At 40.0% G+C, this 144179-nt stretch overlaps 2 protein-coding genes across 2 annotated transcripts; both read right to left on the reverse strand.

Moving 5' to 3' along the window:
- Positions 1-12022: 12022 nt before the first annotated feature.
- SUSD1 (sushi domain containing 1) lies at positions 12023-68765 on the reverse strand. Its single transcript, XM_086479087.1, has 16 exons — positions 68687-68765; positions 66470-66601; positions 65088-65243; positions 64286-64438; positions 62787-62963; positions 60194-60373; positions 58023-58202; positions 46403-46497; positions 41487-41676; positions 40394-40488; positions 39082-39268; positions 24793-24886; positions 23461-23716; positions 18901-18940; positions 15947-16040; positions 12023-13136 (listed from the first exon to the last, which is right to left on the reverse strand). Exons 1-16 carry the CDS (start codon positions 68763-68765, stop codon positions 12998-13000), a joined length of 2247 nt encoding a protein of 748 aa, XP_086335213.1. The 3' UTR covers positions 12023-12997.
- An 18359-nt stretch (positions 68766-87124) lies between these two features.
- Positions 87125-115403, reverse strand: PTBP3 (polypyrimidine tract binding protein 3). The gene is made up of 13 exons (XM_086478930.1): positions 115334-115403; positions 111002-111171; positions 109968-110114; positions 105311-105475; positions 102394-102504; positions 98195-98369; positions 94034-94102; positions 93243-93382; positions 90520-90553; positions 89805-89897; positions 89051-89267; positions 87951-88028; positions 87125-87257 (listed from the first exon to the last, which is right to left on the reverse strand). The coding sequence occupies exons 1-13, from the start codon at positions 115356-115358 to the stop codon at positions 87125-87127; spliced, it is 1557 nt and encodes a 518-aa protein (XP_086335056.1). The 5' UTR covers positions 115359-115403.
- Between the last annotated feature and the right edge of the window lie 28776 nt (positions 115404-144179).

A 144179-nucleotide genomic window follows, 5' to 3' on the forward strand; every position in this document is an offset into this window, starting at 1 on the left:
CATTCACCAAAGTAATGTAAAGCCAATCTGTATCATGCTGCTGAAAACCAGGTCTTGGTCACTGACAAGTACATGCAGCAGAACTACCTCCTAAGCCATAAAAGATAGTCATCAGAAGAGAATGGTACAGCATTGTCTAAATCAGCGCTCATGATACAAAACTCACAGTCAAACTATGACGGTTCCAGTTTTGCGTTTTTACTAATTCACTCTGTGACAGCCAGTACAACCCCTAACTTCTCTGTTCCTCATGCTTTCTTATGGTAAAGTGTTTTGAGTTCTTCAGGAAAAAGATGTTGTATAAAGAAGAGGTAATGAAGGCAGGAACAGATTGACAGACATGTGAGTAAGATGATTACCTATATTCAGAACCAGAGACAAGGTTCTTCATCCCAGTGAGATGCACTCTAAGATAATTAACCCCAGCCAACAGCAGAGGAAACATTATAAAATTAATTTTGTCACAGAAGGAAAGAAAGAGCATTGGGTACTGACAAGATTCTTCCCAAGTACAAAGGAGAAGCAGCAGTTTAAAAACAAATGAAGATGTGAATACAGCAATGCCTTAAAAATGCCATTTGTCCATACCATCTACATTTCTTTTCTTAAAAGGAAAATTAGTGATTTAATAATGTTTTTTACACAAATCTATGTATTTGCTTTTAAAACCTCTGCAAGATTTGGTTTTAATCAATATTTTTCAAGTGGATGAATCCATAAATTATTCAAAAGAGTGCCAGAGCCTCAGTCACACGGAGTAGCATAAGCATATGTGCAAATCCTAGGGCTCTCCTTTGCTAAAGGCACATGACCCAGACTTACCTTCCAAGCAAAACTTACCAGCACTGCCTTGGTGTAAACCCTAATTTACTTCAGCAACACCTTAAGACCTTGTCTGCCTTATTCTTTTCCTTCTTCATCAAGTTTTCTGATTTTTTCCAAGGGAAGTGAGGAGGGAGGGGTACGGACTTTCAAAAAGCAATCTAAAGAAGCTAGGAGACAAAGACTCTCCCTGAGCCAGTCACGGCACTTTTAGAAACTGCAGCTTCAAAATAACAGCAGACCTTCAGTCTTGTCTCAGAAGACCTATTTGGACAGAAATTCTCAGTCTTGACATGAACACCGTGCTTCTTTAAAAGCTCAGCAATTACACAAAAGAACTCCTCTAATGGGCGTCAGGCCATTTCCTCTTTATTTAGTTGGACCTCCAATTCTAACTGTGGCAATGCTTCCCTGCTGACACATATGAAAGTTCCTGTCTGCAAGGCAGCCTTTGGCAGCCTGAAATTGGAGTGAAGGGAGTGGTTCTGTCATTTGCCCACATTTCATTTGCTGATCCCGTGATTAAAAAATCTGTTGGTGAAGATTATCTCAAAAGCAGCTACCTGATAACTCCTTCTGCCAAATACGCTAGAAGGATTAACAGCCATGAGTACCTGTCTTGAGTCATAGTCTGTTAAGATTGCCATGGAGAAATTCGAAGTCTAAATAAGCAGTGGATCCTGTGATTCTGAAAAATCTATTCTCAAATGCGATGGCAAGCATCCTCAGTCTGCAGGGAACCACAGTAAAGGCAGATCCAATGACTGGCAGCACAGGAAGCAACTCCTCTGCAAAAGTCCAAGAGCAAAAGAGGCAATTCCTTTTGGGATGGTGTTCCCAAGCAGTTTGGGACAGTTTGCTTCTTCACTGTACTTTTAAAACATGAACTCTCCCTAGGATTTTTTCTTAGATCAATCAATTCAAAGTTTTGTTGCTGTCTGATTGCAAGATAAGGATTGAGCTGATATAAGTTAACAGGCACTTAATAGTTTTCTGGTTTCTCTCTGGTTTTCCTGCTGCTGGACAGAAAGTTCCAAATTTAAAGTGTATCCATGCACATTTCCTGCCTTGATTTAAAAGCTGAGAGGAACAGTGCAAAAGAGAAAGTGCCACAGCAAGTGCATCTGAAATCCTCCTCTCCATGTCAGGCTGGAAGACCTTTTAAATACAGTGTATTTCCTAGGGGTTTCATTGATTAATTTATTTTTTTTCCTAACAGAAAAGAGCTATCACTCCCCTCTCCCTACAAAGAGGAAAAAAATGCAATCCTATGCTCCCACAGGATGTTAAATCCACTGGGAAGAAGACAAAGGGAAATAAATTTAACTTATAATGTAGGAGAGGATGACTACAAGATAAAAAGGTAACAAAGCGAAAGTCAAAGAACAGTATGTTGGCTGAAGGATGTCAAAGACAGACAGAGAAAGATTTATCTCAATTTTGAAAGCTGCTTGTTTACTTGGAAAAACAATGACTGATGCTAGTGATTTGCACTCAGGGATGGCTGGAAAGAAACCTGCTGCTTCTGCAGTTTCAAGACTTGTATCTGTAGGCTGTGATTTCCCAGCAGCCCAGATTTCTACAGCTGTAAGAAAGGCTAAGATTGAAGTGGAGACTTCTCCTAATTACTGATTTCTCATTTAAAAGCAGCACATTTTTGCTAGATCCAGGCAACAGTGGAATTAGCATATAAACTATAAGCTGCAAAAACAACAATAACTTGCAGCTAACACACATAAGGACCTGTAATCAGCAGCCTCTAATACATGGCCTTAGAGATGTAGGCACCTGCAGACTCAGCACAGCTCCTGGAAGGAACATAAATGTGAAAGAGCATGAGTGTGGTGTGAAGAGAATGATTTTAGAGGCCACATTTAAATGCCCCTGTAAAAGCCTGAGACTCAAAGGCTTTTGTTAACTGAATGAATCTAAGCATGATCTTGCTTCACATTTAAAATCTTCTACACTGCTCAGTTCGTACAGCATACCTGCATAAACCTATCTGTTTTGTCTATTCATAGGAACACCAAGATTTGGCTTCCTTCTGTGCACTACATGTTCCCTGGGTATTGGTTGTGATTTATCCATCTTTCCCAGAACACCAGAGCACTGGGAAAACAAGTTCCTTGAGGAGGCCTGAGGCTGCTTCTAATCCGCTTCTTCTACTTTCATGTCATCATTATGGACCAGCAACTATTGAGTAAGACCTACTTAAGGAAAAGCTTGCACTTGCTTGATTTTTTTTTTCTCTTCAACTCAGAGAGATCAGTTCAGAGAGTGTCACTGTTCTTTTCTAGTGAAAAAAACGTCTATGATTGTCTATAACAGCTGTCTTCAGCTTCACTAATTTTCTGATATCCACAACAGGTTTTAAGATTTAACAGACTGCAAATGAGTATTGAAAAAAAACATTGCTCTACAATTGTTTAAATCTGTCTGTAGAGAACAGCCTGCAGACATGCTGAAAAAGTTTAGATAACAAGCAGACCTACGAACACTGGGCTCAACCAAGCCTGGTTTTCCTGTTTTTTTTACATGGACATGTATCTTGTGATTGACTGGAATTTCTAACAGAATTTGAGCATTGCTGTTAAATGAGCTCAGTTCTTAGCAGGCACAGGAGACTAATACATACTAAGCAGTAAAATATTTTTGTTATTGTTTGCATGCAAGAGACAGAGAGAATTGATTGTGCAATGTATTCTTTTGTACTGCATGTTTCCTAAAGGATGGACAGAGCATTTGTAACATCGTTTACTTGTGCAGTGGGTTCTCTAGTGTCTGACAAGAATAGAGGCTGTATTCTAGTCCTTCTCAACTGCTTGCTTTCACCAAACTCACAGCATGAAGACTTTGTGACTCCTGTTGCTCTTGAACGTGCCTATGGCAAAAGACATTATTGTGGGGAAATGCAAAGAGTTTAAGAGGTTTGTTTCTTTAGAAAACACTAAAACTGTGAAAGAGCTACTACTTACAGTAAGTAATGCAGAAACAACTTTCAACTAACACAAATTAACTCGGACAGACTGATCCCAAGCATATGAATGAGGGCAGCAGAGGGGGATTTGCTGATGTCCTCTCTCTGGTGACCAGCGACAGGACACGAGGAAATGGAACGAAGCTGCATCAGGGGAACTTTAGGCTGGACATTAGGAAAAGGTTCTTCACTGAGAGGGTGGTCGGTCACTGGATCAGGCTCCCCAGGGAAGCGGTCATGGCACCAGGCCTGCCATGGGTTCAAGGGGCATCTGGATAACACTCTTAAGTCACCTGGTTCAGTTTTAGGTACTCCTGTGACGAGCAGGGAGTTGGACTCAATGATCCTTATGGGTCCCTTCCAACTCAAGATACTCTTATGATGAGGCCCAGTCAACATGGGTTCACAAAGGGAAAGTCCTGCCGAACTAATTTGATATCCTTCTACGATACGGTCACCCACCTTGCGGATGAAGGGAAGGTGGTGGATGTAGTTTCTCTGGATTTCAGTAAGACTTTTGTCCCTCACAGCATCCTTCTGGATGAGTTGTCCAGCTGCTGGATGAGCAGGTTTACATGCGGTGGGTGAAGAACTGGCTGGATGGCAAGAATCAAAAGGTGGTAGTGAATGGGGCTAACTCTGGCTGGCGAACAGTCACCAGCAGTGTTCCTCAGGGCTCAATCCTAGGGTCGGTTCTGTTCAATATTTTTGTCAATGACTGGGAGGGAGGAGCTGAATGTATCATCAGTAAGTTTGCTGATGATTCCAAACTGGGAGGTGCTGTTGACTCTCTCAAGGGACGAGACACCTTGCAGAGGGATCTAGATATACTGGAACAATTGGGCTACACTTGTCTTCTCCTTCTGTCTTACACCATTTTGTTGAAAAGTTTTCCTAACCGTATGAAGACTCAAGAATTAAGAATCTGTGCTTATTGCCCAACCTCTCTGGGCAATCTATTCCAGAGTCTCACCACCCTTGTACTCTTCCTAAGATCTAGTCTAAACCTACTCTCCTTCAGTTTAAAATAATTTCCTCTTGTCCTGTTGCTGGACACTTTTGTAAAAAGTCCCTCATCAGCCTTCCTGTACGTTCCCTTCAGGTATTGGAAGGCAGCTATAAGGTCCCCCCGGAGTCTTCTCTTCTCTAGACTGAACAATCCCAGTGTCCTCAGCCTATCCTCATAGCAGAGATGCTCCAGCCCCTGGATCATCTTTGTGGCCTTCCTCTGGACTCATTCCAACAGACCTATGTCCCTATTATTGTGGGTATTCGAGGTGGCATCTCACTAGAGCAGAGTAAAGGGGGAGAATCACCTCTCTTGATCTGCTGGCCACATCCCTCTTGATGCATGCCAGGATACAGTTGGCCTTGAAGGATGCATGAGCACACTGCTGGCTCATGTTGAGCTTCTCATCAACCAGCACCCCCAAGTCCTTCTCTTCAGGGCTACTCTCAAGCCACTCTCTACCCAGTGTGAACTTGTGCCTGGGATTGGCCCGACCCAGATGCAAGACCTTGCACTTTGACTTGTTGAACCTCATGCAGTTTGCACTGGCCCATTGCTCGAGCCTGTCAAGGTCCCTCTGGATGGCCTCCTGTCCCTCAAGCGAGTCCATTGTGTCACACAGCTTACTGTCTTATCGGCAAACTTGCTGAGGGTGCGCTCAATGTCACCGTCCATGTCGCTGACAGAGACGTTAAACAGCACTGGGCCCAGAACAGCCTCGACGAACCTCACTTGTCACTGGTCTCCACCTGGACTTGGAGCCGTGATCACAGCTCTTTGAGTGCGACCTTCTAGCCAGTTACTTATCCACTGAGTGGTCCACCCATCAAGTCCATGTCTCTCCATCTTAGAGACAAGGATGTCATGTGGGACTGTGTCAAAGGCCTTCACAAGTCTAGGTAGATGACATCAGTTGCCCTTCCCATATCCACCAGAGCTGTAACTCTGTCATAGAAAGCCACCAAATTAGTCAGGAACGATTTGCCCTTAGTGAAGCCGTGTTGGCTGTCACCAAAGAGCTCATTATTTTTTTTGTGCCTTAGTACAGATGCCAGGAGGATCTGCTCCATGATTTTAGCCGGCACAGAAGTGAGGCTGACTGGCCTGTAGTTCCCTGGGCTTTCTTTGCTTCCCTTTTTAAAAACGGAGGGTTTGTTTCCCCTTTTCCAACCTGTGAGAATTTCGCCAGACTGCCACGACTTCTCAAATATGATGGCTAGTGGCCTAGCAACTTCAACCGCCAGCTCCTTCAGGACCCGTGGATGTATCTCATGAGGTCCCATAGACTTCTGCACCTTCAGGTCTCTAAGTGTTCCCAGACCTGATCTGCTCCTACCCTGGGTGGTTCTTCACTCTCCCAGGCCCAGACAGTGCCCTCTGTGACTTGGGTGGTGTGGCTCAAGTGGTTGGATCACTTCTCATACTTAGATAGTATTCTTGCTTGCCGATACTCTACCAAGTAATCTAGGTTCATCACTCTTGTGATTACAAAATCACTGTCATTTAAGCCTTACTTTGTCACTCTAAATGCAAGCCCTTTTCAATGCACGAACTCTGCCTTTTGTTTTGGATGGTGAACTTGGGCAAAGCTAGAACTGGTGCTTGCATTAAGTCATATTATCAGATAAGAAATACTTGTTATACCTTGTCAAAAATGGCATGGCTTTTCATTGCAAAATGGTCAGAGCCAATACATGACAATGTGTTGAAACAGTCTGGTCTGTTGGAAAAATATGAATCAGTCCTGCTGTGCTAATTATCAGGTTGTGGGATGAAAAAACAAACTCCCAGAGTCACAGCAGAAAGCAGAACAGACCAATAGGATCCTAAACTAGCTCAGACTATTTAATCTCAAATGCTGTTGAACTGACCAACTGAAAAATCTTTTAAGACAGAAAAAAAAAGAATAGGATGAAATCGCATCTTCGAACAAGAAAGGGAATCGCCACAAAGGCAATGTGCAGCTGCAAATTCCTATCTACCTTGCCGCACACTAACCTCCTGTGTAGACAAACAGTGGATAAAAACAACAGTAGTGCTAAAGAGTCTTCAGATACTGCTGTGGCCATAATAGGAAACATTCTTACAGCTACTGCTTTCAGTCTCCTTGCAAAAATGCATAATGCATTCATCTCTCTGGTCTCCTCTTTCTGTCTTGAGTTAAAGCATAAGAGCAGATTCTAAACTAATGTAAATATCTATCACTGCACTAAATCTAGAAAGAACAATGTTAAATGGCACAGGGTGAGAATATGGATAATTCCATAGTTTCAATGGAATTTCATGAAAATGTGGGGCAGAAAATTGAACTCCTCAGAATATTTGGATGTATGCCAAATTTTGAGCCTGTTTTATTGTAATAGAAATTAATGTTTGGCAGATTAAAGCCACGAAGAACAGAGGGAATAGGGTAGTATTTAACAGAACTGGAAGGAGACAGACTTCATTTAGCCACAAAACACTCAAATCACCATTTTGAAACATGCTGCAAAATCACATAATAATAATTTTATTTATTTGCCAGTAAGAGACTGGTACTCTGAGGAAGTGCAGAACTGCTGTTGAAGCACTATTTCCCTGCCTCTCAGCAGATATATATAATTGCTACTCATTTGGTATTCCACATTCACCTGGCTCTGTTTTTGTGTTCCAGGTGACAGGAAAGGTCTGGCCGATTGCACATGCGGAAATAAAATAGCTAGAATGAGTGAGAATTCAGAGGAATGCGAAACAAAATGGAACTTCCTAACATCTTGTTTAGCCAAAAGCCAAACTGATTAGGTCATTTTACATATCTAAAAGGGAAAGCTGAGAACTAGCTTACACCCCCACTACGTTCTTGTTATGTTAAGCTTTATCCAATGTATTGGCATGGCTGATTTGTGACCATTAGCTTGAAACATCTTCACAAGACTTCTCCAAGCCATTTTGCTCTCCCTTCACTTCTCCCAGGATGGCTGCAGCAGAGACTTTTAGATTAACTGTCATCAAAGTCAAGCTTAAACATTCTGGGCTGAAAGCTGCTCAGGAACATTTGGGCCTTTGGAAATCACCTTCTATTAAGAACAGACTTTATTTCTAGAACCCTTTCTCTGTTGCTTCCCAGTTCATTAATGTTTTTTATACTCCTGGGGGCAGACACTGAACTTCCCCACCCTTGCTGTGAAATTCTGACTATAGCTTCAGTTACTCCTTGAGTGAAATGTAAGAAACAGACGAAACTGCATGTATATGTACACATATATATTATACGTTGTAAGAGACAAAAAAAAAAAATCTATCTATCTATCTATCTATATGTGTATGCCTCAACACTGGTGACAGCCCCTTCTAACTGCAAGACTTTGCTATCACAACAACAAGCCCCTCCCTCCCTGCCCCAAGAAGGACAGATGACAACAGGTGCACACCATGCCCCACTCTGACCACGTAGCCCACGACCCACTGAACAGGCACCTGGCCCAGAGTCGGAGGCTCAGACCCTCTGGAAAATTCCAGGACCTTCTAGGGACAGTAGGGGGCACGCTCCCCACGAGCAGGTAGGAGGCATGGACATGAAAACTAATTCCAAATATGAAGCGAGACATCACTATAAAAAGCAAAAGCTGAGAAGAACAGGGCTGGCCCTCTCTCTTGTCTTTTGCTGTGGACAGACCCCCTTTGTTGTTGGAGCACTGGACATCAAAGAAGATTCATTGGATCAGCAGGACACTGAAGATCCATGGTAGCTACTTGGCAACTGTCTCCTTCTCTCTTCTCTCCCCTTCTCTTCCCCCTTCTCTCTCCCCCGATGCAAACATCGTTCGTTCAATAAATCGAGTTAGCACTTGACTCCGTTTTGAGTCTTAATTCTGTTTCCGAGAATTGCGAACCTGAGTCACAATAAAATATCTAACTGAGCATCACTCAGGAGTTAAGCTTAGCTGCCCTTAGCCACCCAGGATTACCTGAGGTCGGTTAGAAAGCAAGAGGGTTTAATGTGACACATGTATATAATGTACACAGTTTTTCACAAGATGGTGATCCAACAAGGACACCAGAAAACATAAAACATGAACTGCAACCAAAATACATCAGTTGTGCTGCCTCAAGGCAGGAAAATACCGATAAAAGGTCACTCTTCCTTATTCAGCTCTGAGACTGCGAGAATAAAAGCAGTATTTCTGGAAAAAAATACACTCAAACATCTGGGGAAGGGCAGGGAGGAGGAAAAGAGGAACTTCAGGGCAAGTCCCCCTTTTTTTTTGACTGTAAAGGTCCCATTTTTGTCAATCTCAAAATGGAAACAGCTCCACAATAGCTATACCACAAATACTGTCATCACTGTCTGCCTCCTCAGACCTCACCTCGGTCAGAGCCAAAAGGACTAAGTGTCTGTGCTGTCCCCAGAGTCATTTCTCGTGCTGCCAGGAACTGCAGTTGTGGAGGTGCTTTGGCAACACTGACGCTTGTTCCTTTCCACTAGAGCTCAGCACTGAGATCACCAATGATTTCACAGTCTTCTCAGAATGTTATCCGAAGGCAGCAGCTCTGTCCTTGAAAGCAATGCAACGGTTAGATTTTTCAGAGACTGTCATAACTTGCTAGCAATGCTGTCACTAAGAACAGAAATACTTCCATCTGAGCTAGAGATCATGGACCTGCCAGCTCGTATTGGACTCTGGCTGAATTCTGCTGAATATGAAATGGCCCTGCAAAATAGTGCAAGACTTGGGAAACAGGAATGGTGACTGAGAACAGTTAAATCTGAGATCACGAAGAAGCAAGGAGCATGCTGCCCCACATATCTGGCCCTGTATATACAACTGATTGAGACTATAAATAGTACAGCAAACAAACGAGCCTGGATGGGTTCTGGCTGTCTCTATCACACCCAGAACAAAGAATCTCACCAAAATATCTAAGGGACCCATCACTGGTATGTAGTATATAGTGTATTTTACAAAAAAAGGTTTTTCATTTGACACTCCATCACAATTACATGCATAAATGCTGGATTGTTACAGTAGCCTGCATGTTATCTCACTGCTACAGAATAAAAGACTAAAAATGGCTTAACTTAAGCTTACAAAGAATTGTTTATCCAGGGCTAACAAATTCCTGTTTCCTCTACAGACAAAATCACTCTGGAGATAATGCAGACATTGGTATGTATCTAAACCAAACAGATCTCAATATAGCACATCTCAATATTGCACCATGAATGGGCATGGATTAGCAGTAAAAGCAGTGCAGCTTCAGCAGCCTTTACCTTACTTGGCCTGGGTGTGAACTCATACCCAAAGAAGCAGAGAAAAAACATTTGAAAAGAAAGGAGAATTTCACCGTTAACTGAAGGAACAGCAGTGAAGGATCATTAGAAAAGTCTCTAGAATTTCTTGCACCATGACAGTGTGATTACATCAATGTTGCATTTGGTTCAGCAGGACGCTACGTAGAGCACTACAGAGCCACTAGAGCTACAGAGCCACTAGATCATTCCATAAACTTGAGTATAACGATTATAAGTCTGACTAACAAAAGTAACCCTACAGACACACATTCCTAAGTCCAAAGCCCCACTCAAAGTGCACCTGCTAGGACTGTCTTCTCCTAAGAAGTATTTTTGTAAACCAGCTATCTGATCAGAAGTCTCAAAGTTCGTATCTGCAGTGAAACCTTTTCTAGCATAGTGGCATATTTCCTTCAAATGAAATGTCAGAGAACTGACCTTCATTAGCAGTACTCTTAAACCAGATTAATTTCACCATACAAGCTTGTTTCTGTAACAGACAAAAGTACAGCCACTATAATTCCATGTTGTTCTTTTTGTCCAGTCCTATAATAGTTGCTCTGAGTAGAACTTTTAAGAACCTTCTTCTATTCTAGCTACTTCTTAATTTCCTACTGTTTAAACCTTTCTACTTTCCCTAAAAAAGAATTTAAAAACATAATTGGAAAGCTTGGGAGCAGTACAGCAATGTTTCTGAAACAGAAAGGCTCTAAAAAATGAACTGTTAACATCTGCACAATTATCTGAGGAGAGCAAGGCTAAATTATTTCTCTGCGCTTCCCACATTAAACTGAAACAGATGTAGATGGAAGAAAGAGAAGTACACAACAGATGAAGACCGGCTCACAGACAGGGCTAGGTCTACCAAGAGTGACTAAGGAGACAGGGGGAAAGGGGGGAAACTTGCAAGACTGTAGCTGTTTGGGAGAACTTAAGATGTCATGGAGTCTTGCCCTTATTGGTCCATTCCTGGGTATTAATATGCTGCACTGCTCTGGTGTGCAGAGATGTTCAAAAGAGTCATTAAATACATTATCTAAGTCCCAGTAGAAGTGTAGATATTTGGTAAGAAGAAACCTTGCTCTGAAAACTTTATAAAAAGACAAGATAGGCAAAGAAAAGGCACACATAAAAGAAATCACTTGTTGAAGACCTCCAGCTTTCCAACAGACAAGATGGACTTTATGTTCTTGGTCCTGCATAACGTACTGCTGGTCTTATTAAAAAGTGAAAGAAGTTTTCTTTCACAGAGGATGGCATGCCTGTCTCTACTTTCTGCCTCTTCAGCTCTCCCTTATTCAGGAACAGCCACTCATGAACTCTCTCACAGGACCAGAGCAGCAGGAGAACAAACCAGAATGAAGTGGTGCGGTTTGCACTGCTAGGCCAAACCTTGGCAACCTGTTCCACTGAGAAAGGCAATTGGGAGCAGAATGTGTGAGAATGAATTGTGCAGGCAAAACTGAAAAATTAAGTAATGGCAGCCCACTATGAGCAATTAAGTTGTTCTTCCTCAATTAGCAAAGGAAAATGTTACCAACTCTTAATCACCAATGTAGACGAAGGTGTTCTTACTCAGCTACTAACTACTGAAAACTTGCTAACTTGAAGGGCAGATTTAGTAAGCAGTGGAAATGCTGGATAACAGAAATGGTACCTGGCCAAATCTGAAAAAAGCACCTCCAGTTAGATGCAGCAGTTAAAAGCTCTTGCATGTAACTTTGATCGTAATTCCTGTCTACTACCAACTATGAAGTTTGCTGTCACACTTTAAAATACCCTCTTTAAACACCAAAAAAGGAATTACACAACCTAGAGAAACAGAATGTTAAAAATTGTAAAGCCAGCAGGAATCAGACACAGTTAGAATTCCAAAAAGGGGCATCATATATTCGAAGTAGTACAACACAAAACATAACTTGGAAAAAATGACAAAACTGAGTAAAATACGAAACTTTTGCTTCTTTATTACACCAGTTAATAGAATGATTTTGCTAATATGTCTCAAAGCAACTTCTGAACAGGAGTCGAAGTAATCAAAGGCACTTGATTCTTTCTTACAGAAGGAAAAAAATACTAACTGGCAGTATGCCATAGGAAATTTTTAAATTGTACTTTATTAAGTGACTCTAACCAGATGTTACAAACCAGCTCATTAACCAGACACTGATTTAATGGCTTTATGCAGCTGTAATTATAGAACAGAGATTAACAAAATGCATTTAACACAGGTAGCTCCTTATATAGTTTCACATGCCATTAAAACTACTCAGCTCTTTGGCAAACTGCGGTTTTATAGATTGGTACATTATTTGCAATTATTGCTAATTGCTATGAGCAATGATTGCAATATCTCTGGAATGCATCTGTTGCTGACACTATTTCAATATGACAATTTCATGGCTAAGAACTCCATACTTGTTATCAAAGTACCATTACCAGTAAGTGACTGATGAAAGTCTTCTACCTTTACACTTGGAAATACCATAGGCACTTCATCTGGTGTAAGGGTTGATCTGTATTTTCTCTTACAATGGGCCAGTTTATGTGTCCTAAGGTATCTAAAGTAGCAGCTGATCATCAAGACAGTCTCAAGGATTATTCATGTAATAAAGTACAATACAGACACTCATGATCAGGCATTCATGTGGCTGGAACAGCTGAAAGCCTGTGGCCAACACACAGGAGCATGCTAATGTCTCTGGCACAAACCTGTCTCTGAGGGAAGGTTCTCCTTTACATACCACACCATCTGGAAACAAGGGGAGACAATAACCACCTCACTTCCATTAACAAACACATTTCAACTGCCCATGCCATAGTATGTATGTGCCATGCAGATATATCCATACCCGACAGATGCTGGCTTTGGTAAGAAGAGTGCCTTTTCTCTATGCTGATTTCAGGGGATAACACATCAGAGAAAAGACACATTTTCAGTCTCTAGGAACGATGATGTAATCCCTGTTTGTGTCACATCCATTGTAGCAGATAACTGTACAGCCTCGCAGGCTAAAGCAGCAGGTGGGGAGAGCACTGTGCTGTGGAGATAAGAGCTGGAGAAGGACAAAAAATTCCAGTTAAAAAAACCAAACTTAAAAACCATTCAAGACTCAAGCATGGACCTGACAGAGAATCTGCATCACTCACATTGATGGGATAAATGACGTAGTTTCTAAAATTTTTTGAAGACCTAAGGTGCTGGTATAAATTCTGAACATTACAGCCACAGGGAGATGGACAGCAAGCATTCCCATAGGCTCTGATGACTACCTGACCTATGTTAACCTTGGCATCAACAACACTCATGCCCAATGCAGATCTTCATAAAGCTGAAGTTTTGGCACTGTCTTTATGCATCTGAACGAGGATCACATATAAAAGGAAGCAAAGGAGGAATGAAGCAAGGTGAATGTGTGACAAGGCACCTTAATAATAACAACTATGGCTAACGCATTTTTTAAGTGAAACAATTTACAATATCCAAGGACATCGGCAGTCAGGCTGTGCACTTTGTGAATCCTTTGTGAACTGAGGACCAGTTAAAACTGCTGTCAGCAACCATGCTAGTGGCAATTCACAATCTGTCCCACTGCAGTAATATAATCCCTGAGGCAGCAGGCATGTGGCAACCTGGTGAGCACTTGAATACAGTGGTTCTTTGTGACAGAAGCTGCAGAACAGGAAAGCTTACAGGGACCCCAAGAAATAACCCAAGACCATTCACCTGACACCATGGCACGATTAGCTGTAGCTGTGTCATTCCTGACAAATGTTTGTTTAACCTGCTCTTGCAGACCACCCAGAAGCCACGGTTTCACAGCATTCGCAGCAATCTGTTCCCATGCCTTGCTCTCCTACTGTTCAGCAGCATAGGGGTATACTGACCACAGATGGTACATATATCATGGGCACTACAGACAGGAGGAAGTTGGTCTTTCTGTAATGGCTTTTTCTGTATTTGTATGTCATGCTCCTTGGCAGTCTCTTCTCTGCCAGGCTAAGCAACCTACTAGTAGATTACCCTACTCGCAGTTGGATCCAATAGATCTCATGTCTCTTGTCAAGTCTCTCCGTGTCTTTCTCCTGATGTGCCAGATCTTTCTTGGAGGACAGTGCCTAAAACAGGACCATGGCTTTACAACTGGACAGGGCAGAAGGCTGACTTCATATGTTTTTCCAAATTACATTCTCACTCAGAAATGCATTAAACTGATGCTTATTTAAAACTAAAAGAGTATTTGTTATTTATGAACATTACAGCTACTTCCTGTGAGTAGTGTGAAGTGTCTTACCACAATGACATCTGGGCTTTCCCTTCTCTGACTCCTACTAGGATGGGGCAACTTTAATTTCTGCCAAGGATTCTGTCTGATGTTCTCTAAAACAGGAGAATGGATTAAAAAATTTCTCTGTACATGGGATCGAGGGCCTAAAAGATACTTCTTGAATTATCAAGTCCTGGCCTCCAACATTACACCACAGTACAGCATGACACCTGTCAAATGTACTCAATGTACTCAGCTCCCTCAGGATGTCACCTGGCTTTTTTTCGCTCTCATTCCTTTTAAAAGAAGACTGAAATGGAAGTTCAGGACCTAATCTCTACACTCATTCACAACTGGTTCATACTCATACACGATTCTTCCAGTACTGCCTATTATCTTAAACAGCTCTCCTATCACTGTGATGCTAATTGATTTGACACAGTTTCTAAAAGTATTTATATCCCTCTGTCACATTTTCACCAGAGAACTGAAGTAACCAAGTAGCTTTTCACACTATGGGCTCAGGGATGCCCCTCCTCCTGCAATAAACCCTCTGCCAGGAGTGCTAGTTTAGACATGAAGACACCTACAGCCCCTTCTGCCTCAAATGTCAAAGCTGACTCTGACAATTTTTCAAAAAACCAAAACCAATCAAGACTGCAAGCTCAAGTTCACCATTGCATCCTACTGCCAAGGGAATCCTGAGATCATTTTCTTTAATTAATTACTTAAAAAAAAAAAGAAAGACACTGTGGAACCTTTATTTTGGAATTTAGATTGTAAGAACCGATTTGAAATTCAGACAACTACAAATAATCCTACTTTCTCCAGCCCTGTATAAGAGCAGCTCCCTCTATTTCTGAATGCCAAATAAGGAGCTTAACCAAGGAATGCTCTATACTTCACACCCCCAAGCTGGAGCCTCCCGATCATTCAAGTGACATAAGTCAGAAAACTATTCTTAGAGATAAACATATTGAAACAACAACAAAGATGCATTTTTTAGGCAAGAGATTTTACACCTACATAGACACTCACAATTACTTAAAGGCATGTATTTGTTTTACTCTGAAAGTTATAAAGTTACTGCTCCAGCATGAGGAAGGATCATGAAACAGAAAGAAATCAATTAAAAAATTTCTAATGTGTTTTCATTGTGTCCTTTAGCTAAAGATCAGCCACTACTGAAAACAATCCTTTTGGGCCTTTTAAATAAAGTGGGGAAGACTAGAAATTGGCTCCTTTCGTAAGAAAAGTACATCAACATTTCTGTTGGTATGACTTCACTTTTAGAGTAGCACAGCATATAAACCTCATTTATTTAGCTACTGTTAAATCAAAACACCTGTGAACTAAATTTCTGGTGCTATTCACTGCCTGAATCCTTCCTTTATTAAGATGAGCCCCATACTTTTCAGATGTTTTGCCAGTGATTGCAAAGATATAGAGAGTATCAGTTCAAGCAATGGACAGCATTAGTGGCCACTGAAGGAACTCTTGGTAATAGTTTCTAACCACACAAGAAGCTAAACCAAGCAGGTTGGTACGTAAGCCTTGTGCAGGAGGACTACAAAGCTGGAGCTAGTAACAATACATACCGTGCCACTGAGAATGACAGGAACAGTATAAGGCAGACAGCAGCAACCGACCCTAATCCAACAGCAGCCATATATTGCAGAGGGGGTGATAAATCTGAAAGAAAATATCAAACAATTCAAACGAACAAATGCCAAATAGTGTAGCTTCGGTCTGGTGACTGATCAACTGAGTCTGCTCAAAGCTGAAGTACTGTAACAAAACTCAGATGCTGGACTTACTGCTCAGTCAAGTAGTAATGGAGCTGACTATCTTGCAGTTACCATCCAGTTGAAGTAAGCTTAAATGGTGTATTCCTCAAAAGTGATTATACTTCTCCACTTCCAGTTTCCTGCCTTTTTTGCTTTATTTATTTTATTTTTTTTTAAATTTAGATGCTCAATGTCAACATTTTCCCCTCTTATCACTGTCAATTTCAGTCTAAATCATATGCCAAGGTGGCCTCTGGTGCCAGAAAATCCTGGTCCTTTATTAAATGGCTCAATGCACCTCCAAAATTTTTACAATCTGGGCATGATTTCTCTTCCCCATTCTTTTTTCTTTTTTTTCCCCAAGGGACAGAATAGAAATAAACCTGGCCATGACAGCCATAGCCAAGCCCATAATACCAGAAGCTATCCTGGGACAGAACAGAAGGCTTACAGTGATTTGCTGTCAAAACCGGAATTACTAAGAACTACTGGTGCAGGTCACCTGAGAAAATAGAAACTCAGTCCCTTCCAGCCACCTCTATCCCACTTTCTGCTCTAGTCAAAGGTTACCTATTTCTTACTGGATTTCCCACAGACATCTAGGATGCTGGATCTTATTCCTGCAAGATTCTACAACTCTACTTGCTGTTACATCATGCAAGCATGAGAACTTAATGTTCTAGCAAGCATTTAAATTCTTGCAAAACCAGCACTTTTTCAGTGAAATTACTGTGTATGTCCATGACAAGAATCCAAGTGCCTGAACATCAGAAAAGCAACTTCAGTTACTAAATTAAACTCTTTTTTGGCTCATTTGAACGTACAGCCACAAAACTGGCTGGGCATTCACCCAAAATACCCTCAACAATTGATCTGAAGCACACAAAAAAAAAAAATCAAAGCAAGCCATAAGGAGAATCTGACCAGTTTACCATCTTTGCCTAACACTGTTCAGTGAAGCAAGGCTTGTATCTGTGCAGCACCTCTCACCTGTAAGCCTACTTGAGTCTGGCAAAATAAAGAATTTCAGACAGGCACCCTGCAAGGAAGATCTGTTCAACCCACAAGCATGTTCAGTCTTGATAAAACTTAGACCTGTCCTTTTATCACTTTCCATTTATCAGTTTCCATGAGCAAGTTACACATCTCTAAAGCAGATGTCAGCCCTCCATAAAAATGACACAACTGTCTTCCCTACACACTGTATATTTGGTGAAAACTGCTCAAAATTAATTTTACTTATTTGTGACAGAAGGAAGCATGCTTTTAACAGCTTTCTACCACTTCTTATGACAATGATTTATCATTCAATGTGTAGCTTTGTCTAGATGTCACCTGGAACAGATGGTTCAGATTTCATTTACAGATTTGCCTTCCACACAAGTTGAATTAAGAAATACCTTGCAAAGGATTCAGTGAGCCAAAAATACTCTCAGCCTCTCTAGCTGCCTTTCAATATAAAGACAAATGAATTTACAACAGTAAGGTCTGACCTGTCCTACCCTTACCTTCCAATGCCCATTTTTTCATCTCAAAACCAAAATCCAAATATGTGTCAGATAGCCTCTGACAATGCTCTCTAAGCTGATAAATGACAAATTCAGAGGAGGACAGTGTCCTGTCTTTCCAGTATTTTACAGCTCTTGCCTACACAGCTCTAGCAATAGAGCCCTCAAACCTAGGGAATTCTTGATCTTACCTGAATCTCCACAACCACAAACTGTCTAAATTATATTCTAAGTGTGGTGGTAAATTAACTAAGTCATGAGAGTAAACAGCAAAAGGCAATCTAGAAACAGACACACAGTTGTCACCAGAAGACCAGTAACAGCAATGGTCAGATGTGGGTTTTGTATACAGTGGAGGAGATGCACCTCAAGCACTCCATGCACCACATGATTTATTAACATTCCAAAGTACTGCCTCACTCTCCAGTGTCACTGCATTTCCTAACTCAAATTCATGAGTTTTCCAAATAAAAAATAGAATTTGGAGTTTGTAGAGGACTTCAGTAGTGCCACTTCCTTTGTCAGGAGAGGTAAATATTTTCTTTTTGCTGAAACATCATGAAATCACTGAAAAGAGTACTTTCTGCCACAAAGAAAAGGAGGGAAACTTGATCTCTAGTGGATTCCAAACTCCTCTTGAGGTAAACTCATTCACTGGAAACATCTTATAGTCAAAAAGTAAAACAAAGATAAAACCATCCTGAGAAATTCACTGGCTTTTAAAGTTATGCCATTATATTTTTAAGAAACTGTACTTACAAGCATAAAAATTAGCCATATTTTTCATTTTTGCATGGTGTTTTTTATTTTCCTAAGTTCATAAAAGGACTTAATTCTCCAAGGACCAACTGAACATACCAAATGTGGCTTCTAAAAGCTAGAAAATTATTTAAAAAAAAAAAAAATCTTTAAGCCAATACAGAACTACCTTAAAACAGGCTTCTAACATTTCACATCTTCTATGCTTCAGGTCCTTTGTGCACAAAAAATGCTAGAAAGATTTGGGTGTGATGCATAGAAAGAGTAATATTGAAAATCAGGGAGAAACCAGAGAATCCATTTTAGAATGGTTTACTGAATCCATTAGAACAGAACACTGCAGTGCAAGGCAAATATTCTGCCTCTAACCCTTCTAATCGTCAAAGTCAACCGACCATTAGTGGCAAATGAAGAAACAGCCACAACAATTATTAGCTTACGCTGCCAAGCAAAGCCATGACAACTTCTATTTTCTCATTGAAGGAAAAACTGACTTACTTTTAATTTGTGCCCAAATAGCACAGGACTGTGTTCTCACCTGAAAATGAAAACATAAAAATCACTGGTTTTCATTAGACAAATTTATTACCACCAACACCCTCTGCAAGAGAAGCCATCCACAACATACTGTATTTATTACTATTGGGATTGGAGTTTGTTATTCCCCTGGTAGCAGCTTCTAGCTTGTCTGAACAGATTACAAACTATAAAGATAAGATCAGAGATAAGAGCTTTGATAAAAGGCTGCCTCTAATCTTTTACACCATCACTTTTACACCATTCTTTTCTTTCTACAACCTAGGCATGCAAGTAACATGGAAGGATCTTTGAAGATGCTTCGTTAAGAATTCAGAATTTACGAAATGCTAAGATAACGCTGAATATGCTGTATTAACTCTATCCCCATGTATATCTGTTAAAACATGGTACTTAATGGCATGTTTTTAAAATACTAGATGTAGAGGTTTTTTCAGTTACGACAATTTGGTAACTTTAAATAATTTTTATAGAATACTTAAGACTAGCTAATGTTCACAGTAGTTGAATAAACGTTTATCAGGTGTCTGCTTTTGGACAAATTTGGTTTTTTACACGAAGCTTTGGTCCCTGTAGAGCATTCTTCCACCAGCACTTCACACTCATACATGCACAAGAAGTTCTATTCTAAGTTCTATTGTCTATTGCATAATTACGGTGAAGTCTACTTTTGCAGTGCTTCTATATGTACTTTCCTGCCAACTGACTTTCACAGAATACACACGGATTTTGGCAAAATGTGTATTATGTTGCTCTGCGCAACAGTACGATTCTATGAAATTGAAGGGTACTTTTTGAAGCATTTGCATAAAAGGACAAAGGCACATTTGTATGCTTAATCTTACTTTTGCGTATCTGCATGCTGAATTGTGGAATCTTCTTCATTTTTTATAAGGATTTTTCTGGTTATTTAAAAAGATGAAACACTGACAAAGAAAATCCTTTTAGGACAGTGAGAATAAAGAACAAGGGGTGGATTTAAAAACTCAACAAATGCCAGATTCTGGAGGCACTGGTATGAGCGCCATCATCTTGAAATAGCTACCTCCACAACACTCTCTATTTTGCAGTCATCTCCTGCCTATTTGAGAAGTTACAGAGCTCCCAGGAATCTCAATAGCACAGTTCATCGATCTGCACTTTATACTAAATCAAATTATAAATCCCTTCCTCTGATAAATTAGCACCTTTCCAGAAAGTTATCAGTGAAATTACTCCTCCAAATACTTGAGTATCCACGGATCTCAAAGTCTGTATTTCCACCTGGATATTCACAGGTAGCTAAACTGGAGATAGAAACCCCTTCCACACAGCTGTGCACTTAAAAGAGTTCTGGAGAAAAGAGAAAACATTTTGCCATGCATATACACTTTTCTCAGATTATTTTTGATTAGCCTAATTATAACAAACTTTTCTGTAGGGGTCATTTTGATTCCAATTTTCCAAAAAGGTTCTAGCTTTTTTCCTGAAAAGGCTTAGTGTCATCTTCACGTTTCTGCTCTCGTGTTACATGCACAAACTTTGATCCAAAAAAGCTGATGCTGACACTGAACAAAAGCTATGCTAAAGAAATTAATCTCAAATGAGTTTAAAACTCCAAACACCTTTTTTAGTTCTTGCCCTTCACTATAGGCCTTGGCTCTCTGCACAGCATGGAATCCATAAAGCAATCACTGGAGATTAAAATGTACCAGATGGGTCTGAGTAATTTAATTAGCAGTATCCCTCATGGAGAAGGACACTTTCAAAGGTGGACAATTTGTTCCACTTAAGTAAGGTTTTCATGATAATGGCAGTAAACTCTCCTTTCTTCCCAAATCCTCCCTTGGTTTCCTATGTTGCCTATATTCCCTCCTCATCCCTATATTCCAGTTGTCAAATTCATCAATACGAATTATGGTAATCTCCATTATCTCTGGCTTCCTAACTGCTTTCCTTGTACATCTCCAACAATCCCCTCAGATCACCTGATCAGCCTTTTAACACATCTGAATGTTCCGCACAATTGAAGTATGTGTTTTAAATCCTCCACCTTGAAAAAAAACAGAAAGTAAAAACTGCACAGCAGATGCCTTTCTCAGGACCACCAAATCTGATAAAGGGATAAATGAACATGGACTCAATAAAACAGAACAGCTTACTTGTCTTAACTTTGTCCACACAATTTTATCAGAATTGATTTTCCCATCCTTACCACAAAGAAAATATGTCAGGTATATTGAGGAATAATGACAATAAAAAGTCACAACCAAGCCACAATTTTGCAGCATGTATGATAGAAACTGTACCATTCTCAACATGAAGGGGTCTGGAGCTAGAGGGGATTCTGGAGGATGCCAGAACAGAAAAAGTACATAATGAGAATATTAGCTAGGAGTCTATGACACATATTCCTAATGTGTCTGTATTCAAATGGAAATGTGTTTACAAGTAAAATACACTACAGAAATTATTTCACATGTATTAATAATTGAGGGCCAAATAAAGAGCAGATTTTTTAAAAAGCAGACTTTTAAATATTAACTCTTGAATCCAAATTCAGTTACTTAAGTAATCAGATTTTCATAAATTCTCAAAGCCCAACAACCCTCAATTTATAATTCTGAATTCCTTTAACTTCTTAATACCAATAACTGTACAAAATAAAAGGGCATGAGAACTGAAGATAAATGAGTACTTTTGAGCCACAGGTCTGTTTCATTTCAAAGCAGCAGAGCTGGGAACAAAGGCTGTTTGGTATTTGCAGTCCTAATAATGATTTATAAATGTTACGTGTAACTGTGTACTTCATCAAGTTACAAAAGCCATACAGGAAAGTGTATATTAAGGATGCATTCTAAGCGGAAGTGAAGAGTGACCTCTATGAATTAACAGTAACAATATTCCATTAAATCAGTGGCCCAGAAAATACATCTGGCAATGCTAGAGATGAAACATCAGGAAATAATCTATATGAAAGAGAAAGAATAATGTAATTTAGGCGGAGTTTAACAAACCTTATACAGATGCATAAGCAATCTGCACTGTTGTGTGCAAGAAAAGCCTCAGCACAAGTCACAATAGGAAATGTTTCCCAGCATCAGAAGACACTGAAGGGAAAGAGCTAGGGAAACCAATGCATAAAACCCAACGATACAGAAACTGAGTTCAAGGATGTGTTTAGAAGTGCTTGAAGAGGCTAGCCTTGTATACGTTTGACTCATTAACAATCCTGCTGCACAGAGTAAATTTTTTTTAAAAATACAGTTCACTATTCAAATTCCAGGATATTTTGGGCTAGCTTAACATTATTTATGAACTGAATGCTTTCAAACGTAATTTCCCTACTTATTCCCTCACACAATGAATTAAAAATTTATGACAAACAGACTTGTATCAGAATCAGAAACCACTTTATCTGTGCTATAAAACCTTTTCAAACTATTGTTAAAGTAGATGGCACAAAAAACTTACACAGATTAGCTGATAGCAGTAACAGCTATTACATGTACTTGTTTTATTTCACTTGCTGTGGACTGAGGCAGAGTCTTATTTCTTAACAGAAGCTGTTTTAACTTACAGAGATTTGGGTGTAGGCTTCCAAAATTGCAGGGAATTATTTACAAGTGACTCACAGACTAGTTTTTCCATGTCTCCTTGTTTCATGCCGTACAGACAAAGCCCTAAAATTCTATTTTATTTTTTAGGGTGGCAAGGTGAGGCACTGTTGAGGTGTTTTTTTCTTTAGTAGGGGTTGCTTTGTACTGTTTTTACATTTGTCATTCAGGAATTGTATGCACATGAAAAGTCTACCACCTGGCCTATACAATAAAAGCCTCCTACTATTGACACTTAGATTATGAAAAAATCACAAGCTCTTGACCCTTGAGATAGATAACAACTGGAAAAACAGTGGCATAATGACATCATAGGAGGCAAGACACTGGAGCACAAAACAGCTGAGATGTGTATTTTAGAAACTTTTTGCTTCTAATTAAAATAAATATTTACTTTAAAATGACAAAAAATTAACGCTATAAATCTACTTTTTTTTCCACAAGGCTTTCCGAAAGGAGCTGGAGTGGACGTTCATTGCTACATGGAAGGTAACACACATGATAAAATACATTTTTCCTTGTCATTTGGAGAACTGGAATATTTTGCTATAAAATTCCATTAAAAATGAAAATGGATGAGTTTTTCATTGCTAAGGAGCAATTTTCAGATTCTCATACTAATCTCTTCCACTAAATTCTGGCCCAATAAAGACACACTCAATTCTGAGGGCAGTGATGGCCCTTCATTTTTAGTTTTTCCCATTGTTTGCATTTTGGCATCCAGAGTTGCTCCAACATTACAATGACATAAATATCCATAAGGAACTACAGGAGTTATTTAAAGACCTTCAGATTTAATTGTTCTGCCAACTAACAGGTCCTTGCAACATCATAAAAAATGTAACACAAAGCTGATGTTTTCCTCTTTTTTCCCCAGCAAATTTCATTCAACTGGTGTAAAGAAAAGTTTTAAAACATCCATTACCTTATTCCACTCACTTATTATCCTCAAAAAAACACAATACTCTTCTCCCAGCTTTAAAGGAGCATTATAAAACTTCCCGTAGTAATGTCTGTCTCCAAGAGCAATTGACATGTTATCAGCAACATCCTTCGCCCGAAATTCAGCTGCCACGTAGCCTTTAATGTCAGTGGTGTTACTAAAGAAAGTTGCAGCAGCAAAGGAGTCACAAATAAAAGTGCTTTGCAAACGCAGAGGAAGCACAATCACTTGATAAAGACTAGAGTGAAACAAAAAAAGTAATACATTAGCTCTCATTTCAGTGTACTAAGCATGACACACTCATTAATTCACATTGTCTATTTGCAGGTTTTTAACTGCTTTTTATTAACAATGTCCAATATGAACACTTCTTACACTAAAATATTTCTCTGTCTGTGAGTGTTCCATTGTATTTTGAATCAAAAGCCCTGCATGCACAGCTTGGAGCTGGTTCTCCTCATCACACGCACACCAACTTTACGTGTTTATTCATGTTCAGAAGAGCATCAAGCTAATTTTTTGCAGGCTGTCTCTTGTTCCTCTTATCTAACACATAAGTTCACCTATGAAACAACACATCATTGGCCTCTAAAAATGATTCCTAATTTCCCAGAAACAAGACTTTTTCTGTTTAAAGAGAGGACAGATATCAATTGTAAAAAATTAATCAAATCTGCTTCAGACCTCTCAAAACAATGTTTAGTCTATGGTGTATCCAAACACAGGAAGACTAATTATTAGGGCAGTTACACTAGTAATCTCCTGAGATGTTATTAGCTTTCAAATATTTTCTGCTTTACTGTAATATCGAGTTACAATTACCGTTTCCTACTATCACAAACAGCACTAGTAAGGCGTAAATCCTTTTTCTCTAGAAATACAGTTTGGTAGTAACACACTAATATGAAAACATGACTTCAGAATATGCATAAATACAGACACGGTTCACCATTTCCTCCGACTCCTAGGGAAAAAAAAAAAGGACTGGCTGCATGAGTTTAGTAGAAAAGAGCTGTGCTTGGATCCATCAATAAAAATCAACTGTGACTTCATTGTGGATAAAGGAAAAAAAAAACCAAACCAAAACCAACAGTGAAAACTCTGAATTATCAAAACCAGAATTTTGTTCCAGAAAGCAGGGGAAGTCTGAAGCCAAATACTACTCTGCTAAGGGTGGAGAAACTGGGAAGTACAGCTTAAGTCTTCTCCCCTTGCTAACAAAAATAATACAACCCCCCTCAAAATTTCCAACATGTAAATAGCATAAACGTGTAGGTTGTTTTTTGAAAGGGTGAGGAGTGCGCAGAGACAAACCTGATCGGTCCATTTCGATCTTCTGCTTTCTGGAGTCTGAGCAAGGGTGCAGAACCTTTTGCTGCAACAAATTCTACATCTGGGAAAGGGGGATCTAAAAAGTAAACAAATACCAGTGCTTCAGAGAGGTTTTAGAAATATTTCAGGCATGAGGGTTCCTAGCTATTTTTTCCCCCAGAACTTCCTCTGTTAACTAAGCCTCAAACCCCTGATGGCTAAAGTCTGCAGGCAACATAAATAGTCTGGTCAAGAAAAACACAGAGCAAACATGAGCATGATGGCATGGCAGCCCCAGCTACAACTCCTCTGTTGAAGTATATCTGCTAGCTGGGAAAAACAGAGATGCCCCAAAATGATGGTAGACTACAGACAAATGAGACAGGAAACATTTGTTGGAAGAAGAAGTATTATTTATTAGACTAACTGAAATGGTCAAGGAGAAGAAAATTATGAAACTCTGGGCACACAGCGCACTACAAGAAATAAAATGGTATGAACAAAGGAGAATTTATTAGTGTCAAAAGCACTTTCAAGAAGCCAAATTCCTTAGTTACTGCTCATAGTCAGCTAGCAATATCCAGCCCTTTAAATTGGATTTCAACATGGGTAGAGAGCTCTAATGTTTTAGTGGGAATTTGCATCAAGTCCAAAACTGAACAAACACTTCTGCCTCTAATTTCCATGGCAATGATGACAGTTGCACACTGACAGAGTCTGGTGGTTTAAGAATGGAAATTACCACTATCAGCCTGGAAGTAAAAATAAGAAGAGCTTCGGTGTGCACAACTCAGGGGGCAGAGTGTGAAGCGCAGATACTATCTACCCAGAAGTCCAGAAGAACTACCACAGTTACGTAATATGTTATAACATAGGTATGACTACGACATTTGAAAACTGATCTGTCAAGCTGCTGAGGTGGTATCTGACTAAACAGTAACAAACACAATCCTTATACACAGAAAACCAAGCCTTCGGAGAACCTTTAGAAAGAATAATCAATGTCATGAATATGAATAAAAGAAAGCTAAAGAAGATTTGCTGAAGTTAAGTCACATCAGGCAAAATCTTCCTGAGATGTATGGATTTTTCGAACAGATGAAATACAGGTAGCTGCAGACATATGTTGAAACACAGAAAATCATTAGTTCAGCAGAAGAAAATGAGGCTTGGTAGAAAACCTGTAAAGTGGGTAATTAACTGGTAAATAGGGAGCTAGCGAAATATCATGTGTTGGAAGCAGAAGTACTGGGGTGCAGGAAGGTTATTACAGGAGTTGCTCCAAGACTAAACAAAGTAAGTACTAAGTCTGGCAATCATGGTGCAAAATCCAGGTCTGTACAGGCTACCAACATTTCAGAAGCAATAGGTAAGGAAGAAGAGGCGGTGGGCTGGCCCTCTACATTAGGGAGACATATGACTGCACACAAATTAATGACAGTGATGACAAGGTCAATTCACTATGGGTAAGAATCAGAGGGAAGGCAAACAAGGCTGATATCGTGGTGGGAATCTGTTACACATCACCCAACCAGGATGAAGAGGTGGATGGAATATTTTATAAGCAGTTGGGAGAAGTTTCACGATCGCTACCCCTTGTTATCATGGGGGACTTTAATTTTGCAGATACCTGCTGGAATTACAATACAGCAGAGAGAGAACAGACCCAGAGGTTCCTGGAGTGTGTGGAAGATAACTTCCTGACACCACTGGCAAGGCAGCCAACCAGAGAAGGTGCTCTCCTGGACCTGCTCCTTGTGAACAGAGAAGATCTTGTGGGGGAAGCAAAGGTTGGAGGCCGTCTAGGGCATAGCGATCATGAATGGTAAAAGTTTTCAATCCTCGGGGAAGTAAGGAGAGGGGTCAGTAAAACTGCTGTCTTGGACTTCCAGAGGGCAGACTTCGGCCTGTTCAGGAGACTGACTGACAAAGTCCCTTGGGAGGCAGCCCTGAGGGTAAAGATGTCCAGGAAGGCCGGACACACTCCAAGAAGGAAGTCTTAAAGGCGCAGGAGCAGGCTGTCCCTGTGTGCCAAAAACCAAGTGGGCAGGAAAGAAGACCATCCTGGCTGAATAGGGACCTTTGGCACGACCTTAGGAACAAAAGGAGAGTTTATGACCTTTGGAAGAGCGGGAAGGTCTCTCATGAGGACTATAATGAAGTAGTGAGGCTACACAGGGAGAAAATTAGGAAAGCCAGAGCCCAATTAGAAATTAAACTAGCTACAACTGTTAAGGACAATAAAAAATGTTTCTACAATTACATCAACAACAAAAGGAGGGCTAGAGAGAATCTTCCTCCTTTACTAGATAAAGGGGGAAACAAGTGACAAAGGATGATGAAAAGGCTGAGGAGCTCAATGCCTTCTTTGCCTCAGTCTTTAGTAGTAGAACTAGTTGTTCCCTAGACACCCAGCCCCTTGAGCTGGGAGACAGGAAGGGGAGGCAGAATGTGGCCTTCACATTTAAAGAGGAAATGGTCAGTGACTTACTACACCACTGAGATGCACACAAGTCTATGGGGCCAGATGGGCTACATCCAAGAGTACTGAAAGAGTTGGTGGATGTGCTCACCAAGCCTCTTTCCATCATCTACCAGAACTCCTGGCTAACTGGGGAGGTCCCAGTGGACTGGAGAACAGCAAATGTGACACCCATCTACAAAAAAGACCAAAAAGGAGGATCTGGGAAACTACAGACCTGTGAGTCTGACCTCAGTGCCAGGGAAGGTCATGGAGCAGATCATCCTGAGTGCCACCACGAGTCATTTACAGAACAACCAGGTGATCAGGCCCAGTCAGCAGGGGTTTATGAAAGGCAGGTCCTGCTTAACGAACCTGATCTCCTTCTAAGACAAGATGACCCGCCTGATGGATGAGGGAAAGGCTGTGGATATTGTTCACCTCGACCTCTGTAAAGACTTTGACACTGTTTCCCACAGAATTCTAGTGAAGAAACTGGCTGCTCATGGCTTGGATGAGCACACGCTCTGCTGGGTAAAACACTGGCTGGACGGCTGGGCCCAGAGAGTGGGGATCAATGGAGTTAAAACCAGGAGGCGGCTGGACACAAGTGGTGTTCTGCAGGGCACAATACTAGGGCCACTTCTGTTTAATATATTTAGCAGTGACCTTGATGAAGGGATAGAATGCACCCTTAGTAAGTTTGCAGATGACATTAAATTGTGTGGGACTGTTGATCTGCTCGAGGGTAGGAAGGCTCTGCAGAGGGATCTGGACAGGCTGGATCAATGGGCCAAGGCCAATTGTATGAGGTTCAACAAGGCCAAGTGCCGGGTCCTGCAATTGGGTCACAACAACCCCATGCAGCGCTACAGGCTTGGGGGTGAGTGGCTGGAAAGCTGCTCGGCAGAAAAGGACCTGGGGGTGCTGGTCGACAGCCGGCTGAACATGAGGCAGCAGTGTGCCCAGGTGGCCAAGAAGGCCAACAGCATCCGGGCCTGTATCAGAAACAGTGTGGCCAGCAGGAGTAGGGAGGTGATCGTGTCCCTGTACTTGGCACTGGTGAGGCCACACCTCAAATGCTGTGTGCAGTTTTGGGCCCCTCACTGCAAGAAAGACATCAAGGTGCTGGAGCGTGCCCAGAGAAGGGCAATGAAGCTGGTGAAAGGCCCAGAGAATAAGTCTTACAAAGAGCAGCTGAGAGAACTGGGGCTCTTTAGTCTCAAGAAAAGGAGGCTGAGGGGAGACTTTATTGCTCTCTACAACCACCCGAGAGACACTGTCAAGAGGCAGGTGCTGGTCTCTTCTCACAGGTAATTAATGATAGAACAAGAGGGAACGGACTCAAGCTGCACCAGGGTAGGTTTACGCTTGACATTAGGAAAAATTTTTTCACTGAAAGGGCTGTCAGACATTGCAATAGGCTGCCCAGGGAGGTGGCTGAGTCACCATCCTTTAATGTGTTTAAAGGTCATTTGGATGTGGTGCTTGGAGATATGGTCTAGGGATGTACTTGGTAGAATAGGGTTGGTGGTTGGACTTGATGATCTCAAAGGTCTTTGCCAACCTGAATGATTCTATGATTCCATGAAATTTGCTGCTCAATGTTAGACAGTGTAAAACGAGAGCAGTATGGAGAGATTACACAAGAAGAACTAAATCACTTTTACAGCTGTTGTTTTGCAGAACTGAATTCATAGAATATTCACCAGAATAAAGTACAAGGTGATATCCCCGGGGCTAGTAACAATAGTTTTTTGCTATATATTCTAAGTTTCTTTGAGTAGTAGGAAGAGCGTATTACTACATCTCAGAATGTTAGTCACCAAAATGATAACAGAAATACAAAAACCGGGAAAACGCTGTTCTAAAAAGTGTAAGAAACAGATTTCTGTAACATTAAAATAGTACCACCAGAGGTACAGGTGTGATCATTTCACTGTGTGTGAAGTTCCAGTCATAAGACCAACAGAGCTAAGTGAAACCAGTGCAGAGGATAACTACAAGAAAGACCCAAATAAAGGAGAAATTGTCTTTTATGAGGTAACCAAAAACTTGTCTTTGCAGTACACAAAAAAGAGATTTGAAAGCCTACATGATCTCTGCCTTAAACAGATAAAACATGGGAAATGAACAACTTGAGCACAGTATGTTGAAACCAAAGACAACATACAAGCATCCCTTGCAAGAAAACCCCTACCTTGCCCTTGGCAAAAATCATCCTCAATAGAACCTCCTGAAAGTGTACCTAGTCAAATGAATTGCTCTGACAGTTCCCTTTACCAGGTCCTCTTCAAAACCAGCCTATGGGTGAACTACTAGTGAAGAAACCAGCTATAAATGTTTAGGATTGAAATGAGAGTAAAATTTATATCTAACAAAGTCTTAATGTTCTACATTGGCACTCCTTCTAGCAGAGATGGGGCAGAAAACCCTTTCAGATAGTTTTCTGAGTTAATGAAGTGTATTGCATGGCTGCCTGCAAGAAGAGGAAATGGTCTTTACTTCACAGGGTCTTTTCAATACCGCAACTGCAGATGCTGCAAAATGTATAGACAGCATTTCTATCTGAACAAAATAAACGAGCAAATAATATTTGACAGCCAACCTTTATGTCCTTCGCACCTTGCAAACCTAAGCAAACAGAACTTAAGAAGCAAACTCTCCCCTTACTTCAGCGGTTCCTCAGCGTAGAACATTGCCAGTGGATAGAGTGGCAGGAAAATGTATCTGTGAGGGTACATTCATTTGGTACATTTCTCCTATCTTCCTTTCCTTTGGCATCGAACACCAATTAATTTCTCCTGAGAATTTTCCAATTTCCAAGAAAAACTTGGGAATTTCTTCTTTAATGCCAGCCAGAATGTGCATCGCATGCAACAGTTTTGCATCTTTTTAACAGGTAAGCTGTGCAAGGGGTAACAGAGGACAAAAAGACTGCTGATCAAGTTCCTAACATTTTTTAATTTTCTATAATTTGACAAGAAAAATGCAAAACATGAAAATAAACAGTCATCCAGCACTGACAGCCCTAGTTAGTGGGCAAAAGAGAGCAAAAGTTGAACAAACAGACAGTGCTTTTAAAGCTTAAGAGTCTTTTGCCATTTTCAGTTGCTGGTAAGAAATACTAATGACTACAAACACCAAGCACACCAAAGACAATCTGCTTGTTTTAATAACAAAAATGAACAACTTGCAACAATGAGAAGTAGTAGTAATAGCAGTAGTAATAATAATAATAGACATGAACGGATTTCATTTTTGCTCCAGTGACCAGAGAGGAAACTTTGAAGGAATTATTCCATATGCAGCATTTGGCCACTATGGCACCTTTCCAGAAATTTAACATTTAGGAAAAAAAAAAAAAAAAAAAAAAAAGTCTTCTGTGAGGTCATCACAATTTCCAGATTTAAAAGTCCACATGGCAAAAATACTAACAACATCTAGAATAGGCAGAGGGAAAGGGAGAATGCTACGGCGAGACGAGGACTTGCACTAGGTGGGCTGCAAGAAAGCAAGTGCTGCTAGAACATTGCCTCTGTTAAAGGTTTTTGTTTTTTCTTAATTCTTCACCAGCAGAACAGACTAACACATCTGTAGCAGCACCAGGAAAGCACAGAAGAACATAGCAAGAAATGCAAGTTTATCCAGAGACAGTTCCACTCTAAGCAATTCCTTGTAATAGCAGTGCTATGTTACTAACACTTGGACATTTCATACACAGGCTCATTTTCTACAGTTAGAATCCATTCACCAAGTCTCACTCTGAACGTGAAGGCAGGCTACAGGAAAGAAGAGCACATCATGAAGTCCTACCACTGCACCAGCACAGAGAAACAGCATACGGCCTCAACCGTAGAGCAGAAGTTTGCTTGGTGTTACACTGTAATCATGCTCTTCAGAAACAGCTAGCATGTTGGAAGCAGTTCACTATTAGCTACCATGAAAGCATTTCACAATGGAACATCTACCTTTCTTTCTTTAATCCTGTTTACTTCTTGTTTTAAAGTCCTGGTTTTTGCCAATACTGTTTACTGCTGGAGTCTGAGGACTTCACAGGCAAACTGCCGCAATACAAGGAACATGGGCATTTTTATGACATTCTCCAGTAGTGATAAAAGGAGTATTTAATACCTTTCCTGTCATCTGACCTTTTGTACAGCTCTGAAGCTGTAACTCTAGGACAACACTGTGCTTCTTACGTTTGGATATATAATGCAGGAAAGAAAGGTTCTAAGTTCCTTACAACAAGCTAAGTGGTGCGGTTGACACACCTGAGGGAAGGGATGCCATCCAGAGGGACCTGGACAAGCTCTAGAAGTGGGCCCATGTGAACCTCATGAGGTTCATCCAACAAGGCCAAGTGCAAGGTCCTGTCCCTGGGCCGCAGCAACCCCCGCTACCAATACAGGCTGGGGGATGAAGGGATCGGAGCAGCCCTGCCGAGAAGGGCCTGGGGGTGCTGGTGGATGAAAAGCTGGACATGAGCCAGTAATGTGCGCTCGCAGCCCAGAAAGCCAACCATATCCTGGGCCGCATCAAAAGCAGCGTGGCCAGCAGGTTGAGGGAGGGGATTCTCCCCCTCTACTCCTCTCTGGTGAGACCCCACCTGCAGTACTGCGTCCAGCTCTGGGGTCTTCAGCATAGAAAAGACATGGACCTGTTGGAGTGAGTCCAGAGGAGGCTATATAAATGATGAGGGAGCTGGCGCACCTCCCCTATGAGGATAGGCTGAGAGAGTTGGGGTTGCTCAGCCTGGAGAAGGCTCTGGGGAGACCTTCCAGTGCTTAAAGGGAGCTACAGGAAAGGTGGGGGCAATCTTTTTGACAGGCCTGTTGCCATATGACAGGAGTGATGGCTTTAAAGTAAAAGAGGGTGGATACAGACTCGATATAAGGAAAAAATTTTTTACAATGGGGGTGGTGAAACAGTGGGACAGGCTGCCCAGAGAGGTGGTAGAAGTCCCACCCCTGGAAACATTCAAGATCAGGTTGGCCGGGGCTCTGAGCAACCTGATCCAGCTGAAGCTGCCCCTGCTCACTGCAGAGGGGCTGGACTAGATGGCCTTGAAAGGTCCTTCCAACCCAAACTATTCTATGATTCCACATTCTTTCCTATACGCAGACACATCAAAAATGAACGCAAAAAACTATTTCTATCCCACCCTACATATGGACATCCACAAAACCCGTTAAACTGAGTTACTTGTATCTTACTTTGGTTGGTGCCAACACAGACCTCTTTACAGCTTCCCTTCATGATTTTGTGATAAGGATAAGCTCTAACAATAGTAATGGAATTGAACCACAAAGTCCAAAACCAGATGGCAACTATTCCCAAGCTCAGGAAAGTGAAATCAAAAATTCCTTTTAAGGCCAAGTTCTAACTGAAACAACCCTTTCCTGAAATAACACCATTTGTGTGATCTTCATTTCCTGTACAAAAGTGATTTTTCTAATCATTATTTGAGGGCTTTATGTCCAAAAATGTTTTTACCCAATTTTAAAACACTGAAGTCAAAAGCATTGCTGTAGAATTTTTTAAAACAGTAAGCTAGAGATATTGATACAAAAGAAAAGGTTTTTTACCATTTGTATTATTGTCTGAAGCGTAATTAAGTTTACTTACCTATTACAGTAAAATTACTTTGACAAAGACTGAGATTTTTTACTTGAAGAAAGACATTACTTACAGAAAGAAATTTCTGACTTAAAGAGGTTGAATAAATCAAGACCAGATCTACAGAAAATGGTTATTTACATCTCTTTAAAGACTGGTCATCTCTGGAAATGACACTCATGTGATTCCCTCTGCTTACTGTGGCCTTTGTTCTCCTGATCTGTGGCTGAATGTCACACCATCCCATTCATCACAGGAAAGGTATGAATTCAATGAAGGCAAACAGGAAAAACAGAACGGGAACTAGTGCCCGGCACCATGCCACCAGCCAGGCACAGCTCTGCTTGCAGTGGTTGCTTTGCCTCCTGCGGGTTTGGCTCCTGTGCCGTCTGAGACTGAACTCTGCTTTACAAAAAGTCCTTTCTCCTAGGGAAAATACTCCATGGGCCAGGACGTCTTTGAAGTAAAATGGTCCTGGGGAACGAAGGAAAGATGAAAGCAGGGAGACGTGGTTTAGGGGATCTTGACTGGGACCGCTCAGTCTCTAAACCCACCATCAAGCGACCTGCCACCGTGCCCACAAGTTTGTGTAAATCACAGCCTCACAACGGACTGTGAAGACACCTTGTGCACCATCGCACGTTTTCAGTGGTGGAGCAAGGGCCTGAAACGGTATCGAGTCGAGCTGCAGATGACATCTGGGCACCAAGGAGAAATAAGAAAGGATGCGGGATAGGGGAGAGCTCCAAGAACAGCTTTGTGGGCTCTTTCCTCTGCAAAGCCCCCGGGGCCGCAGTGAGGCTGACAAAGGGTGGAGACTCCTGTGTCATGCCCACGGTTGAGACAAACAGGAGATTCATGTTAGGGCTGCAACGTCTCCCCTGCTCAGATTGTGAGCACTGAGAAACCTTCTGAAGCAGACAAACAAGCCACAGCAAAAGCATCCTGCAGGCGCCTCAGTTTCACGCAGCTGCTTTCCATCTCATCAACCTTCAGCAACTCCATTTTCACTCTCTGCCCTTTAGCCACATGAATCAGCTCTGTGAGGACTTTCCTCAGAAATCCTGTCACAGTAATATTGTGCGCTATTGGCCAAAGGTGCCATTTACCTCAGCTGTGCAAAGACAAGCTTTGCACACAGGGCTCTCCTAAGGCCAAAGAGAACAGAGTCATTTTGGGTCCACGGCTAGCACTAAACTCTGGGTCCCTGGGAAATCCGGGGGCAGCATCAGTGCCCTATCGCATCATCTTCTTCATCAGCCTGGTTAACTTCTAGGTCACCAGGCCAAATGAACTGAGCACCTGCAGGCAGCAATGCAACTGAAACGTGCGTTTATTTGACCATCCAAAGGAAAAACAGTCTAAATGGTGGTCAGGGCAGCTAGACCTGGCCCCATCCCTGGTAACATTCAAGGTCAGGTTGGACGGGGCTCTGAGCAAACTGATCCAGCTGAGGATGCCCCTGCTCACTGTAGGGGAGTTGTATTAGATGGCCTTTAAAGGTGCCTTCCAACCCAAAGTATTCTATGATTGTAACTTAAAAATGGAAATACTAGCAGGGTGTATATGTTACTTTTTCATGTATAAATTCATAGCTGAAAAGAGCTTACAATTTATCTTTCTCCCCATTGTAGCCTATTCCTGTATTGTTTCCATTTTGCATTTCATACATTTCACTTAGTGCTAATCACGCTAACTAGTTAAGGACAACATAAATGCTGATGCAGATACACCACTATAAATCTTTAAAGGACTACCTGAAGCAATACTAAAGAACCCCCAGTTCACACAGATGGGACAGACTAAAAAAGCAAAAAATTTCATTCAGGTTGTGAAGCACTGGCTATAAAGCATAGACTGTGCCATCTATATCAAGTGCTTTGTAAACAGAATGATAGAGGTGATCAGAATGATCATGACTTCAAAAATCTTGCTATGAAGGAGGTCAGAAAAATAACGGAGAAGCGAAGTTCATGCAAACTTAAATATCATGCAATTCAATGGTGTCTGCATAAAAATACAAAGCGCATGCATGAACATATGTATGAAAGTGTTTAAATGATTAGCAGATAATCTCCTCCTTACCTAAAAAAAAAAAAAAATCATACTTAAGTTTTAATCACTCCCCTTTCCCCATTACATAAATAAGAAACTCCCTTCTTTGCAAGACTCATGCTCTGAAGCTGCACACTGTAATGAACTGTCTCTCTCTGGAGGTACATGATATGCTGTCAGAGTAAAAGCTGTCAGATCACATCTCCAACAGCCTTTCACTTCCCCCCTGGAAAGCAGATTTGGTTTTTCCCTCCTTTTCCAGACCTTAAAGAAGTCCCTTTATGAAAAAGTGAGTGTAAATCTTTAGCATGATACAATAATGCAGAACAATAATGTGTATTTTATTTGTGTTTGTACATCCATGGGCAGGGAAACAACTTGGGCATCACAACCTGATCTGTAATGTTGTACATTTTTCACATACTAAGATAGAAGTGCAGGGCTCTAGAAGATTACACTTAGTACGTGATGGAAATAGTTCTTCCAATTCAAGTCACTTTCTAGACTCCCTGCCTGTGAGTTTACTGACTTATGTGTTCACATGAAGAGAGAGAGGATACACACACAAGAGAACGTGGCCTGCAGGTATATGCTTGACTAAAAGAAAAAGAATAGCAGCTGGGAAACATAGGAACTACTGCAACTGTCTGATGTACACAGGCTCGAGGTCAAACCTACCCAAACCCACTGGGAAGTACATGCACAAATATTTTACAAATGACAGCATGTGTGAACAGTAAGCAAAGAATAAACTCAAAATCACCTTGATTCTAAGCAAAAAAATTGAGAGGAGGAAAGAATAACGAGAAATCATCACTGAATCTAGTATGAATTATTTTACAAAAAGGAAATGTAACCCAGTAATTCAAGCACAAAAGGTTTATTTCTAGCATCCAGAAAATTTTCAGTCTTATAAGCATGATGTCTTAGGTCACTGTGGTCTGCTCTAAACTAAAAAAAAGCTAGCCAGACACTGTAAATATGTAGGCATTCACAAACTTCCCAAAGACCACAATTTTGTCCCATCCATCATAAATAATCTATCCCAAAGCAAAGTCTGCAAACAGATTCAAATATCAATAGTATTTTAATGCAGCTCAACTGAAGAAGTTACTCTTATTTAGGATATTAGAATCAAAACCACTAGCTCTTTCTCTATTATTCTGTTTTCAAATACATGAAAGTGGTTACAAAATTTGGTCTTCTTAAATTCATATAAGAAAACAGGTAATGAAATTAAGAACAATGCCTTGCCTGAACATGCCTTAGTACGTCATCTTCAAAAAGGAAAAGGAATAGAGCCACTTGCAAGCAGCATAATCCCAACAAAAATAACGAATGAGAAAGTACAACCACAAGACACTCCTTTCCTTCCTTGGAAACAGGCACAAACTCACCTCTTGCTTAAAAGACAATTTTGCTACCATCTTTTTACAACTACAATATAATCACCACCTAATTGTTTTTCATAATTGACTCAATTTCTTATCTCAAGTAGACAGGTGCTGAGAGTTACTCTAAAATGAGCTAGGAAGACATAAAAGGGCTGCGCAAGATGCCCATTACTGGAAGCATAAAAGGTGCAGAATTTCAATGATCCATGAAGCATTTGCTAGACTATATTTACCATCCACAAGATGATTGGCAAAACAAACTTTGTGCTCAGCGCAGAACGATTTTTAAAGGATGCTACTTGCCATGAAGAAAAGCAGGCTTTTAAGTCCCAAGTTCTTGCTTTTTTTTTTTCTTTCAAAATACTATGGATATAATATATTCTCATTCAGAAGATTTATAATTATACATATTCAGGATATAGAAGCAAAGCTTAACATGCATTTACAAATCTTTCTTTTTGAAAAAAAAAAGACCCAAACTTATCGAAAGCCTTTACAGGATTACTGTATTCTGCAACAGTCTTTAAGAATTTGCACAGTTGACTACCCTTGTCAGGAAACTAAGTCTGTGAGGCAGTGTTCATCCAATTGCCTGGGACATGTCTCTTCACAGTAGTTGAAACTCCACAGTTAAGATTTCCTGAACTCTCAAAATGCAGGAGATATGTGGAAGTCAAGGAGATACTACACCTGGACTTGCCCCCAGCTGGGGAAACAGATCAACTGACTGTGCATTTATTAAAGGATATCATATGAAACCTCACACACCAAATGAGACCACCTCCAGCACATCAACAATAAAACACTTTTGTAAGTCTCAGCTTGCTTACAACCTCTGTGTTTAAGGCATATCTTGCATTTATACATAACATTTGGCCAGAAAACCACCAGAGTCAAAAAACGCTTTTCAGACTTAAGTTGGCAGATAAATTGAGGTCTTTCCACCCACCATGGAAACACAACCATCTGGTTTAACAATGTACATGATCACAACTGAACAAATGAAGCAGCAAATTACATACCTACTCTAAAATTATAAGCAGTTGTTACATAAATAAAGTTGCTTGTACAGGTAGTGCAATTCCCATAAGGCACGGAAGTCAAAGTGACACAGCCAGAAGAACTATTTCAACTGTACCACTTCCACCTTAGATAAGCTGAAATAGCAACAAATTTAACATCTTATTTGGTGAGCTTTGCAGCATGATTGCTGTTGGCTTGTTAATTTTCACTCATTTTCAACCGCAAAAAACCCTACTTTTATTTTACTGTTTCTGTTTAAAAAAACACAATAAGGACTGTTTCCACGGCAAGTTTTGGATGAAGGTTGCTAATGACAAAGCAACACCTACATTTATTGCTCACCGAAAAAAGCAACTACCAGATATAAAATGGCTTGTGTAGCAGGATCTTCTTTCAAAATGGAAATAACCTAACTTTTACTCAAAGACCTTTTCTGGGGCTGTGCATGCACATTCGTTAAGCACTAACTCAGCAGACAGGAAAACATGCCAGCTGCCCAGGCACTCACACAGCACTGGCTGCAAAGTATTCTCTAGAGCTCTGCTGAGTAAGTGACCTGATGCAATCCTGCAGTGTTTAGGAAATATCACAGGATGACAGAGTAAAGCACTACGCCTTTATCGTGAGTATATATTAAAAAATTACTTCAGTTAACCAAATTCTGAGACAGCTTAGTAGTTTTCACAAAGCTACATGTACTCGCGAACTCATTGACACTACTTCTGAGTGACAGCTAGGAAACTCCTGAAAATTAATTATCAACTCATCACTGTAATTTCACTTAAAAAAACCCCAAACTAGGTCATTGTATATCCTGATCAGTAGCTTTAGGAAACAGATGTTTTGCCTTTCATGAAGCTAAAAACCTTAGCTTTACTATTAAAAATATAGTAACGCTATCCATTTCAACATGGCCACAAACTCCGGTCTTCATAAGCAGTGAGAAGAGAACCGGTTCCATCTAGTGGCTGAACAGAGTTACAGACACGCAGAGAGCTTCCACGTTTCTTACCTATTCCAATCTGTGGCCCCAACGGGAAGAATGATACTAGCACCAAACACTGCACTTCACAGTGTAATAGTAATAAGCTAATACAGAAAGTCTGACAGTATAGGGATGGTGCAAAACCGTTCTAAATAAAAAATGAGCGAAAAAATGACAGATGTTTTTTATTACAGTATTTTAGTGCCACACAATACCTTGCTAAATAGTGAAGCCAAAACTCAACCTTATTTGCTCAAATGCCTCTTATGTTTTGTACTTTACCCATTAGAGATGAAGGTTCTTGTCTGAGGTACTTGCAGGACTCTCTGTACTTTGGATCCTTGCAGACTTTAGTGATATCCGCTGGTACAAATACCCATACAAAGTGCAGTTGTGCTATTATCTCCATTTCACAGTGGACAGAACTCATACTGAAAAAGTGACTTAGCCTCTAATAGAACAGTGAATTTAAACCAGCTGCCCTAGATACCAATCTTGCGTGTTATCCACAAAACTATCTGTTCCCCAGCCTGCCAAAGACACTTCAAAACAGTGCGCCCCCATTTCTCCACCCCTTCTGCTGCTGGACTGTCAGCCCTATGAAATCTGTGAAAACAATTAACAATTTTAAGCACGGAAAGAGCACTCTGACAACCCACCATACAACACTGAGATCAACAATGCTGTTTCACTTGAGCCCCTCACTCACCCAGTAGGTGCTTCTGTAAATAGAGAAAATAAATGGCAGGACCTACCTGTGATTTGTGTTGTCATGGAAATGAGCAGTGAAAAATTCAATGCTATGATGGAAATATTAACAGAGTAATTGGTGCCTGGCTGCAAATCAAAGCAAACTTCTGGAGCCTGCTTGTGTGTGGTAAGGTTGAAGGTCATTTCATGAAAGAACTCCTTCTGATACCAACGCTGGCCTTGCACATGAAACTGTAACCAAACAATCACAGCACGGAAATTGCAATGTTTTAATGTATCACTTGCATTCAATCATGTCATGCTCTAAACCAGAAGAAATACCAGAAACACACACCACCGCATACGGAGTGCCAAAAATGTTGGCACTGACAGTTATTCAAATTCAACTGCTTACAGAATTTGACAGGAATTGCAGTCCCTCTTGATCAGCTCTGACATTGTCCTAGTTCTTTCACTTCTCCTCTTCCTAGTCTATCCTCTTTTTTTCTTAGTACTGTAACTTCCCCCAAGTCTTGATTTCCTGCTAATATATAGGCTTCCAGTAATAGTGCACTTTCATTGTGGTATACCCTTATGGTATGAAGTGATGGGTTATAAAAGTAAGCTCATATGAACACCTCTTGGGTTTGACCCTGAGGATCAAGTCAAAATCAAGTCATTTTGACCTATGTCAAAATGCCAAGTACACTCCAGGATCTATCTGCCTACAGACAGCTATATTTCTGGCAAGATTTAGACCCATGGAGTTTTTTTGTTTCAGTTGGGTTTTACATGTATTTGTTTTGTGGTTGATACTCCAAGTGATCAAGAAGTTATTAACTTAAGGCCTCTCCTGACCATTCCTCTGTTAATGAAAACTAAAATGCCTGCTGCATTTTAATCATGTGCTAAATTTCCTTTAAATAAATCCTATGCCTTTAGATAATCTCTGAGCACCTGTTAGCACATGGAGATTTGAGACAAGAGCAGGTGCTCAAGAGCCATGGCAGAGACAGTTCATGTAGAAATGCCTTGCTGGGACAAGGGAAGATTGAAGGCATATCACAAGACAGAGTGGACTGACTCTGTGAAATTGGAACAGAATTCTCTGAGGGCTGAACACAACAAAGTTGAATGTACAGGTGGGGAAGGCAAAATAGAGCACAACAGGGGAAAAAATAAGCAAGAAACAGGAGACTACAAAAGAACGTGGTGGTTTCTTTCTTTTTTGAAGGGTGCTATACAAGTTTACTCCCTGGGTTTTTATGAGAGACATTATTAGAATGGTAACAGTGAGTGTATGAAAAATTACAGGTTTTTCACATAGCTGGTGGATATAAATTCGTTTTTAGATTCAAAATACAGATTGTCACTTACTGAGTATTTGTCTTCCACATCAGTTCCCCTGGTATTTCTTCGCCATTTCAAGCAGGTATCATTAAAAATTAATACATTATTGAAAGCTTCCTTTACTGTAAAGACAACAAAAAGGAACAACTTATTACAAAAACTTCACCACTTTCTTAACTGAGTACAAGTAGCTGAAAATAAACAACCACAAATGGTTTTATTTTAATTCTCTTCTGAGAAGGAGGTAGAATCTCATTTCATTTTGAATAAGCAAGCACAGTAAATAAAGCATGAACATTTCCCACAGAAAATGGCTTTTGGAAAAACCCAAGCATGCTATTCAGGAAATAAAGACAGAATTTATTTGTCTAGACCTAGAGAGGTTATAATGACAGAAAGATACAGGGGTTCAGATCTTCTTATGGAAATAAAGTTATCATAGTTAATGTCACAGTTGATGGCCTTTAGGAAAAAGCACATGAGAAAAAGCATTTTTGTGGATTCCAAAGGCAATTATTTCTCAAGTCTGTCTCATCAGAATTAGTATGTCAGAAGGCAAGCTCAAAGTTTCCATGACCAAAATACTACAGAAACCTGCTGTTAGAAAATGCCTTCTTTACAATTACTGAAAAACTGCCAGATCACTGCACATCACTGCTAAACACAGGAACATTATCTATAATGCTCACATCACTTAGATTAGTATCACACAGCTCAGCAAAACGGAATTCTCACACAGACAGAGGATCAGTTTTCAAGACAAGGAATGGAAACCAGTAAGCACTGTACCATAGACTGAAGTTCCAGCATGTAGCCAGGAATGCCACTGCACCAATCCTGCCTCAGCCAGACGACAAAACCTGAAGAAGCAAGTTGGCCAAATCTTTCTGAAGGGCACTTACTGCCACTGCTCTGTTTGCTCATAGATTCAATGCCACAGTGAGCAGAAAGAAAAACGTCTTGTAGAAAAAGAGGATGCTGATGTACATGTGTACAGTCAGCATAAAGCATGATACAGTCTAGGAGGCAGCCTGTTATCCTGTCTCCTAGACTCAAAACAGAGAATGCTGCAGCACAATAAGTTCTTCTATAAGCACAAAGAATACAAAACACAACCTACCCTTTGTTTGAACTGCTACTGTAATTGAGACAGGGATGTTTGTGGAAGAGTTGGTAGTAATATTCACCACGTAGTTACTCCCAGAGTTGAGATCTAAACACACCTTTGGATTATCATCACTTGTAGTGATGTTAAATATTGCATCTTCTGAGAATGTCTTCTCACCCCATCTTTGGCCCAGTATTTGAAACTATTGAAGGATTAACAAAAACGATAGTGTAATTGGTGGTGGCTCTCCAAAAATCAAAATACCAGTTCAAGTAAGGCTTACATCTGCTTTAGAATATCAGCTCAATAAAAAGACTTGTGACAGTTTTGGTGCAACAAGACGGCTTAACAAATTAGATCACTAATTTCTTCTGACTATTAAAATTATGAATATTTTTTCATATATTTTTACAACAAATAGCAGGAATCTACAATGTGGACCCTACAAACACCTCCGACACAAAGTAAAGTATGAGTAAATATGCTTTCTTGTTTACAGTACAGACAGAAACTACATCTGCTTGCTATTTTCTTTTTTTTCCTAGTTTTTTTTGCCCCTTGCCCTACAGAAGCAGTAGTTAACACTGAATGTCAAGTAACAGTAAAAGACAAATTTCCCTAAGATCGTCCCATGCAGTGAAAAACAAACCTGTTGTTTGCATGAGATGAAGGGACAGGCAAAATTTGTCTAGTTGAGCTCAAGGCAGTCCAGACTGTACTCTGAACTTTATTGGATGCACCCTATGCCTACATCATGCTCGGTTCTGACTATTCTGAAGTGTCTTGCAGGTAGCTGAATTCAGGCAAAAGTATGCACACAGAGCACATTATGCCAGAGATCCACAGCTTGCCAGTTACCACTGTGTACACTAAAAGCACTGGTTTTGAACTGTTAGGGTAATTGGGAACTTGTTATTTTCCATCTCAGCAGTGCTCAATAAAAACACTCAAATTAAAACTACGTTGGTTTACAACACAGGAGGAGAAAGACAGGTAGTTTTCCAAAATTATCACCCAACCTTGGAACGTATTTTCCATATTATCCTATCCACCCTGGAGATCTTAAGCAATCCTCTTTTTCTTTTTTCCCCTCTATAATTGCTCAGAAACCCAACCTTTCTTGGGATGTTGTCATTCACAAAACACAGGAATTCTTATCACATTATTTTGGCTTTCAATAACACTGACTGAACTATTTGTTTCTGAGAAATTATATCTTAACTTTCATTCTTACGTTTATAGATGGCAAAAAAAAAAAAGTAGTTTATTCGAAGAAGAAGAATCATTAGGTTGGAATAGACCTCTGAGATCATCAAGTCCAACCATTGACCTAATACCACCATGCCCACTAAAGCACGTCCCCAAGTGCCACATCTGTATGTTTTTTGAACAACTCCAAGGATGGTGACTCAAATACATCCCTGGGCACCCTGTTCCAATGTTTGACCACTCTTTCAGTAAAGAAGTTTCTCCTAATGTCAAGCCTAAACCTACCCTGGCACAACTTGAGGCCATTTCCTCTTGTCCTATCGCTTGTTACTTGGGAGAAGAGACCAACACCCACCTGGCTCCAACTTCCTTTCAGGCAGTTGTAGAGAGCAATAAGGTCTCCCCTCAGCCTCCTCTTCTCCAGACTAAACAACCCCAGTTCCCTCAGCTGCTCCTCATAAGACCTGTTCTCCAGACCCCTCACCAGCTTCATTGCCCTTCTCTGGACATGCTCCAGCACCTCAATGTCTTTCTTGCAGTGAGGGGCCCAAAACTGCACACAGCATTTGAGGTGCGGCCTCACCAGTGCCAATCCGGTACAGGGACACAATCACCTCCCTGCTCCTGCTGGCCACACTATTGCTGATACAGGCCAGGATGCTGTTGGCCTTCTTGGCCACCTGGGCACACTGCCAGCTCATGTTCAGCCGGCTGTCGACCAGCACCCCCAGGTCCTTTTCTACGGGGCAGCTTTCCAGCCACTCATCCCCAAGCCTATAGCGCTGCATGGGGTTGTTGTGACCCAAGTGCAGGACCCGGCACTTGGCCTCATTGAACCTCATACAATTGGCCTTGGCCCATTGATCCAGCCTGTCCAGATCCCTCTGCAGAGCCTCCCTACCCTCGAGCAGATCAACACTCCCACCCAATTTAGTGTCATCTGCAAACTTACTGAGGGAGCACTCGATCCCCTCATCCAGTTCATCAATAAAGATGTTAAACAAGACTGGTCTCAATACTGAGCCCTGGGGAACACCACTTGTGATTGGCCCCCAGCTGGATTTATCTCCACTCACCACCACTCTCTGTGCTCGGCTGTCCAGCCTGTTTTTTACCCAGCTTTGTGTGCACCTCTCTAGGCCATAAGCCACCAGCTTTCCTAGGAGAACGCTGTGGGAGATGGTGTCAAAGGCTTTACTAAAGTCCAGGCAGATGACATCCACAGCCGCCTCCTCATCGACTAGGCGGGTCACCTGGTCATAGAAGGCGATCAGGTTGGTTAAGCAGGACCTGCCCTTCATGAACCCATGCTGGTGGGGCCTGAAGTCCCTGGTTGTCCTGCACCTGCAGTGTGAGCGCCCTCAAGATGAACCGTTCCATAACCTTCCCTGACACCGAGGTCAGGCTGACGGGCCTGTAGTTCCCTGGATCCTCCTTCCGGCCCTGCTTGTAGATGGGTGTCACACTGGCAAGTCTCCAGTCATCTGGGACCTCCCCTGTTGAGCAGGACTTCTGACAAATGATGGAGAGTGGTTCGGCCAGCTCCTTCGCCAGCTCCCTCAGTACTCTTGGGTGGATCCCATCTGGCCCCATAGACTTGTGGATGTCCAGGTGGCAAAACAGGTCTTTAACTGCTTCCTCCTGAATTACAGGGGCTTTATTCTGCTCTTGGACCCTGTCTTCCAGGTCAGGAGGCTGATTACCTTGAGGATTGCTTGTCTGACTGTTAAAGACTGAGGCAAAGAAGGTATTAAGTACCTCAGCCTTTTCCTCATCCTTGGCGACAGTGTTCCCCTCCGCATCCAAAAATGGATGGAGATGCTCCTTGGCTCTCTTTTTGTTGTTAATGTATTTGTAGAAACATTTTTGTTGTCTTTCACAACAGTGGCCAGCCTCAGCTGTATTGGGCTTTTGCCTCTCTAATTTTCCCTCTGCATGACCTAACAAGATCCCTGTACTCTTCTTGAGTTACCTGCCCCTTCTTCGAAAAGTGGTAAACCCTCCCTTCTTCCCTGAGTTCCAGCACAAGCTCCCTGTTCAACCAGGCCAGTTGTCTTCCCTGCCAGTTCATCTTCTGGCACACAGTTACAGCCTGCTCCTGTGCCTTAAAACTTCCTCCTTGAAGAATGTCAAGCCTTCCTGGACCCCCTTGCCCTCCAGGACTGTCGCCCAAGGGACTCTTTCGACCAGTGTCCTGAACAGCTCAAAGTCAGCCCTCGGAAGTCCATGGTTGTGGTTTGGCTGATTCTCCTTCTAACTTGACCAAGAATAGAGAACTCTGTCATTTCATGGTCGCTAAGACCAAGTCAGCCTCTGACCACCACATTTCCCACCAGTCCTTCTCTGTTAGTAAACAGCAGGTCAGGTGAGGCACCTCCCCTGGTTGGGTCCCTTACCAGGTGTGTCAGGAAGTTCTCTTCCACACGCTCCAGGAACCTCCTGGACTGTTTCCTCTCTGCGTTGTATTTCCAACAGACATCTGGTAAGTGCAAGTCCCCCATGAGGACAAGGGCTAACGACTGAGAGACTTCGGCCAGCCACTTGCAGAATGCCTCATCTGCCTCTTCCTCCTGGTTGGGTGGTCTATAAGAGACTCCCAGCAGGATATCTGCCTCAATGACCTTGCCCCTCATCCTTACCCATAAGCACAGCCTTGTCCTCACAATCATTAAGCTCTACACAATCGAAACACTCCCTAACATACAAAGCCATCCCACTGTCTCTCCTTCCTTGCCTATCCCTTCTGAAGAGCTTATAGCCATCCATTGCAGCACTCCAGTCACGAGAGTTGTCCCACCATGTTTCTCTGATGGCCACCAAGTCACAGCTATCCTGCTGCACAATGGCTTCCAGCTCTTCCTGTTTGTTTCCCATGCTGCGTGCATTCGTGTAGATGCACTTGAGATGGGCTATCGATTTCACCCTCAACATCAGCATGCCACCCTTAGGTCTGTCACTGGTGGGCCATGTTTTGTCCTCCTCCCCCCTTGAACCTACTTTAAAGCCTTCTCTATAAGCTCGGCTAACAGATATGTGAGAATCCTCTTCCCCTTTCTGGAAAGCTGAACTCCATCTGTCGCCAGCAGGCCTGGTGCCGTGTAAATCTCCCCATGATCACAGAAACTGAAATTCCACCAATGACACCAGCCTCTAAGCCACGTGTTAATCAGGTGTGTTTTCCTGTTCTTTTCAATATAGCCTGCCATGAAGGGATTGAGGAAAACACAATAAGTTACCAAGGTTGCTTTCAGTTTCCATGAAAAACAGTTCTAAAATGTTCAAAGATGGTATTTCAATATACCTTGCATTTCTAAAATAAGTTACATCCAGTATCTGCAAGAAATACACTGATTACTTGAAATGTTCGCATCAGTTAGGAACACAGCCCAAGTTTCACAATGTTTTCTATCTCAATATGACCTTCAGCTCTACAACAGAATTTCACTAAACTCGTGCTGAAACACTTCTTATAGTTTCAAGCAGATGTTTAGGTGATTCACTGGAATGGGATCCCAACAACTTTTGAGTTTTTCACCTAATTTTAGGACAGGGATTTATTTCTTTCCTAACTCAGCCACCTTTAGGTTTCTAGGCAGTTCACTGGAAAGAATGAGACAAACTACCATACAAACAAAACCCACAAAACAAGCCTCCACTGCTGGCTCACCAGGATTAACCAGGACAAAACCTATCCCAGTCTCAAATACTCCTCCACTTACTTTGTACGTTTCCTGCACTCCTGGTCTTCCAGTTTTCCTTTGCCATTTCACGCATGTTTCATTGAATATGGACAAATTACTGAATAATTCCTCCTCTGTGAGGAAAAACATAAACACAAAATGGAAACAGTTATTACTTTTCATACAAATCTTAAAATGTTTGGATAAATTGTTTATTTCTCTCTTTTTCTCTGTTTTTTTTTTTTTTTTAAAAACAGGAAAAACAAAACAAGGTAGGCACAAGCTAAGTAGTAAGTTTTCCCTTAATTGTGTCAGCTCCTAAAAATAAAATACAAGGCTAACTGAAGATGCACGTTCTGAGCTAATAACTGTGAAGTCCTTAAACACACAGCCAGCATTACATAAAGTACTGTGACTAATGAAAACGAAATATTTTGCTGGGTTTGCATTTCAATGTCAAACAATTTAATCCTAATGACTTTACAGATCTTGAAGAGGACCTTAAAACTTCATTACAGTTTCCTGACAGCAAAGGAACAAGCTCATTAACTCCATCGGACTGCTGATACATTCCTATATATAAAAACATACATATGCAACAGCGTTGTTTCTTACACAAGGATCTTCAGTATATACTGTATTGAAGACTAGAATCTTTCATACCAGGTGACAAATCCAGACAAAAGAGCCAATGAAAAAAGACATTTTGCTCTGCTTCAGATGTTCCTCCTAGTAATAATACATTAAACTTGTACCATGTATATGTATTCCTGTATTCCTGGTCAAAGTCTTTCATTAAAGTGTGGTTATGACAGTATTACACCACCAAAACCGAGGAGCAATAAACAATGCCCCAATTCCACTACTTCTGCCACCAGTTCTATACCCTCCTTCAGCTTGGGTGCCAGCATCTGGATTTCATGACATGCAACGGCCTATCTTCTAAAGAATAAGTCACTCACAAATCAACTTGAAGACTTTGTATATCATTGGATCTCATGGATTAGAAGTCTCACTAAACTGCAAATAAAGTCAAGCAGATTTAAAAGCACTGTTTATAAGAAAAATAGGCTACCTGTATGCCAACAAACTTGGAAAAAATGCTCTTCTGAATACAACAACCTTCATTAAAGAAGGCATTTTAAGAAAGCTTCTGTGTTAGACTGGAAAATGATCTTTTTTGTACCTTAATGTTTTGGGTCATTATTTCTTTGGGTTGCTTTTTAAAAGGTGTTGAAGGCTCCGGGGAGACCTTACAGCAGCCTTCCAGTACTTAAAGGGGGCCTACAGGAAAGGTGGGGAGGGGCTCTTCATCAGGGAGTGTAGTCATAGGATGAGGGGTAACGGTTTCAAACTGAAAAAGTGATTTAGATTAGATGTTAGGAAGCAGTTCTTTCCTGTGAGGGTGGTGAGACACTGGAAGAGGTTGCCCAGAGAAGCTGTGGCTGCCCCCTCACTGGCAGTGTTCAAGACCAGGCTGGATGGGGCTGGGAGCAACCTGGTCTAGTGGAAGGTGTCCCTGCCATGGCAGGGGGTTGGAACCGGATGATCTTTAAGGTCCCTTCCAACCCAAACCATTCTAAGGTTCTATGATTTTTCCTTGTTTTATAATAAACAAAATTAAATAACACTGTCACACCAAAACACTTTCCAAAACAACATTAGATTAAAAGAATGAAGCCCACAGAACTAAGCATGTACGAGTACAGTTGTAGCAACCAGAGATACCTTTCTCAACATACCTGTGTTAATTTGCACCTTTTTAAGAGTTGGCTTATGTCTCAGAGAAACAGCACTGTCAGGAAGATCAACTCATTTGTTCATTTTTTTAGGCAGTTCTCTCACTGCTGTCATCAGACACAGAGCAGTTGCCTTCACATGACAAGATAATCAAGTATTCTTCCAGAGCTAAGAACAAAGCTCCTTCTCGTCACAACTCAGATTGACAGTGAACATATTTGCTCCTTTCCTTCGCCAGCCTTCAAATAGCCATTCCTTTGTCCTACTGCCATATTTTCTTACTACATTCACTACACGACCAAGCTCATACAGATTCCAAGCTGAAAAGCCCTTACTGGCTGCTGAAAAAATGAAAAGGATTTATAGGACAGCCTTGGTAGATACTTCAGAAATATTCACACAGTAGTTGGTGTAATACCCTGATGGTAAAAGCAAGTACAACTCAGGCCACACTTCTTCCGTATGCAAACTTCATTACCATTTCACGGAGGCCCCCTTGTAGCACATGGACATGAAGTTGTCACCAAAATAAATTAATACATTCATAGTCTCTAAAATTCCTATATGTAGGCAGTTATACAGAACTAAAGTGTAATTGTTTATGTACTTTGCAGCCCTTTATTTTCTTTTTCCTTTCCTTTTTCTTTTTTTGATTATTAAAACTGACATAAAACTGTTTTCTAATGGTATCTCCCTCTCCACATACTCGACAAATAGATGCCTCACTCATAGACTAGTTTATGTCCCAACTAATTTCTCCCAATCCAAACTGTCATTAAATATGGAAATGCTGTGGAAAGCTTGTTCTTCTACAGCACAGAAGAAGAAAAAGAGATTAATCTGCATGTCCTCTAAAACAAATTTTCTTACAAATGGCTGTGTGGTAAATTGTATTTAAATGCTGCTTATTGCTATTACCTGTTTCACAGTAATGTCTACAAGCTATGCAGTATTAAGACTTCTGTACCAACACAGAGCAAAAGAGTATGTTCATTTTTGTATTCTTTAAATCAGATACATTTTTATTAAAAGACCGGATGGCAAAAAAGACTCACTAGAGCACAGCCAAATAGAAAATGAGACCTGAATTAAAATGCATAACAAGAAAGGAAAAAAAGTAATCTCTGAGACTGCTTAGCAAGAAAATCAGGCATTTCATTCATGAGTATATAAAACACTTGGCAAAAAAAAAAAAAAAAAGCAGCAAACAACAAAAAAGCTATTATGCCAGGTATTCAGGCAAGGAAAGAAGTCTTAACACAGTAGCCTCCTTGGAAGGAAGAAGACAGATTTAGTATCATTTTTTCCTGTAACTACACCAATTTTTCTGTCATGCACTCTGAACTTTCAGAAAGACAAGGCCACCATGCAGTTACCATACATCCACAGAATAGCGGGCAGCCTTTTTCTCAAAAGTGTCCACTCTAAACGAGTAGGAGTGAAAGAGAACAAAAAACTGCAACACACACAGAGCAAACACCATAACTAAGTCCTGGGCTTTCTGAGGAGACTGCTTTTCCTCCCTTGCTCAGACTGATCACATGTTCTTTATTTGGATAACGAATGTACAGTAAGCACTTGATTTAACATTAATCCCAGCAGCATAAGACACCGTATCAATAACAGCACAGAGGCATCTGAAAAAAACTGTTCTCACACCTAGAGGGAAACAGGTTTCCTGACAGGTCAGTTCTCCTCTGAAGCCTAACAGTGCCAGTGACTTCCAGAGCCTGGGAACTCCCACTGTGAAATGCACTACAGGGGCCTGGCCTCAGTGTGACATCTTAGCAGACAGTGGCATCCAGGTCTTCAACATATCTGATTTGATACTCAATGATATTCAAATCAGAAATGAGACGGGAGAAGTGAAGACTCTCAATTTCCCCATACTTCAGCACTAGAAATTTCAACTTGTGATAAACAGAGAAAGCCACTGGATGCCGCTGCTGCTCCACTGACCTCCAGGTTACTCGCACAATCTCCTTCCCATCCCAAGGGAAAGATTCCTCGAAATAACCTGCAAATGCTAGAGACCAGAGCAGAAGGGTGGAAAAAGATCCTGCAGGAGTCAAATAGCAAGAGGCAAATCTGGAAGAGGGTAGAGAGATGCAAATAGCACCTGGCTATTAGTAACCAGGAAAGACAGGTGCTGGTAAATGGAACACAAATGGGAGCATGCAAAAAGTGAGCAACAAAGCAATTCAACAACACCAGTGACTGCTGGAGGAAGAGAAATAACATTAAGAAAGCCAAAGAAATTAATTCTAAGAAAAGCAAGGAGTGAAGGTCTCAGTCTTCTTTACTTCACTTTTAAAAGCTCTGCCAGGAAGGAAGGCCTCTTTGTGCTCAAGTGTGTGGGAAAACCTTCATAGTAATTACAGCCAGAGCATAAATGCCTGTACTGTCATTCTCTTCTGCCTGAACACTGTGCTGTGAGGACCAATCTTAATCCTTCACTTACCAGCCTCTGTGAGTTCAGGTCCGAGCACTTTGCGTTATTACTTGCTGATTCAGAAAAAAAAAGTAACACACAGACAACTCTATGCCTAACAGTCATTAAAACCATGACTTCTTCCACATATACAACACTAATCCTCAGCTGAAAGAGCACTTGACTACCACTGACCTCTGCCTGAAATACATCTTATCAGTGAAGTATTTTTGAACTTGCGTGAAAAAATGGTATTTACCAGAAAGCAGACAGAACCAGTTCCAATCTGACATTGCATCTTCTGCAAGGAGCTAAAAGAGCATCCACACCTGAAAATTCACTTACAGACCTCTTCCCACAAATCCCCACACATACATGGGGGAAAGAAAAAGTCCAAATATTAGCTTTTTTGATGTGTTTTGCCTGTTCAATTCTGTGAAAACTCTGAATATTGCTGCAAATACCATCTGCTACAAACACGCATCACATATATGTTCAGACAGAAATGAAATGAGAGCAAACAACACTTCAAAGAGAAATTCTGCTCAGACTGTTTCAAAGCACCTGTTCTGTAGCATAAACTCCTCTTGTACAGTAGCTTTCACAAGTACATACAGAATTTATTTTACCAAGACATATCTTCAGTATTTATACCTTTTAGGGTAGCATGGTAAGTGTTTAGGAGTTTTTCACTTCATAAGTAACATACTTGTTTCCAGTCTAACTAGGAATGCAAAATTTCAGCAGGTTTTCACCTTCAGCCCCAAACTTTATACAGAGAAAATCCACAAAAAAACAGCAAAGCTATAGGCAGAGACAATCATGCAGGAAGGAGCAGACAGATAGCTAATGATTTACTACATTCTTTGGTCTAAAAATGTTACCAGGAGACAATCAGGACCAGAGCAATTGATGTATTGAATCAGACTGACAAAAACATAAGAGACGCAATTGTGAGCGTACTTACAAAGGAAAGATTATCAATCAAGGGTGTCAGACTAGATGGGATTAGATGGGCTAGGATTAGAAATGCACATGATCTGCTCCTCAGTTGAAAGAGGTCCTGAGACTGGAGACTGGTATTTGCGGTCACAAACTAGGTCATTATTAGTTTGGTTTCAAACAAACGAAAGGCTAAACAGCCCTGCAAAAAGTTGCACTTTTTGTTTGTTTGTTTGTTGTAATTGTCACTGGCTTGTATCACTTTGATGTAAGAAGCAAGACCTCCCATGTTACACCTTTATTTTCCAGGCAATTAAAGAAATCACCAGATGCCTGGATTTAACATATCAAATTAGGCCTTTATAATAACTCAGGCCAATCAGACCCTTTTCATTGACGATTATAATTATCCTAACCGTTTGATGCAGTTCTTACTCCTACAGAACTACGGGTTTTGAATCAATGCCCACAGATGTGAGTGACACCTCTTCTATTAAGCTCAGAACTGTTGACATGAATTACTTACAGATGGCTAGGAATAAAATCTGGGAGACTGACAGTTAATCCATTCATTGTTGTGTGGAAACTACTGATGCTGCCACCACAGAAATATTCCAGCTGCCTTTCCGTACTATCTCTTATTGTACAAGTGAGGATGTAAAAACTGACAGCCCAGAGAATTCTAGATAGAGAGGAAATTGCAAATAGGGATAAAGCAGAGGAGAAGAACGGAAAGAGAAAGCAAAGGGAAAGGAACTCTGGATTAAAAAGATAACTAGACCCTCTTAGTTGCATGGAAATGTAGTTGTGGTTTATCTTGATGTCAGTAAAGCATTTGACACCGTCTCCCACAGCATCCTCACAGCTAAACTGAGGAAGTGTGGTCTGGATGATCGGGTAGTGAGGTGGACTGTGAATTGGTTGACGGAAAGATGTCAGAGAGTTGTCATCAATGGGACAGAGTCTAGTTGCAGGCCTGTATCCAGTGAAGTCCCTCAGGGGTTGGTACTGGGACCAGTACTGTTCAATATATTCATCAATGACCTGGATGAGGGAACAGAGGACACTGTCAGCCAGTTTGCTGATAACACAAAACTGGGAGGAGTGGCTGACACACCAGAAGGCTGTGCTGCCATTCAGCGAGACCTGGACAGGCTGGAGAGGTGGGTGGGGAGAAATTTAATGACATACAACAAGGGCAAGTGTAGAGTCTTGCATCTGGGAAAGAACAACCCCATGTACCAGTATAGGCTGGGGACTGAGCTGTTAGAGAGCAGTGTAGGGGAAAGGGACCTGGGGGTCCCGGTGGACAGCAGGACAGCCATGAGCCAGCAAGGTGCCCTCGTGGCCAAGAAGGCCAGTGGCATCCTGGGGTGTATTAGAAGGGCTGTGGTCAGTAGGTCGAGAGAGGTTCTCCTCCCCCTCTACTCTGCCCTGGTGAGACCGCCTCTGGAATAGTGTGTCCAGTTCTGGGCCCCTCAGTCCAAGAAGGACAGGGAACTGCTTGAAAGAGTCCAGTGCAGAGCCACAAAGGTGATTAAGGGGGTGGAACATCTCCCTGATGATGAAAGGCTGAGGGAGCTGGGTCTCTTTAGCCTGGAGAAGAGGAGACAGAGGGGTGACCTCATCAATGTTTATAGATACGGAAGGGGCGAGTGTCAGGAGGATGGAGCTGGGCTCTTCTCGGTGATGTCCAATGACAGGACAAGGGGCAACGGGTGCAAGCTGGAGCACAGGAGGTTCCACATTAACGTAAGGGAAAACTTTTTCCCTGTGAGAGTGACAGAGCCCTGGAACAGGCTGTCCAGAGAGATTGTGGAGTCCCCTTCTCTGGAGACATTCAACACACCTGGACATGTTCCTGTGTGACCTACTCTAGGTGGTCCTGCTCTGGCGGGGGGTTGGACTAGATGATCCTTCAAGGTCCCTTCCAACCCCTAACATTCTGTGTGACTCTCTGGTACTGTGAAATTATCTCTGCTACAGATCTACAGTGAAACGATACCTGAAGTATGATCCTGCTCTGTTTATTCCAAACTGGATTCAGATCTCGCTTTTGATTTCCAAGTCTTTTTTTTTTTTTTTTTTTTTTTTTTTTTTTAAATTAGGAAAGTATTCTTTTCCTCTTCTGCAATGTTTTAAAGCGCACAGTGTGGACAATCTGCTATGCCTTCTCTGGAGTGATTCATCAAACCACTCTTCCTTCTAAACCTTCCAATCTCTGAAGCATGTATTTAGCAAGTATCTCCATCCTCTTCAGCTGTTAGGATTTTCAGTGCTGGCGTACAATACTCATTTTCTGGGAAATGGCTCAAACTCAACTAATACTTTTTTCTCTTGATGCTTTGAAGGTATTCCTCAATACCATACTCCCTAAGTTCCACATGATTATCTCAAAAAGTCTCCAGAGGTTAAGACATGCAGTTAAACTCTATTTGTGGATGATGAGTCACAACACAGAAAAATGAAGAATTCTGAAACAAAAAATTAACCTTTAGTGAAAGATGGACATTTCACACTGCATTTAGCAAGAGATAATGTAAAGAAGAGCATGCACACAAAAGCTTGTAACACAGAAGCTTGAAGCTCACGATCAGACAGAATGCACACTGGTGTGAAGAATGATTTTTTGCCTATTTGACTCCCAGGTTCACAATACATTGGGACTGGATCATCTTTTCCTCAACACAACAAGCACATGAAGTCTACGATCTGCTGACAGCTCTTACTGCCTAACACTACTTTGGAGGCTCTCACAACTGACCAGTGAGATTGCTGTGCTATCAGACTCAGCATTAAAGGGACACAAGGCTCAATTTTCCCTTTTGACTACAACAGCTACATCCCACTGCCTGAGTTTTGGAATGCTTCACCAATAATGTGCATTACCTTTCCATGCAGGTCAGGCTCACTCCCTCCTCCAGCCTTTTTACATATCCATGTACTTTTCCCACCCATGTGCAGCAGTTGCTTCTTTTGCAAAAACAATAATTTCATTTAATATATCAAAAAACACTTTCATAAATGCATTTCTAATAACATACTGAATAGTGATACTGGACACATATTTAAATACTGAGAAGTTATTCTTTAATGCGGACTTGTATTTTCTTTCCCTCGGATAAAAATAAGGAAATTGCACAAACTCTCTTTCTTAAGACACTCTATTGTTGCTACCCACACCAATAGATACTAAACACCCTGAAAACTAACAATCTCCAAAGAAAACAGACATACAGAGGTTTTATATAGAAGGAGTTCTCTAGGATCAGAATAATGAGCAGCAGCCAACCCAGCCTATGTGCTTATAGCTGGGACTAGAGCAAATTGTCACAGAAAGGATAGATCAGATATTGTGAAAAAGCTCTCCCTGACAAGGATACCTCTAAGACTTGGGACTGGGAAATTGGAAAAAACTTGAATAGTAGAAGGGAGGACTCTGCAAACAGGATGAAGAGAGCTGCAGTAGCTAAAGGGACTGTTTTCCCTTCAAAATATCCCTAACAATTGTCCAATTAACACAGAAAACTACATCAGACACAGCACTTTTTGTGCAGGAACTGACCCCTTCGTAACTGTGAAGACTGGAAAAAGTACCAAAAATAGTTTTAAAGCTGCACATGGTATTAAGAGCAAGGCAATCCCATAAGCACCCAATTTACTATAATTCATCTTCGCTTTCCCTGGATGCCCAAGAAGTGCTCAAAAGTTAAGCTCTGTGTGTATGTGCATACATGCATACACAAACACAATCTACACATATTACAAGGGGAAGAGATTTTACTTCCACGTTAGCCCTTCCTGACCTTTTACTATCAAACATTTGTATCTGAGCTCAATGAAAGACAAAACGAACTCATTTACACATTTCCATTTCAGATACCCTCCAGTTCCCCTCCCCGCCCTTCACCAAACAACACTCTTCATGGACTTGGTAACAGCTTACAATATACATTGCACACTGTGCTATTTGTAAGCACAGTTTCAGGAACAAGCATCTCAGACAGACAGCAAAGGCACAAATTACCTTTTTTTTTTGGCCTTTTGCAGCCATGATATATAATAACAAAAAAACCCCTTATCTGTGGAATCCATTCAAAAAGAAAAACATGAGTGGCAATGCTTCATTTAGTATTTTTCACTTTAATTAAAAAATGAAACTGGAAGCCTTATGTTACCTTATGTCCCATCTGGAGCCCACACCCAGAACCTCTCTTGACAAGATAACTATTACTACCAAAAAAGCTCAGGTCGACAATTTCTCCTCTGTTGACCATTTCTCCTCTGAAATTCAACAACGCAAAACCAAGCTTCTCATTTCAGACTATCCTGCATTCCTCCACTGCATGCTATAGTGCTTTATAGTCAAAGCCTTTCCCTGAAACAAACTGAAGTATTATTCCCACAAGGCAATCTTGTTTTCACTCTGAAAAAAACTTCCCAGATTTACCATGAAATTCCACCAGAGCCCAATACAATGTGTGCCTACAGTAACAGCATGCCATTTCTGCAATGAAATTAAATGAAGCCACACATTGCTACTCCACAGGGGAAAAAGAAGTTCTTCCAGGACAAGCTGTATAGGATGTCCAGACTCACACATTGAGCATACTGGACAGCCTGTATTTAATTGCTGGTATGTTCTCTGCACTTTAGCCTCTTGAGTTTATGTATACAAATCAAGGCTTGGGAAAGGAAGACTGTAATCCAGCTGACTTCACTGCTGATGGTTTAATCCAATCAACATCTGTCAGTAAAATTAATTTTGTTAAGCAATTTTTTAATATTTAAACCAGCTACTATTAAATGTACTTACATATACACACACACACATTTACTGTATACCAGAACAGACAATGCAGCAGATAACACAAATAAAGGGCATTCCATAGCAATCGCTGCCTAAGAAATGAAGAAGTGATTATTTGCCAAAGGGAATATGCTTACGGGAAATTCTTAACTTCCTTACTTCTAATGAGGTTTTTTCAGGCAGTAGGAAAAGACAAATGGTTTTCTGACTTCTATCATAAGTTATTTTGAAACAGTACATTATTTTTTCCCACCTTAATGGAAATTACTGATTAATTACACACAGTCTTAAGATCATATACATCAGAAAGGCATCATTACTGAAACAGAAATTTCATTTCATTTGAAAGTCATGTTACCTCCAGTAAGTGTGACAAATGTAGAAGTTAAGAAGCTGAAGGCCTTCGTACTAATTTTCTGTTCATGATTATTTTTTATTTCAAAGGAGCCTGGACTAGTTCGGCTATTTTTTAGAGGTTTTTTTCCATTCTGCTTGACCATAACTTTGACTTCTTTCGCCCTAGAGCTGGAATCTACATTTTTCCCTCTGTCAAAGCTCTTCTTGATATCCATGGTAATCCTGTGAGTGCAGTCTGCAGGTTCAGGCCCTTCAAAGCTTCAGAGTGCTCAACAGAGAACTCTCAGCATTGCAAAGACTGACATACCCCACTAAGTTAGCCACCCTACACAATGCTGGCTTCAATTCAGAAAGTACAGGTATGCAAATTGCCTAAATAAAATATGAATTTTGACTTCTAAAAGCAGCAGTTCCACTTCTATTAAGGCACTATAAAAAGTGAGAGAACTGCTTTTCCACATGCTCATTTTATGTGATGTCACACGTTTTATATTCACAGTGAATGCTCAAGACATGAGGCAAGAGAGGCATCAAGTGGCCACTCTTTGTGTAAAGGCTTAGTCTGCGAAGTGGCAGCATTCAAAGACACACTCTCAGTACGTCTGAAAAACATGTAGATGTTACAAAGCTACAGGAACAATACCATCTGCAAAAGACAGCACTGCTACTTAAGAACATGAGATGGACAGTCACAGAGCTATCTTGTGACACCTCTTTCTAAGGACGCAGAAGAACACTAAGGAGCACAACAGCCATAGTCAAAAACATCTGCTATATTTTTTTTGCTATTATTAAAATGTCAGTACACCATGTTTCCAAGCGCAGAGTAAGACAACACTTTTATTACAGATCTCCCTTCTCAGGACTCATTCTTCTGTAAGAAATTTCTTTTCTGGACTGAAATTCAGACAACTAGACGTAGGCTGGAAAGGCAACCATGAACAAATTTTACTTTGGGCATTATAAGAGAAGGGAAAAAAGAAAAATGAGTTTTGAATTCCATTGCCCCTACTTTCATCGCAGCTTTAGGCCCACAACAAGACATCGTTAAATGCCTTCTGCTCATCTGGTGATGCTCCCCTGGCTTTTAAAGTTGAAAGTTCTCAGTGCAACAATAAAACTCTGGTTACATTAGTCCATTTCTGTTTGGAATAAAAAGCAAGACAGCTACATAAAATCTGTGGCGTCCACTAGAAATTGCTGCATGGTTAATATTTTCTGCCATGACCTTTCTACCAAAAGCACCACCATGTTCTCTACCTCACAAATCAGAAAGGGATGTCTTGCCTTCATCCCTCCTCCTATTCCTACCTTCAAAACAGGAATGAGAAACCATTGAAACAGCACACCCCACAGCAACTTCCTATAGTAACATTTACCTTTGCATATGTACGTAATACTCTCCCACGACCGATCCATTGTGCATTCTGAAAAATTCCTGTCTCCATTAAAATAATATCCTTGTTTACACTGATAGTACACTCTGCTCCGTAGAGTAGTAGAGTTGTCCCAGATCATTTTGGTGTGTGGAATCAGCAAAGGTTTCCCACAGTCTATTTCTGGAACAGAAAAAACAGGGTAACAAAACCTGAAAATAAAACCAGGCAAAGCGCATCAAAGTGTTCAAGGAAGAGAGATGAACTGTCCCAGCAAGTTTACTTTTTTTCACTTCCTAGTGATTTCTGGAAGTCAGGCCAGCCCTTTAGAACCCAGAATTTTGTGACTGGAGACCTTCTAGCAAGGTGGGGCATTTATCCTTCAAGATGAACCATAAAATGAAACAGTATCCTGTTTAAAAATGGAGAACAAGGCTCTCTAAGCAAATTTTTACAAATGGACCTATCTTCCTGCAAGACTCTCTTATCCCTCACATGCTACTTCCTTTATTTTACCTATCATTAGTATCAACAGAGCTGAGAAACAACACATGGTCCAAGTAGTGACATAGAAGAACAGCATCAAGAAGGTCATGTTCCTTTGCCAGTGGATTTAATTCAAGCTTTGAAAAAAACGGAGAAGCCGCTACAGACAAGCAGAAAGGCACTTCCAGAGAATATTTGATGGATTTTTCAGACAAATTTAGAGATAATTAGAAAGCTAGGATAATGCACTTATTTGCTTAGCTGTTTTCAGGGGCTTCCTAATAAAATTAGGGAACAAAAAAGAGGAGTGGAGATCAAACCAATGCAAGAATATTAGCTAGGGTTAAAATTGCCTTTCAAATCCACAATGAACATTACACCCCAATAAAACATTTTGCATCACTTCACTTGTAAGAAGTAAACAATGTAAGAATTAAAATCTCAGCTTCACTAAAGCTTATATGCAGAAAACAAGTGCTTTTAAAGCTGTTTAATAAACAAACTTAAGCAATTCTGAAACTCTACCTAAAAGAAGGAGAACAAAGAAGCAAAAAACAAAGTTTAGAGAATTATGATCTGTACAACCTTTAAAGGAAAAGCTGAATAATGCAATGGGCAATACATACACCATTATGACTACCTTCCTCTTTCATATCCCAACGTGTATGAATGTATCTATCTATTATAACTCATCAGAACAAGCTTTAGACTAACTAATGCATATGCAAAGAATATGCTTAACTTATAGAAGGACAATATGTGATGAAATGCAAAAATTAGTACTGCGTAACTCCAGCTATCTGCCCACAGCCACCCTGAGATCAGACTGAAATGCAGAAACGCGGAAGTACATTTCCATGTAAAACAGCGATCCTTCTATTTAGTGACCCAGAACAAGGATATTAAAGAAGATTCTAAAAGTAGTGAGTGGTTGTAACAAACACACTGCACATTCGAAAAAAAAATACCTTTGACTGCAATGAACAGAACACTCAACTCTGCTGGATCAAGCTGAAAAGATACTAATCATCCAGTGAATGGAAATGTGAAGTTGTGCCAATATAAAAACTGACTAAAGACTGTATTATCCTGAGGTCACATTAATTAATAATATGAGCTCAGAGTAAAAATGCACTAGAATCTTGTGGCCAGAATACTTTTTTTTTAAAATGTTCCTTTGTGTTCCTTCTTATCAAGGAACTTGTTAGACTACATTCTTCCAAATCATAGTAACAAAAGAGATCTATGACTCATGTCAATTAACAATAGCATGCAGGAGCAATCATAGATTGCAACTGGAAACGGTCCCAGTACGTGAATTTTAAGGGGATGCTAACTGCTAATAGTGGTTCAATTTCTGAGTAGTGGCTTCAAGAACAGAGCAGGTATTGAGTTAGAAAAATGGCAGCAATTTAGGCTAAATTTTCATCTCAGTAATTCCAATGCCTGACACGCATAGGGATTTTGTCCTTAGAATGTTAACTTTTCAACAATTTACTGCAACTTAATCAGCACCACAGATAAAAACACCCTGTTAATAGATGGCTTTTGTTTTGTGACTTAACTTTATATGCCAGAAGACTGTATAAACCGAATGTCCAAACAGGATGTCTGTAACTGATGACTGCTATTTTTTATGGTGGCTGAAACACTTGTGCTAAATAAACCTGAAGGCAGATTTGATTTACCTTTGCACACCAAATCAGTACCATCCCACTGTCCTTTGGCATTGCAGACTGCGGTCTGATTGCCGCTTGCAATAAAGTAACCATGAACACAATTGTAAGTAACTTCATTTCCATACGTGGTCCCACTCACAGATGCTGGATGTGCATTTAAAACAGAAGGTGGAGCCCCACAATCCACACCTAGGGAGAGGAAGAAAGGACAATAAACTTGTTAGTCAGGCAGCAGAAGTAATGACGGTTGCACTCCCATGAGTATTTCTTTCACCATTATCAACTAACCCTCCTCTCCTTGCGGTAGAGCAACAACTGCCTCATGTCCTCTACGACACCCCCACCGTGACTGAGTACTGTAGCTAATCTCCATGGTAGAGCCGCTCACAAATAAAATTACCTCTGCCTTTCTCTCAGGATGGCATGCTAAATCTGTGACTTCTTCTCCAGTCTAGCTGCTGGCATACAGAAAATGTCCTGGCTTTTTTTTTTTTTTTAAATCTTTCAGATTCTCCAGCTTTTACAAACCTGATTACAGGTGGAAAGTTGGTTCTATACCATCTGCAGTAAGCAAGTCAGAGGGAGGCAGACGAGAAGGAACTGCCTTTACGAAGAGAAACATTAAAAAGCGCACAAGGACCAGAGAAATGCAAAACCATAGAAAAGGTTACAACATACAATTCAAAAGCTTCCTGTTAAAGCAAGAGTCTACATGGTGTTCAAAATGCATTGTTATAGTTGCTCTTTTCACAAACATGCTGAGTTATCATTTACAAACGCATAAAACAAAGCTAAATAGCACAAAAAAGCAATGTGCTTGATATGACGTCCATTTTCTAAGGCAAGCAACCATCTAAAAGCCTTTCATGTTATCATGACACAACACTAACATTCAACTACACCTCTTCACATACATCACATCTTCCCATGAAACTACCTGACTTTTAATCTCAAAACAATTCTATTATTATTATTCAAGTGAAGCTATACTCTTCAAAGACGCGTTTACATCCATATACTTAAATTAAAAAAAGGGTATATGCTCCACTTACAGTACTCTGATGTTAGGTCACAGATCTTACCAAGTTTGACTCACCTTCAATGCCCGGTATCATGACTATATAAAATAAACTCCTAAATTACCATAGCAAGGAAGACAAGAGACAAACATTGATTTTCCTGAAAGAGAAGACATTACACCTGGCCAGATGAAATTCTTAAACTAGCAATAAAGGCTTATCAGGGAAACTCTTGAATTTAAAGAATTATGGCTTTACTAATATTAAAAAAAATAAAATTCAGACTTGTTCGTTTCACAAAAAGGGAAGCCCTAACTGAAATCCAAGGAAAAAAAAGCTTGCAATACAAAGGGGAAATAAGGTTGTAATTTCAGACTCACGGGCTGTTTCTTGGTGTTTGATGTATTTTATTTCATTTAACGACGAGAGTGTGTGCAGAAACTCTGACTCAACCTACTGTTTCATTGTAGAAATTTAAAAAGTCACATGAAAAAGCAATCACTGAAAAATATTAATAAAAAAAAAAATGTACCAACAACTCACAAAGACTGCACTCTACAAGCTTTCTTTAGGGATCTCTTGAGACTTTGGGCACTGCCTTTTTGTTTTCAAATTCACTGTCCTTTTTCTTTTTTTGAAAAACGTTATTTTAATTGTTTTACTTTTGATGCCAGTAATTTAGTATTAAATCATTTTATGTTTTCTTTCTTAATAATTTTCCAGTCATATTTAACATTTTGCTTTTCCCAGCCACACTGATTTAGCATCCTTATTCTAATCTATTCCCTTCCCATACACATATGCAAAGATTACATTTTTATCCACTCTCAAAGGGAAAAAAAAAAAACAGAGAAAGAATTACAAACCAAGGGGGCTTTTGTATTTTGAGAGAAGGAAATCTACTCATTAAGTGATAATTTTCAGGATGCCAATTCTCCCCTGGAGAATTGTTATAAACAGTGTAACTTCTGCTAGCTAGCACTTCAAGTGTAATTTAACTAATACACAGACTTTCTAAGTACTCACAGGAACAAAATCCTGCACTTGTAAGCAGTAATAGTTCAATAAAATGGGTGATTAGAACACCCAAGCAAGTGGAAGGCTCAAAGATGCTCACGGGGAAACTTCACACTGCAGAGATGCACAAATGCTTTTACAATCATGAAGGCTATCCAGAGATGAGGGGTGATACGATGCCCCTCTTTTGCACCTACAGTCAACCTTAGAAAACACTTCACAAGCTGTCAGAAAAATTCTTTTCATGAGAGGTAACTGATGCATTCCAACTCGGTGGCCTTTCTCATGAAATCCTACAGAAATCTAGTTGTTTTCTAGGCCTTGGTTCACAGGCACAAGGACACACTGCAGTGTCTGTAAAAAAACATCAGCATCGAAAATGTCATTACACTAACAAGAAGAGGTGGCACAATTTTCCCTTTCTTTACTTTTTTTTTTGCAAATAGCCACATCTTGAAAAAATATCCTTCGGATTGAGGAAACAGTCTACTGTCTTTCACAAACATGTTGCCCATGCATAAACCCCCTTAATGAAGAATTTAAGGAAGACTTAAGACTCTTTTCACCTTTACAGCTTAAAGCAGCAGGTTCCCAAGTTTCATTTGCAGTGCAATATGAGAACTTCTCCTCGTTGCTGTAAAACCCTTCTTTACATTCGTAACGAACTGCACTTCCTGGTAGCAAGCTGTAGTTCCCCACAATGTAGCCATGCTTCATTTCAGGAGGGGAACCACATCCAATTTCTGCAAAGAGACTGGGTGAAAACATCTCACAGTACAAAAATCACAACACACAACCACTTTAAAATGAGCTAAACCAGATAGTCACATCACAAAACACACCCAGCTGATGAATCTTAGGGGTCAACAAAGGGGTATAAGATTAGAGGTGAAGAGTTGTACTGGCCACAGCTGGAGGAACACAGTGATCCAGGTATTGAGCTACATCTTTACTAACATACAGCTCAAGCCATTCACAACACCAAAGAGAAGACCCTGTAATGTGATGGTGCTTTGTATGTGCCATTCTGGGTACCGCGACGGCTAAATGATCCTTCAACACCAGAGGAAAACTTCAGGCCCCAATGCACAGCTTTATTTCCCTGTGCATGGGAAAGGTGAAGCACCACGGATAGGCTGAAACGAAATGGTCTGCCTCTCAATTTCTCCATCTCACTGAACCAGCCTGCATATAAAAGCTATATTCCTTCAGCACAGCTGCTTGACAGGGTCCCCTTGTCCAGCTCTGCACGTGACACAGTAGAGACACCCTACTTTACCACAGCACGTGGAAGGGGAAGCTGGTGAGGTAAGCAGGGTTATCAGCAATTCCAGCAAAATGAAGTGGAGCACTCCAGTTGGAAAAACTGGACAAACTACAGGCAGTGAGCTTTACTGACATTCTTGCAATAATTCAGAAATGAGAGCTGGACACAATCAAGGCAGCTCCTTCCAGCTGGGATGCCCGAGTTCATTACATACTCTGACAGCTAAAGTTACACTGCTAGCACTTTGCGTCTGTGAAAACCTACACCAGAGAGGAAAGGAGGACAACTTGAAATAGACACTTTTTTGTTGTTGTTATGGCAAGATAAACAGAACAGTTTATTTATGAAGGTTGCACAGTATGTAATAAACAGCTAAACTATTATTTTATTAGTCCTCTCCCCTAGGCTTGTTTCATTCATTCGATCTCTCTTACCACCTATTTACCCTCTCTTCCTTTCCTTCATGCTGTGTGATTACATAAGCAAGTAGATTATACTACACTTCCTTCCTATTCAGAAACTAACTACATCACCTTCATGGCATTATTAAGCTTCTCTGACCCTGCACACCTGAACCACTGCTGAGAGCCTGTAGAAATCATATCCGGTGTTGACTCTACCATCCAGACCATCACTGGAACAAACTGAACCCAAGAACAAAAAAATGATAGGGCAGGTGAAGTCCACAGAGAGGGCTTTTGCCCTGCAGACTTAAATGCACAGGTCAGAGCAGGTACTACTATACCATGTAAGATCTGACTTTATCTGCTAGCAAAAATGGCATCCAAAGACTCTCACCTTTGCATGAAACTATGTTCCCATCTGGATGAAAAGAACGCTCTCCGTTTTCTAATTTATAACCATCATTGCAGTAACACTTGTAGCTTCCTTCAGTATTCACACATCTTGCATTGCGACCACACAGCCCAGACTCCTCACATTCATCTATATCTAAAAATTCAGAGAAAAATATATGCACTTCGTAACAAGGGGTTTTTTTAATTAATTAATGTCAGACCCAAGCTTAAAACAAATACAGCATTCCATGAAGGGTTCTACACAGCTTCTGATGGCTCGTCTGGAAAACAAAGGAGCTTATCGTTGCCTGGTGTTCAAGCATCTGAAAGGACAAGACTCTCAATTTTATAGCTAGCTATCTTTTGAATTGTTTTACCTAACAAATAGTTTCCAATGTTATCTCCTTCTACAACAACCCCAGAAAAATCACATACCTGCAAATATCTTCACCAGTTACAACAGTTCTCTACTGTAACAAGGAACAGGCTAATATTCTACACTAAACACAAATAAAAAATTATGGGGGAACGAGAAGTATCATCTTATTTTCTTTAATCCAGCTTCTTCTTCTGGAAAGATTATTGTGACTGCGAAGCAACGATTTGTAACATAGCAAAGAATGCAAAATAGAGCTAATCATAGCCGTTAGAACCTAAATGTCAAATAAGTGTTTGCATCCACAGCAGAAAGTGCTCTGATACAGTATTAGAAAGTAAGTTTTGAAGCAACGGGAAAAAAAGATCTGTGCAATACAAAACTAAGTTCTGGATCCCTGGTGCTCAAGATTCTTTGTGACATCTACCTGTACAGTTTGTGCCATCATTGGGAATAAATGTCTTGTTGTTGTTGGAGGCTCGGTATCCATCAAGGCAAACACAGTAAAAACTTCCATGTGTATTATGACACAGGGTATGATTTCCACAGATCTTGCTAGCTCCAATCTGGCATTCATCTTTATCTGTTAACACATTTAAAACACATCAGAGAGAGACTTAAGAAATTAAGGGTATCCTCCCCTCCTCACTCATTCTTGTGTAACCAGACTTCCCCTTACTGTTTTTCTTTCTAAGTTATCTGGGGTGTAAACACTGCTAGTAAAGGCTAGAGTATTTAGACCAACAGAGGTTGTTGTCCCTGGATGAAACCATGAATAAAGTTTCATGACACAGCTTGAGTTGATCTAAGAGCTGCTAAAACCAGAGGGCCCTGCTCTCCGCTTCTGCTCTTCCTTACAGCATGCCCTGGCTGCAGCACTTGATGGAGCTTGTGCTGATCTTACCCAAGTCGCTCAACTGCCAGAGAATCAACATCGCAAAATAGGCAGCTTGTCTTCTCGCACAATAATGAGAAAGCTGAACTCTGTGCAGGGCCCTATTGGTGCCAGTGCTTGTGCAGGGAGGGGAAGAGATGGAGTGGAAAAGCTGAGAGGTGGAGGACCTTCCCCTTCAAGCAGTGGTAAGCTATCACACACACTAAGACACAGCATTTGACATCATCCTTTGTTTCATGTATTGATTTGTCACGTATGAGATAGTATTAAAGGGACACTATCAGCTACAGTAATAAAACAACACTGAACAACACTTTTCATGTAACAGACATTCACACTCAAGAAATCTGTGTATATATGCCCATTAAGAAGAGATCTTTGACTAATTAAACTAATTTTTAGTTACTTAGTCATCTGAGGTAACTGGAAATATCAGCAAAAATGCACTAATTTTACTTGTCAGTTTTATAGTCTAGTTTTCAGTTCAATGATGCATAGGCTGAAAAGAATAATAAAGTGAAGCCCACCATATTTAAATATTTTTTAATGAAGCTAGGATAAAAAACATTAAATAAATCCAATACATTATATTTTAAAAGTAAATGTTTGATAAAGCCCTACGTTTGCTAAGACAAAATTAATTTACATCCTTCATTACATAGCAGAAACTGAATAAAACAGTTAAGCAAGTAACTACAAAATGGTATTCCATCAAGTACAAGTAAGTACAGCTCACAGCTAGCCATCGGGAAAAAATAAAGGAAAAACAATCCACACATACTCCACATTTTGGAAATTCTGCCAGGAAATGACAAAGCTTTTACCATGTTTTGAAGAATCTGGTAATATCACTCCAGAAAGTACATTTCAGGAATATACACAGTTTCTTGCCTTTTTACAAACAGGCTGCCTACCTTGACAATGGGTTCTTCCATTGCCTACAAATCCATAGTTACAGATGCAGACGCTTTTTCCTTCAATTTGATGACATGTAGCATGAATGTGGCAAGTTGCACAGACATCTGAAATGGATCTGTTCACAATTGCTTTAAGAACAAAAAAAAGGACCACAAAGGTGGTCTGACATGGGTAACCAGCACAGAAATTTAAAGTGGAGACAAAATCCAGATAGACAAAATCCAACACATAGAAAAAAATCCCATCTCCTACCACCTTATTTTCAAACTTGCAGGAAAACCACAGCCACAGTATTCAGAGACCAAAGATAACAAAATAAACAGAAATGATTAAACAAAATAACTACACTGAACTGTTTTCTCCATCCATCTATTATCTGACAACAAGAAAAACATCTTTCCAGCAGTAATAAGGCTTACAAGACAGGTAGGTGCTGGTCTCTTCTCACAGGTAATTAATGATAGAACATGAGGGAATGCACTCAAAGCTGCACCAGGGTAGGTTTAGGCTTGACATTACGAAAAATTTTTTCACTGAAAGGGCTGTCAGACATTGCAATAGGCTGCCCAGGGAGGTGGCTGAGTCTCCAGCTCTTAATGTGTTTAAAGGTCGTTTAGATGTGGTGCTTGGAGATATGGTCTAGGGGTGTACTTGGTAGAGTAGGGTTGGTGGTTGGACTTGGTGATCTCAAAGGTCTTTTCCAACCTGAATGATTCTATGATTCTACGACATACAATAAATAAGACCTATCCAATATTACTAATCTTTTCTCCATAATAATTTTCTTTCCCTTTTGCCATCATTTCTGTTTCCTCATTTATTCTATTATTTTGTTACTATTAATTACACATAGATATTTGGGCTATTTATCAATCTATTTGTATGTTGTGTATCATCAACATGTATACGGTATAAATGCTATTCATAAAACCGAAGTCAAGAATGCTGCTAAGAGGAAAACGACTTAAAGTAATTTTAGAAATTAATTTGTATTAGAAGTAGTTCACCAGTGTATGATACACAACTTAATTTACTGTAATTTGATAGGGCTATAAAAATATACGAAACTAGAACAAAATATTAATTCACTCCCTTATTTGTATTCATACTTTCAGTGCATTATGTGCATTCGCTTCATTTTGTGTAAGCTCTTTTTGTTATCTTCACACGTGCACGGGCTTCCCAAACGATAAACCCCAGAATGGACAGCTTGAACGCAGACAAAGCATGTATATGCTTACACCATTTTTACATTTTTTAGAAATAACTAACACTGCACAAGCTGATGTTGTCTCATGATGCTGGATGTAGCAGTATGGAATTTCTTACTCTTTTAAAGACAGCCAAGATGGATAAGGATGGTGTGGTTCTTACAGAATGCAAATCCTACTGTGTATATAGCAGCTCTGGCAAAATTTTGCCTGCCTTTACTTGGTGCCTAAATACATAACTGTAGCTGGAAGGTGAAGGCATCTGAACGCTCTAGCCAGCTTTCTTCACGCATCAAATTTATCAGTGTGATAAAACTGCCCTTACACACACACACACTTGTTTCACCTATATTCACAGTGTGCTTCATGGGAAGCATCGCAGAGTCCTACTTTTAATTCTCAATTCTTTTATATACTTTTGTGTGCACGTTCCTAATAAGAACAGAAAACAAAAATGTCATGCAGGTCAGCATGCAATGGTAGCCAACGTAGACCAGAAAATTAAATTTAAAAACAGGCATGGTAGGATCTCTCTCGTGATAATTCAATCTTCTGATAAGACATGGGAGTGTCCTCCTCAGATTGCTGCTGAGTGAGATAAAAAATGGTCCCGACCCCCCCTTACTACTATGGATGAAACTTTATGACCTGTTTCTCCTCAACAGCACGCGATTTTTCACTCCGGCACTGAAAGAACCTCACGGTTCCAGCCCTACCCAGGCGCCCCCTCGCCCGCGGCTGCCGCCCAGGCCAGGCCCTCTCCCCGGGCAGGCGCACGACGCCGCTACCCCATCGACCTCACTGGACGGCGACGAGACGCACCGGACAGCGCCAAACATGGCGCCCCGCGAGCTGCGTCGGCCACCACCGCCGGGCGTCAGTAGGGCAGGTGCACACCGCCAGGCCGCAGTCCTCCCGCCGCCGCCGCCCTCACGGCCCGAGGCCCCGCCGCGGCCCTGAGCGAGCGGAGCGGGGCCGGGCCCGGAGAGGGGCCGCACTTACCCCGCCGCCGCCCTGAACACTGCAGCAGCGCCAGCAGCAGCAGGAGCGGTCCCACGGCCCGGCCACCCCGCGGGCTCATGTCCCTGCCGCCGCGGCCTCCGCGCCCCTTGGTGCTGGCCGGCCCCGGTGCCTCCGCATCCTCCCCGCGGGGTGGAGGGTGGGAGGGGACCCCGAGGGGAGGGCGAAAGGTCGCGGCCCCTGGGCCGAGGGCGTCGGGCCGCCCCGAGCGCCTGCCTCCCGGCGGGGCGGGGGCACCCGCAGGCGGCCCTTATCGTCGCCGCCGCCGCGCCCTCGGGCCCCCCGGCTTTCCCCTCAGCGAGGCCCCTTTCCTCCCTCGGCCGAAGAGCCCTTGCCCGCAAAAGCCTCTCTCTTTCCTTTTTTTTTTTCTTTTCCTTTTTTTTTTTTTCTTTTTTCTCTTCCCTCGCACAACCCCTTTCCTTCCCCGGGACACCGCCTCTACCCAGGCCAGGCGAGTGTCAAACCTGATAAGGGCTGTTGGTGGCTGTGGCGGCCGGCCCTCACCGCGGAGAGGGGGGAGAAGCGGAGGGAAGGGTTATGTATGATTCCTGCGAAAAGCGACTGGCAAGTTACAGCTATTCATATGTGGCAGCCGTGCTGCTCCTTGCCTGCCCACTGTGGGGTCCTCCTGCCCCGGCAGCACACGGGGCTGAGCGGCACCTCCCAGTTGATGTTGTTGGGTCTGGGTGGCAGCTCCTGGTTGATGCTGTTGGGACTGGGTGGCAGCTCCTGGTTGATGTCGTTGAGGAAGGGTGGCCACTGGCAGATCCTCGGGCCCGCTTGGGGCAATGGCACAGCCCTGCGTTTGGAAGGGGCCTCTGGGCCAAGCATAAGAAGGAACTGCTCGACAGCTCTGCTGGAGCTGTCTGCAGGCTTGCCTGAAGTTGGCACATGATGTACGTTGTGTAACTGTACACCACTCACCCTTGGTACTTGAAATTAAGTGACATTTTCACGCTGCAAGCCTTCGCCACAGGACAGGTGAATCCCAATTTTTTAGTCAGTACCAGCAGCACTGCCTGAAGAGTTTCCTGCTGCAGAAAAATAGTACCATGATCCTCATTCAGGTCTGCGAGGCTGAAGTTTAGAAAGCTGTATAAACTTGTATTTATTTACAAATACTGTTGGCCAGTTATCACAACTACAACAGAATGGTGCCAAAGAGATGAATGGGGGAAGCCTAACACAAAGGTAGATTTAAGCATCTTTGATATGCTCTAATGAGCTTCCTGAAGAAGTTTTGCTCGTGTGCTATGTTGGCTTAATGCTAACACAGTTCAGTCCTCCATCACAATTGCATTTAAGTGACATAACCTGGTCTTTTAGTGCTGTGTTATAACAAAAAGACCAAACAATCTGTGTCTGATTTCAATGGAAACAAAACCGAGTTTCATAAAACTTATCAGCTTCATTGATTATTTGCTTTTATTTATGTAAGTTGGCATCATCTTTTAGGCTCACCCAGCCGTCAACAAGGCACCAAGTAGCCGCTTGCTCACTCCTATGTGACCCCCGCTCAGTGGGATGGGGAGGGGAAAATAAACCCAAAAGCCCCAAGAGTCAAGACAAAGGACAGGGAGGGCTCACTCACCAGTTATGGTCACAGGCAAGAGACAGACTTAACTTGAGGATAGCAACATAAATTTAATTCAAACACCACCGCAACCAAGGATAATGAGAGATACAACCACATCTTAAAAGCACCTTCCCCGCACCCCTCCCTTGTTCCCAAGCTCAGCTTTGCTCCTGATTTCTCTCCCTCCTCCCCACAGCAATGCAGGGGGGCAGGGAATGGGGGTTGCGGTCCGTTCATCACAAGTTGTTTCTGCTGCTCCTTCCTCTTCAGAGAGATGGGGCCTCACAGCCCTCCCCTGCTCCAGCGTGGTTCCCTTCTGTGGGCTGCCATCATCCCAGCAGCAGAATGCTCCAGCATGATCTTGCTTGGAGTCACGGGCTTCTTCAGGTGCAGCTATCTGCTCTGCCATGGGGTCCTCCATGGGCTGCAAGTGGGCATCTGCTTTTGGGATAACACACCACAGATGTCAGTACTGCATATTTCTGTCTTAAATTACTGAAAGTGGAGAGATGCATTCTCAATGGTGGCGAGTAGTTCATTGCTATAAGGAATGATTCAGAGCAGAATTGTTCTGCACAATGTGTTAAAAATTATTTGGAAATTACATTTTTTCTCTCCCGAGTTGCAGACCCACTAACTGCAATTTCTACTGTTCCTTTCATAAAAAGAAGGGTGAGCAACTGTTTAGAATTATAAACACCTCACACCGCAAACAGGAAAATATTTTTGGCAGTAAGCCTGAAGAAATATATCATTGTATTTTTGAAGAGAACAAGTTAAAAAATAGAATATAAGTATTCTTTTCAGAAAGTAACAAGGAAGTGCATCAGTTGAAGAAAATGCAGAATCTAGACTGAAACAAACCTTGTTATTTTATTTCAGCCGCCAATCAGCAGCTGTTTAAGATGTACTTCAGTACTGAATAATTAAACTACATACAAAGGCTACTTTAAATTATGTGTATGTTGTTTGCATATCTAAATTCAAAGCACAGTCATATGAAATAAGTGTGAAAAGGATGTTGAGAGGTCATCTATTCTGGTTTTGTGCTCTGTGACAAGATTTACTCTACATAAATGATCCTGACATACTTGTCTAACCTGCTCTTTATAGTGACAGTGATGTAGAATTCACAGCATTCCCAAGCAACCTGTTCCAATACTTCGCTCTCTTTGTAATCTGAAAATGGAAATCTATGGTTCAGCATCACTTTTTTTTTAAATTGTTAAGTCTTTTTTTTTTGTTTCACTACAGACTCCCAACAGCCTTCATGATCTGGACCAAGGTTTGATTCAGCCACTGAAATGAGTCACTGATCATTTCTGCTCTGAGGTCACCCGCCCAAGTCCTGAACTAATTTAATTAGAGAGGCAATTAGAGATTTAGGAGGGTAAGACAGATCAGTGTCCCAACATGCTGATCTACAGTTTAGGCAAATTTAGTTTATTTCATACAAAAATCTGTCTAATGAAAATACAGGATAATATCCACATAGATTTTCTGTTCTGGATAGGATAAGGTTTTTAATCTTTTCACTGCCAAACTTAAAAGGACGTAGTTTGTAATTACTATGTTTCCTTTGTCCCTAATAGCATTAAATCTCACTAACCAGAAGACATCTGCACCAGTATTTCTCTTCTTTGTGATAAGAAAACGGTTGTGATGGTCAAAGTAATTTAATTCATCCAGAGACACTTGGAAGTTTCCTGTGCAGTTTTTCCTTGCAGCTGTCTAAATGGAGATAATTGAAAATCAGAAAGGCAAGCAGGATTAAACATCTCCTCACCCGTCTGTATTTGTTCTGTCTCCTTTGCAGACAGTGAATGTCACTATGTCATCTAAATCCCTTTCTTTTTGTAATGATGTTTTGCATAGATTACACTACTTATTCTGACATATAAAGACAAAATATTTGATACTAACGGCCCTTTTAGCAAACAGATTTTTAAAAACACAGCAAACATCTTCAGCTAGAGTGAATAAATGTAATTCATCCTTGTTAACAGATCACTCAGCTAATTCACAATGTAGTTGCATTCTTGAACAGCTTGCTATCGAGCACTTCTTTCCAGCTGGCAATGCAAAGAGTAACTGCAACTTGATGGAAGGTACCCTCCATCTGAATTCTGCCCCTCTTGCCTATTTAAAACAAGTCAGATTAATAACTGGTTTCTGGTTATCCATTTAATTTCCAGAATAAGCAACAGCAGTTATTGAAGCAGAAATAACTGAAAAATTGGCTGACCCTCTTCAGCTTCTGCAGAAAATGCTTCAGTAAATATTGCACAGAAGAAAAGCATTCTCTTGTAATGAATTTTGCTACAAAGGAAATATTACCACTCAAGTTGTTTGCAGCATTTCTGTCTATACTCTCAGGCGCCCCTATGCCATTGTCTCAACTTATGACAAATGAAGTCAAGATGAAAAAAAGAAATGTGATTTCCGCAAAAGAACTAGAGCGAGAGATACCTGAATTTGAACCTTAAATATTGAATGCTTCTATACAATTACCCTGGAGGATAGGCTTTGGATGAAACAGACATCAGAGCATGTCGTATACATCTCATAGCAAGAGTATGGTAGGTGATAAAGCCTGCTGACAGTTGCTGCTAATCAGAAAAGCAGTTCTACAGAGCAAAAGGGCTGCTATCTGTGGGCTTTAGCATTGGAGTAGGAGCCCAAACTGAGTTTTGCCACAAACTCACTGTGACCTTTGATAAGATAACTGCTTTCTACCTCTCTCCGCTTCTGCTTCCCACAACTAAGTGTGAAACAGGATAATATTCCTACATAGGTGTGTTCATACATAATACCATAAAAGTGGGTCTGAGATGATGCAATGTAAACTTCTCTGGTTGAAGCTTTCATGTCACTACAATCTGCAACAATTTTTAAACCACAAGGACTCAGCATCAATCCGTTTATTGGGTAAGATCCTAATGTAATGGATCTTGGAGTATCATGTGAGAAGGTTACTGACTAGTCATTGCTTCTGATTGTTCCATGCTGTTATATACAAGCCATGTCTTTATTTTGCAGGCTATGCTGATTGAAGGCAATAGTTAAGAGGAGTGAGGCAGAGAGTCATAAAAGAGAAGTGGAGAAAAAAGAGAGTAACAGCACCCCCTTCACAACACTATTTTTTTTTTTTAATAATGTATGATTTTCTGATCATCCAGATAGATGCACAGTCATCTTTTCCTTTCTGATCCTAGCACACCTGCTAAAATCAGAAGAGAAGAAACGAGCTTAATGCTTCCTTCTCTTCCAGGCTCCCCAAGCTAAGCCATAGGGTGCTGGCCTTACTATAGCAGCTGCATAAAACTTAATAACAACTTAGAGCTAAGGCAACCATTAATGATATATTCTTTGATAGTTACAGGAAGAAAACCAAATCCCACTGTGTTATCCTTCTCTCACTGTTACCCTTGCTATATTTTAGGGCAAGATCAGTCTAGAAGTGCTATAATCATTAGATGGGAAATATGGCTATATTTCTATGGTTGTATTACAAACTATATTATTTATGAAAATAGAAAATTCCATACACACATCTCATGAGATGGGAAAAACAAATACTAGACACTCTAAATGAAACAGTTCTCTTCAAGCTGTTCTGGCAGCTGGAGGTCTTTTCCCACAGCTTCTTTTCCTACAGACCAACTGTATTTTGTAACCTGGCAATCTCATATTTGCATCAACACTGTGTAGTGGGAAAGAAGAGGGGAAGTAAACACCCTGATCTTCAGTCCCTGTGTTTGTAAGCAATTCAGCTTTCACATGCTGTTTATCCAGTTTAAAGAAACTGTTATTATCTCAAATAGAACGCGCCTCAAGTTACTCTGTTTTTAGACTCTGGGAACACAAAGCCAGCAGGATGAGTTAGATTTCAGATTCAAAAGAATATGCATTCATTTTTGGCAGACAAAGAGAGAGTGCTTTTGTTTGGTTTCAAAAATAGCTCTGCTCTTTGGTCTTCCAAAATTCAATTAGATGTAACTATTCTTTCTACATTTACTGGTGATCAGAAGAGAAAAAAAGCCTGAGTGATGACATTCGTATTTTGTCATGAATTGTAGTAAAGATGCAAGACTGACGTTTCTAGGGAAATAAAAGGTCACTTAGTCTTTTTTTTATACTAATTGTGAAGCTGACAGCCCCATTTATCTTCAAATAATTTTCAATATTCCCACAAGACTCTTCAAGACTATCAGTAATGCTGCTATCCAGAAACTGATTTGCAACATGAGACCACTTGCCACAGTAATTAAGGGTTGAATTCTGTCTAGTACTGAACATTTGTTGTTGCACCACAAAAATACAGTAGCTAAATGACAATATCATTGACCTTTAGTGGGATTTTGTCTACTACCTGCTTCTTCCTACCAAGAAGAGAGTATGTGGTAGTCAATAGGACCTAAATAAAAACTAGGGATCAGAGATATGTGCAAAGATGATGAAAAATTCTCTATAAAAGCAAAAGAAACTATTTTGAGGATAGGTGTTCTCATTCTAAAAGGTCCTAAAAATTTCGAGGTAAAGACTCACACAACTAGCTTAGTCAATTGCTCCATTTTATATGACTCAAAGTTTGGGAGATTACTGTACATCTCTGATAAAGGATCTATATGTGAAAATGCATTTTTGTATGTACTGGCTTTGGAACACTGCTTGTCAAACCATAAAAACACAAATATTTGATACAAGTATTTTTTTTAAAGCACTGTCTAGGATTAAAATATTCCCAAATATTAAGAAATTTCCAAATTAAGATCTTTTCAAAATGAAACTGTTCTTTAAATTTAATCATCTCTGTTTTAATCTGAAAACTTTGGCAGAGAAGTGTCACTGTGGATGGCACAATAGCTAGGAAACAGGAAAAACCTATCTGAAACAAAGCCATTGCTTAATTGTGATCAGTGTTGCGGTGAAATGTTTGAAAAAACAAAGCATTACTGGCAGAAAAACACTCAGAAATGTCTGTGTATTAGAAGCATAGAAACATCTATAGGCATTATTAACTTATCTTTTGCCTAAGGCAAAATAGCTGCATCTTGGAAATCATGAGATTTAGAACTAACCTGCTCTGCCTTTATAGTTTGGGTTTTGTTTGTTTTTTTTTTTTCCTCTGTGTATATAAAAAACACACCTTAACAACAACCTGAGCATTTCATTGCAGGTTATCACAAAATTAAAACATAGTGCATATTAACTGTGCTTTTCTAATGGTCTCTGAATGAGAGATTTATCCAGCACAGCATTTCTCAAACAGCAGCTTTTCCAAATCTCGGGAATCCAGATTTTTGAACATATTTTTCACTCAGAACAACAACAAAATAATTTTAATCAAACCAGTTCAACGTTCACTTATACCTGGTGATTCTTTTACACTTATGATTCTAGAGACAATTATGCCTAAAGTGAACACTTGGACCTATAGTAAATATTTAAGACCCAGAATCAAAATTTTGGGCATGTTTTAAACTTGTGCAGCTTGTCTTCCTGAGGAATACATGGCCAACCTGAATTCTAGAATATTCCCTCAGAACTAGAATCATAGAATCATTCAGGTTGGCAAAGACCTTTGAGATCATCAAGTCCAACCACCAACCCTACTCTACCAAGTACATCCCTAGACCATATCTCCAAGCACCACATCTAAACAACCTTTAAACACATTAAGGGATGGTGATTCAACCACCTCCCTGGGCAGCCTCTTGCAATGTCTGACAGCCCGTTCAGTGAAGAAATTTTTCCTAATGTCAAGCCTAAACCTACCTTGCTGCAGCTTGAGTGCATTCCCTATTGTTCTATCACTAATTACCTGTGAGAAGAGACCAGCACCTGCCTCTCTACAATGTCTCTCAGGTAGCTGTAGAGAGCAATAAGATCTTCCCTCAGCCTCCTTTTCCTAAGACTAAAGAGCCCCAGTTCCCTCAGCCACTCCTCATAAGACCTGTTCTCCAGACCCCTCACCAGCTTCGTTGCCCTTCTCTGGGCACGCTCCAGCACCTCAATGTCTTTCTTGTGTTGAGGGGCCCAAAACCGCACACAGCATTTGAGGTGTGGCCTCACCAGTGCCAAGCACAGGGGCACGATCACCTCCCTGCTCCTGCTGGCCACACTATTGCTGATACAGGCCAGGATGCTGTTGGCCTTCTTGGCCACCTGGGCACACTGCTGGCTCATGTTCAGCCGGCTGCTGACCAGCACCCCCAGGTCCTTTTCTGCCGGGCAGCTTTCCAGCCACTCATCCCCAAGCCTGTAGCGCTGCATGGGGTTGTTGTGGGCCAAGTGCAGGACCCGGCACTTGATCTTGTTAAACCTCATACAATTGGCCTCCGCCCATCGATCCAGCCTGTCCAGGTCCCTCTGCAGAGCCTCCCTACCCTTGAGCAGATCAACACTCCCACCCAATTTAGTGTCATCTGCAAACTTACTGAGGGAGCACTCTATCCCTTCGTCGAGATCATTGATAAATATGTTAAACAGAAGTGGCCCTAGTACTGACCCCTGTGGAACAAAATTACTTGGACAAGGCAGCCAGTAAGCATACAATACATCAGGAGCTACTTTTCCTAGACTACTTTTCTGACCTTGTAATTAAAACACACTTTAGAGTTGCAGAAGAGGCATTGCAATTGGTTTTGGTCATGTGCAGTATTTCTCTCAATTACGAAGAAGGAAACAAATGAAACTTGTCTAAATCCACAAAATATCCATAGATTAATCTCAGCAAGAAATCAAAATTCGTCACTGTCAGTTGTAAACTTTAAATCTGTAGGCAAAAATAGTCCATACAAAAAAGTAATCTTTACCTTGCAAAATGTATAGAAAACCAACAAACAGATACTGTCCCCTGCTCCCCACAACAAACATTGACATGGGCAATATATGGCTACTGTGCATCTCTAATAAGTAGTTAATGAGCTATTCCCACACTTAATCCTCTTTTTGCCTTCTTGAAGAACTCTCTATACACCAGAAGAATTTGAGATTTAAATAATCTAAGTCTGTGGGAACGAAATGATGACGGCCTATTAGTCCTGCACTAGGCTGAGTATTTTGTTCTTGCTAAGTTCTATGTCAATTCACTGTCTAATTACAATTACAGAATTTTTTATTTCATATCCATTTGAAGTAAATCTATTTCATATGTGACGTTATACAGCTACATAAATCAAATACCCTAATTTATAACTGTCCTATGGCCTCCCATGTAGCGAGTTCAAAAGCAACTCCCACAGAAGGGATTAAACTTCTATTCCATGCCCATAATAACAGCCCTTTAAGAGCCGAGGATTCATACTTAAGTCCTCTCACTAAGAGTGTGTGTTGGAGCAGATTTAGGACAGCCTCCTGTTGCTTGTCCAAGCCCATCTGTCTCCCCGACCGCTCACCTGATCAGGGTGAGATTCCGTAATTGTTTCACGATGAGGTGCGCACCTTCCTTTTCTCTCCTCCTTCCTGGTAACTATGTGAGTCACCACTTAGCGACTGGGCGGATCGCTGATACTCTTTTTATCTTTTTTTTTTTTTTTTTATTATTCCGCTGGGGCAGCAGATCTCTTTCGGTCGGCCTTCCACCCTCTTCCTCTCCAAGTCTTGCAACTTTGTTCTGAGGAATCTGAGGGTCCCTGTTCGGGCGCCACTTGCGGGAGCTGCGTGAGGACACTGACGCGATCAATGTGATCTAACAAGTGAACCTTTATTTCCGTGTTTCCAGTGCAATTTATAACCCTCGACCACACCCAATAAATACTGATTGGCTTCATCGCAAATAACAGCCCATAGTCCAGCCCGATTGGCCACATTGCGAGTCATGTTCAAGTCACGTTCACAGATGTTCACACCCATCTTCTTCAAGAAATTAAAACTGTGTCATTAATGGCGGCTGTCTCTTCTCCTGCACCTGCAAGATGTTGATGCCCCCTGCACCGGAAGTTGTTTATGCTTTCAGCAGTGCCGGTACGTCCCAGCTCGGATTCTCTGGAAAGGCTGGATTGTTCACATGTCCCTTATTTCATAGATGTCCTCCCACAGTCCTAATAATATAGCACTGTGTATTAACACAGCATTAAGGTCCAAGTAAGTGGTTTTACGCTTCTTTACAGTCTTTAAAATACCAGGGGGTGTTAGGCTGAAGGTACAGTCCCATCATTAGGAGAGTAAGTGAGAATATACGTATATTTAAGTTTAGCAGTGTAGTTTTTTAGATTGGCCCCTAGACTTCGAAAGGGAAAAGAAAAATCAAGATGAGTCAGCAGGATTTCTGAACTTGCTTTCGGAATCATAATCAAGTTTATTGTTTCTATGCAATTGATCTGCAAAGATATCAGCAATTTTCCTGTAAGATTACATGAGACAGTAAGTGACTGAGATATCCCAGGCAAGACAGGATGTTGTTGCTAACTTCTTATGGTTATGTCAGACCCTTCAGAAGTAGTTTCTTCCTTATCTGTTTGCCTGCAGATGAGTGGCAATAATGACTGAAAATATTTTTCAAGGATCTTGATTAAAATCTGAATGCATCAAAATAAAAACTAAGTGAAAAGTGTCATCTTCCCATAATATACAGTTGGGAGAATGTAAGCCTCACAGAATAAGCAGCTTGCATAACGGCTAAAGGTGAAGATATACAGTGATTTGAATACCTTCCTCAAAGAAAAACAATTTACACAAGCAGCAGTCATAGTCTTGCACTGAGTGCTGAATAAAGGGCTCTATAAAGAGTTCCAGGAATTTTTTGGGGGCTCTTACAAGCACATATAGCATGCCCTGAAGGTGAAATTAGCCCAGGCCATCTTATGCCAGGCAGGCTGTAACCAACAGTGCCAACCCCGAGCAGAAAGAAAAAAAAAGACATTTAAGCCATAACAAGTCTTAGCATCAGGAAGCATCGTGTTGTATTACCTTTTATATCCCTGTGGTTGAATTAACATTGAAAGATCTTATCACAGGAGATGTTTAAACTCAAGAACTCAAATAGCGTTGTTTACTGTTGAAATGTAAGGCACTTAACAATTGGGATAGGTCTCCTATCAAGATCTTCAAACAGTTCAGTATCTGATAGTCCAAGGAAGGCTCTGAGAAAGAGGGTAAGCTTATTGCAACACAGACAGGAACAAGTGTGAACCCATTGTTCTTTTGACAGGATAATTAAAGCTTCAGCATTATGCAATATCCTTTGGTCAGCCCTCTTTCAAAGGTTCTGGAGGGAAAAAAAAGCCAAACAAATAAACAAACAAAAAACCCTCACAAAACCCTCAACAAAAACTATTATAGACCCTTCATCATGTAAGTAATATGCACACACAAGAGAACTGGTTAAACCATGGCTGGAAAAACACTTTACACAGCACATTCATTGCAGGTACTACAGAAAGCATGCTTTTGCTTCTCAACCTAATAATTTTTAACACTTGCATTTAAAGGTAAGTTTTTCTCAGATGGAAACTGACTAGCTGTACTTGAAGAAGACTGGAAATAAAACAACTGGACCTAAAAGCGTTACCCTGATAAACTAACTTAGATTAAGCAGCAAAAAATAAGGAGTGGGAATGATCACTAACTTGAGACTAAAGTATTACTCTCCTTACAAGAGCTCTTCTGAAGTCAGGCAACTCATGTTGCTACCCTATACTGCCCTAAAGAGGTTTGTCCTCATTGTCAATGGACGATTTCTCTTGGTTTTTGCAGCATCTGAGCTGAGTTTATGGTTGACAGCAAAGGCATTGGTCTGGAAACGGTCTCTGGTAGGATTCACTTCTCTGAGGTCTCTTTTCCCCTCTGGTTCTACCTCCCATCATTCCTCTCACCACATGACTTCCACTTTCACATCTTTTGTTTGGACATCCTTGTACTTGCCTGCTACACTTGGAAGAACTCAAGGCCAAATATCCAAGCACACTTAAGAAAATCCAAGAGAGGATTTTTATTTTATTTTTAAAGCAATGTTATCCCGTTTCCAGTTCTGTAAATGGGTGACCCCTAGGGTTGTAGAGTAATGTTCTGGGGATGATCCAAACCATATGAGATCTTATCTGCTGGCAAATGCCCTTTTTATTTCAGCTTGCAAGCAACAAAACAAGTTCTGGTATCAAAAATTTTATATCCATGCTACTTAGAAGTGATTTTTCATTTTCTAAGATGGATATTTATATTAAGTACTTAGGGAAACATAATTACTTGTGATTATATTACAGGGGTACAAGAACACCAGACAAGAATTTGAGATGGGATTTATTTTTTTGAGGAAGGGGAGAAGATGACAGGTAGGAGTTCTACTCTCCTATCACACTTCCTCAGGCAGACTTGGCCAAACAAAGCAGTCAGATTTTGGCCACGAAAAGCTAGCATTTTCTCCAGAATGCTCATAAAATATTTAAGTATCAAGGACAAAATCAAGAGTTACACTTGGGGACTACATATCTAGCCTTTGGGAAAAAAAAAAGCATTTTGCTGAAAGCTTCAATCCAGTCTAAAACTGAATTAGATTTTTTTCCCCTAGAAAAGCATCTACATTCAGAGATTGGTAATAGCATAGTTTACACTAAATTTGTTCAGTGGTCTAGTCCCAGCCTTGAGATATAGGCAGTCATTAAGCACCTGTGTGAGACTTCAGATTAAGATCTGCTAGGCTTGGACTCAGTGGCAGACAATTAAATCTGTGCCAGACTGGCTAAGAACTTTTGCACAGAAAGAGGGACTTCACTCCCCACATCACTCACATACTTTATCTATTGCTTTAGACTACTACCTGTTTACCATCAATTCTGAATTTTGGATGCAAGAATAAAAGGGTCTAAATTAGTCTTGTGTAACACACAGAAGGACAAGCAGAACAGTATGAAAGAAAAGCAATCAGCAAGAAAGTCCTCTGAGATGAGAATTTATACCCTGTTCAGGGGAAAGTTCAGGTGCTATTGAGCTTCAACTGTTGTTGAAGATGTGCATTAGTCCTCTTAAAATACTTTTGATAGAAAAAACTTTTGCTTAGATGGCCACATACGCTATAGAAAAACCCCATAAAATAAGACATATTAGACAAATAAAAATAAGACAAAATAGCTGCACAGTTATAAGACAAGAAAAAAAAAAAAACAAAACAAACCAATAGGCAAGAACGCAGAAAATTTGAGAGAGTACAGCTGTAATGCCATTTATTAAAAGGCATGATACAACAACTAGAGTTAGGAAGAGAGTTAGGTATAGATACCAAGTAATCAGCAGATACATTGACCTAAAAGAAACAGAATATACTGCAGCATAAACAAAATCAAAATAACCATGCACTAGACAGTCAGAAAATAGGTTTCTTTAATATTACATCTTCTTTGCAGTTTTAACTGTCAACAGACATGGAATCCTTTTTATGCAATGCCACAAAATGTTTACGAATGAAAGCCGTTCCTCACTAAAGTATACAAGATAATTGTATCTACCTGGACTTTAGCAAAGCCTTTGACACCATCTCCCACAGGATTCTCCTAGGAAAGCTGGCGGCTCATGGCCTAGAGAGGTGCACACAAAGCTGGGTTAAAAACTGGCTGGACAGCCGAGCACAGAGAGTGGTGGTGAGTGGAGTTCAATCCAGCTGGGGCCTGGTCACAAGTGGTGTCCCCCAGGACTCAGTATTGGGACCGGTCTTGTTTAACATCTTTACTGATGATCTGGATGAGAGGATTGAGTGCTCCCTCAGTAAGTTTGCAGATGACACTAAATTGGGTGGGAGCATTGATCTGCTCAAGGGTAGGGATGCTCTGCAGAGGGACCTGGACAGGCTGGATCAATGGGCAGAGGGCAATTGTATGAGGTTTAACAAGGCCAAGTGCATTTCCAGAGAAGGGCAATGAAGCTGGAGAAGGTCCTGGAGAAGAGGGCTTATGAGGAGTGGCTAAAGGAACTGAGGTTTAGTCTGGATGAGGCTGAGGGGAAACCTTATTGCTCTTTACAACTATCTGAGAGGAGGGTGTAGTGAGGTGGGGGTCAGTCTTTTCTCCCAAGTAACAAGTGATAGATGAGACGCAATGGCCTCGAGTTGCACAATGGGAGGTTTAGGGTGGGTATTAGGAAAATTTTCTTTACTGAAAGAAAGTCAAGCAGTGGAACAGGCTGCCCAGGGAAATGATGAGTCACCATCCCTGGAGGCGTTCAAAAAATGTATTGATGTGGCACTTTGGGTCACAGTTTAGTGGGCAGGGTGGTGTTGCATTGACAGTTGGACTTCAAGATCTTAGATTAGTGATTCTATGACTGTGGGGTTTTATTGAAAAAAATTTACACATCCATTTGCTCTCCACACTTTTTGCCAGGTTTAAAAAAAAAGAAAACATGATGTTGCAAATATTCATAGCATTTTCCTGTGTTGGATGAACATTTTTTATAAACTGAAAGGGAACTTTTATGAACAGATCATGTAAAATGAAGGAATGTCAGCAATTCTTAGTCATGCTTTGTGTGTCTTGAACATAGTACTAAAAGTAGTCCATTAACCTTTTGCCTTATCTCACACCATTTGGTTGACATTATGATCTAATTTTCCACGGTGTTTCATCCACCAAGAGTAGTCTCAAGTAAAGGCCCCTTAAGTAAAGGCCCCTTTGCATTGAGTCTTCCCATTAGGAAGGAGGAGGAGAGAAAACACAGGTTTTCCACAAAATGTCTCGGTACATCCAGAACATCAGTCTTTGGTCAGAGGTGATGTTCTGATGCAAGATCTGCTTGGTTAGCAACCTTTGTCTAGTGCTGCTGCAGTTCTAGGGTGAACTTTTGCAGCAAGTGGAAATATATTCAAAAATAATCAGAAAATACTTAAAATGAGCTAAGTACTAAGTGGTGGCTTCCTACTCATAAATAATTCAGTTTCCAAGAACTGAAAAATCCTGTGATTTTTCCTGTGATAAAAAAATGAAAAATCCTGTGATAATATCAGAGTGCTAAGGTAAAAATCTTTCTTCATTTATCAAGAAGTGTTATGCTTGGATTCCTGCATATTGCAGTGCAAAAGAAAAAAAACTGGAATGGTAAAGGCAGAGGGATAGTTAAATCTGTATTGAAATAGTTGTAATTCACTTCTTGTATAGTTAATGGACAACATTCATTTTTAACAACATAAACACACAATTTCCAGGCAGAAAAAGAGTATTTATTGTACTTAATACAGCAATAGATAAGAAAATATCCTACATGTAAAACTACTGAAGGCACATAAGCTTTGGTCCAATTTTATTCGTGTCCCCCATCCTCCTGGAATAAAACCCTGAAGCTAGATAAATACCTTAGAAATTTTCCACTCTTTCTTGAAATAACTCACAATTCCCAACTGTTAGGATTTGCTTTGAAAAGAGCAGGCAAACAGTCTTGTATATAGCAAACATACCTTCAGAAGACAATTAGAAGATAAAAGTTGGAAGAAAAAAATTCTATGCAATCTGACCAGTATCCTTTGAGCACAATGGTAACGACACTGATTCTGGTAGTTCTGCTCTAGTTAACAACATAGCAGACCAAAAGTAAAGGCAAAACAATGCTTTTTGTAAGCAGTTGACCTCTCATTTGAAATACAGCAGTATAAGCTAACAGTACACAATGACAAGTAGTAGGTCCACATTGCTTACAAAAAAAAGCACTTATCACTTTCTTACAAACACAATTGGAGAAGGGCAAGGTATTTGATCACACAAACCACACTGGCAGTATTCTCAACAAAGATGAGTAGTGTTCTCTGCATATACAGGCTTGCCATCTGTAGTCAGAAAATGTCATATATAGGGAAATCTCCTTAGATATGTGGAATATCTTGGGTATAAAAAAGAACCTCAGTCCATCAGTGCACAAAAAAATGAAACTGACAGGACCAGCAGACAAGGCAACCAAGTCAAATTAAGAATCAAATTTTCATGAATTTGTTCTGATGTTCAAACACATTTGAAGAAATTCAAAGAAACAAAAGTTTTACCATTATGCAACAAATCACTAGTAAATTGAAAAGGCACTAAGCTGCCCCTGTGTTGTTAAAAAGGCCTTACTATGTTTTGAACCAAGTGTGCAGCCATCAATAAAAAAAAGTGGAGGTAGAGGTAGCCCAGAGCTGATTTGCGGACTTCACATACACAGAGAACTCTACTCTCAACCATTTCTAGTGACTGCAATCAGGATATATCCACTAGTGTTTTAGAGTACAAGTTCTGCGTTACACTATGCACGTTTCCAGGCACTTCACAGATTATTTAAACAGAAATTAAGAACCTATATTAAAGAAATTATGAACCTATCTTTAACAACTTAAGGCTACAGTATAGAGACAATGGATCCAGAATGCATGTACTGCTTCTGATATTACATGTGCCAATAGTAGCTCTCAAATTTAAGGTTCCTTTTTTCCTGCTTTAGAGTTACATTCAGATCTAACATGATTCCTCTCCTCCGTAGCTGTAATTCTTAAGAAAAATGACAAGGCATATTTTATGGATAATGGCCTAGTATTATCAAACCAATTTATATGCAGTAAACAAGGAACATTCCCAGTCCAGCAAGATTCTTTTTAACTGATATTCATGTGACTATGAACATGGTAAAACACAGACATGAGTTAGAATTAAATATCTTGGTGAAAATGGGCCTATGCAGATGAACAAGCCTGGTTACAACTGCACTTTGTTAAAATCATAAGTGTGGAACTTTTTAATATGGTGCTCTGGACTACACAATTACATCTTTTCATGAATTCAGAAGAAAAATATTTGGTTTCAAACTTCAAACTGAATTAGCTATTTCAGAAAGGACAAAATGGAAAGACTATCTCAAATCCCAAAGATAATATTGTCTATCTTTCTAAGCCAATTTAACTTTTCAGTAAATAGTACATTCTGAATGTTTATTTATGTTGTACAGCACTTATTATAGCTACATACGTATTTAGTCAGCATTTTATCTACTGTCAAATAGCATACTTTTGTGGCAGTTATAGAGATCTGGCACCATCTTTACTATGATTGGCTGCTGCACTTCTAATTAATTTGCATACATTAAAAGAAAACAAGTTAGTATCTTGCTGATTTTGCAAAAATAATTCAGAGAGAGTATCTGAAAAAGCTTCTTCCAGGATGCTCAGATCATGGTAGAAACACATCGTTTCTTTTGGAAAGAAAAAAAAATCATACAATTCACACAAATTAATGAAAAACCAAAATGAGGAAAAAGTTGTGGAGTAGTTAGAAGTAAATAAATGCTATGTTTGAGTGGAATATGTCTTTAAAAGGTGGTTAAGTAAATACTAGAAAGAAAAATCTCTTAAATGAAATTTAACTTTTTAAGATACAATCATAAGTCACTAGAATTCATGTGTACTTTCAACACCAAAACTAAGGGGTCATCTCAGCTCATTCTCCAAAGAGAAATGGAACATTCAGTATCAAACATTTTTTCATACTTAGGAAGGAAAGAATTATAGATCTTAATTACTTGAAGTTTAATACTGGGAGAAAAATGCAGGAACCCAGAAGAAAATATTCTGATACAGCCAGCCTCTCAAAAATTTAGATAGTGCAGAAACTGGAGTGAATTTCCTGTTTGGTCTTTCTGTATAGGTTTTTTTTTTTAGTGGATTTTTCTGAGTATGAATTTTTTTCAGCCAAGTACTGATATGAGACAGCTATAACCAGATGAATTTGAAGAATGAATCCCTACATGATTATACCATGAGTTAAACCCCGTTCCTACCTCTATGCAATCTCTATACAAAAGCACACGACTAGCACTAAAAGTATCTTTACCAAAAAAATATTTTGAAGTAGCGAGGAAAACATTTCCAAGAAGGCCAAGAACAGCATTTTCAGAAAGTCCACAACATGTTTTTCAAGATACTCCAGGTGAAACTCTAAGCTATTGTATCATCAGCACGTAGTAAGGCACATAAGAAAATAAGTAAATATATCAGTAATTTAAGTATTAGACATTATAGTGGTATAAAAAACTCTTGAAGTTTAATTTTTTTTGCCCCCAAAGATGACCTTGACAAAAATAACTTCTTAAAAACTTGTCAAACCATCATAGACCTGAGTATTTTCTATAAGATTGTAAACACTTTATTCTTTAAAGAAATAAGTGTAGAAATTCTTTGAAATCAGGACTATTTTCTTGTCTTATTTTCTCCAAAGTACTATTATACATCACTTCATGGTAAAAATAAGACAAACTTCTATTTCATGGTTATGTCAAGCTAAGCCTCTAATACCACACCTTGAGGAAACTTGTCAAATATCTCTCACCCCACAGAGACAAAGCATTACCTTTTCTCTGATAATGTAACCCATGTTAACAGCACAGACTTTTTGGTTTTGAAAAAAGTTATTTGCAAAGATTTGCCAAAGTATGAACACACCCTGGTAACATAAATACTATTTAGAGGACACTCACAGTCAATGCTTGCTTTTCTTCAAGAAATTCAAGAACTATTTCACATTCAAATTAGTGTTTAATCTGTATAGAGTAGATTTACCGTTTTGTTAGAGATACTCTTTTGGTTGGTATGTTTTAAAAGCACTCTGAAGTGTTTCGTAAGGCTGATTTTGACAAAAGCTAAAAGGATGTTCTCAAATTATAATTTTAAGCAGGAAATTTGATGATAAATATTGTTGTTAAAGCAATTTCCCAGGAAAATCTTTCTACAGATGAATCAAACTTCGATCACATACTGGCAGCTAAGATCAGAAAAGATCATCACTTAATTCTTTGTGTATGAATGACCTTTTTCTTTAAGATACAGAGCCGGTCACAACTGTGGTGTTTGAAGATTTTACGAAAACTGTGATGCAGTCTTAAAAGGAAAGTTCACAGAAAAATCAGATTATAGATTTTGAGAAGGAAATTCGGAGGTAATGGTTTTCTCCAAGGTCATGATTGTGAAGCATAATGAGAGCGTGAATTGCTTCTTCCACAGAGCCCAGCCGGACAAGAGCCATTGTGCAATCTCTCCTGAAGTACAAAAAAAAACCCATTATAAATCCTAACCAAATTTTCATTGCAATACCCAACACAGAAAAGTGTCACAAGTATTTTTTCAGCCACATCACTCACACTGAACACTTGTATAGTGAAAGAATGAGAACTAGTTATGCACCTGCTAAAATGAGGAGATAACAGAACTAAACAAATTTGGCAGATCAATGGCCTACTCTTTTTACAGTACACCACACTCCAAAAACCAGGGTCGAAATAAGGCTTGAAGACCTCTAAGAAACACTTGCATTGTCCATATATATGTGATTATTTGGGGTGGTATGATCATGCTAAAATAATGCTGCCAAGCAACTTTAACGAATATTAACAGCAGATTCATTGTCATCTTTTACATGACATTTTACATGTATACAGCTTATATTTCTTTTAAAGTAGTGAGTATTTACTTTCCTTGAAATTATCTTAATTTGAACACGTGGAATTTGTCAAACGCCTGAATGTTTTTAATTTCATTATGCCAACATAGTATCCCACTTAAGATTTTAAGATTAGAATTATCATAAAAATGGTCATAGCTGTAAGATTTTGCCTGTAGATACATACACATAGAGCTTTGCCTATAGTTATACACACATGTAATCTCCCCAAAAAGCAATTAGCCATTTTCCAGCATAAAGGCTTGCTCAGCATTTTTACAAGAGTACTTACGGGAAGAGTCTGAAGGCTTTTACAGTAAATCCCGTACTTCTGAAAAGGTTCTGCAGAACATCAACAGTAACGGAAGGCCTATTTAAAAACAAACCAAACAAAACCGAAACAAAAACCTCAACTTGTAAAAGCACACAGAGTTCCGCAATAGTATCGAAATCTCAATTCTGGCTTCTAAATTAAATTTGAATAGCAAAAACTATCTCCAGCAACTCGAGCCATGTCAACACTTAAGCCTAAACCTCTTGGCTTTGACACCAAGATTTAGCACCACAGTCTGCTACAAAAGTATTTCAGATATACTCTACTGCTTTTCATCCTCTCACATTCCCCTCTCAGTTAAATTCAGATTGCACAAAAGTCACTGAAGATCTTAACTGGTACCTTCAGAAACACCTTTCATCTTGTTATTACTGTAAATGTGCTTCATACATTTTCAATTTTGAAAGTTTTCTATTTTACTCAAAAAGCCATATTCCAAGTGTGTTTTTTTATCTTATTTGGACAAAATTCCATAGTTTTCACTTTTCCCTCACTGCACAGCTGCTGAACAAAATCTTGTTTGGCTGTCATTCCAGATGTTGTTGACAACATTCTAGATAGGGAGAATGGTTGTTTCAGTTTTAAAGAACATGCTTCTTAATACTTTCCTTTTAAAACAACTTCCCCTCTATGTAAAAGAACTGTGTAGAAACTATTCTTTTAAATGTGTTAGAATAATTAAAAACTGTATGTACATTAAATAACGATGCCAATGATGACTTTGATGCAATGTAAGTCCAGAACATTATCTCAAAAACATGTCTTCAATCTGCAAAAATTTGTAACACAGGACTAAGTATGTGAAAAACAAAAGTGTATTCTTAAGAAAATGTAAACTGTGTTAAAACTCAAAGAAGAGCATTCAATCAATTATCCTCTTTGCTAACAATAACTAACGAGTTAAAGGACTCGTTTATTGTTAATTACACAGCAGAATGACCAAATTTCTCAGGAAATGTAGAAGGACAAGGAAATTTAAAGCTTATGTCAGACTTCGTAACTTAAGGACATAACCTAAAAAACATCTTTCCAAGAAGATCACATATGTGGATACTCACGGGATGCTGGAGAGATGCAGAGTGGCAGATGGCGGACAGATATTTTGGAAGTTTCTAGAGCCAGGATTCTTAAAGCGATGAAAAGGGCTATTGCTATAATCCTTCGTCAGACCTTGGTCCTCTTGTCCATCACGAGGAAGTTGAACTGTCTGATATTTTGAATAAGTAGCACAGAGGGCCCTTCCATAAAGCTTCTGTCCATTCAAGTAGGTGATAGCTAACCAGTGGAAATACAATTGGAATAGGAATGAAGGGAGGGGAAACAAATAGGATTCTTTGAATACTGTTTTCTATTCAGTGTCAGGTTTCACATTCTAGATTTATACTGCAACTTCCATCTCTACCAGGTGGGCTATGTCATAACATTATATTTAAAACAAGTAAAAGGATGCAACATAACCTAAAGACTAAATAAAACAAAAATGCAAAACAGCATTACAGTAACAAGCAGTTGATTATTCTTAAACCGCTAGATATAGGATAAACTCCAGGAAAATTGACAACATTCTAATTCTAACATATACTAGATTGAGATTCACAGGATTTTTTTTTAAAACCAATATAGGAAAACAATTTGTTTACGTGAATGTAAACAGATCATTATCAATATATATAAGGAAAACTTTGTACATAGTAAAGCATCACAATGATGGATTTAATTTGTTTGTGCTTCTCACTGACAGATAGCAAATTCTGCATCTATAGCATACTCACAGTAGCTTGAAGCATAACTTCAAGCCTTAAAAATCAGTACCTATTTGAGCCTGTCTTGCATCTGCCATCTGAACCAAAGCATTTTCTTTTCTCTTAAACATGATTTTCACACGATGCACATCACCATAAACACCTGTGGAAATCCAGAAAGGAAATTTGTTCAGAGCATTACTACAAGCATCACAAGAGCAAGTCTATTTCTTTCGACTAATATTAGTGTTACAAAGAATAACCACCTTAGACTAATAGTATGAAACAGAGCTTTAAAGTTTGTGTATTATTTTCTGAGGCTCAGAAATGGGGGGAAAAACACCAGGATCTTAGTCATAAAACTGCATGTTTACATTCAGGTTTTAAATAGTGCAACAGTGTTAAAGTCCTCTTAACAGAGGCATATTAAAATATTATTATTCTAACAAACACTGTCCCTTGCAGTTAATGCATGTGCCAATTCTGTACTCCACGTCATCTGATGCAATCTTTGCTTTTTCATCTTACTTTGCTTTCCCATTTTTTGTAGTAAACAAACTGGACCACACACTGAAATTCTTCTGATGCTGTAACGATTTTGCCTTTTTGGTACCTGTGGCCTACAACTACTGACTCAAATTACTGTCATTTTAAAACCAGCACATTCTCTTGTGCATTTTCTGGACAAGGACAGAACAATGGAGCTTGCATTAACCAGCATGTGTCAGATAAATGCAAAGAACGCTAGCCCTGTAGTTTCTCAAGGTGTATTTGACGTATCTTACCAAATAGGATGAAAAGTCCATGTGGTGTGATGGCCTGTTTAAATGATAAAATGAGTATATTATTCTTAAAGCCATGCAAATAAAGAAACCTATGCCATAAGTGCATGGTACAAAAACAATGGAAGACATACTGCACACTAATACATAAACCTGTCTTTCCAAAAGCCATTCCCTCTAATAACTACAGAGTATAGCATTCTTGTTAATATATATTTGCTATGCACATGTGAAACATTTAAATAAGCTAACACTTCAGCTCATGCATTTTCATCACTCAAGACAGACTGTCATGACAAAGAAGTTATTAATATTTTAAGTGGCTTAATTATTCGAACTTATTCTTTTCAAGATAGTAGTCCATTCCCTGAAGAAGACAGACATTTGCTAAACTAGAAAAAGAAAAGAGAACTCCTTTGTATTTTCTAAACAGCAGACAACATCTACAAAACTGAAAACAGTTGATTCAAGATGTGTTTGCTTTTCTTCAACTTTGTCCCCATCTCTGTGTGTGACTGCAGTGGGTTTGCATGGCAAGGTTTTGGTAGCAGGGGAGTTACAGGGGTGGCTTCTGTGAGAAGCTGCTAGAAGTTTCCCCTATGTCCAATAGAGCCAATGCCAGCTGGCTCCAAGACAGACTCACTGCTGACCAAGGCCGAGCCCATCAGCAACAGTGGTAGTACCTCTGGGATAACCTATTTAAGAAAGGGGATAAAGTTACTGCACAGGAGCAATTACAGTTGAAGAGAGAAGTGAGAATGTGTGAGAGAAACACCCCTGCAGACACCCATGTCAGTACAAATGGAGGGGGAGGAGGTGCTCCAGGTGCTGGAGCTGTGATTCCCTTGCAACCTGTGGTGAAGACCACAGTGAGGCATGCTGTCCCCCTGCAGCCCATGGAGGTTAATTTGAAATGTGTACCAAACAACCTAAATTATTTAAAACCAGAAGATACTGCAGCCCAAGTGTAAGCCATGCCCTTTTATCAGCAGCATTTTGGAATAAAGAATAACATAAATGTAAAATGTAAATGTTTCTGGAGTTTATCCTTCTAGCCCAGATATTTTAATTCATTTCAACACAGTTTATTTAAAGAAATTTCTTAACCAAATGAGACTGCAATATTTCTACTAAAAATGTTTTTTGGAAGACAAAATCAGCTAATTTAGAAGTCAGGAAGGAATGTCCGAATGCACACTGAAACCCTGAAACAGGGGAGAATTATAAGTTGAAATAAGGTCAACCAGATTTTCTATACACAGAAAAAGAAGTGACAGAGCTCAGACAACCACTACCGAAGAAGTGTTACACAGCTGCCAAGGAACGCATTTACAACAATTTATATTTCCAACAATTAATGCTGTTGTACATTCTTATTTTTTACCTTTAAGAATTTGAACAGCATTTAATGCATTTATGTTGTATCATGCATTGCAGCAGAAAGTTCTACATGACAACTTCTTAGATATGATCAGTATTAAGTAAAGCAGCAACATCCTAAAAATAGCTTTGACCTATGCTTCACATATGCTTATTCTTAAAAAACCACAGTCTTTTAAGGCTCAGAGAATCATCTTGAATAGTCAGCTGCAAAAGCACACCCACAGCAATCACCAGAAATCAACTAATAAGATATATTGACATATCAAAGGAAAATTGACTTGTCTTACAGTCCTAATCTGTAGCTGTTTCTTTTGATGCTTACTGTGGAATTCAGCTATTAGTACAAAAATGGAAACACAGCAATTACTTAAAAGTACAAAGGAACTGCTCAACAGATTTTTAAACGTCAGTAATATGAAGAAAACTTCCATTTTGCCAATAACTCCTAATTTTATCAATTTTATGGTTAAGTCACCCTAACAAGTGTGTAAAATAAGCAAGAATTTTATGTTGCTGTAAGAGAACTGCTTATCAACAGTCAGGTAGAATTGTGTTTTAAGCCATGGCCTTGGGAAAGCTTAATTTTTAAAGAGACGTACATTGCTTTTAATTAAGCACAGATCAACTGCATAATATCCGAGTAACAGGAGTAAGCTTGTAGAACAGTCTATTTCCACTATAAAAATAACTATCCACGTTGTCCTTGGCAATTTTACCGACAACATATGAAAAAAATCTGTGTGGTACTATAGACAGTGCATGTGGATATTTATTAACTTTTAAAAATGGATTTACAGTGATGTCAATAGCAAAGTGCACCTGTGTTGTTCTTCTCCAACCTGGGAAAACTTGCAAAACTAGAACAATCCTATCAATGTTTTGAAAATTACTTGGTTTGGCATGCTTTTATCTCCTTTTCTTTTCCCTCCTGTTTCTCTCACTCCTCATGTTTTGTAACAATGAAAAATTCTTTGCTTCTCTAATGATAAAGTAACACACAGAGGCATCCCATTAACAGAGATACCAGTAACTTTAGTCATAATATGTCATCTACCTCTTCAAACATTTCTCACGTCTGACCATAGACTTCTCTAACTACTAGCTACACTGCTAACATAGGTTTCCTAAAGTAAATTGGGTTAGGAAGCTTTTCACTGCTGACTGAAGTTTTTAAAGTCATCAATATCGCAAACTATCTCAAAGAAGGATAGAGCTGTCCTATTTTTTATATTATTAGCATAGAGATTTCCTCTCTTATTCCTTCAGCTAATGTCAATTTGCAAGAAGGATTCTGGCAGTTGGTACAAGTTAATACTTGCATCAGTTCCACCAATCAAACTTACTTCAGGATTGAGGTTGCTGACTAGTAAAACAGAATTTTCCGGAGCACCAGTAACATAGGGAATAGTTGTCTGCCCAGATGCTGCACATGCGGTGACTGTGAAAGGATCATGGACTCCAGCAACAGCTGGAAGCGAAAGACCTGGAAGGGTATCAATACCATCACTTGACATCTCAAAGTGGAAGAGACATTTTAGAAGACATAAGCAGGTTACATCTGGCAAAAACCCATCAATATTCAATAAAAAAATGCTGTTAAGGAATTCAGTTATTTCTAGTACGTGATCAATAAAGCAGGAAGCACCTCCTCTCTAGAGACGAAGAAATATTCAGCTGCACCAACAGATTCAAACAAACAGGAATGTAAATTGCAGCCCAAGAAAGAAGAGGAATAATTTAGCACAGAAGTTTATGCTGTGCTAGAAAGAAAAAGATCACTGAGTCTAGAAGACTATTTATTTCTCATTTGATAGCCAGAAAAGGGGACAACCTGCTTTAGCTTTGAATGTCACCAAAACCTTGCAATTCTTAGAAAAACAGATGTCTAGTTTCTTCTCTTGCAGTTAATCTTCATCATGGCATTTAATTTCTTCACCTATTAAATGATAAACTATATCTGCATATGTTTTTTGTTTCAGAAAGTAATTTTACAGATTAATATGAAGAGAGAATCAGAATGACTCAAATGAACTTTCTGTTCTGACTTCTGTATTTGAAAACAATTTGCTCTGAACCCAGCTGTATTCACTAGCCCCAAATGCAAACACCACAATTTTAGAAAACAGAAACTCACCAGCACCTTGAACAAAACCCACGGTTGGCACAAACCCTGCATATGATGGGATGATGATATTTTGAGGGCCTAGAGTGAGTAGACACAATTAAAACAGATTTAAAAATTTTTAGAAAACAGAAAGAGACTTCAGCTAAGAGAATCAGCTTCCAGTGTTGCTATACTGACTTCAGTCCATGATTAAGTCTTTTATAAAACGTTTCAGTTACAAATTCTCATTGAAATCCAAGATTCTATGTTTTACAAAGACAATTTTCAGACACTATTGAATGCAAATATTCCGATCAGCTTCAATGTTCCTCTCTAAAACAAAGTCAGAGCAAAATGTAATTTAGACAAGTTTGAATAAGAAAGCACAGCATAGATTAGTGTCCATTAAAGTTAAGATACCTGTGGTGTTATGTTCAACAGTTTTTATTCACGCAACAGAGATGCATTCTAGAAGTTTTCTGGGTCACAGAATCATAGAATCATTTCGGCTGGAAAAGACCTTTAATATGATAAGTTCCAACCATTATCCTAACACTGCCAAGCCCATCACTAAACGAGGTCCCTAAGCACCACATCTATATGCCTTTTGAACACCTCCATGGATGGTGACTCCATCACCTCCCTGGGCAGCCTGTTCCAATGTCTAACCACTCTTTCAGTAAAGAAACATTTCCTAATATCCAATCTAAATCTTCTCTGGTGCAGCTTGAGGCCATTTCCTCTTGTCCTGTCATTAGTTACTTGGGAGAAGAGACCAACACTCACCTCACTACACCCTCCTCTCAGGCAGTTGTAGAGAGCAATTAGGTCTCCCCTCAGCCTCCTCTTCTCCAGGCTAAACAACCCCAGTTCCCTCAGCTGCTCCTCATAAGACCTGTTCTCCAGACCCCTCACCAGCTTTGTTGCCCTTCTCTGGGCACTCTCCAGCACCTCAATGTCTTTCTTGCAGTGAGGGGCCCAAAACTGCACACAGTGTTCAAGGTGTGGCCTCACCAGTGCCAAGTACAGGGGGACGATCACCTCCCTACTCCTGCTGGCCACACTATTGCTGATACAGGCCAGGATGCTGTTGGCCTTCTTGGCCACCTGGGCACACTGCTGCCTCATGTTCAGCCGGCTGCTGACCAGCACCCCCAGGCCCTTTTCTGCTGGGCAGCTTTCCAGCCACTCATCCCCAAGCCTGTAGCGCTGCATGGGGTTGTTGTGGCCCAAGTGCAGGACCCAGCACTTGGTCTTGTTAAACCTCATACAATTGGCCTCAGCCCCTTGATCCAGCCTGTCCAGATCCCTCTGCAGAGCCTCCCTATCCTCAAGCAGATCAACACTCCTGCTTAATTTCATGTCATCTGCAAACTTACTGAGGATGTAAATACAGTCAAAGTCATTTTGCAATGATGAAACAACTATTTCTTTGACCTTTCTAAAACCAGTATGGGCTAAATAGCACAAACAACTACAATGAATCTGAGGTTCTGAATTTTACTAGCTATTGAGATGCATAAAGTTTACATATTTTGCTTTTTAAGGAAATGTACTTTCCCACCTTGTATTACTTCATAAACAACCAGTGGGTTTTTTGGTTCTCCTGGCAATCACATGCATTAAACAGATTTGGAATATCAACACACGGAGAGTCCCAGCCCCAAAGATAGCTCAGTGATTTTTACATTAGTATGTGGAGTTAAGCACTACCTAGGGCAGCACACAAGCTTGTGTTCTAAGAGGCAGTTAGATACAAGCTTGAGTTGTGGATTCTTTCATACGTTAGCACAGTAGGTTTTTTTAAACAGGGCATGTATAATCAGCAAATACATCCTGCAAGCCTGCAATATGTCTGTTTTACCACTTAAACCTCCACCATTAACTAAAATAGCTACATTCACTAACAGGTGGTTATTGACAGGGATGATACAATACCATAAGAAATATTCATTATGAATTACAAAAACAACAAATAAAACAAACACCACAGGTGAAGTTCTCATGAATACTGCATCACATTACACCTCCTCTTATCTGTAGTAACAAAGCATCTTTCACACAAACAAGTGAATACATTTATCACACTAAAGCAAGTCATTGTGCTCTTGAAATACATGCACTGGTGCATTATACTGACAAGTTCTGGCAACGTAGGTATTAATCACTTATTCAAAATTCAAGAGTGGTAATGGAAACATTAATGAAGAAATAGATAAAGTGTTTTTACCCTGCCAAACAAGACCTGCATGTTGCACACTGATAGCAAAATCAGGCATGTAAAAATTGTCAAACAGGGCTAACGCAGAAAGATCTGGAATTCTTTGTTGCATTTTTTAATGTGTAAAATAATTTGCTTCCTGGCTAGCAGCTAGCTTTCAAAGCAAGCTAACTCATGTATCTCTGCTTATGCTCACTGGGTGAGGGAACTCTTTAAATGCAAAACATTAAAAAATCTGCTTGTTTATAGTGCAGTATCTTTTCCACTAAAAACAAAACAAAGGAAAGAAACAAAAGGGGGGGGGGGAATTCAAGAGCAGTTCAGTTTTGTTATTAAGATAACTTCAAGTCTACAGGAAAAGACAGATGTATTATTCTGGTAGTTACCTACTTTATCTTATAATTCTCCATCAAAACTACATCCACTAATAATAACATAGGAATTGTAAGTGCTGACATGACTCCTAACATCTTTTCCTCATGTTAAGCAACTGAGGACTATCAGAACATGCCTAGGGCAACATATGCTTGTTGTCACTACTGACAGAAAGGCTAGAAGCATGCTTCTCCCAGCCTACAGCTATTGTTTTTAAAGAAAAATATCTATGCAACTGCCTCACTGTGACTGCATTACAAACAAATTTTGATACAGTCATCAGACTTTTCTTTACACCAGCACCTCCGCTGTTCTTACTATTACAGTAAACGTTCAGACTGAAAATGAGATTGCTGGCAATGACAAGCTTGGAAGAGTGAGGGGGAAGGAAATGTAGAAGAGTTCATCTGTTATCCTCCAAAAGCACGTGTACAATGTTATTTCTGCCCCACAAGCAAGTTTCTCCTTAATCTGCTCTAATTGTACTTTCCCCTTTCATTGACATTTCAAATTGTGTAAGTTTAATCAGAACATATCAGAACTGTAAAAGCACATTTCTATGATGCTGTATGGCAAACCCTCAAAAAAATGTAAAGATGGTTGCACATTATGTAAAGATCCAATGCCTTCCTTTAGTAGGACCAGCAAAAAACCAAGAAAGTAGTGAGTAAAACTCTCTTACCCTGATCTTAGATACCAAAACCAGCTATCCAAAAAAACCAAACCAAACCCAGCATCTGCCCTAGCTATCACAGAAAACTAAAAGAAAAAATGGAATTCTTCTCCAGCCCATGCTACTGTTCTAGCCAACTGGACTGCACTTAAATACCTGTTCAACAACTGAGACAGTTCTCAGCTGTGTATTATTGCTAAAGGTTGTCATTACAAAGAAAGAAAAATAGCTAAAATTGCTCAAATTCATTGTGAGCACTTCTGCCAGGTGATCAGATTAATCTGTTTGGTGATTTCAATTATTACCAGAATTGATTAAATAAGCATGCCTGAGCTATTTATGACAAAAAAGCTTCTCAAGTGTGGCTTCAAGCAGACACTGTCTCTGCCGCATCATGGAAGCGACCTTCAAAATTCAAGAAAACTTGTAAAATTTTATCTTTTAGAAGATGACTACAAAACACACATAAGTGTAGCATTTCTAAGTTTCTTATGGTTTTGTTTTTTGGAGCAGGCAGTTATCCTAAAATACCAAAAATAAGAGCTAACACCCTTAACACACCTTATTTTCGAGCAGCTTTAGGCAACAAGTGTCAATTTTGTATGACTGCCATTGACCGTTCTGATATGCAACTGTTATTGTAGTACCTGTACAAATGAAATCATTTCACAGCATTTTATAAACATAGCTTTTTGACAACACTTTGAATTTGCCCAAGAGTATTCCTCATGTTAGAGTTTCAGTTATTCATTTATCTTGAGAAGGACTTTCTGCTTTCCATACAAACTTTACTGGACCTAACAAACAGAAATGTACGCCAAGTGTACCCTTCTACAAATCTGATATGAAGCCAGAGCATAAATGCAACAAAAAATATAGTGATCTTATTGTACCTTTATCACTAAAAGTGACAGTTTCTTACCAAAGGCAGCTCTTATGGATGGCTCCATGAACGATTCGCTATCACCAGGAGGAAGGTCAAAGCGAGTGAAATCTCTGCTTTTCTCATTGTTGTACTTCACCTTAAGTCTACTTATTTTGGAGAAATCAATACGCAGAGTGCAGCACCCAGAGTAGATACTTTGGCCATCCAACGCCTGAAGAAAAATAATCATGTTTTCAGAGACAGAACATGTAGTGGCAGCCACCACTCTAAGTTCATTTTGTTTTCACCCCACAATTGTATCCAAACAGAAATTAATCTTCTGGGTTTAGTGTGCTGCTTTTAAACACGAATTAGTTATACTGCCACTGTCCTTACCAAAACATCCTGTGTAAAGTACTAGTGTAGTCCACTAATTAGGAGCTATTATGTCTCCATGTCAATGGACAAAACATATCTTTAAGCATGACTTGTCTTTCTAGCTGTGCTTCTCACCTTACTTGTTTCCTACTCAACACATACTATCAGATACTAGTAGCAATACTAATTCAGAGGTTTTCATTTTATGGAACCACCCCTTACATAAACTGGTGAAGGGCCTGGAGAACACGTCTTATGAGAAGTACTGAGAGAACTAGTTGTTTAGTCTGGATAAGAGGAGGCTGAGGCGAGACCTTATTGCTCTCTACAGTCTCTGCCTGAAAGGAGGTTGTAGTGAGGTGGGGGTGAGCCTCTTCTCCCAAGTAACAAGTGATAGGACAAGAGGAAGTGGCTTCAAGTTGTGCCAGGGGAGGTTTAGATTGGACATTAGGAAAAATTTTCTCACTGAAACAAAGTGTGGGATAGATGAGCGGACAGTGAGGTGGGTTGAGAACTGGCTGAAGGACAGAGCTCAGAGGGTTGTGATCAGGGGTGCTGAGTCCAGCTGCAGGCCTGTAACTAGCGGTGTTCCCCAGGGGTCCATACTGGTTCAGTCTTGTTCATTGTATTCATCAGCGCCCTGGATGAAGTTTTCTGATGATACTAAACTGGGAGGAGTGGCTGACACACCAGCAGGCTGTGCTGCCGTTCAGTGAGACCTAGACAGGCTGGAGAGCTGGGCAGTGAGGAACCTAATGAGGTTCAACAAGGGCAAGTGTAGGGTCCTGCACCTGGGGAGGAATAACCCCACGCACCAGTACAGGCTGGGGTTGACCTGCTGGAGAGCAGCTCTGCGGAGAAGGACCTGGGAGTTCTGGTGGACAGGAAATGGAATGAGCCAGCAGTGTGCCCTTGTGGCCAAGAAGGCCAATGGTACCCTGGAGTGCATTAAGAAGAGTGTGGCCAGCAGGTCAAGGGAGGTTCTCCTCCCCCTCTACTCTGCCCTAGTGTGGCCATATCTGCAGTACTGTGTCCAGCTCCGAGCCCTCCAGTTTAAGAGGGACAGGGAATTACTGGGGAGAGTCCAGTGGAAGGCTCCTAAGGAGATGAGGGGGCTGGAGCATCTCTCCTGCTAGCATGGAGAAGAGAAAACTGAGAGGGGACCTTATCAATGCTTATAAATATCTAAAGGGTAGGTGTCAAGAGGATGGGGCCAGGCTCTTTTCAGTGGTGCCCAGTGATAGAACAAGGGGTAATGGGCACAAACTGGACCATAGGAGGTTCCACGTAAACATAAGGAAAAATTTTTTCCCTGTGAGGATAACAGAGCACTGGGACAGGCTGCCCAGAGAGGTTGTGTAGTCTCCTCTGGAGACACTCAAAACCCGCCTCGATGCAATCCTGTGCAGCCTGCTGTAGGTGAACCTGCTTTAGCAGGGGGGTTGGACCAAATGATTTCTAGAGGTCCCTTCCAACCCCCACCATTCTGTGATTCTGTGAAAGGGTTATCAAGTATTGGAAGAGGCTGCTGAGGAAGTGGTGGAGTCACCAACCCTGGAGATATTTAAAAGATGTGTAGATGTGGCATTTAGTAGCACGGTTTAGTGGTGGATTTACAGTTGGACTCAATGACCTCAAGGGTCTTTTCCAACCTAAATAATTCTATAAAATCCATGTTTTTAAGACCAGCTATGCTAAAAAAGATCACTGAAGTAGTATTTTCTGCCTATACTAGTCATAAAAGAATCAACATGGATGAAGTGGGAAAAAAACCCACTCAAAAGATACTGGTTTGTTAGAATTATTTAATATAATCTAGACTGAAATTTAATAGAATTTATTATTAATACTATTCTTTAAGGAAACCTGCTATTGCTAACAAACAGGCTATAATCCCAATTACCTTTACTATTTCCAATATATACATAATCTCTAAAACACATACTGAATTTACTTTGTCAACTAAAATGCAAGTAGCAATAGATAAATATTCTGTGTCTTTAATTTTGAAGCTGAGAATAAGGTCAACTTCAATAACAAAAGTAGGGTAAAATTTCCATTCACTCTAGTCTTTTGGTAATTTAAAAAAAAAAATGAATTCTAAAGTACTCAGAATCTATTCTTCTATATACTTTCTATGGGAACTTTCAAATTGATTTTATTTCTTTACTAATATTGAGGTGACCACACAGGTTAAAAGAGAAATACTTTAAACTAAGCCTGAGACACTTTGTAAGTAAATCATTCTTTATTTTTTACTTCAGAGTTCAAGTATTACGATGTGATGATTTGTAACACTGCTATCCTTTCTGCAAAAAAGTACTCAATATTTAATTATCAAACTAGCCCCCACTGAGGAAATTAACAATATTTTCTAGAAATCAAAATACTTAGCTATTGTGATGAAACTAATTCTAAAAGTTGTTTGAAAACAATGTATTTGGTTTACATAGAAAAGATTGCAGGGGCTGGGGCGGGGGCGGCACAGGGCAGGGGCCAGAGTGGCAGCATGAGCATAGCAGGCTGCTACGGCTTGTGGGAATAGACATGGGGCTGCCCCATGCTGATAGAGTGAGTCCACCTGGCTCCAAAACAAATCAGCTGCTGCCCAAAATGGAGCCAGTCAGAACACTGGTGGCAACTCTGTGACAACACATCTAAGACAGGGTAAAAAAAAAAAAAAATCACTGTGCAGCAGCTGAGAGGAGTGAGAAAAATGTGAGAGAAGGAACCCTGCAGACACCAAGGTCAGAGGAGGAGGAGGAAGAGGATATTGTCCAGGTGCCAGAGCAGAAATTCCGGAGCCGAGAAGACCATGGCGAGGCAGGTGTCCCCTTGCAGCCCATGGAGGTCCACAGTGGAGCAGACGTCCACATTGCAGCCCATGGGAAGGACCCACATTGGAGTAGTATGTGAAGGACTATCCTGTGAGGAGGACCCATGCTGGAGTAGGGGAATAGTGTAAGGAGGAAGGAGCAGCAGAGACAACGTATTACAGACTGACCGCAACCCCCGTTCCCCATGTGCCACTTGGGGGAAAGAGGTAGAAGGGCTGGGAGCAAAGCTGAGCCTGGGAAGAAGGAATAAGGGTGTGTAGAAGGTGTTTTCACTTTTGTTTTTGTTCTTTATTATCCTACTCTATTTTTAATTGGTGATAAATTAAATCAGTGTTCCCTAAGTCAAGTCTGTTATGCTTGTGAAGGTAATTGGTGAGCAATCTCCTTGTCCTTAATCTCAACCCATAGGCCTTTTCATATTTTCTCTCCCCCCGCCCCCGTCCGGCTGTGGAAGGGGAGTGAGAACAGCTTGGTGGGTGTCTGGCAGCCAGACAAAGTTAACCCGCCACAGAAAATACACCTAAGCACCTAGGGGAGCTTTTCTTCATTACTGAGAACGTGCATTTTAAAAATGAGAATACAGCTTGTTTGAAATTAAGAAGTTTAAGGTGAAAACACTGATTGCTGTAAATTTCTCGCTGAAATTCAATCAACTGAAACATGTAACATTCCTCTAATCTCTGGGCTAACTCCACTACTCTTAGTACTGAATCTCACTGAAAATATTACACTTGGTTTGAAAGGCAAAAGACTTTTTGGTCAACTACGGTTACCATCGCTCATCACTACTGACAGCTCTGATTTTTGTTTTGGTAGACTCATGGAGGTATTGGGGTGTATACTATACATTTATGTTTGTAGTTGATGATAGAGTGCTATCCTCTTAACTAATCAGGTATGTCAAAATTATTCGTGTGCAACAGGAGTGTTAGAATGATGAGGAGTCATCAAGTTAATGACCAAGCTATCCCTAATTTACCTGAGGGCAAAAAAATCCAGCCAACCAACCAATAAAAATCAAGATTAATACACTACACTTACCATTTTGGCACGATATGCATTCATTGGATCACCATACTCCAGCAGAGCTTGAAATTGATTGTTCCTACTGAAGGTAACAATCTTCAAGACAAGCCCAAATTTAGAGAAAATCTGGAAGGAAAAAACATGGACTTTCAGAAACAATGAATAATTAACACACACTAAAACCTGGCATTAAATACTTCATATAAATTTCTGAAAATTATTTCTTTTGTGAGAACTGAACAGCAATTGAGTGAGCTCAGAATTTTGTTTCAGGTAAAAAAAATTCAAGAGAGGCTACAAGAGATGCGGAGAAGGATAAAGTTTCCCTAAAGATTTAGCAAGGAAAGCCAGCCCAAACAAGCATTTGTCCAATGTCTGCTGAGAAATTGTGGATAATCAAAGTTGAGGTCTGAGAAACGAACTTTCAGAAGTCAGTTGAGATGGGAACTGCAAACTGCCTTTCAAGGTATCCACCTTTACATTCTGTACTTCAAACAAATTCTGCAAATTTTATGACAAAAAGTACATCTTACGTAGTTGTTGTGCCTGCAAATTAATTATGCAGTCGCGCTGTCTAAACTAGATGAAAAAGAAGCAAGACAAAGACCTAGTTTGGGACCTACCCCCTCTGAATTACAGTTGAATGGTATTTGATTTATTGCAAATGCAAGCACTGCAGAAAAATTTTAAAAGCTTGAAATTATATATATGTACACTCAAAATGAGAGTGTGCACTACATGGTGTCTGTACAAAAAGCAAAGGCACAAAGAATGAGAGCAAAAGTATAGCTACCATGCAAGTGGAGAAAAAACTATCTCCAAATTAACAGTGGAAGAGGAAAGGTGAATTTGGGAAGTACAGTTTTAGAAAACACCTGCTAGAATCAATGCAAAGTCAGGAAAGCAGAACCCCCTAGACAAGTATTAGGTCTGGAGCAGAAAGAAAGGCTGGAGATAAGGACAAGCAACTCTTGCCAGCGTATTAGGCCTCGAATCATGTATACAAAGACACACTGTCCTAATCTTTTGTGCCCAGTTTTTCAGTCTCTCAGAAACAAGGGTTTTTTGCTGCAGTCATCGGTTTGTGGTAGAAGACAGAACAGAAACCTTTTTCACAGCAATTTAAAATTAGCCATTGAGTTCCTGTTCTTAAAGCACTTCCTTTGAGAAAGGCCAGCTTCTGAACATACGCTTTTCCATGCTTATCCACAAGATTAAATAGACCTTTTTAAGATAATGAAATTCTATGTATTGCTGTTTAGGTTTAAAACCAAAATCCACTGTAATATCAATTTTGTTTCTGCAAAGATAACATTGGATATTCTTATAATAAGTATTTTAAGATGAATTGTGGTAAAAAACCGCGTTAGTTTCTTGACAAGCAGTTATAACTTAGAAAATACAATTGAAGTTTTGGATGACAGCTTGCCTACTAGTGTACCATATGATGATATACTTAACAGTGAAAATTTTCATTTGTATTAGTCTTACCACACTTACAAAGTAATGTAACATTATAACTATCAGGCACAAAGTGCTGCTTTAATTAGAGGAGACTGACCCCTGTTAAGAACTTCAAATAAGCCCCCTTTTCAAATATTGCTTAATTTTCTACACCTGTTGCAAAAGTAGTTGACTGAGGGTCACTGGGCAATTTAAAGACTGAAAACATAGTTCTGCTGTGCTGGAGTAAACATTAATCAAATTAAAGTAAATTATTACGAATCTCTTCTTCCACTACCTCCTTAATAAAAAAACAACAGCAACAAGAAAACAAACAAACAAGATATCCACAGAAGTTTAGCTTCAAGAATTGCTGTTGCAATGTTAAACTAGCACAGCTCCCATAACCACAGTAGTTTGTTCTCAGGTTATTCTGACTGCACTAATAATCCTAAACTAATAATCCTAAACAGTTGACATAGTATTTGCATGAGTTCCATACTGAGTGAACAATACTCAGATAGAAACAAAAGTTTAGAACAGGCAAATTGCGACATCAAAGTGACAACTAGCATATTAATCAGTATCATGGAGGGGAGATCTCTTAATATTTTCTTTCTCTGTAAGAGGAAAAGTAAAGTGTTGATAACAATCAACAATTGTTTGAGATGCTAGCAGAGCAGCAAAAATCTTCTTCCAGGACCGCAGGTTCTTGTAAAAACATCCCAATTATTTTAAGTCGCATTAATTCAAGAAACTCATATTTGGGTATGTTTTTTACTGCACAAATTTACTAGTAAGCTTCAAGTATGAAACCCTTCACAATATCTGAAAAAAGTATTGACGAATCCTTCAGGCACAAAGAAAACAGTGTTGTAAAGTTATTGGTTTTAAAGTTATAGTTCTCAACAGCATAGCACAATCCCTAGCAGAAGTTATCGTAATGTCTTTCATAGCTATAGCCCACCACTATTTCAGGCTTTCAAAAGTAAAGTAAATGACATTCTAACAGTCGATGAACAACCAAAAAACATTTGTCCAAGCAACTATACTTATATATTACATCACTTGCATCAAATTATAAAAGTGAATATTAAAATTTAAAATATAATCCAGAAGACAGAAATTAACTCAGCACAAAGACTGCTAAAATATTGGTCCATAAGTTCAATCAGGATTCCACTAGCTCATCATGTGGGCATAAATTAGAAATAGCACCTCAAGTTTGTTGCTGCTTCCACGGAATCCAAGGAACTAAAAGAAATGGAGGACCATATTAAAAGCTGAGTACAGAAGCTCTGTTTAGTTTGACCTCGGTTTTGTGCGAAATAGATGCAAGCCTAGATCCCTAAACTGCAACAAACCATTTTAAAGTGACAATCATTTTTCAAACAATTACAGATGCACAGGTACTTTAAAAAAAAAAAAGTTAATGGATTTACAATGGCAACATTGGAACAAATTTTTTTTTTAAAGAAGTCCTCATTACCTGATGCAGCACCTCTAAACCAACAAAGTAGAAAAGGTTTTCAACAACGATTCGAAGAACAGAACCTTGACATGGAACGAGCCCACCTTCAGCAGCAATAGCTCTCCTAACAGCCACTACTCCAGGCTGTGCAGTATTCTGAGCCTTCAATGCAGCTTGAGCTCTCTGAAATCATGACACAAAGACTACATTTAACTTACACACATACAAATTATTCTTGTCTAAACAAAGTTCTCTTACAAAGAAAAGCATGTAAAATGCACTTAAAATGCAACTTTTTTAAAAAAATTCTCTTTATCTGATTATCGATTCAAATCCCATGTTAATAGGTAAACCATACCTCTTCCTTCCTCCCTCCCCCAAAAGAACTCATCATACTTTGACAGAATTATGACTTTCTTTTTCAGTTAAACTGTTACTACTTTTTAATGCCATATAGATACAATTTTGCTTTGATTCAGTAAGTTTTTGTCATTCAAGCGATTTTCCAGCAAATCAATATGATGACAATATTACAATAGACTTAACCAGTCAGTGTACCAAAAATTGTTTTCTCTGCTTTATTAGAATTTAATTCTCTTCAGGAACTAAGTTTTGCTGGGGAAGTCTCTACGCTTATTTTTGATGGGCTTTCCACAAAAAGGTGTTCAGACTACCTTTCAGAGCACTATGGAGAGATGTTCCTTTCCAAACATAGTGTGACCTGAAGTCATGCCTCAGCAACACTATTTCCTTGGAGGATAAACTAAACATGGCACACAGTAAAGATCTTGCCCAGTTTCAGAAACATGCAATCCTGCAAAATGATCTGTTCTTCAGGCCTGAGCCTAGACACTAGGTCAGTAATGTGTGTTCAGTTTCTTTGCTAGGGTCCCTAAAATTTAAATAAAACTCAAGCTTAAGAGTCATAAGTGCAAAAAATTAAAGTAGATAATGCTGGTTTTATAGAAGGAGAAAATAAGTGTCATGCACTGAGCTGAAAATAGTCTGAGAAACAGATACAAGGAATCTTATTTGCAAATATGCATATAGTTCTCCTGAGGCTGTTACACAGACCAGATCCTTTTTTAAAAAAACTTGTTATTTTAGTTGTTTGTTTTTACAGATAACACACCAATCCAGCAATCCTGGATGAGGAAAGAGACAAATAACATTTATCAGACTGACAAGCTTGCAAGATTTCAGCAACTTTTGTGTCAGCACAAATGAAAAATGGGCACCAATTTTTTGCCCCAATCACTACTTGCAACATTCTTACAGAAAACAAACCTGCGATACACACATCACATTATATACATTATGTATCTAAATGGCAGGTCAATTGCAACTCATCCAGCAATCCAAAAGTACAAACAGGTTTCAACTAAAATATGATGGTTTTATAACTTGATCTTGTTGTGCAAAGAGTATTTCCTTGTTTAGAGATTAAGAATTAAATCAGTCATCTGCAATGTTCAATTCATACTCTTAAAAAAAATCAATGTTTAGTACTTTAAAAATACAAGGAAGAAACTAATTCTGGTATTTGGCATGAAGTTACGCATAAAACTGATGTTTTATTAGTGAAAATACCCATTTATAGGCTCTAGGGTTCTTCGAATAAACAGTCAAAAAAGACAAAACTATTAAGTATAAACTTGAACAACTTAAAGATGATGATTTGCTATTCCTGAGTTTGGCAAGGCCTTGTAACAGTGCCAACAAAGCAAATATTACAAAAGCAGGTTACATGACCCCTCAACAATAACATCCATATCTGATAAAGTAAAAAGCTTCAAAACAGCTGCTTTTAGGGCAGAAAGTGGTACATTCGACATCAGCTGGGTTTGCCCTTCAGATAGCATCTACAGACCCATGATTAGCAATTAAATTTAAGAAAACACAAACTATAAAATTGAAGTTGTATGTTTTTGTGGTATTCCTGCTACTATATTACAGACAGAGTACCAGGGGAGAGGGTGGGGGAAATCAGGACTAATTATTCAGAGAAAAGATTCACAGGAGAAGACATGATATTGTCTTCATATTCTGAAGCTATTGAGAGCTGTTACCTAATGTTAAAACTTAGGAATGGCAACAAAAGTAGAAAAACCATATTGGAAGCAAATATTTCTAAGTAGTATAGAATATAATGGGAGGGTCACCTACAGCAGGCTGCTTAGGACTGTTTCCAGTTAGGTTTTTAACCTATCTGAGGATGAAGACTCCACAACCTCTCAAAGCAATCCATTCCAAAATTTGACCACTCTCACAGGAAAAAAGTTTAAGTTTAAGCGGATTTTTCTGTATTTGAATTGGTGTCCATTGCCTCTTGTCCTGTGACTGGGCACCACTGAAAAGTCTGTCTCCACCTTCTTTACTCTCCTCTCACCATGTATTCACAGACATTGGTAAGATAACCCCGAAGTCTTCTCTTTAGGCTGAAGAGTCTGAGCTCTCGCTGGCTGTATGACAGATGCTCTAATTCCTTAACCATCTTCATGGCCTTTTGCTGGATTTGCGCCACTATGACCACGTCTCTCCTATACTGAGGATCCCAGGACTGGACACAGCATTCCAGACGTCTCTCATCAGCGTTGAGTAGAGAGGAAGGTCACCTCCCTCAATCTCCCAGCAATGCTCTGCTTTCTGCAGCCCAGGAGACTGATGTCTGCCTTCACTGCAAGGGCATGCGTGTTGTCCGCCACGACCCCCACATCATTTTCTGCCAAGCTGCTTTCCAGCTGGTTGGCCCCAGTGTACAATGGTACCTGGGGTTACTCCTCCTCAGGTGCAGGAGTTGGCATTTAGCTTTATTGAACTTAATGAGGTTCCTCCTATCCATTTCTCCAGCTTTTCAAGGTCCCTCTGAATGGCAGCACAACCATCTGGGGTGTCAACTACTCCTTCCTGTTCTGTGTTGTCAGCAAACTTACTGAGGTTGTTCCCCATTCCATCATCCAAGACATTAATGAAGATGTTAAACGGTATCAACCCCTAGCGTACTCCACTAGTGACTGGCCCCCAGCTAGACTTCATGCCACTGGTCTCAACCATTTCAGATCACTTCACAGTCTACTTATCTAGACTGTATTTAATCAGTTTGTCTATTGGGATGTTGTGGGAAACAATGTTGAAAGTCTTACCAAAGTCAAGATAAATAACATCCATTGCTCTCCTCTCATCCACCAGACCAGTCGTCTTACCATAGAAGGTTATGACATTGGTCAGGCATTACTTCCTTTTCAAAAGACAACGCTGACTTTTCCTAAGGACTTCTTGTCCTAAGAATGTTTGGAAATGGTTTCCGGGATTAGTTGTTCCATTACCTTCCCAGGGACCAAGGTAAGGCTGATCAGCCAGCGGTTCCCTGGATCCTCCTTCTTGTCCTTTAAGACAAGAGAGATTTGCTTTCTTCTAGTCCTCAGGAACCTCTTCCAATTTCCATGACCTTTCTGAGATTGTAAGAGTGGCCTTGCAATGTCATAAGCCAGCTCCCTCAGCACTCACAAACGCATCTCATTAGGGCCACAGACTTTCATTTATCCAGTTTGTTTGTCCACTTCCTTCATTAAGACTTTCTTACTGTTCTCAGTTGTTTGGTATTCCTAAGGGCAAGTCTTAACCACTAGAGACTGAGGAGAAGCCATCCAGTACTTTAGCCTTTTCCATGTCCTTTGCCACCAGGGCCCCTGCCCCATTCAGCAGCAGGCCCACATACTCCCTAAATCGTCCTTCTGCTGCTGATACACTTTGAGGAGCCATTCTTGTTGCTGTTCACATCCCTTGCCAGAGTCAGCTCCATGTGGTCTTTAACTTTCCTAACCGTATCCCTGCATGTTCAGATAATGCTCTATATTCAACTGGGTCACATGTCCATGATTCTACCTTTTCTATGCTTCTTTTTTATGTCTAAGTTCAGTCAGGAGCTCCTTGTTCATCCAAGCAGTCCTCCTGCCACCTTGACTTGACTTCCTGCTCATCGGGATGAACCATTCTTGAGCTCCTCCATAGTAATTTTACAGATATTGAGAAGTCCATGTCTGCAAGAAGTTACTGCTTAGGTAACAACAGACAGAAATAATATCAGAATTTGATTACTGGTGTAGAGTAGTCTGTTTATTTACTAATTTTGTAGTTTAACCCTGGTAGGCAGCTAAGCCCCACACAGCTGCTCACTCACTCCCCTGCAGCAGGATGGGGGAGAGAATCAGAAGAGTAAAAGTGAGAAAACTTACGGGTTGAGATACAGACAGTTAATAGGTAAAGCAAAAGCTGCACATGCAAGGCAAAATAAGGAATTTCATTACTACTTTGCATGGGCAGGCAGGTGTTTAGCCATTTCCAGGAAAGTAGGGCTTCATCATGCGTAACAGTTACTTGGGAAGAAAAACACCATAACTCCAAATGTACCACCTTCCTCCTTTCCCCCGCTTTTACGGCTGAGCACAATGTCATATGGTCTGTGATATCCCTTTGCTCAGTCAGGGTCAGCTGCCCCAGCTGCGTCCCCTCCCAGCTTGTTCTGCACTCACACTGGCAGGGCAGTGGGAGCAGAAAAGGCCTTGACACTATGTAAACATCACAAGCTATTATGAAGAAAATTAGCTCTATTCTAGCCAAAATCAGCACAACTCATGTGTGATTCTAACCTTTTAAATGGAAATAATATACTTACAGCCTGATCAGGTAGATTGTCAGTCTTAAGTTCGCTGTAATGGGAATACTGAATATAAACAGGCTGACCGCGGATGTGAGGTATAGCAAGAGCATAGTAGTTCACCATAGCAATAGCAACTTCTTCAGAAGCCATTTCTAAAAGTGCCTGCAACCAATACACAGTAGTTTTCAGTGTTGTTTTGCTTACAGAAGAGAAAAAAGCAAAGTACCATTTATTTCCAATTCCACTCTCACTAGAAAAATATCAGTAAAAAAGTACGCTACTGATCTGCCTAGCATTAAAATGCATTTGTGTGTGTGTGTTTATGGGGCTATTTGATTTGATCTGTGGGTTTTCTTAAAAGGTTTTACATTGTAAGTACAATAAGTCACCAAAGAAGAGGTAGAATAGGTAGAATAAGTATGATATATGGTAAGCAATGCTGCTAAAAATACCACTAAATGCTAATGAATTCATTAGATTCCTGAATCCAAGCACTATTACCTAGGTAGCAGATACACGTACTGATTGAAAAAAGTAGGATCAAGACACTAAACATCTATCAGTTCGTGCATTGCATCAACTCAGCTCAGTGTTCTAGATAATTTTTGAATTAATCCCTATCATTTTTAGGATTTCAGTGTTTATTCATGATGTGAACTAACCCATCACATCTAAAAGGATTAATAACAAACCTAAGCACTTTATTTCACATTGAAAAATTAACCTGCATGTTAATTATTTAATCAGGCAGGTTATTTCAAGGCATATGTCAACATCAATAGTGACAAGGTAGTTCATCTCTATATATTCTTACATAAAGCAGATATAATGTTTAGCAATATTATTAACAAGTTACTAGATCATTATTTTATCCCAAAGTATACTAAAAACTTAAAGATCAATACACCCTTTCACATTTGAAAATATTAAAATCTTGAGCTATCAACTAAATATTTAGACACTATTGCAGTAGTTTCAGCCCAATGGGTCATAACATGAATGAGATCTTCAGACTTGCTCTTATAATTGAAACATCAAAAATGACATACCTGATTTCGTCCTTTAAGCATCAAGAGATTGGTTACTTTGCCAAAAGGGTGACCTAATGAAATTACTTCTTCTTCAGTAGCATCACTTGCAACTTGATGAAGATGAAGGACACGTGAAGGGGAGCGTGACAATCTGTCTCTTTTAAATTTCTTCCTCTCATTTTCATTATCTAAAATATTTTAGGAAGAGGGATGGACAGGCAAGCAAGACAAAATTATTGCACAGCATAGATACCAAAACCTAAGAGATAAATGGCTGTCTCAGCACTAACATTGACTTATCTGTAGCTCTTTTAATCCTAAGAAAGCACAGTTCATATATAACCAAAGGACAGTTAAGAAGATCCCTTCCACTGTTCCAAATCCTCACTGCAAGGGGAGAGTGTGGTGTGTTTGGTTTGGTTTGGTTGTTTATTCTGTTGTGTTTTTTCTTTTTTAAGTCTTAGAGACAGAGAGGCCAATAAGTCCTTTTTTAAGTCTTAAGACAGAGGAGTTCTTCCCAAATGCCCATGTAACATTTACAAAATATTAATTACACAGAAGAGGGGCAAGTAGTAATTGGGAGGCAATACATTAATTTTTTTATTGCTAACTTATCTTCCTGCATGGTATGTTTCTTAACTAGATTAATTTGCACCTCAAATTTTTTTAATTTTATCAAAGAAAGCCTGCCATCCCACATGATCACAAGTTTTAAAGAGTCTTTGAAAAGGATAGGCAGCAGTGAGGCATGAAGTCCATACTGATTCTAAAGTCTTCCACTTTGGTAAACTGCCTTTTTTTTTTTTAATAACATATGCCTATGTGGATCTTGTAACAGGTAAGTGACCAATGGTAACGTTTCAGGGAGATGCCTCGGAGCACTTGAGAGCACTTTTAAACAGAACACCACATCTGGAACACGCATATTGTTCTAGGAGCTATGACAATGGAGAAATAAGTAAAAATGAAATTGGTTAGTCAACCTACAGATCCCAGCAAGAGATTTTCCTAAAGCAAGCTACAGAGTCGTATGAGACTTGAAAAAAATATCATAAACTAAGAGGAAAGACAGCATATTTGATGACAATTGTATGGAAATCTAACTGCATACCACTTAAGTTAAAGGTAGAAACAGCATTCTTTTTTTCACTTATGTGCCACAAAAAGCTTCACTCCAGCAAGAAAGATAGCCTTAACACCTTGTGTATTGCATTTAGCCTTCTAAGCAGAATCACAAAAGATTAGGAAAAAAATATCTGCGTGAGCTTAGTAAGTAATCCCAGATTTTGCTGTTGGTTTTGGGTACAGTCTGCGTCTGAGAAGCGGTTCATACAAGTCATTCTGTATAAGGATCTTTACAGAGGTTTGGGGTTTTTTCACTAGTGAAAGTGTGTAAAAGTCCAAGATTATCTAAGCCATAACAATGGCACACTCATAAGCAAACTAATCCCTCCACCTGAAAAACAGATTGCATTGATTTTTCCATCAAGAAATTTTAAATGGCATCATGTGCTCTGTGTCCATTCTGAAAAATGTGAACATGTGGCACACCTGTTGGGGAAGAGACTTTAAGACAAACAGAAATATATTAAGCACATACTGGTGCCAAGTCACAACAGGATGTATTACTGTTAAAGCCTTACAACTCATCCTATTTTGACAAATCTACTTTTCAGGTCCAAAATGGACAAGATGTCCTTGATTTAGTAAAGTCAAGGACTGTTTGACTAAAGAAAGCAGGAAACAAAACCTAACAGGAATTTCGCCTTTAGCTTAAGGCGAGAGACTCTCACAGAAGCAATGCCTTCTGGGTTCTGACTCATTATCAGAGGTGATGAGATGCAGCTAAATGGCAAGCACGGCTTTTTCTCTCTACATCTTCACTGACTGTTACAGTTTTCAGGTCAGTAATTCAGCCAAAAAGGACAGCGCTTACCAGAACAGTTTCAGCCTGTGTATATACAGTGTGCATCCTCTATTTCACTATCTACTCATTAGCAAGCACGTTGGCTCTAGTTGATCTGGCTTCCGAACAGTGACCAACACGTGACCTAAAAATGCTATTAAAGTGCTTCTTTTCCTGTTGTGATTATATTAAGTTTTGTGTTGTCACTAAATCAGCAATAAAAGCTAGCACTCATTCCATTCCAAGTATAAAGACCTCAGTATTTTTTCAACCACGCTTCTTTCTCCAGCTATTGTTTGATACTTATTTTGACATGTAACAATAATCATGTGGTTTTTCTGTCATTTAAATTTTAAAATTGATTCAACAATTCTTTAAAGCATGCCCAAGGCAATCCACTTAATTGGATGAGGGTGGTGAGGCACTACGAGAGGTTGCCCAGAGAAGCTGTGACTGCCCCCTCCCTGGTAGTGTTCATGGCCAGGTTGGATGGGGCTTTGAGCAACCTGGTCTGGTGGAAGATGTCCCTGTCCATGGCAGCAGGGTTGGAACTAGGTGAACTTTAAGGTCCCTTCCAACCCAAACCATTCTATGCTTCTATGAAAGCCAAAACTGCTTTCAGACAGACAAAGATAAGAAAAGCCTTATGAACAAGGAGAAATTTGGGACCTGGTGTTACAAAGGGAAGTTCATTATAATCATGATTCATGACATATTTCCCAAGTGAGTAGCCTCAGATCAAGAAACCCAAAACATATTTTAGATATGTGACCCACCAGACAAAAAAACCCGCTGCAGGCAAAGCAGTTGTATTAGGTAAAGAAGTGCATCTCAACAGAGTTTATATAAACCCAAAATGAAGTATAGAGTTATCAGTGAGAATCAGAGGGGTTTTTTATTTATTAGGAGACAAAAACATCTATCTCATTTTAAAGTTTAATATCATTAAGACACCCTGGATGTCACTATGAAGGATCAGTTGCACTAGTAATTGATGAAAGCCACTTGAACTCAATGCAAATTTATATTCCTTGCCAGCTGCTTTCTTCTCAAAAAAAATACCACCTACACAGGCCTGAAATATATTTCAGCTGTTAAATTATTGAGTTATAAGCTAATGCTGTTTCAAGACAAGCAGAAGCCTCTGGACATCACACTGAATCAATCAGCAGTATGAAAAATCTGACATGTGGAAGTCAAAGAAATCAAAGAAAAATCTTCAAGTTAGCGCCTCAGACTCTTTCTTCCCCTTATTCCCTTATCAGAAATATAGCAAGTCAGTCTTAGATGCTTATCAAGAGGTCATCTGCTCTGTCTCTTGCCCCATTATAAAATCAACTATTTGGAAACACTGCTGACCGGCAACTGTCTATGTCATGAGCTAATTTACTTTACTTAAGTTAACTTATGCAGCCATGGGCCATTAACACTTCAATCCCACCTAAGCTGAAAGTACCTCTAAAGGAAGCAGTCCTAGCTTTCTCTCACTTGCAACTTTCTGTCTGATTTAACACTACAGGTATCCAAATACACTTACATCATCTTTCTGAACACATGTAGTGGGGCAGAGCACAAATTTCTTTGGATGGTAGAGCTAGTTTAACATGTTTGAAGAAACATGTGGCTGTGGTTTCACACTGAGCCGTCACATTGCTTAAATAGACCAGTTTCCTTACCCTGCATCTGTCTGTCCAATTTTCCATCATCTTTCCAAAAAAACATTCTGCTGAAGAACAATATGTGCAGATATGTAGTGAATCAGATCAAGAACACATCTGATCAATTAAAAAAAAATTTAAAAAATCATTTTCCCTACTGCTTCCCTTTTTGAAAACACTACCGTTTATCTCAACCCATGGAGAGGTTGTCTGGGGACAAGAAATGGTAGGAAAACATTTAAAAACAAATCACAGGACTGTCTGTGCTGCTCCTCAAGAAGTTCTGGAAGTAGGGTAGAAAGCAGGAACAAGAACACCCAAGGGAATCAGCTTAACTCTTTATCACGAATCTACATAATGTGCCCTGTGTTCCACCAAACTGAGATCGATATAGGATATTAATCTTCTATCTGTAATCGTGACAGCCTTGAAATACTTCAAAACAAACTCCATTCAAATGCACAGCTACAGGAAAACTGAGTAGGCACTTGAGAATCTGTACAGAAGGCTACTTGATTATAGAAAGTATCATGTACACAGAATCATAATTATAGAAAATAGATTTTTTTTCTGACCATTTCAACTGATCAGTTTTAGAGGTCCTCAATACTGTCATCGAATTGGATAGATTTCAATGGGTCTACTGTTGGGAGTCAGATTACAGTTCAGGCTTGCTGAGTCTGCTCATGGTAGCAATAAAGAATATAAAGAAATACATTTACAGAAACAAAAAAAACACTGTTGAAGAAATGTGATAAAATGTTTGGGTTTTTTTTTAATGTATACCTGTATCTTGAGTAGATTTGTCCATGGTAAAAGGCTTGTTACTGACACCAGAAAAGAGAAGCTCGTCAGGTCCACGCTAAAAAAAAAAAAGACAAGATTACTAGTAAAAGCTGTTACAAAGAAAGAGGTTTGATATAAAACTGTAATAACTCCATTAATTTATTCTTCCCAAGAATAGTCCCTTTTTATACACATTATCCACTATTGCTGTGAACTTATTTTTCAAGGAAAAGAAATGCCCACCACACAACTTATCCTATCGTCTCAAGATGTTAGCAAGTTCAGCTGTGTTACACTTCTTACTACTTTTATTATTTATCCCACTACAGTTTACCTTTTAAAAGATCAAGAATAACAAATGCTTATGAAAACAAATGAGCTGGCTGCAGGCTATGGGTCTGCAATACAACATTGCTTCCAGATATAAGTAAACAGACAGCCACACAGATAAGGTCAGCATTTGTGACTGGACATAGTGGACTTTGAGTAAAACTAACTCAAGACATATTTCAATATACATACGGCACCTTTTTTTAAACCTAATCCTTGTCCTAGGAATTTGATTTAGAAAAAATACTGAAAAATCAAAGCATATGCTTTAAGAATCCTGACAATTTGAGCCTCTAACAACTAACTGAGTAGAGTTTGATCACTACAGGTTCTTCATTCAAAAATTAGCACCTAGCTGCCAGCTAAGACTGTTTATTCCTTATGATTGCTGTAGTATGCCAGCCAAGCAACAGCTTCAACATGTCAATCAGAAACAAAGTACCACGTCACCTCCGAAAGGTAGTTAAGGTTCCTGAAACTTTCACCACACTTTTCCATAAAAGTGTTTTCATGAAAAAGTTAAGACTAAGGGAGTAGTTCTACAAGATGGAATAAGCTGGTCCAAACAGCTCCTCACCGCTTTGGTGGAAGTAGAGGTTCCCATTGCCCTTACTCCATATTTCCACCTGCTCGTGGTCATGAGCTGTTTCTCCTGCACCAGCTCAGGTGCCCAAGAGATTTTCCATGAGATGACTCAGTCCTGCAATTGGCCAGCACTCTATGCTGAGTTAGGCTAGTTTATCAACTGAAAGAGGGGTTGAAAATTGCCAAGATCCAGTGTGAAGAAAGGGGTAGGGGTACTTGAAGAGGAGACTGACTAAGAAAACACCCTTTTGGCAGCCACAAGCCATCATGCTGCTTGTAATCGCTGTGGAAGTACCACTCATAGATGACTGGTTTATAAGCTGTGTGTGCTTAAAGGAGCAGTTTGGATCTTTTCAACCTTGCAGTTAACCATGTGGTCCTGATGCTTCCTCAGTGTTGGAAAAGTCATTCACAACAGAAGGCTGTGACCAGGTTAGGATGATGAAAAACCTCTTCAACCAAATTTAAATGCTCATGAAGAAGCACAGGTGTTAGCGTGGGGTGGAGGAAAACAAGACTGTGTTCATTCCTCTCTCTCAGCAGTACAGACTTATTGTTAACCATGAAACTGCATCTTAACAGTATATTTAAACACAGCATCTAATTGTGGCACACACTCTGCAAAATCATTTTCATATTAAAAAACATATAAAGAATATATTTTAAAGACATTCCAATTATAATTGTTTTCAGTTGCTACCAATTAAATACATTTGCAATAAAAATAGAGGCTAAGGTAAAGAGCAGCCTATTCAGCTGAGCAATAGAGTACACCATACATCATATAGCCCAAGTTATCCTTCTTTGGATGGTCACATTTTGAATTATTCTCATTAAATTTTAAATGGTTACTAGACATCTAATACATGTCACAGTCTATTTGGATGGATACTGGAATTAATTAACATCCAAAATCAGTATTAATTTTTAGTTATTAGAAGTATCTTGAGTATGCCAGCATTCACATATGGAATGCCTGAAAAGCGTATTCTGATTGTAAAACTTATATCCTGCTAATTAAACAAAAGTAGCAATATGTGCAACTAGTAAGTGGTAGAAAGTATTAAGGATGGTCTTTTATTAAGCCAGCCCTTCCTTTTATTTGCAGGAGTGCAGGAAAAAAACCCAAACACTACTGCTTTAACTCCAGTTGTGGGGGCTTTTAGCTTGTTTTTTCACTCAGAATTTATTCAACAGAAGAAATATCTGCATTTTTCAAAAAGGCTGTGAAAAATCCTGGTGTTTTAGCACACCCAACTCCAAGAGTAGGTCACTTTTTTGAGCAATTTGTAGCTATTTTGTGGTTTCATGATAAAACCTGGTCCCAAATACATCCATTATTATTTTGGCAGATAAGGTAATTTCAAGGACTTAACACGTATTCTTACAATTTCATATTTAATTTTATATGCACTGATATAAGAAAAACCACAGCAGACTTTTTCAGAAAAAAAATTTCCAACCTCTTCTGTTTTAAAAAGTTGTCTTAGTTGATTCAACTCAGAAGTCAAACAAGCATCTTAGTGCAGAAACTAGAATCTTCTATTTTGACAAGCTATGCACTTAGTTTTTGCAGAAGACATGAAAATATATAGTGGCAAGATTTTTACAAATTGGTATAGGTTGTCTAGGTATTAATTTACAAATGAGAAAAATCTGTAAATTATTAACTTTCAGACACATATTTCATTAAATTTATAATTTACAACAAATTATTTGCTTTCAACTTCAATTTTACTGCTTGCATCAATAACTCACAGCATTAGATACTTTGTAGGTTCGGCACATGAAAACGCAACTGAAAATCTGATACCGATTTCTGGGCAAAATTTTTGGAGAATATCACAGAAAATATTATCTGATCATGAGGATTTACAGTAGAACACCTTGATGAGCAGAGAGATCTTAAAAACAAATTGAAAAGACCAGAACTTACTAGCACAGATAATACAGAAAGTCTATATATCAACCATAATCTGAAAGATAATTCAGCTTTCTCAGAGCAAGTTCTATCATATTCCAAAAGAAAATGTATGTAACCTCCTCAAGAAGTACTCATCCTTTCTAGGCCACCCCATCACTACAGTTTCATCCAGTAATAATATTGCTTGTGGGATTGTGCTGTAAACCAATGAAGCAATTCCAGGTTAAAAGGACACACATACACACACAGAGAAACAATTCAGAAGGCTGCAGCGATCAGTATTACAATTCTCTGTAGAACTGTCCTGTATCCATACAGCTGAAGCTGTAGCTCACTGTAGCACAAAACGCTTTGGGATGGGGGACTAAACTGGCTTTGACAGGGGAAAGTTGAAACCACAAAATTACAACCTTCAGTGACAACATGTGCCTGTACCTACACTGATCATTCAATCACCGTCTCCTAAGACAGCTCCCTAGATTTTTCCTTTCCGCTGACAACCATTAACCAGGTAATACAGCAGCCAAAACACAATGAAAGCTCTTCTAAACCCCAAGCTTATCACCTAGTCAACTAGGTCTAATAAAACACTAGCAAGGCTTTGATCCTCTTACAATACAGGGAACCATCATCATTACAAATGTATAACTGCCTTCATATCTTCAATTTGATAGAAGGAGGATTTTAAGATGAACGTCCTTTTAACTGTGTTTATGTTAAAAAAACAACCAACCAGTAAAACATTACATCAAGGCATCTAGAATAGCTGGCCTGCCACAGTCATGCTAAGTCTAAAGACCTTATTACAAATCTTAGTTTCTTACAACTACAAGATTAATGTAGTAATTGATAATTACTTCTTCCAGCGCAAAGCTACACTCACAGAAAGCAGCACCATAGTTCTTTGAGTCTCAGAAGGGCTGTACCAATTACACAGTGTATAATGCTTCTTTCAGACCTGTGGGAAATGTAGGTTAAGTGGAACTGTTCAACACAAGGACAGCTACCGGGCCAGGGCTGGAACATGCTCCTGTGTTCCCTCACTCATCCCACCATTCCAAACACATTAATGATCTCCTAACATGTTAAAACTGCTTTTTCTTAAACCATTAAGACTTTCCATCTCTCCTATTTCAGAAAACTTTTTGCATTCATTTGGGATTAAGTGGTGATAGCTAAGATAAGAACAGTAGAGAACCTTATAGCGAGTTCAAATTTATTCTTTCCTTTAATTATTGAGTAGGAATTAGAAACCAGTTGCTTGGAAAGCATAATTTGATTCTGGACATTTCTTTAAAAACAGGTAAAATTTATAATGCCGAGTAACCAGTCCAGTAAGAAGCCTCTAAAAAGTGTAGCATTCAATGACAGGTTAATGAAATTAATTATTCTTCTGTATCTACCATGGTCAACTTCCCTGACTAAATAAGACATAACACAACTTCGGACTACAGCAACAGATACCTTTCCTGAAATTACTTAAGCTATTCTATGATGTTTAAATTTCTGGTAGTAATATATGTTAATGATTCTGCAATTCAAGTATAAAAAACACTGCACTCAGTGAAGAGGTATAACAAACATCTGAAAGTCAGGCAACTCTAGATTTCTGAAGTTTTTGTGAGTCACATGTAGACTGAAACAGGAGGGTAAGTCTGGTGCTATAAAATACTTCTTTAGAAAGCGTCCATTTGTCAAAACTATGGCAGGTAACTATTTAGCATTACTTCTGGAATCAACGAATCTTATAAATAGCCTTTTAATTTTTAAAAAGTCTGTATGTGAACAAGACCACCTTTTTTCCCCCACAACTTTCAACTGCAGTATTTTCCTCTTCTCTTCCTTTCTAGCCACAAATTCTTCAGCACAGTTCAATTAATTACAAATGGAATAGTCTCAGAGAAACTTCTATTTCATCTGAAATACATATTGTTTTTTTTCCTAGAATATAGCTAGTCATCTTTCTAGACTATTACATCTAAGTTAATAACAAGGAAGACTATGATCATAGCTTTTTACTATGAGAGCGCTAGAACAACAAAAAAATGGCCCAATTTTAAGGAAAAATAATTATTTCAAAAAGCACCTTTCTCCCTGCATATAAATTAAAGTTTTGTACATTTTTTTCTGCAAGATTCTACATGGCAACAAATTGCTGTTCCAAAAAGGTATACTTTGAAACACAAGTTTCAAGCTACAGCAGTGAAAAAATATTGTTAAATGTAAAATAACTGTTCTACTGCATACCTTATTAATTTTTACAGAATCTGGTTGTGAAAAAAAAAAAGCTAAAGGTCATGAGAAGAGTGAAAAATTCCATTATCTTCTACTTCTGCAGTAATCTCTCTAAATACCTGTTATATTCTTTTATTCTTTCTTCCATAAACCATGTTTGCAAAAGAGATGCAACTCCTACTTCCAAAATAAGGATTTAATGTGAAGTACAATGTCATTGATGCCAAAATAAAAAGATTTCAAAGAAAGTGGAGGTAAGCTAAGGGAAATTTCGAAGTCATATATTTGTATTAAAAATAAACTGACCTTACAAAGAAAACACTGCCATTTCAGTAAGCTGAAACAGAAAGAAAATATATGCAATGATCACAAATGAACAAGCCTCCTTTCCTCCACTCCAAAGACTCCTCCCAAACACATTGGCTCAACAGGCTGATTGTCAGTCATCCTAGAAGCACGTTGTTTTAGCACAGACAGCTGCTCTTCTGCAGGCATAGTTACACCCATAGCTACCTGGCAAAGCAGGTCACAATTTCCCCATTTTAAATATTCGCCTTGCCACAGTTTAACAGATGCTCTAAAAATACAAAATACACCCACGATGTTCTGAAGTACAATTCTAGTGCAAAACCAACCTCCTGTCTTTGGGATGCAACACATTTGCATCAAATTCAAAACAAGTATTCTAGTTTTATACATAGGGAGTGCAAAAAAGAACGTAGCTTTGACAATTAAAGCCCTGAAGTCATACTTTAAGCACTTTCAACATTTTGCATGTAGTCAGTTTCATTATTGCCACTTAATACTCATGTTTACCTGTCACTATAGTAGCAGAAACCAGAAACCCAGGTATTCGCTATTTAAAGAATTCAGGTTATATTTAACTGAACATTTTTTTGACTATTAACTGTACTCACCAACTACAATAACAGAAGTGAAAACAAATTCTGAAAGGACCTCAGCCTACTGGTTTTGCCTACTCACAAAATATATGCGTATTTATCTCATCACTTTCATAAAATGCAATTTCAAGCCTGCAATAGTTGTAAGAGACCATTTTAACAAATGCTAAGTTGTTTTTCTTGTACAATACATGGGAAAAACCACACTTCTCCCCTCCCCAGAATACTAACATAACCGTCAAAATATCTACCAAGAATGAAATTTTAAAAAGGCAAATGGTAACACATGGGCCTAGAGCAAACTAGTAACAGTTCCAGCTTCATAAACACAGATTCATAGTTCTAGGGTGTTATGGTTTATCAGGACAGATTCAGCGCATTAATTAGCATGCAATAACTCAATTTTTTATTCCCTCTGTGAAAGACTGATTATTAATGCAAAGAACACTACAAAGTGTGGTGATCTAGAGAATAATACAGAAAAGTGCTTTTTGCTGCTTCCCCTTCCTTGGTGAAAGAAGCAGAGTGTACCAGAAGATCAGACTTAGGGGCCTGCGACTTCACCCTAATTACTTGCGTGATGTCAGCTCAGTAGGTCAAGGATTCCATCACTGCTCAACACTTCAGTAGCACATGTTTGTCTGACAATAAGTAGTAAAAGGTTACTTGCATCTTAAATTAACACCTTCCGCAACAGTTTCCAGATCTTTCTATACAAGACTGTAACAGTCATGGTTAAGATTACAAGTGCTCTCAACAGTATGACAATGGGGAAAGCAAAGAGGCAGAACAAAGCATCAGCATTTGGACTCCAGCCAGAGAATACATCTCAACCATGTGCTTCAGCTGCAGTGGCTATGCTGTGAGCAGCCTCAAGTACAGACCCATGCCACAGCACCACTTTGACTTCTACCTCCTGGTGAAAGTCTAGGTGCCCTAATGGCTTTATTCCTGCCTAGTTTTGAAGGATGATGTTCTACGAGCCCTTCAAGATACATGCAGTTCCCATTTAGACTCCCAGCACATATCTCTGTTGATCGTGGTGATCTGTGCTGCCTGGTCCTCTTGACGGTTGTCAATCTGTTTCAGAGTGGCCTCTTCCCTTTGAAATACAGGCATTGTCACATTGCACCAGTGCACCGAGTTTTTCCAAATCCCATGTGCTTTTCCCCAACAAGTCAGCCATTCACAGTAGCTTTCCTCATCTCTGCCAATTCTTGCTGGGCCACTTCCTCTGTAACATTACATCAATCAATGGCCAGTCTTGTGGCTTGGACTTCCAAGAATTGATTTGATTGACCTTCACTTTCATGCATTTCTACCACTTGCTGAATGGAACTCCAAACAGCACCTTTCCATCCTCTCTATCTGCCACAATGGCACATGACAGAGCTGCAGACAGGCACACATAAGACATAGCCTGGGCCTTGCCTGAATTAGAGCCCAAGGGCAGAGGGTGTGGGTGGAAGCCCCAGGTGAGGCTCATCAGGGACATTAAGACCTTTTCATGCACTCAGGGGGCTAACAATGGTTTTCTTGGATTCACATTCCCAGGTGGCCAGCTCCTTGGTCCTCCACAACACTGTCACCGGACATAAACCCCATCCACTAAGCCTCCCAGTTATACAGTTCTAAGCTACTGGCACACACATCCCAGCACTGTAATCATCAAGTTAGTTGGTTCTCCTCTACTCCTCATTTATAATCAGTCTTTAGATCACTACTTAAGGGCCATGTGATTTCAGTTTCTCACATCATTAGTGTTTTTTGTGACTTTTTAACTCTTCTTCCAGTCTAGTCGAATCTGCAGCAAGAAACAATCTCTTCACATGGATACCAGGAAAGAAAAAAATAAAGATAGACTGCTCAGAGTGCAGTCACACAGCCTTGACTCCTATTTCTTCAAACTGCTCCTTACAGAACACACATTGCTTCTCACCTTAGGAAGCAGTCTCATACCACAGATGCCCCAGACAGGGTAAAGAGGATTTGCTATACTCCCTATATACTGGGAGTTGCTGAATGATGACAGAAAACAGGGAAGCGAAAAACTTAAACTCCACTTGTTATTGTTCTACATATTTCAAGATGTTAGTGCTATCTTATATACACTACTCAAACACTGTGTCAGGTAGGGGTTGGTGTTATCCTACATTCCATATTGACACATCATACTGAATAGTGGCTAACGTTACATATGGGTTAGCATCCACTACATACACTATTAGCACACCTCACGTAGAAGTACTAAGTACACTTCCTGCCATACCCCTGGCTCCTCTTCTATCAGAGAACTAACCCAGCAGCTGTAAGTGGTCTTAGCATCACGGACACTCAGTCAGCACTACTCCTGCACAATTCTCTTTTCACTACCCAAAACCTCCTTCAGATCCTCCATCTGACACCAGCTTTTCATTGATAGCATGGTTTAGGTCAGAACAGACTAAACACTGGCATTAATTGGTATGCAATAACTAGATTTATGTGAAGGAATGCAGCTTGCCTTTTTTTTTGCTGCTGCTAAAGAGTGATTATTAAATGCAAGGAACACTACAATGTTACAGAAAGACCCATTAAATCAACTGCCAAGAGGTCTGTAACAACTCTATGAAAAAATGAAGACTGAAAATAAAAGATGTTAGCAATTTTTTGCAAAGGTAACAGTAAATAAGTTAAAGGAAGAAATAAAAACATTGTTATAAAGTGTGATGAGCTGTGGATTTGTTTTTTTCTCTTGCAAAGGAAATAGTTTAACAGTGCACAACATGGAGAAAAAGGAAAAGGACTGGCAGGATCACAATAGCAATCAACAAAATTTCTGCAAAATTTCTTTATGAAACACACCCTTTTTACTGTTCATTTTTAACCCTAGTTCCTTCTGAAAACAGAAAAATGTGTGAACAGGATTTCAGGATACAGTGTTTATCAGCAGCTCTACCTTGTAGCATGAAAGATATCTACTCTTGTTACTTCGATTTCTATTGTTCTGTAGAACTAAATATACATAACTTTGTTTAAGAAAATAATATTTGGGGCAAAAAAGTCTCTTTTCTCATGCATCCAAAAACCATCATGGATTCATAGGAGGCTACCAAAAAGATTTGTCTCTCAACAGATCAATCGATCACTCAATTTAAAAGCACAAAACTACTTCTTCTAAGTTACAAATAGTCTAAAAAAAAAATTCCCATTCTCAGCTTAATCATGAAACTCTAGACACAGGTTTTGGATTGTTTGCTTTTTAAGTATCTAATTTTCACCTTCACATTTAAAGCTTTTCTCCACGACAACAGAAGCCAGAAATTCTTTATTTTTTAAAAAGAAGATTCATGTTCTCAAGTATCACATAACTCTAGGACTAAAAGCTCTAAGAATTGCGCATTTGACTTCAAGTGGCTGAAAAGTAATAAAAGTCTGCGTGATGATGTGCATCACATAAATTGAGTATTACTTGAATAAGCTCTCATCCTAATAGATGAAATATTTGCATCAACAACAGAGTATAATACTTCTATTCACAAACTGAATTTTCAATTACTACTTAATATTTTCTAGTAGAGTAGTGTTGTATGCAGGATAAACATGGTGGCACCTATGATAGCCACAGTTCTTGTCCTTTTTGTCTCATCCTTGTTTTGTTTCCTCCCCACTTCCTTAGCAATGGTTCTTACCAGTTTCTCACTGCATGATACTTTCTCATGCAACGGTCTCTGTTCCTCAGCCCAACTCTGCTTCATGTTTGAATGGTTAGTAATAAACTAGCCACTGCAAGAATCATCCTTTAGATTGAAGCTTCAGTATTAATACAATAATTATATAAATGAGGGCAGAGTCATAATCTCAGGCTGTCTGGAGACTCAAGAGACAGCACAACACTAATATAGCCCTATTTTTGTTTACATTCTCCTCTGTATCCAGAAAGACTGAATCTTTTGTTTAAATGAATGCTCCATCTTTTCAGTATATATGGACATGCTCTTCTCTCTTATTCCCTCTCCCAAATATCACCAGTCACACAAAATTAAGTTTTTCCTTCCGTTTTACTTCACAATAATCCTCTAACATCCTCTAACAGTCTTCATTCCTTCCAATTCTAAATAGAACTCACAAGTTAGTTGGCAAAATAATCATTTTCCCTGATCAAAGTATACAGTGAAATGATTTAACAGTAACACTAAAATCATTTTACTGTCAAGCATGACTTCTTTATTTTTAACCCTAACCTTTTGCTCACATACAAGCAAAGATGGGAGAAATTATTCTGAAAAGAAAACCTATGAAGCAAATACAGCTCCTGATTTTTATTAGCATTTAAAGCCATGCATCCTGTTAATATTTTCTGTATGTTACAAAATATTAGTAACTAAATGAGTTACCACCTTTGGGTGATCTACAGTTTTAAATTAGATTGCTTTGGTTAAACATCAAGTTATTAACAATCATTAGTCTAGAACACATTTTAATCTAGTCTTTGGATTACATGTTTTGAGAACTCTGGATCCTGCCAAGACCTGGCTTTTTTCTTGCCATGTGCTACAAGTCCCTCTCCCTGTCTTTTAAGGTACACACTGAAACAGCAACAAGTACCATGATAAAGAGCTCCTCCAAGAGAACATTTTTCACAACACACCAGGCTATGCTTGTCACAAGTGTGCACGAAAACTGTCAATTTTGTACACAAAACAGACACCCTATGGCTCCAAAATAAAACTCACAAATATGTAAAATTCCTAATGAATCATAATCTTGTTCCTCAATGATTCTACATCAAAGACTGTAGTTGAGTTATTACTGTCCAAACCTCAGCCCTACATAGAGCAACCATTATACAGCAAAAACAAGCATCAGCGAGCAGAGGCAATAGGGGAACACAGCACAGACCAAATGATCTTTGCATTTACATTGAAGTCTCATTAGTGTATATGCATATAAATATACAGACACACTTGAGACTTATTTTACACAATAGTAAGACAAAAATTGCCATTAGCAGTGCCATTAGCAAACCACTGTACACAGTCAAGCTCTGTTTCACTAAGCATTGAAGGTATGCATTAGTGGATAAAGCACAGTTGTAGAGAATAAAAGGAAATCATATACAAACACAGCCTTCTTCAGTGACAGACTTGCCTAGCAGTCCCAAACTAATGACAATTAAAACAATGCAGTTTATGAAGCAACAGATAACTGCTTTTGATATGGAAAAAATATCTAGAACTGCATAGAATTATAGACATTAATTTATTTTATCAGGAAGGGATGTCTATACTCTTTCACCTTTCCTTTAAACAGTACTTGAGCTCATGCATTAAGTTGACTTACAAGACTGGACAATGTATGTAGTTTTGCCACCCACACCTTCACTCACACTCTGATGCCCTTTTCCTATAAATACTTGATTGTCTGGAGGAGAAAGACCAAGGCAAAAACACACCCCAAACATTCATAAATTGAAAACCCCAAACATCTCAAGAGATTGTGGATGTCTTCAGTTTGTACACATCTTCTGAAATGGAATGCTTTCACAAGGAAAGCAGCTTTTCCACACCCCTACCAAGTTTCATTATACAGAAAAAAGCTAGAACTGACAGAAAACAAATCAAAAATTAACAGATCACCTACTTTTGAGTTCAAGACATTTCCTCCACAGAAACTAAGTTTTGCACTACAGCTTCCACCACATCCAAAGTCTTAGGCTGTGCACTGAATAACTTTTAAAAAACTCATTACAGATTTCAAACCGGCTATGCTTTTTGGAAAGGACAGGTAACCAAAACAAGGGGGAAGGAACAGATGTGAAGCTAGAGTAATTTTCCTGGTAACACAAGATCAGAACAAATAGTTTGTTTGTATACATGGAGCAAGAAAGAGAAATTAGAGACTAGAAAACAGAAACAGGTGAACGAACAAATCAAAAGAAGAGTAAGAAAATTAATGCACTATAGTGGGTAGTAAAATGAGAAAATGAACAACCAAAAAACCCAAAGAAATGGAAGCAGAAAGACAATCAGAGACAAGCAAAGCTAGCTAGGAAGACAAGGCCTAAGAAAACCCAGAGGGTTTACATGTAATTTACAAATTAAACTAAGTCACCTGACAATGTCACAAGTCAGTAAAAAACACAGATGCTATATTCATTTAATTTGCAGTGGTCTTTGGGATCACTGTGGCAACATGCACTTCATGCTGACTGCCAAACAGTATTGTAACTGTTTCCAGCCTAGAAAATGTTATGTTAAAAGGCTGAAGGCATACAGAATCATAGAATCATTCAGGTTGGAAAAGACCTTTAAGATACAGGACCCTGTACCTCATAAAGGGGCTTTCACAGGTAATTTAGAGTGAGTTTTCATGGTCAGTTTAAGCTGATCTAAGGCTGCAGCGAGCAGAAGCAGTCATGTCATTCACTACTTTTGTGGTTTCACAGCTCCCCCTGCAGTGACTAACACCTGCAAAGCAGCATGGTACAACAATTTACTATGGAGTTCACACACAATTGCTACACCATGCGGCAGGGGGCAGAAGTGTGCTGCCGAGGACGTTGCTGCGCTTTTGCAACAGTCCTGAGTTTGAATAACTTTAGCTAACAGGGAAACACAAGAGCAGGGAAGAGTGGTATTAACAGGAACGGGCAAAATACTTTTTCTTGAGCCAGAAACCTAAGGATAATAGTGTGGTTGATGTCTTTTAGGAGCTTGAACATCATCTTCCAGAATTCAGAAGCCTTGTTAAACCTGAAGATTTAATCTCGTACTGGAGTGGCTGAATTTAACTTGCAAATATAAATTCGGTTGCTGTGTTTACTGTTGCTCCTGATGTTTTCCTCTTACTCACCCACAAGGAAGTCACAAACCTCAGTTAAAGAAAAATACACATCTGTATACATATCTGGGCTGCTTTTGGTAGTCCACACCATTGCTAATCTCTTTGAATTTAACCAGTTTAACTTGAACCACATTTTCCTCCAAATGCAATAATCTTAAATAAAGAGCACATTTCTCTTCCACAAAACAGTGAAATTTTTATAGCTTTCTAGAGAATCTTCCTGATCGAAATAAAACGGTTTCTCTGTGTTTACCTTTATGTATTCTCACTCCTACGAAATATAAGTTTTGGGTCTAAATTAGCCTCAGTATCCCATAGAAGTAAATTAATTCCTGTATTTAATTCCTGTATTAGTGCCAACAAAGTGTAATTTTACTTCTTTTACTCTTCCTGTTCTGAAGAGAGTTCAACTAAAAAAGTCACAAGCTGGTTTATGAAGAGTTTTAACTTGTTCTACTTTAAATTCTTCATGCTAGGGCAGTTTTAACCAACCAGTCTTAACAGCTTGCATCTTCAACTAACATTTTGGAGATCCTCCAATCAAGTCCAATTCGCAGAAAGCACTTAGCATCTTCTAACAAAAAAAGAACACCTCCTCAAAACACCCAAAACCCCCAGACCTTCCTGAAGTGTCGCAGACAGCATCTAACAACTCAGAGCATACTCAAATTTGCAGTTATTGCCAACTACCTGTATAATTACTGAAACACCTTAAAAGCTCTACACGAGAGAATGTCTTAAAGAACACTCACTCAGCTGATTTACCTTTAATGTGCCCTTAATCTTTGCCTTACTCTTGGACAAGAAAGTCTATTAGGAAGGTTCTACTTTGTGATGTTAGATTTGTACAGTTTAAGAACTACATACATCTTGCTTATACTGTTTTTTCTCAAAACAAAATGAACGTCAACCTTAAGTTATCTTTAGTATCAGTATTTCGGGGCAGTACACCAAGTGATGCATGACCCTTTTTCCCTCCTCTCTCAACTGAAATAACAAAACCTTCATGAAAATTAAAAAATGGTTTGCAAAAGAAACTCATCATACTAGTTGAAAGAGAACAGGGAGACAGACCATAGAAGCCATACACACAGCTTTGACAACAGTCCTACAACTCAAGAGGAAAAAAATACATATTCTCAAGCAGATTAAAAGAAAAATAAAACTACATGTTCCTCATAAGCACATTTGACAGATTAAAATAGAGAAGATTCTCACTTCAGTGAGAGCTGGTTTAATTTTCTTTTGAAATTTTCAAAAAGTAGTTTCAAAGCAAATGTGAAAAAATGCTGATGATAGCAAAATCACTCATTACATTTTTTAATTAAGTTCTCCAGAGAGATACTTCCTAACACTATTTGGGTTTTGATTAATCAGCATTTATACAAGAGTGCTCTTGTCAGTGTGTCTCCCTATCAAGGCTTCCACTGCAACAGTGTTAGATGTCAGAAATTTGGGGTGCACTGCTTTGAGTCATCAGAAAGAAAAATAAACAAACAAAGCAGTCTTCCTAATTTCTGTTTCAGAACTCCTAGATTTCAACAGCACCTAAGGTTTAACAGGTCACTGAGGTACGGGGTGCATTTAAGTTAATAGTATCTACATCTTTGCGTGAATGCACTGACTATAATGATAATTTTTATTTTCATGTATGTGTACTTCTATCAAGAAAAAATTAAAACAAACGTAAAGTACCTTACTTTACTGATGTTACGTATAGTTACGTTTCCCAGAACAGTTGAATTTCCCACTACAGTCAAACTTTCCAGGTTTTGGATTTTGAAACTCCAATAGGCAAAAAGAGAAAAATACCAGCAATCGCTTTTGCACTTTCAAAGTAGCAAGGGAAATTGTCAGTACGCATAAGGAACCTGGTTTTATTACTTATTTTCAAGTTAAGAACTTTATCAAGACATACAGCAAAACCAGCGTACATCGCAGTGGCCCATCACTCGCAGCACAGTGCTTCTAGCTTGCTAGAAATCATTTTATCTTCCGAGGACCACGGAGCGTATAAACTTTATCACTGTAACAACTTGCCGTGTACCTAAGACGGTCTATAAAAATGCGTCCAGGATTACATGAATAACCTTTCCAATTATTGATTAACCTTGTAGAAGGGATGTTCACCTCCACGCACGCACTTCTGCCAGGCATCAGCGACGCGACAGACAGCAGCACCTCCGCTTTTTTTCCTGCTACATGCACAATCACCCGCCAGACTTGAAGGACAAAACTTCGGTTACCACATGAAATCGCAGTGTCTAAAAAGCCGTCACGACCCTCGCTCACCGCTAAGAAAGCGGCACCCCAAAGGGCTTTTCAGCACGTTAAAAGGGGCAACTCTGTAATCAGGCGAAAAACTCTCACACGAGCAGCGCCCGAAGCGAACGCATCCCCGCCCGCGGCGCCGCAGGAGGCAGCCCGAACCCCCGGGGCAGCGCCCGCCACCCGCCGTCCCCCGACCCGGCACCCGCAGGCGCCAGGAGACCGCCCCGCTGCCGGGGAAAAGCCAGCCACGGAAAAAAAAAAACGTGTGTTCAACCCCAGGGGAAAGGAGAAAGAAAAAAAAAAAAAAAAAAAAAAGAAAAAAAAAAAAAGAAGAAGAAAATAACGCCAGAAGCAGAGGAACCCGCACACCCCGCATACCGCTCCCCGCGCCGGGGTGCCCCGTCCCTCGGCTCCGGTGCGGCAGCTGCTGCCAGTTTCCTCCTTCCACAGGCACCTGGTGGAGCCGCCCGTGGCAATATCCCCAACCCGAGCCCGGTCCCTGCGAAACTCGTCCCCTCTCCGACACCCACCTTTCCCCTCACTCCGCTCCGTCTGTCCGCCTCTCCACACCTCTGGCCCGGCAGCTCCCTGCTCCGCGGAAGAAAAAGCCGGGCCGATCCCCCGCCCCCGGAGGCCCCGCCCCCAGGTGAAGGACCAGGTGAAGCGCAGGTGAAGCGCCCAGGGACTGCCGCCTGCCCCTCGGGGCGGTACGGCCCGGCCCCGAAGGCGGGTGCAGGGAAGCCGCCACGGAGCGTGCATGACAGGGAGAGCCCCCGTCCTGCCCCCCCGCCCTGCCCCTCTCTCCGCTCGGGGCGGGGGGGGGGGGGGGGGGGGGGCGCTGGGTGCGTGCTCGGGTCCGGGCGTTCGTGTCCCCTCACCTACCCCTCTACCCCAGTGGTGCATGCGCGATGCGGAGGCTCGGGGCAGGTGAGGGCCGCAGTGGCCCAGTCCGCCGGTCTCGCCCGCTTGCTCCGCGGGGACCCAGGCACCCGCCACCCGTCAGGTGCCCCAGTGACCTCCTGCCATGTGGATCCCGGCCCTGCAGTGTGTCTGTGGGAGCTCAGGGCGAGGGGAAGAGCGGGCTGTTCGCTGGAGGCCGCCAGGGGCCGGTGGCAGGGAAGGGGGATTTCGGGTGGGCCATCTCCGAGCTGTGTGCTGGTAGGTCGTGCCCTGTCGTGTGGCACGCGTCCTCCAGCTCCGAGCTTCTGGTCAATTCTCCTTCATGGTAGAGTTGGTTGTGTGGGTTGTGAATTTCCTGGGCAGAGAGCAGTGGGCAGATGCCTAGGAAAGTGTGTGTGCCCTGGGGAGCAAGGTGGGAAACTGAGTAATGCACAGCCCTGCCTGGTGACTGACCTGTATCGGAGGTAGCTGCATGCAGGCCTAGATGAGTTGCTTCTGCATCCTGTTTCCTAGAGGTAGGAGCCCAAGGAGTGGGACATACTGTGCAGACACCAGGCACCTACTAGATGAGACTGGAAGGAAATGTGTTCCTGTAGTTTGTGTCCCGTGTAGTGCAAACTGTACCAACTCCTTTTCTGGGCTGTGGTGTTAAAGAAATATGTAGCCTGAATCAAAGGGATGAAGGTCACAAAACAATTCTTTGCATTATCTTAAGTTCTGTGACTCTCTAGACTTCAGTGGCAAACAGACACCTGCCACAGTGTTTGGGTTAAAGCTCTTTTTGCATTGTGTCTCTGTAGAAATACGAGGTGTGGAGGTTTCTCATATCACTCTTGACACGAGCTATGTAAGAAAATGGGAGAAGAAGCAGCAATCAGTTGAAAATTCTGCATGAGATGACAGTGCAGAAGTTACAAGTGTAGTAATGATGGAAAGTGTGTATGTGTGAGGGTTGGAGGGGGACAGTGGATAGACCCCCCATTGCTCTCTCCACCAAACCTCTGACTGGAACAGGAAGGATTGCTGTGTACAAGAGGTGTCTTCACTTTAAGCTTGGCAGATTGTGACTGTTGCTTATTTGACTGATGCACAAAGTCACCTGAAAGTAAAAGCTGAAAGGTAGTGAAGACAAGATAGTATTAGAAGAGGGGTAGGTGCTTTCAGAAGCTGTTTGCAGGTTGGTGCACTTACAATGTGAATCCTTTGACACAAAGTGGGAAAAGGCTTGCATTTGTATTTATTCAGTGTCTGACACAATCACAGTACATGACAGCATCCTTCACAGGAAACAGTGGGATTTGTTATATATTTACATCTCCTGGAGTTCACTTGGTATAAGGCTTAGCCTGGCACACAAGACTTTTGATGATTACAATTTCCAACCCTTTCTCCCTTCAGATAACGAGCATATATTTGGGGAGTGAACTACAAGCACTGCCTGACAGATGATGCCTATCATCCCTGTCCCACCACCTGTCGGAGGGTATTTGCATTGAACATGACATGACATCTTTGGAGCCCTGCTATAGAGAGAGCAAGTGGAATGACCAGAGAAGCAGCTGGTAGGTAGCGAGTTCACCAAGTACTTGGCCCAGTCCCTGCCTGCATCAAAGAGCTCCTTAGGAAAATGGGTGCTTTGGAGTTCATGAAACATATGCACCAAAATGGGGGACTGGATTTGATCAAAGGCTGTAGGTTGAGAGTCCTGTTATCTAAAAATAGAATGGAACTTTTTCAGTTGAAGGTTATAACTCTATGGTGGCAAGACACTGCTGTTTCTCCTCCTTTTTCTCCTTTTTTTTCCCCAAATGTGGTAGCGTACCAGTCCACCTTTGCTATCACAGCTGCCAGTGTGGCAGCCCATACCCTGTATTAGGGAATTAACCTGACCTCAAAAAAACCTTTTTTTTTTAAACTAAGGAATTTGTCATCCATGTTGGTCCCCTAATCCAAGTCAAAAGTGTGTCTGTATGCTGTGTTTCTAGTTTGTCACTGTTAGGGCAGGAGGTAAGAAAAGCATCTTGTAGAGAGAGGGAAATTTTATGTCCCTTTGTACCTTCTAGCTTTTGTGATTTGATAGCACAACCTCCTATGTCCTTTAAACTCAGCCTGGATTCTCTAATCTGGGAAAAGTTGCAGTCTCAAGTGGAAATGGTAAAAAAGTTGTGGTTTCATATGGTTTTCCACCTTAGACCAGGTTTTGGTTTAAAGGTTATCTCCACTTGCAAAAGAGGTGAGGTTATGAGTGTGTTGTTTGATTTAATAGGTTGATTTCCAAGAGTAAGTTCTTGAAAACAGTAGATTTTGTTAAGAATACATGAATGTTTAAAAGCTTGCTTTTCTGTTCCCCCATGAAATACAGGAGCAAGACAAATCACCATGATCAAAACCTCCGCCCAGCACATTGACAGCTGAGGTAAGATTAGAAGTTCTTGGGTGAGTATTTATTTGAAAAAATGAATTTTAGTCGTAACACCAAACTCAAAATCGATGATATTGGGATCAGTTATGACGAGAAGGGAGGAGGAAAGAAAGGAGAGGAGAATATATATATGAATATATATTTTATATATTCTAATATATAGGCTAATACCTATATTCTAATATTAGAATATACATACACACATATGAGAATATACTAATAAATATTTTCAATATATTAGAATATATATTATATATGTTAGTAATTATATATGTAATTATTTATATATGTAAATAAAATTAAGAATCTTTGAATCCTTCGAAAAATCTTTTCTTTAGAGGTCAGGTTGTGAAAAATGAATTACAGTTTCATCCCTTGACACATATGTTTTTTATTACAAGTTAAATATACAATGTAATTTAAAAATACTCCGAAGGTTCTCCTGTAATTGGTCTGTATACTATAAAAATAGAAATAAGTATGTTTCGCCAATAATGTAGACTGTGCTGCCATTGAAGAATGCTTTTAAATTAGTTTCCAACTGCAATTCACAAAGCCAATAGAAATTATGATAGCTTGTTATGACGGGAAACAAAAATAAATCCTTTGTGATAGGGCCTGCGAGCTGGTTGTTAACACATGCAGGGAACAACAGAAAGGAAGAAAAATTTAAACATTCCATCCCTGGGAGGGAAGGAGCAAAGGGGAGAGAGAGAGATAAAGATAAGGTGAGGGGAAATACTTCTAGGAAGAAAACTTGGGCTTTGGGAGTTATATTCCTACTTTCCCCATGGCGCTTTTAGTGTTTTGTTTTAGTTGGTCCACTTATTTTACTAATTATTTTGCTTTCTAATTGCTTTCCTGGTTGGTTGTGTCTGTTCCTTTTTATCCTTTTCAAGTTTCTTTAAATTCGATTCTTCCTGATCCGTGTCAAATTCATGTTTCTTGCAGCTTCGGGGAAGTCAGTGGAGTTGTGCTGTCTATAAACTAGGCGTTAGTGATTGTGTTTAATGGATGTGTGTGTTTCAGCTGCCTCTTATAAGGACATATAAACTGAACAATGGTCTTGTTTACTTTAAAGAGGTATATGGTGTAATTTAATTAAATAGAACTTCAAGCAAGAACAGAGGACTGTACACACAGATCCCATTACTTCATCAAGGCCTGGGTGCACAATAATTAGCCTACTCATCATACAGATATGATTAGACAGAGGCAATCAGTCAACATGATCTATTCTAAACTATGTTTATCTGTTTTCAGCAGCACAGCATTTTATTGACAATTACTTGTCTTTGAGGTTATTTGTATCAGTTTTAAAGAAACTAACACCTATTGTCTTTTTCTAATGCATACCTTGTTGATATTCCTATTGTCCATATTACTAATACTTTCTTACACTATGAAAAAAAAAACCTGGCCTGCAGTTTTTTTCTGTTGAACTTATTGCACAAATACATTTTGGAATTTAATTGATCTGTTTATCACAGAAGAAAACTTTTTGTAGATTCTCAACACTGAAAACACTTTCTCTTTTCTGATTCAGTCAGTTTTTAATGCTTGCCACAAAATCAGTATGTAAACTTCAAGTTATGTTGTTCCTGTGTGTTGTAACCAGGAATGCAGCATTTCTCTGTGTGCTGATTCGGTACCAAAGGAGGTGTAGAACCCTCACTTCCAGACTTCTCCATTTCTTCACTGGATCTGATCTGGCATGACTACCTACCATTCTGTGTTTTATTTTACACATCCAAAAGACAGAAATTGTACTTATAATGAAACTCAGGGAAAAGTAATATGTCTGAGAAAGAATATGTTCAATCTTTTCAGTGAGCAATTTAACACCACCTTTGCTCTTTTCTTGACAGGTTAACAAGTACAAAAGTATGACTTTCCATCTTCTTCCCAACATAATTTTGAACAATACACATAATTACTGCAAATTTACAGCTTTCATGATTATCTTCCAAATTGTATGGTCATCATAGTAAATCAATAGTTTAGATGTCTTTGTTAGATTTGCTTCTTGGTTTTGCCATCCAATTATATCAAGTGATCGCTGTATGAGTGCTAACTCATTGGAACAAACTCATTATCCTATAGTTTTAAGAACTGGTTTTTTACATCACTTAGTAGTTGGCAGCTAAAGGTCTTCTAAACGGCTTTTTATTCAACGGGGAAATACCCTGTTCAATGGGAAACCTGTTCTCCGTTTTATTTAGTTCCTATTTACGCATAATAATTTGATACATTGTTGCCTTTCATGTAATTCTATTAAAATTTCTCAGTTCTTCGTAAAATGTTATGTGTACATAGTCAGTTGTGCTGTGTTTCTGGGAATACAATACAATACAACTGCTAGTGGGAACTTCTTTCTTTAGTTTCCTGGGAAAAAACCTAGAAGATTTCTTACCACAGTGGTCATTGGCTAGGAAGTTCAGCTTTGCTCCTATGTGACAACACAAGGCCTTCACTAGCAACTGTAGCTCAAGAAATAGCAGGCCTCATTAAACCTGACAGTTCACTGCAACTTGCCAGTTCCCCAGCTGTTCTGACCCAACTACTTATAAGGTCAGTCCACAAACTGGATTTAAAAAAGTAACTTCCTCCACCTTTTTGTTGGGGTCAGTCCAGTTTGCCAAAGAGGGGATAGCGATTTCCAGTAGTGGGGTAGAGTAGACTTCTGGAGAGAGCAGCTGTGGACTTCCATGGGCCAACCCTTGTCTGACTTACCATGCACTGATTTGGCTGGTGGGTCCTGGCAGGCTGTGACTGCTCCACTAGTCTTCCCACGGCACTGTGGCTCAGCAATACAAGTTGCATCTTTGACTCTTGTGGTTGCTTCTGGAGAGAAACTGAACAAGACGCTTCCTCTGAGCAAACCTATTCCTTTGAGTGAACCACTCAAAGTGACAATTAGATATTGTGGTTTACTATTCTGTGTCTTTCGTGAAGGAGCCTCCTGATGCATTGCAGAACCTGGGTGCAGAATCTTAGCAGAATTTCACTGACAGTGAAGAAAAGGGAGAAACTGTTTTGCTAAGCTACTAAAATCTGTTTATCAAAATGAATGCTAAGTTTATTTCAGACTGAAGTTACTGTATGGCCACACTTCAAGAGAAGCTTTTTTTTTTTTTTTCTTTCCTGAGAGATAAAATTGATACATTTCTGTTCAGCTGGTGTGAGAATATTAACATGTATGTGCTATTGCAATAGCCATACATTAGATCGCTATTAAGGAACTTAGTTATAGCTGCTTCCCTGTGTGGTCTGAAATACCTTCACATGCGGAAAATGTTCTTGTAGTTAGGACTTGGCTACTGTTCAAGGTTATGGTTTGTCTCCTGATTTCAATGCAGAATCATTTTAACACCACAGTAAACCTAAACAGCATTTCTTGACGAATAGCAACAAATTAATATTTGTCTGTTTCATGGAATTGCTAAGTGAATGAACTAACTAAATCATCAGTCATGGAAACAACATAGCTAACCTGTTAACTATAGCCCTAATTGGAGTGCAGTGGACTAATATAGTCTAGGGCTGCCAAGATCTATGGATCCTTTGCAGAGATCCAAGTGACAGAAGATGATGAAGAGGTGAGGATAGTAAAAGGCTTTGGCAGAGTTTGTATGTAAAAGATATTGGGGAATGGTGTATGATATTTAGGAATGGTGGAAATTGAAAGATACTTTATTTGTGCCTGTTGATATCAAAGTTTAATTTATTGTCAGAACTTAAAGTAAACTTTGAATCAAGATCAAGCAAACTTGGGATGCAAAATTATGCTCCAAAATCATTATTTGTGCATGTAAATAGAACTGCCAGAATGTGTAAAATTGTGAACATGCCAACCCCCCCAGTGAGGTAAATAAATTCTGATTTTGAAGAAAATATTGGGTATTGGACAGTTCATAGGGAACTCAGAATGTCACCTGAAATCCAGGTTTAAGCTCAGAAGTAGCCATTTGAATCACAGAGCAGAGGGTTAGGAAACAAAACATAGGTACAGAGTAAGAGCAGGGCTTGCTGTTCACCTCCCTAGATAACCATTTTTCATTGCTGATGCAGGATGAATCTTGGCTGTGTATGTAATACATCACTAATCTGGTGGCTGTTTTGGCAATGCACGTAAAACTGTGGCATGTTCTCAGTCTATTCATAATACATGTCTGGAAATGGTCAGTGAATATTGTCCATTGTTTCTCATCGCATTTTTATTATGCTGAAGTGAGTTACTCACTGCTACCATTTACAAACCTATTTAAAGTTACTGGATGTTGCAGAGGGGAGAGGCATTCAAGGACTTTATTAGGGAGGGCTTCCAGAGTCAGAAGCTACTGCTCAAGTTGTAAGGACAAGTGGGACTCTCTTAGGAAGTCAAGTCTCATTCTTCCATGGCGTGATCAGGTAGCAGCAAGAGGGGGCTGCTCCTGAAAGGAAAGTGAGAGGAGAGCAGCCACAAGGCAGGCCAGGTGATGGCCTCAGCAGCAGGGCACAATCCTGGCACTAGAGGCAGGTGAGCAGAGCAGAATGGTGACTGCAGCAGGTCCTGTTGACAATCTGGTGAGCATCAGGCAAAGAGGAGGTAACGTGCCAAGTCCAAGATGAATCCAGGAAATCCAAACGATTCAGGTACAGAGCTAGGGGCAAGTGTACCCAAGATGTAGCTCAGGCAGGGACTGAAGTCCCAGGCATAATGGAGGTTAAATGGAGACCCCAGCCCGAGGGTATAGGTGGAGGCTCTGGGAGAGGCTTGTCAGGGCAACTCAGGCCTATTTGTCACCTAGGTTCCTGACAGGGACTTACTGGGTGTGGGCTTTCCCATTGACTGTGTAGGTCAGAGGCAGAAAGAAGATGGGGTATCAAGATGAAGAGAAGCCAGCAGAAAGGTGAAGGAGCGATGAATGCTGTTTGGAAGGAAGCTTATGGTCAGAGCTTGCTTTGAACAGAATGTCTGTTGGAAAAGCAGACATTGCTTTTAGATGAAGAAATTTTCCTACTTTTTTTTTTTTTTTTTTTCCCCCTAGTGGGATACAGAGTAGTGTGAGCATCTTTTATCCAAAACTATCCCTGCAAGCCTTCTGGATAACACCAAAACACTCTGACTCACGTAGTTCACTTTTTCCCCAGATGGAAGTGGTTTGACTTTGTGATTTGCTTTGTATTTGAACAGTACTTACTGTCAGGATGTAACTAACGAGAATATCATGATGCTGTAATAATTCTGGTAATACTAATGGAACTCTGAATGGTAGAGATCATTTGGCCTAGGGTTTCTTAGTTGATTTCGTTGTTGACTGAAGAGAAACTTGGGGGATTTTTTCTGTCTTGCCTGTTTTAGCCGTCTGCTTTTCAGGACAGAGACTAATTTATTGTACTTACATCTTGACATTCTGTGACACGGATTTTTGGTACAGCATCTATTCAGTTCAATGAAGTTACAAACAATTTGTATGAAGATTTGGTATTCAGTGTTCAGAGGGCTGCCCTCTGTCTTTTGAGTGCTCTTTTTCTTGAAGTCGTGACATCTAAGTTTTCTCAATTTTTCTTCAACTGAGGCCACTACTGTGCCTAATATTAGAGAATTGTTCATGCCTTTTCCATAAAGAAGCCTTTGTACTTCAATATGGCAACAGCACCACACGGGTATAATAGATTTGTTAACTTCTCCAGATGCCTTCCTGTTACAGCTTGACATAACACGTGTATAATAGATTTGTTAGTACCTCCAGGTGCCTTTCTGTTACAGCTTGACATAAAAGTACCCTCTAGTGGTAAACTTTATTTATTTATTTGCTTATACTGTATTTGGAAGTTCCAGGGAAACAGCAGAACTTCCAAGATGGCCAATTAGGTAATTACTGTTATAGTGGAATATCGTTATCACACACTACCTTTTTTCTCCATAAGCAAATTCCCTGGCATTCTTCCAATGTTACAGATGAGTTTATGGTAGTAAGTTCCATTAGTGGATCAAATTCCCACCACTACACCTCTCTAGTAAATTGAAACGCATCTTTATTTTACAGCTCTAGCATACTTACTCATTCCTTTTTTACTTTCCAAATATTCAAAGGATCTATTTTTGGTAGGTAACAATCAATTTCACTTTTCTTAGTACAAGATTCTTTTGTGTCCACGTTGTCCCCTCACAAGATTAATCTTGCATAGCATCATGTTTATGACTTGTTTCTTTTACGTGTTTTTCATTAGATAGTTATCCTTTAGGATGCTCCACTGTGATTTTAGAGTTCAGTTCCACGTTATGCTTCGCAAATTAGTATTCCCAGCTCTACAGGGCTTGTTTCACAACAGATGCAGAAACACTATCTTACATGAACTTTGTAAGTAGCTAAATGTACCAACAACATATGTGTTACTGGTTGAGGAGTCTTAACCAGGGAAACATCTGCTATATGTTTGATTTCTGGACATAGGGAATAAGGATTATTTGTAACTGTGGAGTGTTGCTTGTTAATGCATTATGTATATGTATTGCTTGACTACAGTTAACAACTTTTTTCTACAACTTTTTGTAATTACTTGGAACCAAAGCGTTCGCAGGATTGCAGAGTTCGAACTGACATTTAGTCATGTATCTTGATCATGTGTGGCCACAAACAGCTCCCATTGACACAGGGGTTTTCTGGGATTGCTCTTATGAAGACCCAGGTTTCTACTTGCACTTCTAGGAGTCTAAATAGTCCTTAGATTCTAGCCTAAGCCATCTGCCCCAAAACTGGTCAGACTGCTGCGTAGTACAAATTTTGGGTGTTTGTGTCTTTTAGCAGATCACAGTCTAAAGCCTAGAAAAGTGCTCAAGCACTGAGACCACAACTGGTAATTTTGGGCTCAGTCTTATGCCTCTTTCATTGGAAGAGCTTTTCAGTGCCCCTAGTAACAGTTTGTACCCTAAACCTAGGCTTTCTCCTATACACCAAAATGTCCATAGACTCTCTTGAATGACATTTTTGTAAGTCCTGGCCACTCGGCTCCGCAAACCATCCATATTCCTGGTAAATTTACTGGGCCATGTCTGCCTACATGAAGATGTATTTCCATTCATAGTTCTCCTCTGCTTTTTTTAGTAACTGTCAGGTGAACAGGAAAATTACAAAATGAACATGAGAAGTGGAGTTCTTTTGCCTTCTAGGCCCAACTAGAAAATAATATGAAAAGGGTGCCCCCAGATTTATTTAAGAAGATTGCTTCTGCCAGTTCAGATGAAGTCCAGTCTTACAAACACTTGACCTAGTGAAGCGAAAGAGAAGGTGACAATTTGGCAGAGGATGAAGCGAGTGTGGGGCATAGGAACCATCCAATACCCATTTGGCACAGCTTTTAGGAGAATGCCTTTCCACTCTCTTTCTTCTTCCTTAATGACTCCTTTTTCCACCATAGTTGTGAGGAATACAAATCAACTTTGGGTTTACTGTGCTTCAGCAAAGGTGGGAGAAGGTGCTTATTGAGGGAAGTTAGGTATCTCTAAGAATGCTGTCAAAAGGTGATCACCATTTCTCAAGACTGTAGTCTGTAAAACAGTTACCATTTAGCATATTGTTAACTGTTGTAAATGACTGCATTGTTGCTCTGCTCTTTCATGTATCCACAGCCTTGCTTGCCTTCTCTTTGGGATGTCCATTCTTCAGGGCAGGGCTAGTCATGCACTCTCTGTTTGCTCAGCAACTGGCCCAGCGGGACTCAGCCTTTGGTATATAATAGATAAGGGTCTAGGACAACTCTGTGCAGTCAGCTCTCCACAGGGACAACTCACCGCAGGTCAGCAGATTCTGCCGGTCGTCCCTGGTGCACGGTGAGCTCCCCAAAGCCCTTGAACATTGGTGGGGGCCCTGTGCGGCAGTACAGGGAGCCCCAAACACTGGCAGTGAGTGGTATCTCACAGGAGGTAGAGGTGGGACCGCCCGCGAATTTATTCCTGCTGTGCCTGCAGTATACATTACGTTAGGGGGAGGAGGAGGAATTGCAGAAGCAGGAGGACAAGCAGCAGGCAATGTCAGGGGGAAACAGTGCAGGGAGCAGCTACCGGGAGTACCAGCATGACACTGCATGCTGGGGAGGACCACAGTCCCTGCCACTTCAGCGCTGCTTCTCCTTCTGCACAATGCACATGGCGGTACCAGCACTGCATATACACGAGGAGAAACGGGTCTAGGACAGTTCAGCTCAGCAGTGCTCAGGCGGCTGGCTTCCCCCCTGTGTGCAGAGCTGCACCCAGATCTGCTCCCCCCTGCCTTCCCCACTGCTCACTCCTCTGCTGTTGCACCACCTCCTCCTCCCTTTAACGTAATACACACTGCAGGCATGGCAGGAATGACCTCACAGGTGATCCCCCCTCCACCTTCTGTGAGAGACCACTTGCTGCCAGTTGCTTGGAGCTCCCCACAGCACCACGCAGAGCCCCCACCGATGTTCAAGGGCTTTGTGGAGCTCATTGTGCGGTGGGGAGGACTGGCGTGGTGCTTTGCGGTGGGGAGGACTGGTGCGGCGCTGTGTGGCGGGGAGGACCTGTGGAATCTTCCAACCAGCATAGAGTTATCCCTGTGTAGAGTTGTCCCATTCCAAACAGATAAGCAACAAAAGCGAATAGAGTAGAGTACAGTATTTCATTTCGAAGAGACCTCAACCAATCATTTAGTCCAACTGCCTGACCCCCTCAGGGCTGACCAAAAGTTAAGGTATGTCATTAAAGGCATTGTCCAAATGTCTCTTGAACACTGACAGGCTTGGGGCATTAAGCACCTCTCTCAGAAGCCTGTTCCAGTGTTTGACCACCGTCTTGGTAAAGAAACGCTTCCTAATGTCCAGTCTGAACCTCCCCTGATGCAGCTTTGAATCATTCCCATGCATCCTTTGGCTGGATACCGACTACTCATAAGATAGGCTAGTGAAACAATCTGCTGTTCTCCTTGAAGACTTATATTTCTGCTTCTTTCAGAGAACTGTATGAGGAACTTCGTCAAGCAATTGCAGTAAGCAATCTCTTCTTTATATATTTCTTGTAGCATTTCTTGATGTTCTTTCTTCCTGACAGCTTAGAGTAGGAATATCTGGTGAGTATGTATTCCCCATTGTTTTCAAGTACAGATATCATTTGACGGTGGTATGGAGGCTTCAGGTTAGGAGGATGATCTGTACGTCGTTTCAGTTACAATACATGGTGGAATATCAGGAGCTCTTTATAGTCTGAAGGAAAAAAATATGTAGTATAAAAGAGTGGCTTACTGTACTCTGCTATAGAGAGAGCCTGAATTTATATAATGCACTGGATGGCAGTCATTTTAGTCTGACTTCTTCTAAGGGTAGTGCTCTAAGCACCAGAGCCCAATTCTGCAAGACTTTTGCACAGAGACCCAAGGATTTAATTCAGGACTGGGTTAGAGTTACAAAGAGTTCATTTCTGAGATTGGGGCACTGGACTAGATCCTCGAATGTGTTTATGTACCTACTTCTGGTTTCAAACTGTGTTTTCAGAACTTGTCTAATGTGAGGTATGGTCAGTTGTAGCAGTGATGAATTTCCCTGTTTTTGAGAAGGCTTTAAGAGGCACTGTGTCAGAACCAAGTTAATTAACCATAAGTTCTCCTGCATTATTATTGTGAAGAAATACTTGGCATGTTGGGGGACATGGTGGGGGAGGGGGCAGAAAGAAAGCTAAAGCAAAGGTAGCCTACAGTTGTAAACCGAGAGATACAGGTACAAGTCTACTACCTTACTTTCTCATGTCCAGGAGGGAACACCTGGCAGCCAAACAGTATTATTTCAGCTGGTTACTTATGTCTTTGGTTCTTTGCTGTCAAGAGGAACAGTGTCTCTATGATTTATTAGACAAGCTCATTGCTGTTAAATGGAAATGAAAACTATGTGTTGAAAACATACATGGAAAGGAATTAAGCTATGGATGCTACTACTAGCAATTTTGAAAGCATTTTGTCCATTTTACTCACTGTGCAAGTTCCCTCAGGCACGCTCTGTAAAAGTGCCTTCACAAATTGCATGGAAACTTATGTTCAAATGTCACCATTCCAGTTGTTGCACAGGATGATAATAATACTTATGTAAATCTAACCACATTGGGGGGGAAAAAAGCCAATTAGTGACTGTTCTAATAATCCAAAGTCTACACAAAAATGCCACTTTTCAAGGGAATAATGTAAGAGAAAATGCCTCTTGAAAAACTCCAGCCAAAAGTCATAAGATGAAAGAAACTATTAAAAGCTTTTCTAACAGGAATACTATTTTGAGCAATATTAAATATTAATTAATGTTTCTTGTGAGAATCCTTACTCTGTCATTCACTCAGCTCGTATTTGTAAGTATTCTAAAGTTTAAATCTAGTAAGTCCACATAGTCAGAAGCAGGAGCCTTGTGCATGAAAGAATTGTCATAGATTACATTCAGAGCAAATCCTACAAGCCTAGAGCAGATTCA

The sequence above is a fragment of the Leptosomus discolor genome, chromosome Z (genome assembly GCF_034619465.1).
Source record: "Leptosomus discolor isolate bLepDis1 chromosome Z, bLepDis1.hap2, whole genome shotgun sequence".
Classification (NCBI taxonomy): domain Eukaryota; kingdom Metazoa; phylum Chordata; class Aves; order Leptosomiformes; family Leptosomidae; genus Leptosomus; species Leptosomus discolor.

Coding starts and splice junctions, on each gene's coding strand:
- SUSD1 (XM_086479087.1), bottom strand. CDS start 68,765: ATGAGCCCGCGGGGTGGCCGGGCCGTGGGACCGCTCCTGCTGCTGCTG. Junction 66,602..68,686: donor GTGTTCAGGGCGGCGGCGGG/GTAAGTGCGGCC, acceptor TTGTTCTTAAAG/CAATTGTGAACAGATCCATT. Junction 60,374..62,786: donor TGCTGCTTTAAGCTGTAAAG/GTGAAAAGAGTC, acceptor TCCTCTCCCTAG/GTGTGGATTGTGGGGCTCCA.
- PTBP3 (XM_086478930.1), bottom strand. CDS start 115,358: ATGGACAAATCTACTCAAGATACAG. Junction 93,383..94,033: donor GGGTTTTGTTCAAGGTGCTG/GTGAGTTTCTGT, acceptor ATACCCTTCCAG/GTCTTTCGCTTCCAGCTGTT. Junction 88,029..89,050: donor CTGCATCTCTCCAGCATCCC/GTGAGTATCCAC, acceptor GTTTTTAAATAG/GCCTTCCGTTACTGTTGATG.